The 117,222-nt window shown below is 48.1% G+C and overlaps 8 protein-coding genes and 1 pseudogene across 12 annotated transcripts; 6 read left to right on the top strand and 3 right to left on the bottom strand.

The window, feature by feature from the left end:
• The first annotated feature begins 695 nt into the window (after window positions 1–695).
• LOC130888379 (cytochrome P450 2D3-like) lies at window positions 696–4,838 on the top strand. Its single transcript, XM_057791287.1, has 9 exons — window positions 696–991; window positions 1,731–1,902; window positions 2,136–2,288; window positions 2,368–2,528; window positions 3,185–3,361; window positions 3,499–3,640; window positions 3,810–3,997; window positions 4,350–4,491; window positions 4,592–4,838. The coding sequence occupies exons 1-9, from the start codon at window positions 803–805 to the stop codon at window positions 4,768–4,770; spliced, it is 1,503 nt and encodes a 500-aa protein (XP_057647270.1). The 5' UTR covers window positions 696–802; the 3' UTR covers window positions 4,771–4,838.
• An 8,089-nt stretch (window positions 4,839–12,927) lies between these two features.
• Window positions 12,928–24,432, top strand: LOC130888380 (cytochrome P450 2D20-like). Its single transcript, XM_057791288.1, has 10 exons — window positions 12,928–13,182; window positions 13,918–14,089; window positions 14,355–14,507; window positions 14,587–14,747; window positions 15,446–15,576; window positions 22,827–22,872; window positions 23,048–23,189; window positions 23,383–23,570; window positions 24,001–24,142; window positions 24,243–24,432. Exons 1-10 carry the CDS (start codon window positions 12,994–12,996, stop codon window positions 24,419–24,421), a joined length of 1,503 nt encoding a protein of 500 aa, XP_057647271.1. The 5' UTR covers window positions 12,928–12,993; the 3' UTR covers window positions 24,422–24,432.
• Window positions 24,433–33,433: 9,001 nt separating this feature from the next.
• LOC130888902 (cytochrome P450 2D10-like) lies at window positions 33,434–37,547 on the top strand (annotated as a pseudogene).
• Window positions 37,548–43,263: 5,716 nt separating this feature from the next.
• Window positions 43,264–62,574, top strand: LOC130888377 (cytochrome P450 2D4-like). 4 transcript variants are annotated; one of them, XR_009058464.1, is made up of 12 exons: window positions 43,264–43,435; window positions 51,300–51,537; window positions 52,687–52,858; window positions 53,087–53,239; window positions 53,310–53,470; window positions 53,838–54,014; window positions 54,164–54,305; window positions 54,497–54,684; window positions 55,090–55,231; window positions 55,332–56,887; window positions 59,602–59,638; window positions 62,445–62,574. XR_009058464.1 is itself a non-coding variant. In XM_057791284.1 (11 exons), exons 2-11 carry the CDS (start codon window positions 51,349–51,351, stop codon window positions 56,751–56,753), a joined length of 1,491 nt encoding a protein of 496 aa, XP_057647267.1. In that variant the 5' UTR covers window positions 43,264–43,435; window positions 51,300–51,348; the 3' UTR covers window positions 56,754–57,369. The 4 variants fall into 4 exon arrangements, 3 of the variants coding, with proteins under 3 accessions (XP_057647267.1, XP_057647266.1, XP_057647265.1); XM_057791284.1 differs by lacking the exons at window positions 59,602–59,638; window positions 62,445–62,574 and having other exon boundaries at window positions 55,332–55,463; window positions 56,719–57,369; XM_057791283.1 differs by lacking the exons at window positions 59,602–59,638; window positions 62,445–62,574 and adding an exon at window positions 49,862–50,014 and having other exon boundaries at window positions 55,332–57,369.
• A 138-nt stretch (window positions 62,575–62,712) lies between these two features.
• Ndufa6 (NADH:ubiquinone oxidoreductase subunit A6) lies at window positions 62,713–67,279 on the top strand. Its single transcript, XM_057791286.1, has 3 exons — window positions 62,713–63,020; window positions 65,889–66,004; window positions 67,060–67,279. Exons 1-3 carry the CDS (start codon window positions 62,846–62,848, stop codon window positions 67,189–67,191), a joined length of 423 nt encoding a protein of 140 aa, XP_057647269.1. The 5' UTR covers window positions 62,713–62,845; the 3' UTR covers window positions 67,192–67,279.
• A 697-nt stretch (window positions 67,280–67,976) lies between these two features.
• Smdt1 (single-pass membrane protein with aspartate rich tail 1) lies at window positions 67,977–72,619 on the bottom strand. The gene is made up of 3 exons (XM_057792145.1): window positions 72,334–72,619; window positions 70,750–70,890; window positions 67,977–68,636 (listed from the first exon to the last, which is right to left on the bottom strand). Exons 1-2 carry the CDS (start codon window positions 72,514–72,516, stop codon window positions 70,753–70,755), a joined length of 321 nt encoding a protein of 106 aa, XP_057648128.1. The 5' UTR covers window positions 72,517–72,619; the 3' UTR covers window positions 67,977–68,636; window positions 70,750–70,752.
• A 276-nt stretch (window positions 72,620–72,895) lies between these two features.
• On the bottom strand, window positions 72,896–76,802 carry Pheta2 (PH domain containing endocytic trafficking adaptor 2). 2 transcript variants are annotated; one of them, XM_057792227.1, is made up of 3 exons: window positions 76,756–76,802; window positions 75,753–75,877; window positions 72,896–75,382 (listed from the first exon to the last, which is right to left on the bottom strand). In XM_057792227.1, exon 3 carries the CDS (start codon window positions 75,175–75,177, stop codon window positions 74,398–74,400), a length of 780 nt encoding a protein of 259 aa, XP_057648210.1. In that variant the 5' UTR covers window positions 75,178–75,382; window positions 75,753–75,877; window positions 76,756–76,802; the 3' UTR covers window positions 72,896–74,397. The 2 variants fall into 2 exon arrangements, with proteins under 2 accessions (XP_057648210.1, XP_057648211.1); XM_057792228.1 differs by lacking the exon at window positions 75,753–75,877 and having other exon boundaries at window positions 76,756–76,796.
• A 2,210-nt stretch (window positions 76,803–79,012) lies between these two features.
• Naga (alpha-N-acetylgalactosaminidase) lies at window positions 79,013–87,654 on the top strand. The gene is made up of 10 exons (XM_057792724.1): window positions 79,013–79,199; window positions 79,652–79,727; window positions 80,505–80,640; window positions 81,389–81,560; window positions 82,925–83,102; window positions 83,344–83,438; window positions 84,051–84,212; window positions 85,256–85,453; window positions 86,431–86,574; window positions 87,042–87,654. Exons 2-10 carry the CDS (start codon window positions 79,712–79,714, stop codon window positions 87,162–87,164), a joined length of 1,224 nt encoding a protein of 407 aa, XP_057648707.1. The 5' UTR covers window positions 79,013–79,199; window positions 79,652–79,711; the 3' UTR covers window positions 87,165–87,654.
• Window positions 87,655–99,160: 11,506 nt separating this feature from the next.
• On the bottom strand, window positions 99,161–115,531 carry Wbp2nl (WBP2 N-terminal like). The gene is made up of 6 exons (XM_057792272.1): window positions 115,470–115,531; window positions 103,559–103,667; window positions 103,161–103,302; window positions 102,904–102,996; window positions 101,069–101,173; window positions 99,161–99,537 (listed from the first exon to the last, which is right to left on the bottom strand). The coding sequence occupies exons 1-6, from the start codon at window positions 115,529–115,531 to the stop codon at window positions 99,161–99,163; spliced, it is 888 nt and encodes a 295-aa protein (XP_057648255.1).
• Between the last annotated feature and the right edge of the window lie 1,691 nt (window positions 115,532–117,222).

The following is a 117,222-nucleotide window of genomic DNA, read 5'->3' as shown; positions in this document are numbered from 1 at the left end:
CACGGTCACCCATCCTAACCACAGGCCTCTGGGATTAGGAGGACACTGCCTACATATCCCCATGTGGAGGAGTGTTGGGAGAGAGATGGACCCTCCAAGAAGCAAAGAGTGAGAAAAGACAGAGGCCACCATGTGTAATGTTTCTGGCCCAAATCAGTGGCCTCTCCAGGATCCTCAGGTCATGCTCAGCTATCTCAGAATGGATCTGAAAAATCTCCAGGTTGTGTGTCTGGCCTTCCTCATCAACTGAGTGACCTCAGATCTGAACTGAAGATTACAGAGGCTCCATCTACCTTCCCCAGCTGCCCCTTACTCACCCACAGAGGCTACAGCCTCCTTCCCACAACTGCGGGGGAGACCCTCCCACTGTCCACACACCTACAGAAGCCATTGACAGTCAGTCCCTAGTGTCTCCACAACTAAGTATCCCATGAGGCTTTGGCAAGGTCTTACTGTCCCCTGAGGCACTGTCCTCAAGCTCTCGAAGCTTCCTGTGTGGCCTTCTGGGTGTTTCACTACGTGTCATGGTGGTACACCTTGAGGCGGGGGTGCCCTGGGCATCTGCATACCATGCTCAGACCAGTGGAACCACTGTGCTCAGCTCTGGGAGGGACTTCACACCTCTGGCCCCTCCTTACACTTGACTAAATAAAACACAGCCACTGGAAGCAGAGGACAAAGAACAGCACTGGCAGTCCTTTACAAGGCAGCAGGTTCCAAGCTGTGGGACTTCTGACCCCAGGTGGCTGTCGTGGGTGCTGGTCCTTGTTCTCTAGGAAGCCCGGGCAGCAGTGGAACAGCCATGGGGCTGCTGACTGGGGACGGCCTGTGGTCTTTGGCTATATTCACAGTCATCTTCATATTACTGGTGGATCTGATGCACCGGCGCCAACGCTGGACTGCCCGCTACCCACCAGGCCCTGTGCCGTTGCCTGTGCTGGGCAACCTGCTGCAGGTGGACTTCAAGAACATGCCATACAGCATGTACAAGGTGAGGGAGTCCACGGTGGATGGGAACAGAGGTTACAGTGCCCACGGCAGTACATAGTGGGGTGGAGACACAGGTTAGACAGGGAGCTGGACCCCCAGAAGGATAAAGGCTTAACAGCTTCCTGGTGGCAGACAATGCCAGATTTGAGGACATTCTGAACTTTCTGGAGGAAAAGGTTTTGGTGGGGAAGCAAAGTACAGGAGGTGAGGCAGGCTGTGACAGCAGAGTTCACGTCTGGTTGGACAGGGTAGCAGTTAGGAAGGTCCCAAGTCCCTTATGATTCTGTCACAGATGAGGTCTCAGTGGTGCCAGATCACAGGCCTAGAGCAGCATGCCTTTCAGGAGACCAAGTTCAAAGAGACGGGCTATGGCTGCTTGAAACTTGCTGCTGTGTGGTCTCTGGCCTCACTGCCCATCTCAAGGAACCAGAGTTTGAAACGCTGAGGGGCCCCAGTTTCCTGGCCCTGGTAAGGTCACAGCTGGGTGACCAAATCTACTGAGTCCTTTGATAAACTTAAAAGATGAGATGCCTCAGCCACACAAGATGCCAAATCTCAAGCTAGGGATGGAGCTCAGTGGAAGAGCATCTGCCCAATGTATGTGAGGACCATGGTTCAATAATAGCAACACACACACATACACACAAACAAACACACATGCACACACGCTTGTGCGTACACCTGGTTCTAGCATCTTCAGGGGACTGCCACTTCCTGAGTGCTCTGCCCCTCTGCTGCAGCTTCGACAGCGCTATGGTGACATCTTCAGCCTGCAGATGGCCTGGAAGCCCACGGTCGTGATCAATGGACTGAAAGCGGTGCAGGAAGCGCTGGTGACCTGTGGAGAGCACACCTCTGACCGCCCTCCAATGCCCATCTTTGAACATATGGGCGCTGGCCCCAAAGCTAAAGGCAAAATGCTGTGTGGGGGCAGAGAGGAAACCAAGAAGGCATGGGTAACCGTGAGCAGAGAAGGACAGGACACAGGGAGCAATGCGGTTCAGCGGGTCAACAAAAGGCCACTGATCCATCACAGAGCCCACGTAGCATGCTGGAGTCGGGTGGAGATGGCTTGGGGTTGAAGGTGCAAGGTTATGGTGATACTGCTCCCAAGAAGAGAACAACATAGTCAGGTGTCCTTGCAGGTGTGGCGTTAGCACCTTATGGGCCTGAGTGGCGAGAGCAGCGGCGATTCTCTGTGTCCACCATGCGCAACTTCGGCCTAGGCAAGAAATCCCTGGAGCAGTGGGTGACGGACGAGGCAGGCCACCTCTGTGACGCCTTCGCCGACCAGGCTGGTGGGTGATGGGTGAGGGGTGCAGAGGGGCACAGGGAGACAGGAGCAGCACAGCGATTTGCTGGCCTCTCTACTCCCAGGACAACCCTTCAATCCCCACAATCTCCTGAACAAAGCTGCATGCAATGTGATCTCGTCCCTCATTTACGCCCGTCGCTTTGAGTATGGAGACACACACTTCACCAATATGCTAAAAACATTGGACGACAATATGGGAGAGAACACTGGCTTGATTCCTGAGGTAGGAGGCTCAGGGCAGCCTGCAGAGCCACTGCTATGCTGTCCTTCCTCCCAGAGGAAGCTGTGTGTGAAGGCCGTGAGAGATGCCTTCTGGAGTCAGCTGCAGGAGGAAAGACCTGAACCTGGACACACCTCAGACAACAGACAGGGAGGATGGATCAAACTCAGGGTTTCTTGAAAGGGAGAGAACCTGTGCCCTCTGTCTACATAAAAGCCACACAAGCCTGTGGTTTCCAGGATAGACTATTCCTTTGCTACCCCGGGTTGCAAGAGTCTAAAGGTTGGAACAGAGGAGGAGACAGGTGATGAGTGGGGGAAAACAGGCCCTGGGTCCATTGTGGAAAAAGCTGGGAACTGAAGTTGGCTGAGACCAACATTGAACCGAAGTAGCCACGAGCCAGACAGATGGTCCGTGGGTAACGGAGCTCACCAAGCAAGCATGGTGCTTGAGTTCCATTCCTGGAGCCATGTAGTAAGGAGAGAACTGACTCTGGAAGTGTTCCCCTGACCTCAACATCATTGTCATGGCAACAGTACTCCTCACATCATGCATATACAAACACTGAAATCGTAATCATTATATTAGAAATCTTATTTACTTGACACACTAAACTTAAAACCAGCAGGAACACCATGCACTTTGCACGGCTGTTACAGGTTATGAACACGTTTCCAATTCTCCTGCGCATCCCGGGGTTGTTTGACAAAGTCTTCGCTGGGCAAAAGATCTTCATGGACATGGTGGATGACATAGTGGCTGAGCACAGGAGGACCTGGGACCCTGCCCAACCACCCCGAGACCTGACTGATGCCTTCCTGGCTGAGGTGGAGAAGGTGAGAAACTATGGGATGTGGTGTTCCATGAACTGTGAGGTCAACCCCCAACTATGGCCTCCTGAAGACAATGGGAGGGAATTGTGGGGCTTCTTCCTCTCTACTCTGTCTGAGTCTACTGTCTCTCTCTGGCCCAGGCCAAGGGAAACCCTGAGAGCAGCTTCAATGATGCAAATCTGCGTTTGGTTGTCTTTGACCTGTTTGGTGCTGGGATGGTAACAACTACAATCACACTGTCCTGGGCCCTGCTGCTCATGATCCTGCACCCGGATGTGCAGCGTAAGGCTGGCTGGGGCTGGGAGGGAAGAAGAAGGATGGCAGAGGTGCACGCCTTAAGCTTACTTAGGACCCTTGTGGTTCTCCAACAAGGGATGATAGCCATCTTTCTCCCATGGACTCCATGGGGGGGGGGGCTTCTTAACTGAGGGAATGTTGTCCCCTCCCCCAGGCCGCGTCCAACAGGAGATTGATGAAGTCATAGGGCAGGCGCGGCGTCCAGAGATGGCAGACCAGGCCCGCATGCCCTACACCAATGCTGTCATTCATGAGGTGCAGAGATTTGCAGACATCGTCCCAATGAATTTACCACATATGACATCCCATGACGTTGAAGTGCAGGGCTTCCTCATCCCCAAGGTAGGCATGGCTGTTCCTACCATAGCATGGCCACTAGCAAACAAGGGTAGTAAAGACCAAGACAGCCACATTCTGGATTTGCCCATGGTGATGGGACCAACCTGCAGCCATTGCCCATGATTCTGCAGGGGAGTTGGGCATCCAATGAAATAAACCACAGGGGATTTGGGAAGCACTGCACACAGGGACAGGTCTTGGTTAGGGACACCTTTTTTTTTTCAGTGGTGCAGGTGCGAAGACGCTCTAGGAAAGGAATTCATAGAGCACAGCAAGAAGCTGTGCATGTGACCATGTAACCAGGGTACTGGCAACCCCAACCCAGTCAATGTTCACACCATGTTCCTCCTGGCAGGGGACGACCCTCCTCATCAACCTGTCCTCAGTGCTGAAGGATGAGACTATCTGGGAGAAGCCCCTCCGCTTCCATCCTGAGCACTTCCTGGATGCCCAGGGCCGCTTTGTGAAACATGAGGCCTTCATGCCATTCTCAGCAGGTCCTGTGGGATGCCTGTCTCCACGTCTCTTCCCAGGGTGCCTTGGAGGGTGAAGCATCTATCAGGCCCCAGACTGACTGAGCCCCTTTCCCACCTACAGGCCGCCGAGCTTGCCTGGGGGAGCCCCTGGCCCGCATGGAGCTCTTCCTCTTCTTCACCTGCCTCCTGCAGCGCTTTAGCTTCTCGGTGCCCAGTGGACAGCCCCGACCCAGCGACCATGGCATCTTCACATTGCCAGTTTTCCCCGCCCCCTACGAGCTCTGTGCAGTTGTGCGCTAGCAAGGACAGCAGCTCCATCCTTCTCCCCAGCTTGTGCTGATTGATGTCCAATAAACCTGGTCTGTGGCTGCCACTCAGATTCCTGATCCAACCCCATCCTTGTCTCCACTGTGTCCCAAGACAACAGGCTACAATCAGTCTTTCCCCTCTGTCCCAGACCTCATCTTTGAACAACTTTAATGTTGTGAGAAAAAAGTTTACTGAGGCAAGAGCTGTGGCACAGGCCTGCAGTATAGCATAAGGGAGGCCGAGATAAGAAGATTGCAAGTTCAAGACCAGCCTAGGCTGTATGGCCTGAAATATCTAACAGGATCTTTTCTCAAAATAAATAAATAAATAAATAAATAAATAAATAAATAAATAAATAAAGGTAGCAGGAGGAGGAGGTCTGGAGGTAATGAAGACATGAAGGAGGGAACGAGAGGGACAAAATAGGAAGAGAGGTTGTTCTGCTGGTGTCCAGTGATTGACCCTAGATCACACTTAAAGACCCGCCCATCCTCTGCGTGGTTGGTGACAAACCGCAGACAGAAGTCAGAACTCTGTGGTTCCTGTGAGGAAGTGTGAATGACGTGTTGTGGGATTCAGCACAACTCTTGTTTGGGGACAGATGATGGTGCAGATCCCCAGGATCCTAAAGTGTCACACATGGTTAGGGGGTCTCTCACTGCTACAGAAGCTGCTGTCCTCCCAGCTCAGCTTGCTGCAGTGAAGGAATGCAGGAGAAAACCTGCCATAGCCAAAGGTGACCGGTCAGAATCAAGGAAGATGTGGAGGACGCTGCTGTCCTGTCTCAGCCCATCTCTCCAGGCCGGAGAGAGTGTTCCCAGAACGGACACGGGACAGATAAAATGGGAACTCACCTAGTGCAATGCTACAGCCTGCAGAATCTGTGACAGAGAATGGCAAGTTTGGGGCTAGCCTGGGCTATAAAACAAGGTTTAGGACTGTCAGAGTACATAATGACAATACCCTGTCTCACGTACACATAGCTAGGAGAGAGAAAAGAGAAAAAATACTCAATAAGAAAGAAGGGAGCCGGGCGGTGGTGGCGCACGCCTTTAATCCCAGCACTTGGGAGGCAGAGGCAGGCGGATCTCTGTGAGTTCGAGACCAGTCTGGTCTACAAGAGCTAGTTCAAGGACAGGCTCCAAAACCACAGAGAAACTCTGTCTCGAAAAACCAAAAAAAAAAAAAAAAAAAAAAAAGAAAGAAGAGAAACCCACTCCTGCCCAGACCACCGAAGAAGCAGGATGTAATCTGCCCCACTTAAAAAAGCTTGCCAACAGCCGGGCGATGGTGGCGCACGCCTTTAATTCCAGCACTCGGGAGGCAGAGGCAGGCGGATCTCTGTGAGTTCGAGACCAGCCTGGTCTACAAGAGCTAGTTCCAGGACAGGCTCCAAAGCCACAGAGAAACCCTGTCTCGAAAAACAAAAAACAAAACAAAAAAACAAACAAAAAGCTTGCCAACAACATTTGCAACTTTGGATATTGATGGTGTAAGAAAAAATATCTTTGCACTACCAGGGAATCCTGTATCAGCTGTGGTCACCTGCAAGCTCTTTGTTGTACCTGCACTGAGAAAGATGCAGGGTATCTTGAATCCTCGGCCAACCACCATCAAAGCCAGGTTGTCATGTGACGTAAAACTGGACCCGCGCCCAGAGTACCACCGGTGTATACTGACTTGGCACCACCAAGAACCACTGCCCTGGGCCCAGAGCACAGGTAATCAGATGAGCAGTCGTAGGATGAGCATGCGCAGTGCCAATGGATCATTGATGCTACCTCCAAAGACAGAGCAGTGGGTGGAACTCCACAAGGGCGAGTAGGTGGATGTCATGGTCATTGGACGGCTATGATGGTCACCAACAGGAGAAAGCTTTGATGCATGTCCACATATCATTGACTGTATCCTGTAATATGCAACGGCACAGCTAGTTTTTCTGATCTGGATAAAAGTTGATCTGTATAGTCAACATCTTGAACTATATTTCAGATGAACTTAAATACCTTTTAAAGAAAAAACACACCTAAGAATAAATCTTAACAGACAATTCTATTCTGATTATATCAAAGCAAAGTTTTCCTTTCTTGCAAATTGCTTTGTGTGTTCAATGCTCGGTCTGATAGCGATAGCTTTTAGTAGACAGCGGTAGGTGCCTGCTTAACTTGTGTTTTCCTCGTCTTTAAATACAACTACTTATGCTCTTAATCAAGACTGTCTGCTTATTTATACTAGTGTAGGCAACACTGGGGTTTCCCTTCTTAGTATGCTTCATAACTGCTTTACAGAGAGCTTCTGCTTGTTCTTTATCATGTATCTCGTGTTTATGTGCCCAAAGAGGAGTGACGGCGCGGAGGCCCCGCCCTGCCGCGAGAACCGTCCCTGCTGAGCACCAGGGGGCGCTCTCACCCGAGCAGCCTCTGGCACCGCACTCGCAGGCGGTAACTGGATACTTTTTATTTGAACAAACCGGGGCGGCGGGGGGGGGGGGGGGGGGGGGGGGGGGATGCTTCCTTAAGTGCTGACAGCCTTTTTAACCAACACATTTAAAATTGTACAGAACACAAAATAAAATCAAAGACTGATCTTGTACAGATATTAGTGTTACCAGCATTCATGTGGAAATCAAGAGCAAAACCGAATAATGTTAAACAACTCTGTACCATAACATTTTCTGTAATGATACTGAAACTTAATGAATAAAAAAAAATCCTTGATCATTATTTAAAAAGAAAGAAAGAAAGAAAGAAAGGAAAGAAAGAAAAAGAGCAAGATGGAAGGAAAGAAAAGAAAATGTTGAGGTTCAGGAGTGACAAGTGACCCTTTGCCAATCATCAAGACATGTGAGCAGTGACTGAGATGGTGACACACTGCAGGTAGAGGTCAGGCCTCCATGGGTCTCAGGGACAGGTGTAATAAGCCTGAAAGGAAGCAGCACTAGTCGTGTCTGGAGACCAGGGTGCATTGGTGCAGAGATCCTGAGGCACATGAGCGCCTGGAAAGGCTCCCAGAGCTGGGCGGCTGCTGTCCTCACAGTTATGGCTGCAGAGAAAGGACAGAGAAGAAAAGCAGCAGCAGGTAAAGGGACAGCAGAGCTCAGGAGCTGATCACACGACCAGCTGTCAGTCAGGTGTGTCGGGGGGGGAGGTGGACTCCCAGCCACCAATGTGACTCAGGTCGAGGGCATTGCTCACAGGGAAGATCACCAAGTCTCACTGCTAAGGGATTTGGGGGTCCCATAGACATAAGGATGGCTTGGGGTATACTCACACGGCATTGCTGACCTTAGTCTTCACACAATCCAAGTCAGACTCAGGCAATCCGAGGCCTCCTTCCTAAACCCCATTGCTGATACAAATGGTGCCCCAGCTATGTGGAGACACAGCTATCAACATGTCCCACGTCTCAGACATTGCCTCCCCACAGGCTCATGGGTCTCAGTCACTTGTACTGGAATGTGCAGGACAGAAATGCCCAAGCTAAGGTCACTCTACTGCCCTGGCCACACTCCAATGCACACAAATCCAAGGTTTTTTTCTGAGCATCTTTCTGGTTTTATGTCAGTTAGACATCACTATATTTATCAGCCTTACCATTTTGTTTCTCATGGTGCTGGGAATTGATCCCTAGGACTTATGCATGCTCTGCCAGCATGCTCCAGCGCTCCATGCCTCACGGTGTATGAGTGTGGGTTCATATGCTCATTATATAGGCATGTGTTTATGGTGTAGGTACATTTGTGTATAGGCTTCTGTGTAGTGTGTAAACATATGTGGGGGGTGTAGGTTCGTGTGTGCTGGCATATGAGATGGTTGTGTATGCATGTATATCTGCATGTGTCTGTGTGCACACGTATCTCTGTGTGAGTATGTTCCTATGTGTGTGGGCCTATGTCGATGAATGCATATATATATATATATATATATATATATATATATATATATATATATCTGTGTGGGCATGTATCTGTGTTCATGTAGCTCTGTGCGTGCATGGGTCTGCAGGTGTGTGTGCAGGTGTTTGTGTAAACATGTATATCTATGGGATCATGTGTCTATCGGCATGTGTCTCTCTGTGTGTGAGCATTTATCTCTGTGTGTATGTACCTCTGTGTGTGTGAATGCATGTGTCACTGAGTGTGTACACGTGTGTCTGTGTGTGTTCATGTATTGTTTGTGTACGTCTCAGTGTTTGTATGCGTGTTAGTATATGTAAATGTGTCTGTGTGAGTATGTGCATATGTGTGTGTATGCATAACTATGATTATGTGTTTTTGTGTATTGTGTGTCCACATGTGTACATACTGTGTGTTCATGTGTGCACAGTTGTGGATTGTGCATATCTGTCTGTGGTTATGTCTCTATATGTGTACATATCTGTGGTGGGGTGCATTGCTTTCATATTGATGCTTCTGCCTGTGCATCTGTATGTGAACACTACAGGTCAATGTCAAGTGTCTTCCAATGTCCCCTTCAATATTTTTATTTTATGTTCATTAGGGTTTTGCCTGCATGTTTATCATGTGAGAGTGTCAGATTTTGGGGGTTACTCAGTTGTGAGCTGCCATGTGGGTGCTGGAAATTGAACCTGTTTCTCTGGAAGAACAATTAGTATTCCTAAATGCTGAGCTATCTCTCCATCTCCCACATTATTATTATTATTACTATTATAAGAACCTGGAGCTCGTCCATTCAGCCAGAGTAGCCGGCCAGTGATTTCCCAGGATGGACCAGTTCCTGCCACAATAGCAGTGGATACTGTCATGCATCACCAAGCCCAGGCCTGCATAGGTACTAGGATCTGAACTCAGATCTTTCTGCCTCCACAGCAAACTCTTTAACCCCGGAACCATCTCCCAAGCTGCCTCCCGTCAGGTCTCGTGCATGTGGTCTCAGAAGCAGAAAACGTGAAGCACATGGTATTTCTCTTTCATTTAACTTAGGTTGCTTCTGTCCTTGGAGTTTTTCTTTTCTTTGTTTCTCTGTGTTTTGGATCCACTATGCTGACTTCCAGAAGTGTTCTACCACCTGACATTCCCATGAAGACAACAAGGAGGGCCAGTCTCAGCAGCCCAAACCTACTGTAACCTCCAGATGTTCCAGCATTTCTAGCTTCTGGGGTCCCCAGTCCTTCCTGAAATGCCTCTGGTAGGGGAAGGGCACAGGCCTGTGGGCTGAACCATCTCTCAGTAGACCAGAAAGGAACAGCCAATGTAGCAGTGGCAGAAAGGAAGTACCTAAACGGTTGAAGGATCCCTCTTTCCTTTGCCTGGCCATATCCTGTCACCTTCCTTATCCCTGTATGCTAAGGGAAGCCATCCTGTGCCTGGCCCAGTGAAGCTAAAATCCTAATAAGTAGAGATGATATCTTTGACCCCCTGGCCTCAAACATGCGATAAACAAATGCTTTACCACTGAGCTACATCCATGACTCAGCAGTAGCTCTGGTTTTCTGCTTGTTTTGTTTCGTTGTTTTTTTTTCCTTTCTATTTTTAGAAGAAATTGGTTTGCTTTGTTTGGTTTGGCTGTTGCTTGTTTTTGTTTTCTATTCTTTAAACTGTTTTAAGACAATGTTTTATGTTGGTCAATCTTTCCTTGCCCACCTCCTCTCAAAACCTCCTGTCCTCTGCACCACCCAAAAGTTCCTTGATTTTAGCATCAGTGTTAACTGTCATAAATCCCCCTCTACTTACCGTCTCTGAAAACAGGCTAGAGTCCTCCAGGAAGAGAAAGCATCAGTTGTTAAAATGAGCCCGTCAGACTGCCTGTGAGCAAGTCTACAGTGCACGTTCTTGATTGACCAGTGATGTGGGAGGGCCCAGCTCACCGTGGTGATGCCAGCCCTGGGCAGGTGGTCCTGAGTGATACAAAAAAATGACACTGACGAGCCAGGAAGCAGCACTCACTCCTCCATGGTTCCTGCATCAGTTCCTGCCTCCAGGTTCCTGTCCTGACTTTACTAGGCTCCACTCAATTTCCACAACCTCTGCGGTCTCAGTCTGACAAAACTATAGTTCTCTTGTACCTTTTACAACACTACCCACAAATATTTTCTTTAGTGTTAAGTGTGCGGCAGGTTCTACAGAATCCTCCACAGTAGCAGCTCTCACTGGTTTACTATATGTCTGTCCTAATGTGAACCTTGTGTGGTCCATCACACATCCCCACATGTCCATCAGCCTTGTGTGGTCCAGCACACATCCCTACAAATCTGTCAGCCTTGTGTGAGCCAGCACATCACTTACCTATTTCTTCACCACAATAGGAAATCACAATATCAGAGCCCCAGGAACACTGTGTTTAGGAACCTCTCACTAACGCTCCGTCTGTTCAGTGTCCCCAATGTCTCAAAATGTTCTCCTCGGCTAACATGAGTACTTTTAAAGCAAAGACCATGAATGCACAGCTGCCTCATTGCTGTGGATCCTTGGGATCAAGGCCCTCCATTCTTAAAACTGACTCTTTGCTTTTCCGAGCCATTTCCCTCTGGGACCTAACTGATATTCTTCTGCAGTATGTGATTCCCTATTCCTTTCAGTTTTGTCTTTTATCAGTTTTCTCATGTTTACCTTCTCATTTAAATCAAAATATTTATAAACTCTACATGTCTTTACATATAAACTGTATGCCATTGACAGCATTGGTTCTGTGGTTTGAGATTCCATAGGTAACATCCTATCATAATTGCCCAAGTTCCCACTGTGGCCTCAAACCATGAAGGGTGAAGTAACTATCCTTAAACAAAGGCTTCACCAACCCCAAACAACTCCAGGCCTTCCTTTACCCAAATGAACTTTCCCAAGGGTCACGGTGACCCCAATGAGTCACATCACTCTTCCCAAGCTGACTGCCTTTGCACTTCCCACCAGGCCTAGGGAAAGAAAGCACAGAGCTAGGAATGGCTCTAGGTGGCGCTGTTGGTCTTCACTCCAGTGAACCCAGGCAGTTGAAGCCAGCAAAGGGAAGGGCACACAGGTCAGTCCAGGACAGACATGTCCAGGTTCTATTTGTCCTCTTCCGGTGGAGTCCAAGGGACAATGATTAATCATCCGTTGAGAGGTATATATAGAATTGCAAATTTGGGAACACCCTGAACCCTGATGACCAAGGACTCCATTGCAGTTTACTGTTGCAGACACAGCACACCTGTGCAGCTGACATGGATTCCAAGACCCCAGGTCCCTGGAAGTCACACTGCTCTTACAGGACACAAGTGTTCATGTGGCTGAGGGGCCATGGACTGAGGATGAAGGGAAGCAAACAGTGCTAGCAGGCAGATGTTACCAGAGCATCCAGGTCATATCCCATGAGCTGGTGACAGACCAGGAACCTGTACAACATACAGTGTGTGACACCCCTCACCTGCTCGGTGCACTTACCTCTCAGGGCCTCACTCAGCCTGAAGTAGGAAGATCAGACCCAGTCAGCACCATGGCTTCTCTTTCACGTCATCATACGTGACACACAGAAGAGAGGTGGAGACCTGAGGAGAGGCAGAAGGTGTGACAACTTGCATCCAGGCCTAGCCACTGGGTCTCAGAAGTCATCCTGGAAGGGTCCTGGAGCAAACCAGGCAGAAGCCACCAGCCTGCGCCTATGAGTGACCAGAGCACAGTTGTCTCTGTCTCTTCACTCCTGACCACAACCCAGGCTGGTGTCCTGACCCCATTCACAGCTCCATTCAGGCCAATTTGAAGCAGGAGAAATGTCTGTGTCTGTCCTCCAAACTTATGTTCTCTGAACCAAGTGTTCAGTGGAGCCTCAGTGATCTAGATCCATTCTGAGACAATGTCCTCAGGCCCCCAGAGCTCTGCCTGTGTGGCATATCACACACTGATTTTGCTATTCCTTGTGATCCTGCACCATGAGGCAGGGTCCACTGATCCTCTGCCCACGGTGCTCACAGTGCCAAACCCTACATAACCACTGTGTTCAGCTCCCCGAGGAGAAGCTGAAGCTACTCCCATGGATAATATCTATCGAGAGAAGAGAGAGCATGAACCTCTGAGGCTGACTTGCCCTGGACTTGCCCGACGTCTTGTTATATAACCTGACTGAACAATAAACACACCTACTTGGCTCAAGGCAGAGAACAAAGTGCAGCTTTCTCCCCTTCATAAGGGACCAGGTGCCCAGTCTGTCTTCAGAGTGTCTTTTCTGATCCTAGGTGTCTGGATCAGGCATTCCCCAACCAGCCTGGGAAGCAGGGGCAGCCATGGCACTGCTGACTGGAGATAGCCTGTGGTCTGTGGTCCTGTTCACGGCCATCTTCCTGCTCCTGCTGGACCTGATGCACCGACGCAAGTTCTGGACTTCCCGCTACCCTCCAGGTCCTGTGCCCCTACCTGGGCTGGGCAACCTCCTGCATGTGGATTTTGAGAACATGTCGTATAGCTTGCACAAGGTGAGAGAGATGGCGGTGGAGGGCAGTAGAGGTCATGGTGCCCCCAGCAGTACGCGGTGGTGCAGAAGCAACAGGATAGACAGAAAGATGGCCACTGAGAGGAAGAAGGCTTAGTGGTTGCCCTGTGGCAGTTGCTTCTGGGTCTGAGGATACTGTGGACTTTCTAAGAGCAGAGGTTCAATATGGAAAAGGCCATGGAGGCAGGCGTGGAGTGTGATTGGACAGGATAGAGGTCAGGGAGGCCCCAGGTCCCTTGTGATCCCTTCAGCGGGCTAGGTCTCAGGGACAGAGGGGAGGAGTCAAGTTCCCAGTGTAGCCTGTCAGTCTGGAAAGCAAAGTAAGGAGTGAGGCTGTGTCTGCTATAATCTCTTGCTGCTGTGAGGTCTCAGGCCTTGCTGCCCATCGCAGGAACCTGAAATTTTTTCATGTGTAGTGGGGTATGAAGGATATTTCTCTGGCAAAGTGACCTCTGAATAAGCACTACTATAAGAACTTTGTGATTTAGAAGAAAGAATTGTGCAATCACAAGGTATCATACCTCAGGCTAGAGATGTAGGTCAGTGTTAGAACATTTGACCAGCACAGGGCAGGATCAAGGTTCTATAATGTGTAACATGCAAATGAACACACGTTTGCACACATACACACATACACACAGAGATACATGTGCTGTGCATGGATCTTCCAGTCTGCTAGGGATCTCCATCTTCTAAGCATTCTGTCCCTCTACTGCAGCTTCGACAGCGCTATGGTGACGTGTTCAGCCTGCAGATGGCCTGGAAGCCCGTGGTCGTGATCAATGGACTGAAGGCAGTGCGGGAAGTGCTGGTGACCTGTGGCGAGGACACTTCTGACCGCCCTCCAATGCCCATCTATGATCACATGGGCTATGGGCCCAAAGCAAAAGGCAAAGAGCTATAGTGGGGACAGGGCAGAGAGAATAGGGCTTGAGGAGCAGTGACCAGAAGATGAACAGGGCCTAATAGAGGAGATGTGTTCAGATAATGGAAGGAAAATCACTGCATGGAGGGTGGAGCCTCCAAAGTTGCACGTGCTGATTGTGATAGCAAAGTGCTGGGGCGCTGATGGCTCAGACTGACCACAGGGAAATGTTGGGAGCAGGGCAGACAGCACAGCCACGTATCCTTGGTTACACACAGATGTCCCTGCAGGTGTGGTGTTAGCTCCTTATGGACCTGAATGGCGAGAACAGCGGCGATTTGCTTTGTCCACCATGCGAGACTTTGGCTTGGGCAAGAAATCCCTGGAGCAGTGGGTGACGGAGGAGGCTGGACACCTCTGTGACGCCTTCACCAAGGAGGCTGGTGGGTGATGGGAATATGGTAGCCATATGGGCAGGCACTTATGAGCAATGTCATGACTTGTTTGCATCTCTGCTCCTAGGACAACCCTTTAATCCCATCACCCTCCTGAACAAAGGTACATGCAATGTGATTTCATCCCTCATTTATGCCCAGCGCTTCGAGTATGAAGACCCTTTCTTCAGTAGGCTGCTCAAAACATTACAGGAAAGTTTGGGAGAGGACACTGGCTTCATTGCAGAGGTATGAGGCTCAGGAGAGTGTGCATTTATGCTGTAAATCCTATCTGAATGAATATTCATTCAGGGGCAATAGGTCGACAGCCTTGTGGGATAGTCAAATGCAGGAAGAAAGACTTTGACCTTGGCAAATCTCATATAACAGGAAGGGAGGAAGGTCAGGAACTCTGGAAAGGGGTCAAGGCCCTGCCCCCTGTCTACCTGGAAACCACACAAGAGTGTTAGGTTTGTAGAGTAAAATAGGCATTTGTTCACCTTGGCCTTAAGACAACCTTAAGGAGCTGAGGACGAAGCAGGTGATGTCTGGGGACAAACAGACCCTGAGTCCTTTATGGGAGAGGCAGGGAACTAAAAAGAAAAAATAAGAAAGGAAGGAAGGAAAAAAGGAAGAAAAGAGAAAAGGAAAGAAAAAGGAAAAAAGAGGCCTGGAACTAGTCTGGTTCAGGCGAACACTGAGCAGAAGAAGTAGCATCCAGGATCAAGAGAGATGACCTGTGGGTGAGGAACTTCCCAAGGAAGCCCGGAGTTCTGAGCTGGATCCTGGGACTCACATGGGAGACAGACCCTACTCTACAAATTGTTCTCTGACTCCAAACAGGAGTCTTTGTGCGCATGTACGTGTGAGAGTGCACATGCAGGCACACACACACACACTAATGATTCTTAATTAGGATAAAAACAGTAGGCCTGCTTTTTCCACAGGTGCTGAACGCAGTCCCGGCGCTCCTTCACATCCCTGGGCTGCCAGGTAAAGCCTTCCCCAAGGTGACAGAGTTCATGAACTCAATGGATAAGTTGTTAATTGAGCACAAGAAAACCTGGGACCCTGCCCAGCCACCCTGTGAGGAGCCACCCCTGCATACTCCATTACAAGATGGCGCCTGCATTCGGCAGCACCAACTGAAATTTCCATCCCTTGTTCTCTGCCTCTCCCGTGGCGTCATATGGGCTGACAAGCTGCAACCAGTCAGAGCGTGACACGTCGGAGGCGAGGACTATTAACCTATAAAAGGATTGGGCTTTGGTCCTCTGGGGTCTCCGCTCTGTAAGCTTATGCTCTCCCTCTCAAGACGCATTAAAGCTTTCTGCAGAAGGATCCTGTGTGTGCCGCGTCATTCTTGCTGGCGAGACGGTTGCGCGGGACAACTGGTGCCGAAATCCCGGGAACCTCAACATCGTCAGCACCATCGGAGATCCCTTGGATTCAAGGAGGATTCAGAACTGCAGGTGGATACGCTCAGAGAGGTATGTCCTTTCTGGATTTTGGCTTGGACCTCTCGCTGCCTTAGGAAGATAGTGTTGAAGCCATAGTGATTGTCCTGGGAGTGCTACTATGCTCTGCTTTCACCGTTATGATTGTTAGGTGCGTTAAGTCCGACGTAGATAAGCGGCAGCACTCTGTTGCGTGCCTCAGTCTCTTGTAGATAAAAGAGCCGTACGCGGAGTTTACTTTCATTTTCTTCACACTTGTAAGACGGACGTAGATAAGCCGCGGGTGTCTGCTTGTTATCATGGGCTCCTCTCAGTCTATCGTTACAGCGCTAGAAACGGTGTTAAAGCAACGAGACATAAAAGTTGCCAATCGGACACTTAAAAATTTTGTCAAAGAAATTGATCGGGTGGCTCCCTGGTATGTTTGCTCCGGGTCCTTGACTCTTGCCTCATGGAATAAATTAGGTAAAGATCTTGATAAAAAACTGGCAGAAGGGGAATTGAGACAGGGGACAAGGGCCATTTGGAAACTTATTAAGAACTGTTTAGAGGATGAAGCCTGTCGGGCTGTTGTAGCGGAGGGACGAAATGTCCTTGAAGAAGTCCAGGATAGCATGTCAGAAACTGAGCGTAGTGAGAGGTTGGGCGCGCGCAAGAAAAAACCAGTCCCAATTAAGGAAAATGGCCCCCCCGGTGCGTCTAATGACAAGGGGGTGTATGCATCGGACCCTAGAGGTCCCTTGCCTGTTGTAAGAAAGAAAGGAAGTACTAGTCTATACCCTTTACAAGAGCTTGAAGCTTTAATTGCCGATAGCTCCGATGATTCTAAAAGTTCAGAAGAAGAAGACTTAGACCCTGAGGAAGAAGCTGAACTAGAGGAGGAAGAAGCCAGATATGAGGAGGAGAGGTATCATCCTGATGATCACTTGCGGAGTAAGAGAGAGCCCCGAAAGCGGCAGCCTTATGCAGCCTCCCCGCAGGTAGTCCCTTCAGCGCCCCCTCCTTATGAAATGCGCCGGAAGTCCTTCTCCTTCCTCCCGGAGAAAGTAAAAAGAAAACTACACCTTGCTTATCCTGTTTTTGAAGGCGCAGAGGGAGGACGGGTGCATGCACCCATAGAGTATAATCAACTTAAAGAATTGGCAGAGTCGGTCAGAAAATATGGAGTAACAGCCAACTTTACTCTAGCACAATTGGACAGGCTGGCCATGGCCGCCATGACCCCAGCTGACTGGCAGACGGTGGCGAAAGCATCGCTTGTCAGCATGGGCCAATATTTGGAATGGAAAGCTCTCTGGCATGAAGCTGCACAGGAGCAAGCCAGGGCCAATGCTATGGCTCTGACTCCAGAACAGCAACAATGGACGTTCGACCTCCTGACAGGTCAAGGGCGTTTTGCAGCTAATCAAACAGATTATCACTGGGGTGCATATCGGCAAATTGCTGATATGGCCATTAGGGCCTGGAAGGCACTCTCCAAAAAGGGGGAAGTGAATAATCAGCTCACTAAGATTATTCAAGGGACCCAGGAGCCTTTTTCAGATTTTGTGGCGCGAATGACAGAGGCAGCAGGGCGCATCTTTGGTGATCCTGAAACAGCCGCGCCTCTTACTGAACAGCTTATCTTTGAGAACGCCACTCAGGAATGTCGCGCGGCCATAGCCCCAAGAAAGAATAAAGGACTACAAGATTGGCTCAGGATTTGTAGAGAACTTGGTGGTCCCCTTACTAATGTAGGATTGGCTGCTGCCATTTTACAGTCTCAAAAGCGCCCCCTTAAAGGGCCTGACAAAAGAGTTTGCTTTAAATGTGGAAAGCCGGGGCATTTTAAAAAGGACTGTAGAGCATCAGAAAGAGAAAGGGCTCCACCTACACTCTGTACCCGCTGTGGTAAGGGCTACCACAAAGCTGAGCTATGTCGCTCAGTAAGGGATATAAAGGGCAGAGTTCTCCCTCCTATGGAGACATTTGTGAATAAGAATCCAAAAAACGGGGCAGTGGGCCCTCGATCCCAGGGCCCACAAAAATATGGGAACAGGTTTATCAAGGCAACAGACGAGGCTCCCCCGGAAACGGAACAAGAGTGGACTTGTGCGCCTCCTCCGACTTCTTACTAATGCCCCAGATGGGGGTGCAGCCTGTCCCTGTTCAGATGCCTACACCATTGCCACAAGGGAGCGTAGGTCTCCTTTTAGGCCGAGGATCGCTCACCCTGCAGGGACTAATTGTCCATCCTGGTATAATTGATAATCAACATGTCCCTGAGATTCAAGTATTATGTTCCAGTCCTAATGGGGTTTTTTCTATTAGTAAAGGAGATAGAATAGCTCAGCTGCTGCTCCTCCCAGGTGATGCTCATCAGAAAACAGAAGACAGACAGATGGGATCCTCAGGCCAGGATTCAGCTTACTTAGTTGTTAGCCTCCAGGATAGGCCAAAGTTGTCCCTCTGGGTTAATGGTAAGCGTTTTGAAGGCATTTTGGACACCGGAGCGGACAAAAGCATAATTTCCTCCCATTGGTGGCCCAAATCTTGGCCAACTACTGAAGCGTCACATTCTTTACAAGGACTGGGATATAATGCTCACCCAACTATCAGCTCCTCGGTCCTTATTTGGAGGACCATGGAAGGACAGGAGGGACGGTTCACCCCATATGTACTAGCCTTGCCTGTTAACTTATGGGGACGGGATGTTATGCAAGCCATGGGACTTACTTTATCTAATGAATATTCACCACAAGCAATCAATATTATGAGAAAGATAGGGTACGAGGTGGGAAAAGGACTAGGGCGCCTAGGACAAGGGCGGACAGAACCTGTGGCGCCTGACCCCAACCAAGGAAGACAGGGCCTGGGTTTTTCCTAGGCGCCACTGGGGCAGCACAACCCATACCATGGAAAACAGAGACCCCGGTGTGGGTTCCCCAGTGGCCACTGACCTCTGAAAAATTGAAGGCGGTAACCAGCCTTATTTCTGAACAGCTAGCCTTGGGACACATTGAACCATCAACCTCCCCTTGGAATACCCCGATTTTTGTCATCAAAAAGAAGTCAGGAAAATGGCGCTTGCTACATGATCTAAGAGCCATTAATGAACAAATGCACCCCCTAGGGGCTGTGCAGCGGGGGCTCCCGGTGCTTTCCACCTTGCCCAAAGATTGGAACTTAATTATATTAGACATCAAAGATTGTTTTTTCTCCATCCCTTTGTATCCTCCTGATAGACCACGTTTTGCATTTACTGTCCCCTCCATTAATCATATGGAACCTGATAAGAGATTCCAATGGAAGGTATTGCCCCAGGGCATGGCAAATAGTCCGACTATGTGTCAATTGTATGTACAAGAGGCCCTAAGGCCAATAAGAGAACAATTTCCAATGCTAATAGTTATTCACTATATGGATGATGTGCTTATATGTCATAAAGATCAAAAACTTCTTCAAGAAGCCTATCCTTTATTACTTAAGACCTTACAGTTTTGGGGCCTCCAAATTGCTACCGAAAAGGTCCAAGTTGCTAATTCTGGGCATTTTTTAGGTTCCTTAATTTTTCCAGATAAGATTCTTCCACAAAAACTTAAAATTTACAGAAATGATTTATGTACTTTAAATGATTTTCAAAGGCTGTTAGGAGATATTAATTGGCTTCGCCCATTTTTAAAGATTCCCTCTGCTGACCTAAAGCCCTTATTTGATATTTTAGAGGGAGATGCCCACATTACCTCCCCCAGATCTTTAACCCCTGCAGCCGAAGCTGCCCTCCTTTTAGTGGAAAGGGCCATTGAAGGGGCACAATTATGCCGTATAGATTCATCCCAACCCTTTTCCCTATGCGTGTTCAAAACAAGGAAGTTGCCCACTGCAGTGCTTTGGCAAAATGGGCCGCTTTTATGGGTCCATCCACATGCTTCCCCTCATAAAATAATTGATTGGTACCCTGCAGCCATAGCTCAAATTGCCCTTAAAGGCTTGAAGGCAGCTGTTGGCCATTTTGGCAAGCACCCCATTTCCATTATAGTTCCTTATAATTCCCACCAAGTACAAACATTGGCTGCCACTTCTGATGATTGGGCCATTTTGGTCACCACCTTTTTAGGAAAGATTGATAATCATTATCCTAAACATCCTTTGATACGATTTGCTGCGGAACACCCTATAGTTTTTCCCCGAGTGACTTCACCCACCCCATTGAAGGATGGGCTGGTGGTGTATACAGATGGTTCAAAGGGCGGTCTTGGAGCCTACGTTGTAGGCTCCAGGGTGTTTTCACGATCCTATACAGAGACCTCCCCTCAAATAGTGGAGTGCCTGGTGGTGTTGGAAGTTTTTCAAAAATTTTTGGGCCCTCTCAATATTGTTTCTGATTCCTTTTATGTAGTCAATGCTGTTAACTTGCTTGAAACTGCCGGGATTATAAAATCCACAAGCAAAGTGGCACTTCTTTTTCAAAAATTACAGGATTGTCTACTGCATAGGAAAGCTCCTTTTTTTATCACTCACATTAGGGCCCATTCGAGCCTCCCTGGACCAATGAGCCTTGGCAATGATTTGGCAGACAAAGCCACGCGACTGGCTGCAGCCGCATTTGCTTCACCCTTACAAGCTGCCAAGGCTTTTCATAATAACTTCCACGTCACCTCTGAGACTTTACGCAGGCGCTTCTCTTTAACCAGAAAAGAAGCCCGTGATATTGTTACCCAATGTCACAATTGCTGTCAGTTTCTTCCTATTCGTCATACAGGTATCAACCCCAGAGGAATTTTACCACTACAGGTGTGGCAAATGGATGTTACTCATGTCCCCTCATTTGGAAAGTTACAATACGTTCATGTGTCAATAGACACCTGTTCTGGTGTTCTCCATGCAACGCCACTTACAGGGGAAAAAACTTGCCATGTTATTCAACATTGCCTCGAGGCATGGAGTGCCTGGGGAAAGCCCAGATGCCTCAAGACTGATAATGGACCTGCTTATACTTCTCAAAAATTTAAACAATTTTGTGCACAGATGCAAGTCACACATGTTACAGGCTTGCCTTACAACCCTCAGGGACAAGGTATTATTGAGCGCGCACATCGTACGCTTAAATCTTATCTCATAAAACAAAAAGGGGGAATTGTACAGGACTTACCCCCAGTACCGAGGGTTGCTATTGCTGTAGCACTTTTTACTGTGAATTTTTTAAATTCGGATGAAAATGATCAAACCGCAGCACAGAGACATTGCTCGGACCCACAGCGGCCTAAGGAATTAGTAAAATGGAAAGATGTGCTGACTAATGAATGGAAAGGCCCGGATCCTATTTTAATAAGATCCAGGGGAGCTGTTTGTGTTTTTCCACAGGATGAAGAAAATCCCTTTTGGGTCCCTGAGAGACTCACCAGAACTGTCTTGGAGCAGGAAAATGAAACCGACCAGCAACATAAAGAAAAAGAACAGGGCGCTTCTTGTGATGCTGTTGATGATTAAGATTCTGGTAATTCAAGGGGAGCCACGTTGGGGAATAATGTCGACATTCCCATTGCCAATGCCGGTAATGTATAATGCACAAGTTTTCCCCCGATTTTTTGACACTAATAAAGAACTGGGACTTGCCTTTCTGCCCAAAGATGAACAAATTCAAGAACTTAAAGAAAACAGGACTATCTCCCTTAAAGGGAGCCTTTGCTTCCTGGTGAAAGAACAAAATAATAGTGATTCCTGTAACCAATCCTCAGCCTGGCTAAAAGAGGCTAGATGGGAATCTAACAGTAATATTGTAATCAATGCTACAGTCATCTATGGCAGATGGCACAATTGGGCTACGAACAAAAGCTCCCTGGCCTATGTGTTACTTCCATTCAGTATGAAAATTTTACCAGAGCAGCTAATTTGTCTATAAGTCTTTTGCAGTTCATTTTGCAGAACTGGACCGTTGAATTTGAACAGACGCTTCGCGAGTTGAGAGCCGCCATTGTCTAGATCAACTCTACCCGCCTTGATCTGTCCTTCATGGAGGGGCTGTCTTCCTAGATTTCCTCGACTGTTTCTTATTTCAAAGGATGGGTGGGGGTGGGGTTGTTTGGTGTGATTGTTTGCTGCAGAATGGTGTTTCTCCTCTGGCTGGTTTGCAGGCTCAGAACCCAAAACAAAAGAGACAAGGTGGTGATTGCACAGGCTCTTGTCGCCCTAGAACAGGGGGCCCCCCCTGACATCTGGCTAACTATGCTCAAGCAATAGGCTATTCGCTGGACAGCTCTTGCACACCCGGAACTTAGGTTCATTGCACAGGGTAGAGTGTCTGGCCTTTCATCCCAAGAGGGGTGTTGAGCGAAGCGCATCGCACAGAGAGTTGCTGCTATAACACCCTCTCTGAGAGACATGTTGTACTGCATAAGGGTTGCCTGCCTTAATCTCCCTTTCCCAGAAAAACGGCAGAGGACAGGTCGAGAGCATCTCGGGTCTCGATAAACCTAGGGATGACTTTCGTACAAGTCCTGTATGTTTGCTTGTGGGAAGTATGACCACTGTCTCTACCCTCAATAATCTGGGAAGCCTATTTGCCTTAATATATTAGAAAGGGGGAGATGTGAGGAGCCACCCCTGCATACTCCATTACAAGATGGCGCCTGCATTCGGCAGCACCAACTGAAATTTCCATCCCTTGTTCTCTGCCTCTCCCGTGGCGTCATATGGGCTGACAAGCTGCAACCAGTCAGAGCGTGACACGTCGGAGGCGAGGACTATTAACCTATAAAAGGATTGGGCTTTGGTCCTCTGGGGTCTCCGCTCTGTAAGCTTATGCTCTCCCTCTCAAGACGCATTAAAGCTTTCTGCAGAAGGATCCTGTGTGTGCCGCGTCATTCTTGCTGGCGAGACGGTTGCGCGGGACACCACCCCGAGACCTGACAGATGCCTTCCTGGCTAAGATGGAGAAGGTGAGAACAGCAGTAAAGATGGGGACAGGGCTGAAGTGTTCTGTGAGTTGTGATGCCAGGCAAGTGGGGTTTGTATGTCATCCATGACCCCAACACCTGCGGTCTTGAACACAATGGTGGATCATGTTGGGGTTTACTCCCTGTGTTCCTGAGCCTACCTTCTCTGTCTGCCCAGGCCAAGGGGAATCCTGAGAGCAGCTTCAACGATGGGAATCTGCACATGACGGTGGCTGACCTGTTCTCTGCTGGAATGGTGACCACCTCAACCACACTGTCCTGGGCCCTGCTGCTCATGATCCTACACCCGGATGTGCAGAGTGAGCCTGGCTGAGCCTGTGAGGGAGGGTGAGGGAAGAAAGATAGGAGTATTAGAGAATCTGGGGGCTCCAGCATCACCTTGACCCAGACTCCCACAATTCTGATGGCAGTCTTAAGTCACTTATTCATCCAGTGGTGGTCAAGGAAGAGTCACCAAATGACTGCCTCACTGAGGGGAGGCTGTTCCTCCAGGCCGCGTCCAACAGGAGATTGATGAAGTCATAGGGCAGGTGCGGCGTCCAGAGATGGCAGACCAGGCCCGCATGCCCTACACCAATGCTGTCATTCATGAGGTACAGCGATTTGGAGACATCATTCCAACCAATGTACCACATATGACATCTCGTGACATTGAAGTACAGGGCTTCCTCATCCCCAAGGTAGGCATGGTCACTGTCATCCCAGGGTCACCACTAGACAAAAAAAAAAAAAAAAAAAAAAAAAAAAAAAAAAAAAAGCTATAAAGGCCAAGACCACAACATCCTGGATTTCCACATAGTGAAGGCACCAGCCTGGGTGTGAGTACACTGCAGCCATTGCTCAGGACTCCCCAGGGAAGAGGATGGCTAGTGGAATAAGCCACAGGATTGCAGGGAGCACTGCACACAGGGGCAGCTTCTGATTTGGGTACTTAGGGTGGCTTTCTCATATGGCCTTGAATGGTACCAGAAAATGGTACCAAGGGGATCTGAGTTTGAGGTGCATGAAAGAACCCTGTGTGTGCAGGAAGAGGTTGTGCATGTGACCATCGTAACCAGGGTATTGGCAGACCCATCACAATCCATGTTCACACTGTGTGCCTCCTGCCAGGGGACGACCCTCCTCACCAACCTGTCCTCAGTGCTGAAGGATGAGACTGTCTGGGAGAAGCCCCTCCAATTCCATCCTGAGCACTTCCTGGATGCCCAGGGCCACTTTGTGAAGCATGAGGCCTTCATGCCATTCTCAGCAGGTCCTGTGGGATGCCTGTCTCCATGTCTGTTCCCAGGGTGCCTTGGAGGGCAGAGCATCCATCAGGCCCCAGACTGACAGAGCCCCTCTTCCACCCACAGGCCGCCGAGCTTGCCTGGGGGAGCCCCTGGCCCGCATGGAGCTCTTCCTCTTCTTCACCTGCCTCCTGCAGCGCTTTAGCTTCTCGGTGCCCAGTGGACAGCCCCGACCCAGCGACCATGGCATCTCCTCATTTCCAGTTACCCCAGTCCCCTACGAGCTCTGTGCAGTTGTGCGCTAGCAAGGACAGCAGCTCCATCCTTCTCCCCAGCTTGTGCTGATTGATGTCCAATAAACCTGATCAGTGGCTGCCACTCAGATTTCTGATCCAACCCCATCCTTGTCTCCACTTGTCCCAAGATAACAGGCTACAATCAGTCTTTCCCCTTTGCCCCAGACCTCCCCTAAGAACAACTTTAATGTTGTGAGAAAAGTGTTTACTGAGGCAAGAGCTGTGGCACAGGCCTGCAGTATAGCACAAGGGGGGCAGAGGCAAGAAGATTGCATGTTCAAGACCAGCCTGAATTACAGAGCCTGAAATATCTAATGTGATCCTTTCTCAAAAAAAAAAAAAATATGTCAGGTGGAGAAGGTCAGGAGGTGAAGAGACAGAAGAGGGGAAAATGGGAGAATGGGGGGAGCATCTGGACAAAGTAGGAAGTTTGTTGTGCTGGTGTTCAATGATTGACCCAAGATCACAGGTAAGACCCATCTATGGCTCTTAGGTTGGTGGCAAGCCACAGACAGAAATCAATACTCTATGTTTCTTGTGAGGAAATGTGAATGGCTTGTGCTGGAAATCTGAACAATTCTTGTATTGATGACAGATGTTGTATAGGTTCCTGAGATCCTGAAGTGCCACAAATGGTCAAGCGGTCTCTCACTGATAGACCTCACAGCCCAGGCTTGCTGCGGTGAAGGGATGCAGGAGAACATCTGCTGTAGCAAAAGGTGACAGAATCCAGGAGGATGAGCAGGATCCTGCTGTGCTGTCTGGGACCATTTCACAGACTGAGGAAAGTGCTCCTGGCAAGCTTGTAGGACAGATATAATGCGTTATACTCATTATGAAGGTTCAAGAATCTTGGAAATTTGGGAGTTTCTGGGACCAGGGAGAACATGGAGGCATATTGTACCTCTCAAGGCTCATCTTAGTCTCCATATAATCTGAGACCAGACAGAAGTATCCCAAAGACCCTGAAATCTATAGCATGCCTTGAAACACAACAGAGTGCAGACTGATTTTGATTTTGCTTTTGTGGAAAAAAAAATGTCCTCCCACTGACTCTCTGTCATGTAATGTTAGGGAAGGCCACACAGCCCATCAGTAGTCAGACATTGAATTTTGTAATGTTCAGGACCAAACACTCACCAAGCTGGGGTAACTTTACTTCACAGTCCTCCTCCTTGTTGCCTACAGGAATAGCCACATTGTTTGTCAGCTTCTCTTCTTCCCTTTTTTCACCCTTTATTTTTATTACTATTAAATTCATGAGTATTTGCTTGCATGTACGGCGCCTGAGGAGGACAGGAATGCACATGTGATCTCCAGGGACATGAGTCACAGTTAGTTGTCAACCTCCTGCGGGTCCTGGGAATCAAGCCTGGGTCCTCAGGAAGTCAGTATGCTTCGCTGTCAGGACATGCGGACTTCCTCTTTCCCCTTTTAGTGGATCTGGAAGGTCTTACTCTAGTCTGAGGTGATGTCCTATATTTCCTTATGCTCTGCATGTGTGATGTGTCAGATAAGTGATTTTTCTATGTCCCTTGAAACAGGAGTTCACTGGACATTTGTGCTCCAAGCTCACAGTCCTCAGCCTAACATAACCAGCATGCACAGCTGCCATGGAGTCTTCCCCCATCTCCTGATGCCCTCCAGAGGGTAAGCACCTGGGGAGGGAAGAAGAGGTGGGGAACTGAGGCAAACCTTCCTAGAGTGCTCTGGCTCCTCTTATCACTCAGACTGAAAACAGGCTCTCAACTCAAACCATAAGACAAAGGACAGCCTTGCTACCTTTACTGGGAACCAGAAGTCAGTTTCTCCTTCCTGATCTTATGTGGTTGTAGTGATTAATTTAATATGTTTGCAGAAAGACCTAGGAGTTGCGATGTGCCCATGAGGTAGCTGGCTGGAGATGAACAGTGGCCTGTGGTCATATTCATGGTCATTTTCTTTTAATGGTGGACCTGATTCAATGGTGCAATTTCTGGAATTTCAGTTACCCGCCAGGCCCTTGCCACAGCTGGGTAGGGACATGCAGTATATCTTGCACACACACACACACACACACGTCAATTAAGAGCAACGGAAATTGCAGTACCTCTAGAAGCACACAATGGTGCCAAAGCCACCAGAGAGACAGGGAGTTGGACCGCCACATAAAAAACTCAGTATCTTCTTGGCGACAGGCTCTGTGGGCTCTGGGTTACTTGGACTTTCTTAGTGAAAAGTGTGATGGAAAGACCAGGAAGTGTGGCAGCACATGGCTGCTGGTAGGTGGAGTGTAAAGGAGTCAGATATAGTTGGAGTTTTCTTTGGGCAGTCACCCAGCTCCCTAATAAAGACATGGAGACTTATCACTAATTATGAGTGCTTGACTCACTAGCTTTTTAAACTTAATTTAACCTGTTTCTGTTTATCTATAACTATCTTGTCTTTGCTTCCATCAGAATCCTGGGAAGGACATAATAGTAGCTGAGTAAAAGGAAGTACAAAGCAAAGAACTTCCAAAACTATAGAAATGGCAGAAAGAGTTGGCTGTCTGGAGAGCCACTCAAGGTTCCTCCCCACCATTGGGGCATCTGTCTTTGGTCACAGGACTAGACTGTCTGACAGACTTTTCTGCGAAGCAGGAATCCTAAAGGATTCCTTGTCTTAGGAATGTTTGGCAATGCTTTTGCTTTGTGTTCCAGTTGCCCAGCTTGTACAGTATACTATCATCATCAGAGGCAAGGGCAGCAGAGGTACTCTGAAAGGCTGGATCCCCTGAGTCACCCATTTTCATTGGTGTCTGTCAAGGGAACTCCTTCAACCAATAGCCTTTAAGATAACAGCCCACTTGGACATGGTGTCTTATATTATAAATGCAGCCATAAGCATATTTGTCAGTATTTAACCAGGCACCAAATGGCTGTATCTCTCCACTGCCGGTCCCATCTCTCCACCATGCAGCCACAATCATGACAGCAGCTTGTCAATAAAGATTATTACAAGTACAACAATTTACCGAAATCTCTTAATAAAGAAAAGTGAATTAATAAATTTGAAAATTATATGATTGCAGATAATATTACCATTCTGGAATTTAATAACCTTTTTGTTTATACCATGGAATCTATTCTGCAAGGCTCATATGGCTTTTCTGATGCATCCATTTATTGGATATTGGGACTTGGTTTTCTTTTTCATATTACACCTTAAGAAAATGGTTTGATAACAGAGCCAAGAATGAGGCACTTTTATAAATGATACAGTCTTTACAGACTATTGATGAACAGTTAGCTGACAGGATTAATACCATGTAAAATCAAAAGTTAGCTGAAAAAATTAATATCATTGAAAAGTATAACATTAATTTGACAGACAAAATTCAATCCGTGTCAAAGGATATTGAGAAATTATCTAAAAGAATTCATGCTGTTGAATATGACAATCAAAACCTGTTTTTAAAAAGTTAAGATAGGTTAGCATATAGAGTATCTCTCTAGGAAGGCAATCTGCACATTATCCAAATAATGTCTAAGGATGAGATGTTATCTTTAAAGGAAAAACTTCATACCTTGGAATCACTTGTGTAGAATGAGGACCAGAGGCTAGGTACATCAATGAGATTACTAGAAATATATATAGGTCAAGAGATTTAGGGTTTACAAAAGGCAGTGTAAAACAAAATTGAAACAATTGAGGAAATTATCAGAGCTGATGCAGGTACATGGACAAGAGTTAACATCACCAGTATATGTCGGAGTCAGAGATGACTCACCCAGGGTTTCAGTTTCCTACTACCCTCTAATCGCCTCTGAAAAAGCATCAAGTTCTAAATGCCCAAAAGGATCCAAAGAATGTAGATGAAAACCTATAGGTATGAACAATCTAAAAGAAATTAAGCAAGCAGTAGTATCTTATGGCTTGCATTCAACATTTGTTAGGGAGATAGTAAAGACATGGGCTTCCACCAATAAGACTGCTCCACACGATAGGCTTTAATTGGTTTCAGTGGTCCTGGAAAACAGGCCACAACTACTGTGGAAATTCTATTGGTGAGAAGATAAAGAAATTTTAGAACAACAGAGAAAAACAAAAGGATTTGAGGCTTCCCAAGATCAAATTCTTGGTGAAGGCACTTACGCTGATCCGCCAGATCAAGCTCTTTATGATGAACACATCTTGCCCTATGCCACACAACAGCCTTAAATACTTGGGACAGGATTCAAGAACTAGGAAAATGAGTTAAATAATATATTTTGGTTAAACAGGGCCAGAGAGAACTCTTTAGTGACTTCTTACAAAGATTAGCTAAAGCTGTGCAAATAGGAGTAACAGACCCAGACACAGACAAGTACCTTTTGAATCTCTGGCTTTGGAAAATGCCAACTTAGAATGGAAAAGATACTTGGGTCTTTAAAGGTTAGATCAGCACCACTGGATGAATGGATCCTGCATACAATTAACATTGAGACAGTTGGCTATAGTACTGCCCTGGTCATGCTCCTTGGCATGCACGCAAATCCACGTATTTGTCTGAGCATCTTTCTTTTTATGTTGGATAGAGATCACTATATTTATCAGCCTTACCATTTTATTTCTCATGGTGTTGGTAATTGATCCCAAGGACTTATGCATGCTCAGCCAGCATGCTGCAGTGCTCCATGCCTCAGAGTGTATGACTGTGAAATCATATGCTCATTATGTAGGTATATGTGTTTATGGTGTAGGTGCATTTCTGAATAGGCATGTGCGTGGTGTGTAGGCATGTGGGCGTGTAGGTTCATGTGTGGTGGTGTATGTGAATGTTGTGTATGCATGTATATGTGCATGTGTCTGTGTGCAGGTACCTCTGTGTATGTTTCTATGTGTATGCACCTGTGTCTATGAATGTGTGTGTGAGCATATGTCTGTGTGTATATGTCTGTCTGTGGGTGTGAGCATGTATCTGTAGGCATGTAGATCTGTGTGTGCATGGGTCTCTCTGTGTGTGAATGCATGTGGTTCTATGTGTGTACATGTGTGACTGTATGTGTGAATGTCCATGTTTCTGTCTGTCTCTGTGTTTGCATGCATCCTAATAAGTGTACATGTATCTTGTGTGAGCATTTGTGTGTGTGAATGTGCATGTATTTATATCTAGTGTTTATGTTTCTATGTGTGTGTATGTGTCAGTGTGCACACATCTGTGTGTGCATGTGTCCACAGGTGTGGGTGTGTGGCATGTGTGTCTGAGTGTATATATCTATGCTGTACATATATGGGAGGGTGCGAGCACTCTTGTGTTGATGCTACTGCCTGTAAATCTGCCTGTGGATACTAGAGGTCAATCTGCAGTGTCTTGCAAAGTCCTCCTCCCTGATATTTTTATTTTATGCGCATTGGGGTTTTGCCTGTTTGTCCATGTGAGGGTGTCAGATCTTAAAGTGAGACAGCTGTGAGCTGCCATCTGGGTGCTAGAAATTCAACCTAGTCCTCTGGAAGAACAGCTGCTATTCTTAAATGCTGAGTCATCTCTGCAGCCCTACATTATTAAGACTATGACTAATAATACTACTATTATGAGAACCTGGAGCTCATCCATTCAGCTAGACTAGCTGGCCAGTGATTTCCCAGGATGAACCACTTCCTGCCACCTAGCTGTGGATACTGTCATGCACCACCAAGCCCAGGCCTGCATAGAAACTAGGATCTGAACTCAGATCTTTCTGCCTCCACAGCAAGCTCTTTAACACCAGAGCCATCTCCCAAGCTGCCTCCTGCCATTTTGCCTGCATATAGTCTCAGAAAAAAAGAAGAAAAAAAAGACATGAAGCACATGGTATTTCTCTTTCATTAAACTTAGATAATTTAAGTTTTCATTTTCTTTTCTCTGTGTTTTGGATCCACTATACTGATTTCCAGAAGAGCTCTACCACCTGACATTCCCATGAAGAGAAGCTGGAGGGACCAGTCCCTGCAGCGGAAGCCTGCCTGCCACCCTCCAGATGTTCCAGCATTTCTAGCTTCTGGGGTCCCTAGTCCTTCCTGGAACACCTATGGGAGGTGAAGGTCACAGACCTGTGGGCTGAACCATCTCTCAGTAGACTACACAGGACAGCCAACATAGCAGTGGCACAAAGGAAGAACTTGCAAAGTTCAAGGATCCCTCTACCCTCCTCCTGCCTGTCCCCATCCTGGAACCTTGCTTGTGGTGAGAGAAGCCATCCTGTGCCTGGCCCAGTGGAGCTGAAATCCTAATAAGTAGAGATGATATCTTTGACCCCTGCCCCTGGCCTCAAACATGCATAAACAAATGCTTTACAACTGAGCTACATCCTTGACTCAGCAGTAGCTCTGGGTTTCTGTTTTGTTGTTTATTTCTTTCTCTTTAGAACACATTGGGTTGTTTGTTTTGTTTTTGTTGGTTTTTGCTTTTGTTTTCTATTCTTCAAACTTCTTTGAGACATTGGTTTTTTGTTTTTTGTTTTTTTTTTATCAATCTTTCCTGCCCACCTCCTCTCAGAACCTCTCGTCCTCTGCACCACCCAAAGTTCCTCGTTTTTAACATCAATGTTAACTGCCATAAATCCCCCTCTACTCACTGTCTCTGTGGTGGTTCTGTCAGCTTGGCACAAGCGAGAGTCCTGTGGGAAGAGTCCACAGTGCACATTCTTTATTGACCAGTGATGTGGGAGGGTCCAGCTCACTGTGGGTGAGGACAGCCCTGGGCAGGTGGTCCTGAGTGATATAAAAAATGACACTATGAGCCAGGAAACAGCACTCACTCCTCCATGGTCGCTGCATCAGTTCCTGCCTCCAGGTCCTGTCCTGAACACTCTAGGTTCCACTCAGTTTCTACAACCTCTATGGTCTCAGTCTGGCCAAACTATTATTCTCCTGTATATTTTATAACACAATCTACAAACATTTTCTTAGTGTTAAATGTGCATCAGGTTTTACAGAATCTCTGTAGCTCACTGTTTCTACTACATATCTGTTTAATGTGGTCCTAATGTGGCCCTTGTGGTCCAGCACACATCCCTACATATCCATCATCCTTGTTTGGTCCAGCCCATCCCTGATCTATCTCTTCAACACAACAGGAAGTCACAGTATCAGAGTCCTAGGAACTCTGTGTTCCTGGGTCTCTCACTAACACACCATCTATTCAATGTATCCAATGTTTCCAAATGTTCTCCTAAGCTAACATGAGTACTTTTAAAGCAAAGACCACTAATACACAGCTGCTTCAATTGCTGTGGATCCTTGGGACCAAAGCCCTCCATCCTGAGAACTGACTCTTTGCTCTTCCAAGCCATTTCCCTCTTGACCTAACTGATATTCTTCTGCTGTACTTTGATTCCCTATACCTTTCTGTTTGTTTTTTGTTAGTTTTCTCACATTTACCTTGTCATTTAAGTCAAAATATGTATAAATTCTGCAATTCTTTACATACAAACTGTATGCCATTGATAGCATTGATAACATCCTATTATAATTACCCAAGCTCCCACTGTGGCCTCAAACCATATAGGGTTGAAGTAACCATCCTGAAACAAAGGCTTCATCAACCCCAAACAACCCCAGGCCCTCCTTTGCCCAAATCAGCTTTCCCAAGCATCACAGTCACCCCAGTGAGTCACATCACTCTTCCCATGCTGACTGACTTTGCACTTCCCACCAGGCCTAGGGAAAGAAAGCACAGATCTAGGAATGGCTCTAGGTGGCGCTGTTGGTCTTCACTCCAGTGAACCCAGGCAGTTGAAGCCAGCAAAGTGTCAGGAGCCGTGTCCCCCCAAAATTTACAGGAAGCACCGCCGTGAGGAGTTTTTGCAGAGGGCTTCACTTCTCAATTGTATTGAGAATAGTCTTATTGACCAAGCCTATCTCACACCCAAATTAACTGTTAATTGAGAGCTATCTGTTAGTGGAACCTGCCTCACATTCCAAACTATCTAGGCAACTAGGTGTGTCACCTTGTGACTTCCCGACCAAGGAATCGTGACCTGACCCATCGTAACCTCTCGGACTACGTGACGAGCGTGACGGGCGTAGACCACGTGGCAAGACCCCGTGCTCCAGCCCCCCAAGCTCCCCATTCAGGGGCTATATAAGCTGTAACCATGACCCTAATAAACGGAGGCTTTGACAAATACGTTTAGCCTCCTTCCCCTTATCAGCCTATGCCTTTCAGGTGGTGCCTCTCCGTGACCCTGGAATAACTGGCCAGCCAGGCGGGTTACAAACCCTAGACAGAGTAACCCGCCGAGGCGGTCTACAGCAAAGGGAAAGGGCACACAGGACAGTCCAGGACAGACATGCCCAGCTTCTATTTGTCCTCTTCCTGTGGAGTCCAAAGGACAGTGATAAAATATCTGTTGACAGGTATGGAAAGGATTTGAACTTGAAGCACCCCTGAGCCCAGATGACAAGGGACTTCAAGTTCAAGTTAGCTGTTGCAGACACAGCACACCTGTGCAGCTGACATGAATACCTAGACCTAAGTCCTCCTGGAAGTCACACTGATCTTACAGGACACAAGTGTTCACGTGGCTGAGGGGCCATGGACTGAGGATGAAGGGAAGCAAACAGTGCTAGCAGGCAGATGTTACCAGAGCATCCAGGTCATCTCCCATGAGCTGGTGACAGACCAGGAACCTGTACAACATACAGTGTGTGACACCCCTCACCTGCTCGGTGCACTTACCTCTCAGGGCCTCACTCAGCCTGAAGTAGGAAGATCAGACCCAGTCAGCACCATGGCTTCTCTTTCACGTCATCACACGTGACACACAGAAGAGAGGTGGAGACCTGAGGCGAGGCAGAAGGTGTGACAACTAGCATCCAGGCCTAGCCACTGGGTCTCTGAAGTTACCCTGGGAGGGTCCTGGAGCAAACCAGGAGGAAACCACCAGCCTGAGCCTATGAATGTCTCTTCACTCCTGACCACGACCCAGGCTGGTATCCTGACTAAGATTCAGGCCAAGTTGGAGCTGGAGAAAGACCCTTGTCTGTGCTCCAAACTAAGGTGCCAACTTGCTTAACTGGGTTGGGCAGAGCCAGGTCATGAACGGAAACAGGGAGCAGACTTGGGTCTTCAGGATGTCAACAAGCAAGGAGTCCTCCACAGGCCCTGGTGACACAGATGTGGGCAGAGAAGGGGCAGCAGGTGCAGTCTAGAGGAGATGACCCAGTGCCCATTCGTAGCTGAGGAGCTGCATGTTGTGGACTCGGCTCATCTCCTCTAATTCGGTTCCTGTCTCCCTTCTGCCACACTGGAGGGAGCAGCAGAGATCAACTGCCTGGATTCCACTGGGACTTGTGAGTCTTTGATCTTCAGAGGTCTGCATCCCCAGCAAGGACACAGTCTGCACCATCATTGACCCTAGGGAATCATGAGTTGGCATGTGTTGTATTCCCAGCAGTACCCAGCAGAGAAGTAATATTTGTTGAGAAACTCAGAGACATCTTTCCATTTTCCTCAGGGCTGCCCATCCTAACCAGAGGCCTCTTCCATGAAGAGAACTCTGCCTACACAGCTCCATGTGGAACACAGTTAGGAGAGAGACTGATCAACCAAGAAACAAAGGCTGAATAAATGACAGAGACCATCGTGTGACAAGAACCTGATCTACATCCGCAGAACTCATGCTGCGGATGTAGATCGCCTTTGTCAGGGACAAGGTTCAATAAAAACCAAGACACATACAAACAGAGAGAGAGAGAGTGGGAGGGAAGAGAGGAGAGGAGAGAGGAGAGGAGGAGAGGAGGAGGAGAGGAGAGGAGAGGAGAGGAGAGGAGAGGAGAGGAGAGGAGAGGAGAGGAGAGGAGAGGAGAGGAGGGGACAGCGCTATGGTGACGTGTTCAGCCTGCAGATGGCCTGGAAGCCCGTGGTTGTGATCAATGGACTGAAGGCGGTGCGGGACGTGCTAGTGACCTAAGGAGAGGACACTGCTGACCGCCCTCGAATACCCATCTTTGAATACCTGGGTTTGAAGCCCAGATCCCAAGGTAAAGGGCTGTGTGTGTCGTTGGAGCTGGCATTGGAGATACGGCAATGGACAGAGGAAGTTTAAAACATGAATGTTGGTTGTAATGTGGTCAAGCAATTCAACAAAAAGCCACTGAAATCCTGGGTAGAAACTACCCAGGAGGCAAGTGCTGGATTGCGGTAGCAAAGTTCTGAGAGGCTCCTGGGTAGGAACCCAGACAAGAAGAGCAATGGCAGCAGAGGACAGCACAGCCAGGGGTCCTTAGTAACACGCGTGTGTCTACAGGTGTGGTTCTTGCATCGTATGGGCCTGAGTGGCGAGAGCAGCGGCGATTCTCTGTGTCCACCCTGCGCAACTTCGGCCCGGGCAAGAAATCACTGGAGCAGTGGGTGACGGACGAGGCAGGCCACTTCTGTGACAACTTCGCCGACCAGGCTGGTGGGTGATGGGTGAGGGGTGCAGAGGGGCTCAGGGAGACAGGAGCAGCACAGCAACTTGCTTGTGTCTCCACCCCCAGGACAACCCTTCAATCCTAGCACCTTCCTGAACAAGTCTGTATGCAATGTGGTCGCGTCCCTCATTTTTGCTCGTTGCTTCGAGTATGAAGACCCTAACCTCACTAGAATGCTGAAAGTCCCGGGAGAAAGTCTGAAAGAGACCTCTGGCATCATTCCTGAGGTAGGAGGCTCTGAGCAGCCTGCAGAGCCACTGCTATGCTATCCATGGTCACAGAGGAAACTGTGTGCAAAAGCCATCATGGAAACTTCCTGGAGCTTGACTAACATCAGATAACAGGAGGGGAGAAGTGGATCAAAGTCAGGGTTTCTAGAAAGAGAGGGACCCTGTACCCTCTGTCTACATGGAAGCCACACAAGCCTGTGGTTTCCAGAGTAAAATAGCCCTGTCCACCCAGGCTGAGAGAGCTTGAAGGTTGGAACTGAGGAGGAGGCGGGTGGTGGGTGTGGACAAACAGGCTCCGGGTCCACGGGGAAGGAGGCTGGGATCTGAGACTGGTCAAGGTGGGCACTGAGGACAACTGAATGGTTAGTGGGTAAGGGGCTGGCCAAGCCTGGAGACCTGAGTTTGAGGCCTAGGAGCCATGTAGGGTAGAGACGATGGACCCTATGCATTGTCCTATTACCTGTTTTGAGTACAATATCCGATGCATATACGATAATGAATAATAATTTTTAAAAGTGGAAGCACTGAGACTTCCTCTGTGGCTGTCACAGGTTCTGAACTCATTTCCGATGCTCCTGCGCATCCCAGGGCTGGGTAACAAGGTCTTTGAAGGTCAGAGGAACTTCGTGGCCATGGTAGAAAACCTGTTGACTGAGCACAGGAGGACCAGGGACCCTGAAAAGCCACCCCGGAACCTAACTGATGCCTTCCTGGCAGAAGTGGAGAAGGTGATTGGCAGCTGAAAGAGGTGGGGTCAGTGGCTGTGGGCTGAGGTCCTGTGAGTTGTGAGGCCAAATGAGTGGGGTCCTGTGTACAACCAGCCCCTGGGCTGCCTGGGGACAATGGGAAGCCATTGCAGACTTCTCTCCCCACGGAGACTACTTTCTCTGTCTGACCCAGGCCAAGGGAAACCCTGAGAGCAGCTTCAATGATGAGAACCTACGCATGGTGGTGGGTGACCTGTTTAGTGCAGGGATGGTGACGACCTCAACCACACTGTCCTGGGCCCTGCTGCTCATGATCCTACACCCGGATGTGCAGAGTGAGCCTGGCTGGGGCTGGGAAGGAGGAAAGAGAGGCACACTCTGCAGATACCTGTTGCTCCCAGCACTAACTTAACCCAGACTCCAGCAGCACTCACAGACGTATTTCTTTTTTTTAAAAAAAATATTTATTTATTTATTATGCATACAATATTCTGTCTGTGTGTATGTCTGCAGGCCAGAAGAGGGCACCAGACCTCATTACAGATGGTTGTGAGCCACCATGTGGTTGCCGGGAATTGAACTCAGGACCTTTGGAAGAGCAGGCAATGCTCTTAACCACTGAGCCATCTCTCCAGCCCCAAGGGACTGGATGAACCCGGGCCTCCCGCGTGGCAGGCGAGAATTCTACCACTGAACCACCCATGCCATACAGACATATTTCTTACACGGACTCTCAGCCCTTAGCATGGTTGTAAGAGAGGAGCAGAGGGAAGCCCCTGGGAACGCTTCACTGAGGGAATGCTGTCCCTCCAGGCCGTGTGCAACAGGAGATTGATGACATCATAGGGCAGGCGAGAAGCCCAGAGATGGCAGACCAGGCCCGCATGCCCTACACCAATGCTGTCATTCATGAGGTGCAGCGCTTTGGGGACATCTCCCCGTTGAATTTGCCAAGCACCACATCTCTGACATTGAGTACAGGGCTTCCTCGTCCCCGAGGCAGGAACGGGCCCTATTACGTTATGACATTAGCACGCGAGGGCGGAAAAGAACAAGACCAACCTAGCCTAGATTTCCAACGTGCTCGCAGGACCTGCCTGAGTGCACGCACACTGCAGCCTTGAGAGCCCTCAGGAGCGAGGACTGTCCAATGAGAACAACCAAAGGAGCTTCTGGGAAGCACTGCACACAGGGTCAGGGTTGGGCACTCATGCAGACCTGTAACAGGATCCTCTGCAGGCCTGAGATGCTTCTAGGGCTGAGCTTACATGAAAGGATCAAATGTACGAGGTAGAGACTGTGCATGTGATCATGGTAACCAGGGTATTGACAGCTCTATCACAATCCATGTTCACACCATGTGCCTCCTGCCAGGGGACGACCCTCCTCACCAACCTGTCCTCAGTGCTGAAGGACGAGACTGTCTGGGAGAAGCCCCTCCAATTCCATCCTGAGCACTTCCTGGATGCCCAGGGCTGCTTTGTGAAACATGAGGCCTTCATGCCATTCTCAGCAGGTCCTGTGGGATGCCTGGCTTCCCTCCCCCTTCTCAGAATGCCCTGAATTGTGAGGCCAGACCCTTGACTACTGAGTTCCTCTCCCAGCCACAGGCCGCCGAGCTTGCCTGGGGGAGCCCCTGGCCCGCGTGGAGCTCTTCCTCTTCTTCACCTGCCTCCTGCAGCGCTTTAGCTTCTCGGTGCCCAGTGCACAGCCCCGACCCAGCAACCATGGCAATTTCCCAGTTCCAGTTTCCCCTCCCCCTACCAGCTCTGTGCTGTGCTGCGCCAGCAGGGACACTAATTCCAGTCCTGTTCTGTAACTAGGGCTGAACCATGCACAGTAAACCAGTCTGGTAGCTGCCACTGTTTCCTGCTCCAACCTCAATCCGTGCCTCTGCTGGATCATCAGACAACAGTCTCCAACCAACCTTTGACAAGCTACTCTTCCCTCCCCAAGCTAATGTCATGAGAAAATGGTTGGCACGAGCCTGCAGGTTCAGCACGTGGAAGCCTCAAGCAAGAGGATTATGTGTGTATGAATATCCTGGGACATAAAGGAAGGTCTAAGTTGGTCTACACTACAGAACCAAGAATCTCTGCCTCATAAAACTAAACGAGAGCTAGAAGAAGAGGGGAAGAGGGAGAATGAAGAGAGGAAAAAGAGAAGGAGGGGGAGAGGAAGGAAGGAGAGGGAAAGGTAGACTGAGATTCAGGAGTGATGGCTGACCCTATTTCACCCATGAAGAGCCATCGATGAGAGGTGACTGAGGTGGTGACACACTGCAGGTAGAGGTCAGGCCTCCATGGGTCTCAGGGACAGGTGTAATAGGCTTCCACTAAGAATCGGCACGGTCCCCTGAGGTACACAAACGCCTGGAAAGGCTCCCGGAGCTGGGCGGCTGCTGTCCTCACAGTTATGGCTGCAGGGAAAGGACAGAGAAGAAAAGCAGCAGCAGGAAAAGGGACAGCAGAGCTCAGGAGCTGATCACACAACCAGCTGTCAGTCAGGTGTGTCGGGGGGGTGGACTCCCAGCCACCAATGTGACTCAGGTGGAGGGCATTGCTCACAGGGAAGATCACAGAGTCTCGTCCAGAGGTATGGGGGGTTCCACAGACATGAGCATGGCTTGGGGGAGGACACACTTGGCTGACCTTAGTCTCCAGACCCTCCAAGTCAGAACTGGGCAATCCAAGGCAGCTTTCCTAAACCCAGTTCCTGGTATAAATGGTGCCAATGACTTTCAGCCCCAGCTGTGTGGAGACACCGCTACCAACATGTTCTCAGGTAACATCCAGTGACAGGCCCAAGGGACTCAAGCATTTGTCCTGGAATGTTCAGGGCAGAACTGCCCAAGCTGAGGTCACATGACTGCCCTGGCCATGAAGCATTTGTCTGTGTGTCTTTCTGGTTTTATTTTGGTTAGACATCACTAATATTTACCAGCCTTACCACTCTAGTTCTCGTGGTGTTGGGAATTGAACCCAAGGCCTTATGCATGCTCAGCCTGCAGCTCCGGTGAGCCACACCACAGCTCATCCTCCGCATTTGCAGAGCACAGCTCAGGGGCATCACTTGGTCCCAGTGTGCAGCCACCACCATGATTCCTCCCAAGATCACTTCATCTGCTAAAACTGAGCTCTGCACCCCAGGACAGTAGCTCCCCGTTCTTTCATCTGTCCAACTTAGCACCCAGCATCCCACCGTCTATTTCTGTGAAGTGCCAGAGTGCAGTCATGCACTGGCTGTCTGTGACTGACCTAAGTCTTCAAGGCGCCTTGGTGTTCAGCAGGCATCACTCTCGCTCTTTTTTTTTTTTTTTTTTTTTATTATGTATACAATATTCTGTCTGTGTGCATGTCTGCAGGCCAGAAGAGGGCACCAGACCTCCTTACAGATGGTTGTGAGCCACCATGTGGTTGCCGGGAATTGAACTCAGGACCTTTGGAAGAGCAGGCAATGCTCTTAACCACTGAGCCATCTCTCCAGCCCCCCACTCTCGCTCTTTAAAGTTGAACGAGCGTCCACTGTGCAAATGAATGGTGCTCACCCAGAACTCGTTCTTCTCTGGTTTCAATTACAGCAGAAAACCATGGTCCAAAAGCATTACCTGGAAAGTTTCATAAATGAACAATTCTCAGATTTGGAATTGTGTACTATTCAGAGGAGTCTCACTAAATTTCTTATTTTTTTGTTTTTTTTTGTTTTTGTTTTTGTTTTTTCGAGACAGGGTTTCTCTGTGGTTTTGGAGCCTGTCCTGGAACTAGCTCTTGTAGACCAGGTTGGTCTCGAACTCACAGAGATCCACTTGCCTCTGCCTCCCAAGTGCTGGGATTAAAGGCGTGCGCCACCACCACCCGGCCAATCTCTTATATTTTTCACCATCGCTCTTTGTCCCATGTGTTCATGTTATTAGGGACACTATAAGGGTTTGTGTTACTGGATCTGCCTCTGTAGTAACACAGTCCTGTGTTCAAGGAGGAAGGTGATGGTGTCCTGATGCTATGTCACAATGCCCACACTCTCATTCCGGCTCATCATCCTTGCATCAACCCGCAGCATCACATGCAGTATTGTGTGCGTGCAATGAGATATCTGAGAGGAGGGTTCCACTGTGATTATAACTGTCACTAGTTATTACCATTAATCTCTCACCTGACTTATAAAATAAAGCTCATAGTTGTGTATACATTTTTAAAAGCCTACAGGACCTGGGGAGATGACTCAAGGTTAAGAGCTCTTGTTGCTTCTCCAGAGGACCTGAGTTCCATCCCCTACACCTATGTTGGGGACTCATTAGACCTATAACTCCAGCTCCGGGAGATCCAGCATCCTTTTCTGGCCTCAGAACACTAGGCACCCACACACATGTGGCAAACACACAGACACATGTCTCACCGACACGTATAGGTACATATACATTAAACTAAAATACATCTTTTAAAAACTAAGGGGAAAAAACCTGTATTTTGCTCAGCAGTGGTGGCACATGCCTTTAATCCCATTACTCGGGAGGCAGAAAAAGATGGATCTCAAAGGCCAGATAGGTCTACAGAGCAAGAAGAGGCTTCAAAGTTACAGAGAAACCCTGTCTCGAAAAGCAAAAACAAAAAAACTGTATTTATGATTTGTTTCTAGGAGCTGTTATAAACATGCCCTAGGGGGTCTAGATTACAGATTTTTGTCTTTTTAATCCACTCAGCTGTCAGTAGGCACTGTGCTTCCTCCTTCAGCTACTATGAATGAGGCTGCTATAGTCATGTGTTTACAATTACTTTCGTGAGCATCCTTCAAATTCCGTATGCGGATGTGGTTGGTGTGTGCATACTGTGTTGTTTCCATTGGTCTTGGGTTACTACTGTCTGATTTCATTTGAATTGTGACCCTCTGGTTGCTTGACAGGATGCAGTTGCTATTCACGCATGCTTACTAGTTTCCATTTCACTGCTGATATATGCATTTGTAGGCTGGCTCCACAGCAACAAGAAATCCTATTTATGACGTTTTTAAAGACAGAGTCTCACTATGTGGCCCAGGCTGGCCTGAAATGCCTCAAACTTGCAGCAACCCTTCTGCTGTAGCCTTCCTACCATGGGGATTTCAGGCATATGCTACCATGCCCAACCAGAAGACTCCAGTTTTTAAAGGGTATTGAAAGTGGATCTGGCTTAATATGCAATCGATCCAGGAGAATGATCCCGTGCTTTTGAAAATGTGCACATGCTGAGGCTGAGTGTCTCTCTTGCCTAGGAGGGCCAGCTGATTCAAGTTCTGCACTAATTGGTTCAAACCTGAATTTCCTTAAGAAGCCTCTGTGTGGTGTTTCTCTCCACTGTTGACAGTCAGGTATCATCTATGACTCATCATAACCCTCATCTGTGACTGTACAGCTATCTCCGCCTCTGGAACTTTCCCTTTTACCCCGTCTACTTAGGTCTCTCTTGTTCCATACACACAGTCAGATGTCACTTTGGGATGTAACTGGTCTGAGAACAGCATTATCTCCACACTGCATCCTTGAGCAGACACTATAGAGTATTTACAGAAACGAAGGTGGCTGTGAGGTCACCTGGTGACATAATCCTATAGACACAAGCATCTATACCGTCTGTCCTTGACTAACATCATCAATGTGGTGTGTGTGTGACTGTGCATTTGCAGTTTCTGTATCTTCTTCCCGCCATAAACTTTTAATCATCTATTAAACTCCAATACAGCCACCTCGGTTTGGGTACCTTTGGCACTGAACAAATTTCCGATGTTTCCAGTTTCAACTTTTTAATTCTGCTGTATCTGATGGCTCTCCTGAAACCAGCATGCATATGGATCTCATTTCTTAACTGACTTCTCAGTCTCTGCTTTCAATAAGAGAGTTTAACTAAGGTTCACTTCAATTAATCTTCAATTAATTACTGAGAGGAAATACTTGCTCGCTCAGTTTTAGCTATCACCTTGACACAGTCTGGGGTTACCTGAGAAAGGAGTCTCAAATTAGAGAATCCTGGGCCATACTGACCTGCAGGCATTTTTTTGTGGTCTCTTTAATTGTTAATTGATATATGAAGGCCCAACCAACACAGGTGGCATCATTTCCCGGGCAGGACGTCCTGGGCTGGATAAGAAAACTAGCTAAAGACAAGGCTATGAACCAGCTAGTATGCAGCATCCTCTATGGTTTCTGCTTCAGCTTCTGCCCTGACTTCCCTCAGTGATGGACTGTGACTTGGAGGGGGAATCGAAATCATCCCTTTCCTCCCCAGAGTCTCTTTTGGTCAAAGTGTTCATAACACAGCAACAGAAAGCAAGCAAGGACTCTTACCTACTCCACTTAGTATTTTTAGCTCTGCATTCCTTCTATCGTCCCCTTAACTCCCACACCTTTGTCTTTTTGGACTTAGTTGATATTCTTAGTGTTCCTCTTTTATTCTCTTCTCGTGTTTGTACATTTTGTTTTTCATTATTTACCTTGGGGATTAAATCACCATCTTTTAATGCTCACTATTAGGGTGTGTACATGGGATGGGGGAAGATAGGCCCCTGAGCGAATACAGAGGTCAGAGGATAACTTCTGGGATATGGTTCTCATCTTCCACCTCACTGAGGCAGGACCTTGCTTCTTTCTGCCCCAATACACACTCCAAGACAGCTGGTCAGTGAGCATCCAGATGGCAATCAACACCTTAAACTTATAAACCCTTGTTTGAGTATCAATTTCCTTTCTGTAGTATACAACGTCTGTGCGTTTCATCTTGGTCCCTCTAACACTATACTTTCATTGTCACAGATTATACATTTATACTTGTGAACACAGATTTGTAATTATTGTTTTATGTGTTGGTGTTTGCAGCCACACAGGCAAAAAGAAAGGAATTACAGCCCCGAAGCACACTGACACTTTTATTCCCGGTGTTGTTACCCTGCCCTGTGCTCATTTCTCCTGGGGCTTTGAGTTAACTGCTGGTAACATTTCATTTCAGCCTGGAGAACTCCCTCTACTGTGCCTTGTAAGGCAAGTTCACTGATACCGATGCCCTTCAGCTTTTATCTGGAAATGTCTTGCTTTCTACTTAATTCCTGAAGGATAATTTTTCTTGACAAAAAAGGATGACATTCTTCAGGATTTGCATGCGTTTTCCTGTATCTTCTGGTCTCCATAGTCTCTGACGGGGAATTAACTGTTAATCTCATCATGGTGCCTCCAAGAACCATCTGTGACCCACTGTAAACCAGGCTCCTCTGGAAGCACAAGCTATTAGGTCCCAATGGTCTCTGGGTGCTTGGAGAGACTGCAAGGCTCTGACCTAGGACTTGTCAGGACTAAGGCCTCTTCCTCAGAGCTCCTCCTCATTTCAGATTTCCTCCCCAGGAAGGCATCCTTGGAACTCCTCCCCCTCCTCCCCAGAGTGCCCCCACCCACTTCCCCGGAGTGGCTCCTTCTCAGAGTATTCCCACCTCCCTGGAGTGGATTTGTGAGGCAAGTCACCTCTTCCTCAGAGCATCCAGCTTCCTCCCCCTGTGCCTTCCTCTTCAGAGTTGCTGCTCCTCACACACCCCTCCTCCTCAGAACTCTGCTTCCCAGAGCTCCTCCTCCAGTTCCTCCAGGGCTCCAGAAACCACTTGCTCTCCGCTGGGCTTCAGACCTGCTACTGTCAAGGCTGGGCTTGTGAGTCTGCCACTCTGCTGCAGAAGAGGTGAGATACAGACCCCCACCCAGCCCCTGACTGGGGTCACCTTGGCACTAGAGCGTGGCAGTCCCTCCCCTTTGGGCTGGGTGTTTTTCCCTATTAGAGTGGGCTGAGGGAAACCCCAGGGCCTCTTGTCCCTTGAGGGTGGATGGAAAAGCAGTTTTCCTTTGTCCCAGGCTAAGGCTAAGATGCCAGAACCACCCTGGGTCTGATAAAGAGCAGGTTCCTGGGGCTCACCCCAGAAGTCACAGAGCCCTGGAACAGGAGCATAGCCAGGCTTCAGGGCTGAGGACCTTGCTCTGAAGACAGCAGGGTGGAGAATTAATACCCTGGGTCTTTGTATAACTTTCCCTTTGGAGTGTATTCTGGGTCTTGTGAACACAGGCAGTACCTAAGCAAACCAGACCTCTCTCCAAAGACCCTGCTTCTTGTCCTTTGGGGTTCACTGAAGGTCAGGAAGGGAAGAAGGGGCTGGTGAGTGGGCCCTTGCCAGCCCTGCTTGTTCCCTTTGCCCCAGGAATGTTGTTGTCAGTGACTGGCCATCTTAGAAGACCCATTAACATTAATTAGGAAACACTAAAAGAAATCTACACTGAGCCTAAAATCCCAGCAGTCGGGTGGCAGGAGCAGGAGAAACTCTGAGTTCCAGGACAGCCTGGTCTTTATGTCTGCATGTGAGTTCCAGGACAGCCAGAACTACATAGTGAGATCCTGTCTCAAAACAAACAAGAAAAAGGAAACAGAAACAAGAAATTCTACACTAAACATACAAGGAATTTGACAGGAAACGACCACAGACCACCAACTAGAATGCACAATTAATATCCTGTTGTACTTTAGCATTTTATCTCCTGGTCTTGTTGGTGTGTGAAGTCAGCAGCAGATACTGCTGTACTCCCCTCTCCAACAGTCCAGCCTGTGTCTCCTTGCTAGTCTTAGAATTCTTTCCTGTCGTCAATGACTCAAGTCCTAGAGATTTGCTTTCCTTTCCAGTTGTTTGTTTTGTGGTTTTGAGACAGATTTCATACTGAAGCCTAGGTTGACCTCAAAATCAATACAATCCTCCTGCCTCAGGCTCCCACATGCTGAGATTATGAGTAAGCTATCAGCTGTTTTTAAACTATTTCTTCCTCCCAGCCCCGAGGATGTGAAGGGGTTGGAGATTTTGTTTTTTTCTGCAGGGCTGTGACCATAGCATCTAGAAAGAGTTGAAATGGAGCTCCGAGGAGGATATAAAAGCAGCTGCCCACCATTTAGCTTGACCTAAGGACAGACATGGAGTGTGCAAATAATGCTTCAAAGAACAAAACGTTCTGGAATAATTCTGATGGAACAAAATGCTTCCCGAGGGACTGAATGTAACGTTTTCCAAAGCCTCAGCTGACCGTGTTGGCAGTGAGTGCAGTGGCCCCCGGCCTGTGCTCTGTTAGACTTTTATGCTGTTCGCTCGCCCAGAGTGAACCTGCTGGTTACATGCGTGACTTCTAAGCTCTAGGGCACAGCTGGCAAGACCTTGCTGGTGGTAAATTAGAGGTTATGGCTTTGAGAGCACTGGGTCCAATACTTCCTTGCTCAGCTACAAACCCCTCACCCTATTCAGCTGTCTGAGAGAGAGAGAAGAGATGTACCCTGTGAAATTTGTCTCCACTGTCAGAAATGCTGTCCAAAGGGCAGGCTGTCTTTTTACACACAGAGGACACAGTTAGGGGATGTGGCAGTTAGCGTCCTGACATTTATTCTGCTGCCTATGTCCTGAAAGTAGACGGGCCTTTGAGAAAACAGCACTCAGGGGTGCACAATGGAAGATTGTGGTCCTACAGTGGGGAGAAGAGGACCTGTTTTGAGGTTTGCTTAAAAAAAAATGCCTTGTACCCCCACAAGAGTACTCAGAAAGAGACTAGTGAAATGGAAGTGCTCCAGTGTCTAGGACACCGCACAGGCTTCTGTCCTTCTGTCTGTCCCGTCAGAGTTCTCCCTCAGGCAGTCTCTTTCTGGGGGACAGGAGTAAAGAGCTGCACAGTAGAAGGAGGCCCACACCCCTCTCCTCCAGCAGCGCTGCTCTCTCAGGCAAGATGCTGACTCCAGTCCTGAGCCGGTGCTCTGCTGTGTGTAGTCACTGCCTGTCCTGCTCTGTAGCATCAGGCAACACTCTGGGGTTTAAAAGGAGGATCCCAGGATCATACTGCCTAGAGTCAGGGTTGACAGACCACACAGGAGGTCCCGCTCTGTCATTCTGAAGCAGGTGCCTTCCCAGAGTCTCGCTGGTCACATCTGTGATAGGTGAGAAACGACACTTAGCCAGGTAAAGACCTGTGTCTGCTGTGTGCCTTGCATCCATTTTCCCTTGGCTCCAGACATAGCATCAGCAACGGGAGACCATGAAACATGGCAGAAACAGCCAATGGCATCCTGACCCTTTTCATGAAAGCAGTTATGATGCATTTTGGCAATATTGGGTCATCTTCCCAAACACATTTCATGTGACTATCGTGGCGTTCCTGATCCGTGGGTGCTATAATCCTTCTGCTTGGTCTACCTGTTGGGTGGTACAGCATTGCTACTTTGAGCAGGCATCATGTCTGTTTGGTCAAAATTCTGTGTGTGAAGTAACGTTTTCGATAAATGCTAATCCCCTCAAATTCGAATCTAGTTCCTATGTTTGAATTTTTCCTTCAAAGAGAAAGAGACCAGGACAGGTGACATAGCTAGATTAGAGTGCAGGGGTCGTCTTGAATGTTATTATTTCAAGGGAATTTAGTGAATAAAGAACAACAGCCTCACCGTTTGCAGGGACAGACAGGGACTGTGTGCAGTGTGTGCGTGCTCTGTACCCACTTGCACATTCTTACTTGCCATCCAGAGAGACAACAGCCCAGACATGGTTCTCACAGCTAGGGAAGCAGCCAGAGCTCCTAAGTGACTTCCTCAAGGTTGCCAAATAATGCGGTGGTCCGGAAACAACAGAGAGGGTGGGGGGAGGACAGAGAGGGTAACTTGTGCGCTCTCCCTTGGCGCTGTGACTACTCAGCGAGGTTGATTGTAATTTAACAAAGGATGTTTTCTTCCTGTTTGGATCTTTGCCCACAAACAAAGGCATTTTCATAAAAGGCCAATGGAAAGTATCTTGGTTTCAGACAGCCATAATCTGCCTTAGCGGCTGTGAGCTTTTTAGGTTAGGAGTAGAACAGAAAGCTAATGTCAAACTCACTGAGTTGCAAACTTGTGCAGATGGTACAAAGAAATATGATCTTCATTCTAGTGGGGCTGGAGGAGACAGCGATGGGTCTGGGTCACTAGGAAAATTGCAGACTTTTTTTCTTTAAATTTTGATGATTAGTGAGATAGAAGGCCTGGGAGCTTTCTCTACAGTGTGCAATTACTAGCAATTGCCAACTACTCAAGCTGTACAGGGATGGAAGCTGTCTGGCCTGGCTTTTGGCCGTCCAGTTTGATGAGTAGCATGTGGCAGACTGAATCAGGACCTGTGGGATGGGGAGACACCACACAGGAGCCCAGCCAAGCTACGTGCTCGTCCCCTGGCTCAGTTAGTGCCTGTGCTCCTTGACTCTTGTGAGAAACTGGCTCTGAACAATGTCATGCACATCCATGCACTGAAGCTCTGGCTGGGAGGCAAGTCCTTAATCACGACCTCCTAATTCCCTATTCCATCAGTGGCCATTGCCCTGGACCTGCAGTTTTCTGGCATTCCTCCTGAAGAGCTGATGAATAACAGACTTTTCCTGGGGAAATGCAACTCATACACACACACGCGCGCACACATGCACGCACACACACACACACGTTCTGTTCATCCCAGAAGTGGGATACACAACAGACCAAAGTAACACCACCACAGTGTGATAAACTAAAGGTTTTTTACTGGAGTTACTAAGAGGCATATGGGGTGAGGGGTTACTTACAAGGAACAGGGATGAGTTAAAAGCAGCCAGACTGCCTAAAAGTCCACCCCAATATTTTATATATGTTTTAATAAATAAAGCTTGCCTGAAGATCAGAAGGTAAAACTAAGCCACCAGAGGCCAGGCCGTGATGGCTCACTCCTTTAATCCCAGCACTAAAGGGGAATATCAAACAGGAAGAGGTAGAGGCTCAGCTCTCTGCAGTCACCCAGCCTTGGTAGAGGCAAGACTTCTCTAGTGGCTTGACTGTTTGCTTTTCTGATCATCAGCCTGAACCCCAATATCTGTCTCTGGGTTTTTGTTATTCGTGCTACACCCCAACAAAATGTTTCATGTTTTCTGGCCCAATCTTAAAACTTAAAACTTGTTGACTGGTGCGGGGATGCACTACTATTCAGAAGAAAAAACATGCCAGGCCTGTCTCAAGCTCCTAGGCCTCTGTCTTGGGTCAGGAGGATGAGACAGAAACCAGGAGTGTGACATCTTTACCATCTCTTTCCTGCCTGTAAGGAATCCGTCTAACTTAGTCCCTCGCATACACGTACACACGTCTTAAGTTCAGGTAACAAAGAGAACATACAGCTATAGGAGGAAAAATAAACACGTTTATCTTTTTTTCTCCCCAAGATACAAGAGTTATCTTGTAGATCTGTCTTTTTCTGGAACTGCTCAGTTTCCCATACTGGAAGTGTCTTCCAAATCCTTTGACTCGAGGGTCACTCAGTCCCCTCACATGAGGGATTCTCATGTACCCATTCTAGGGTCACTCAACCTCTCCATACCTGGAGGTTTCTCATGACCTCCTACCGTTCCCAACCACAAAGGCTTACTGAGTTTCTTCATTGACTTTTCATTCTCTGACCCATACATGAGATTTTGTTGTTGTTGCTGCTGCCATGGTTAGAGCAGAGGCCAGCAGAGCTCTGTGATTTCAAAGCCAGGCTGGTCTACAAATTGGGTTCTAAGACAGCCAGGAGTGTTACAGAGAGAAATCCTGTCTTGGAGGGTGGGGAGGAGGGTTCCTTTTCTTCCTGAGGTTTGCACAAGAAGTATCTTCTAAAAGGCTCCTGCACTAAAGCCATGGTCCCTGGGTGGTGGTAATACTGAGAGGTAAGCTGGTCCATGAGGGCTTCAGTCTAATAAATGGGTTAATTCATTGATGAGGTCATAGCAGAATCAAGGCCTGGGTTGGAAGTAGTCAGTTATTGGGGTTATGTCACTGAAGGCTGCATCTTGTTCCTAGTGCTTCCCAGCTGTCATGAGATGCACTCTGCTCAGCCACATGTTCTCAATACTGTATGCTCTGTCTGTCTGCTCTCAATACTGTATGCTCTGTCTGTTCTCAATACTGTATGCTCTGTCTGTCTGCTCACAATACTGTATGCCCTGTCTGTCTGCTCTCAATACTGTATGCTCTGTCTGTCTGCTCACAATACTGTATGCTCTGTCTGGCCACAGCCCCTTAGCAATGAAGCAAGTTGACATGGAGTGAGACACCTGAAACTATGCGCCAAAATAAATCTTTTATCCTTTTAAGTTTTTCTCTTAAAACTTATTTGTCAAAGAAACAAAAACCCGAGTAACAATCTTGTGTGCAGAGTAACCACACGGTAGTGCTTGAAATGTCCAGTTTCAAAATAATGAGACAGGCCAAAGAGACAAAATGAGTAGTCCATCCACGGTGAGTGCAGACTATCCCTGACACTGAAGGCGCTGGATGAAGATTTCAAATTAGCTCACTGAAATCTGTTCAAAATGCTAAAAGATGTCTTTCAAAAGTAAAAGATTGGGGCTGCAGAGATGGCTCTGCGGTTAAGAGCACGGGCTGCTCTTCCAGAGGACCCATGTTCAATTCCCAGCACCCACCTGTAAGTTCACAACTGTCTGCAACTCCAGGTCCAGGGGATCCAATGTTCTCTTCTGGCCTTTGCAGGCACCAGGCATGTACAAGGTGCACAGACATACCTGCCAGCATTCACCTATACTCATAAAAAAAATTTAAAACCTGAAGTATTAACAAATACCAGTAATAAGACAGAAACTAAGAACAGAGACCAAAAGAAATTCTGTAGTTGGAAATGACAGTAATCAAACTGAAAATCCCTTTGGCCTCTCAAGAGCAGATGTGAGTAGTCAGAAGTAAGAGTCAGTAAGCACAGAGACAATGACCTGAGCAGCAGCAATTAAGAATGAAGAGGAAGGGCAGTGATCCAGAAACCTTTATGTAGACCAACTTCTCTGTCGTGCAGGCCCAGTTAAAAATGTGATGAAGCAACTGGCAGACACCTCTAATCTCGGGAAGCAGAGGCAGAGGCGGCCGGATCTCTGTGAGTTCAAGGCCAGCCTGGTATACAGAAATATTTCCAGGACAGCAAGGGCTACACACAGAGAAACCCTGTCTCAAAAAAAAAATTTTTTTTTGATGAAGCCAATAATCCCTGTGTATAAGAAATTTCAAGGAACTCTATAGTACTGAATTTAAATTTTCAGCTTGACCACATTTATCTCTTAGGATGTACCTGAGTGTTTCTGTAAGGAGTTTCCAGTGAGCTTTAACTAAGGCAAAAAGATCTACCTGGATGTTGGTGGTACCACAGATTGAATAAAAGGGAGAAAGGAGGAAGCGAGCTGGGCATCCGTATTGATCTCCTCCTGCTATCTGAAGGTGTGTATCTCCTGCTGACTGACTGTTGGAGACTGGCTGTCCCATGCTCCTGCCACCACAGCTTTGAGATGCCCCACCCCCAGGCGTTTCCCATCATGATGGACTGTGCCCTCAGATTGTAAACCAAAACAGCCCCCAGGTCCCTTGTTGGCTCGTGACAGGTTATTTCCTTACAGATGTGAAAGACGTTAACTAATAAAAACTCCGCAGACAGCTTCCAGCAGAACAATTTCTGTACAGTTTTAACACAGTTATCAAAGAGCAGAAATCTGGAAGCAAGAAAGAAGCAACTCACCATGGCGAGGGCCATCACAGCATTAGCATCTGGTTTCTAATGGCAGTTAGAGGCAGGAGTGACACTGTCCCTCCAGAAGTGACTAGAGTTTGTGAAAGGGTGCCTGGGAGCAGGGGTGGTTCCAGTCCTTGGAAGTACCTAGAGAGGGAAAGAAAGGGAACAGCCTCTGTAGCTGCCCCTTCCTCCGTCCTCCTACTCTGTGTGCTTCTTCTGGCTGCACAGACAATGTAGCAGCTTGACTCAAAGCGAGGACAAAGGGCATCTCTGCGCCTTTAGAAGGATAAAGCCCCAGATGTCCAAATGCCCAGGATGTGGTAAGCGTCCTACCTGTGCCAGGTATCTGAACTGTGGAAGGCTGCGTGTGTGCCCTGGCATCCCTGGGGTGGGCTGCTGGTCAGGGAAACTTTCTGTAGCCTGACCTTGACCACCTTCCTGCTCCTAGAGGACTTGATGCGCTGATATCAGTGATCAGCTATTGCCCTCCTCCCAGTGAGTGCCCCTCACTCACCATACCAGGCACCTGTCCCCACAGCCAAGTGTCCTGCTGTGCCATTCAGGCTGCTCGCCCACTGCCAACCAAGTCCTCCAATGAAGCCTCCAGGAAAGTCCCACTCCAGACTGAGGCAACACTCCAAGCCACTCTAAGTTCTGTTGTCTATATACCTCCTCTTGACCAAGTGCCTGAGCAGAGGGAGACCTGCCCACTAGGTCCCTGTACCCAGATAAGCACAAGCAGCATGCTAAGCTTACATGGTTTCCCCAGATTTCTGTCCCCATCCCCTACATAAGCTCTTAAGGACCTAGAAGGCAGGTACCTCTAAGGCTACCACTGCCCCTGGCCTGCCTTGCCCTGCCTTGCACTCTGAACTGATAACACAGCAGCTTGGCTATAAAGCAGAGGGCAAAGGGCAACACTGACTCCTTTCTAAAGGTCCAGCCCAGGCCATGGGAGTGCTGAGCATGTGATAATACTATTTTTCCTGGTCCTAGGGGCTGGAGTGAGGACCAAGAAGTGTTTCCAGACAGCATAGGGGCAGGCATGGGGCTGCTGACTGGGGCTGAGCTGTGGTCCGTGGCCATATTCTTGGTCATCTTCCTGCTTCTGGTGGACCTAATGCACCGGCGCCACCGCTGGACTGCCCGCTATCCACCAGGCCCTACGCCATTGCCTGTGCTTGGGAACCTGCTGCAGGTGGACTTCCAGAATATGCCAGCGGGCTTCCAAAAGGTAAGGGAATTATTGGAGGTCAGGAGAGGTCATCAGAACACAGTGGGTGGTAGTGCAACTTCATGCTGCACAGGAGCTGGTCCCAAGGACAAAGCAAGTGAAGAGGCTTCCTTCCCTTGTGGAGAGTGATGTAAGTCCTGAGGACAGCCTGGACTTCCCAAAGGCAACGGCCAGGAGGTGGGATGGGACCTAACAGCCAGTCTGAGATCTAGTGAACATGACAGAACGGTGGTGATGGTGCTGGGGCTGCATCCTAATTCCAACATGCCTGATTTGGGAGACTAAGGCAGGTGGGTTATAAATTCCAGGCCACCTTAAGCTACATAATGACACTATCTCTAAAACCAAAACTTGAGAGCCAGGTGTCACGGTGATGCATGCCTCTAATCCCAGTACTTGGGAGGCAGAGGCAGACATATTTATTTGCATTCTAAGCAAGCCTGGTCTATCATATTGAGTTCCAGGCTAGCCCATGATACAAAATGAGAATGTTGCAAAAACAAACTCTAAAATCTTTAAAGGAATGAAAGCCCAACATAGTGGTACAGATCTCTAATCCCAGCACTCAGAGGAGGCAAAGGCAAGCAAATCTCTGTGAGTTCAACACCAGCGTGGTCCACATAGCTAGTTCCTAGATAGCCAAGACTACATACTGAGACCTTGGCTCAAACATGCACACACACGCACGCACACACTCCCACATGCACGAACACACAATAAAAATTAAAGGAAAATCAAGTTATATAGGTTTCACATTCCTTTTCATTCCACCAGAGGGAAATGCTTTGAGAATGTAGGAGAGGCCATGATCCTGAACAAGTGTTTCTGTCAGAAAATCAAAGTTGAGAGAGGTGCAGCTACTGTTTCCATCCTTTTGCTAGTTCAGATTCTCAGACTCCCTACTAACATCCATGAGTCTTAGTTTCCTCATCTAGACATGGGGATGCTAGTAGATCAGTTGGCATGTGTGGCACTAGCAAGATCATGGTGAAGTGACTGATAAAGAGTTGTAGGTGACTCCCTAGACAAATAATACCAGATTTCATCCTTCTGTGAGACTCACTACTGGACCGCCCTGCCAGGTCCTATCAGTACAGTTAAGCACAGGGATCCGGGCTTGCCAGTAATGCACTAACTCCTTGCCTACAGCTGCGATGCCGCTTTGGGGATCTGTTCAGCCTACAGCTGGCCTTTGAGCCAGTGGTTGTCCTAAATGGACTGACAGCCCTGCGTGAGGCACTGGTGAGACACAGCGAGGACACTGCTGACCGGCCACTACTGCATAGCAGTGACCACGTGGGCTTTGGACCGCGTTCTCAAGGCAAATGCAGAATATGACAAACGTGGTGGGAAATGGAAACTAGAGGGTTCGGGGATTAAAGACAGTTTGGGACCAATAGAGGGAGAGGGACGGGCACAGAGAAAAGACAGCAAAGGCAGACAGGATGGACAGAGGATCTTAGAGTAGTGATAAAGACTATAGCGGTGATAAAGTGGGGCAGGAGCAGAAAAGAGGATGAGGTTCTCAGGCATAGGTGTGGTCTTCCAGGTGTGCTCCAAGCACAGTATGGGTCTGCCTGGCGTCAGCAGAGGCGCTTCTCTGTGTCCACCTTTCGTCACTTTGGCCTGGGCAAGAAGTCACTGGAGCAGTGGGTGACCGAGGAGGCCAGATGCCTCTGTGCTGCCTTCACCAACTATAATGGTAGGTGATGGATTGGTGGGTACAAGTGTGGATAGACAGCAAACACCCTGACTGGCATTTCCACTCACAGGACACCCTTTCAGCCCTAACGCCCTATTGGACAAAGCAGTGTGCAATGTGATTGCATCCCTCCTCTACGCCTGCCGATTTGAGTATGATGACCCACGCTTCATCAGGCTTCTGAACTTGTTGAAGGATACTATTGACCAGGAATCTGGCTTCCTGTCCATGGTACCCAGATAACTACATACAGTGGTTATGTGTACATACATAAATCTCAGGAAGATGATCAACATGCAGGACTGACAGGGAGAGGGCATTTGGGAGGAGCTGGACGAACTTCAATGGGAGGGGAGAGGATGGACTGGGGACAAGTGCTTGGAAATGGTGAATACCTGTGGAAGGCACACAAGCCTGCAATTTCCACAGTATGATAGCCCTTCTGGAAGCTCAGGGCAAACAGGAAGTTTAGAGACTCACACTGGGAGGGACTACGTCACTAGTTTATCCTGGAGGAGTCTGGGAACAAGACTGTTCTAGGAGAGCACAGCACAGGGAGCACCCAGGTCCCACTATTGGTCCTCTCTGTTGTTCACAGCTCTTGAATGGGATCCCAGTGCTCCTGAACATCCCAGGGCTGCCTGACAAGGTCTTCTCTGGAAAAAAGGCCTTCATGGCCCTGCAGGATGAGCTGCTAACTGAGCACAAGATGACCCGGGACCCTACCCAGCCACCCCGAGACCTGACTGATGCCTTCCTGACAGAGGTGGAGAAGGTGATTGGCAAGAGATGGGGCCAGGGGCTGTGGGCTGATGTCCTGTGTATCACCAAGTGACTCAGCACCTGGGTTGCCTGGGGATGACTATGGGAAGCCACTGAGGGTCTGCCTCTCCCCATTGAGTCTACTATTTCTGCCTGGCTCAGGCCAAGGGAAACCCTGAGAGCAGCTTCAATGATGAGAACCTGCGTATGGTGGTGGCTGACCTGTTCACTGCAGGGATGGTGACCTCTTCTATCACGCTGTCCTGGGCCCTGCTGCTCATGATCCTGCACCCGGATGTGCAGAGTGAGTCGGGCTGGGAAGAAAGGAGGGGTGAGGCACACCGCTTAAGCTCACCTGGGACACTTGACCCAGAGAGACTTCAGCAAGGGTGACAGCCATCTTTTTCCCATGGACCCAGCCCTTAACACAGAGGTAGTAGAGGGACAAGGGGCATCTGCCTGGGGCTCCTTAACAGGGGGATGCTGTTTCTCCAGGCCATGTCCAACAGGAAATTGATGAAGTCATAGGGCAGGCGCGGTGTCCAGAGATGGCAGACCAGGCCCGCATGCCCTACACCAATGCTGTCATTCATGAGGTGCAGCGATTTGGTGACATCCTCCCACTTGGAGCACCTCACAAGACATCTCGTGACATTGAATTGCAGGGCTTCCTTATCCCTAAGGTAGGCCTGTGGCCCTCCAACGTCCAGCCAGCTAGCAGCCTGAGCTGCCCAGTTGAGAAGGACTGGAATCTAGGCAATCCATTCTCAACTGCACAGTACCAACCTTCCCCTGGTGAGTATGGGAAGTGGAACAGTAACAAGAACTGTACAGCAGAACCCCAGCTAGAAAATCAAGCAGGCTAAAACATGGCTAGGGTGGTTGTAGCAGTCACTACCTACAAGTACAGGTGACAGATTTACACCTATGTCACTTGTCACTTATCCCTGTCTTAGTATCAAAGAGAGGGCTAAGAAGCTTCTAGATCTGGGGTTATATGAAAGGATAAAGTATTTGAGGTAGAGACTGTACATGTGATCATAGTGTCCCCATCCCGGTCCATGTTCACACCATGTGCCTCCTGCCAGGGGACGACCCTCATCACCAACCTGTCCTCAGTGCTGAAGGATGAGACTGTCTGGGAGAAGCCCCTCCACTTCCATCCTGAGCACTTCCTGGATGCCCAGGGCCACTTTGTGAAACATGAGGCCTTCATGCCATTCTCAGCAGGTCCTGTGGGATGCCTGTCTCCATGTCTGTTCCCAGGGTTCCTTGGAGGGCAGAGCATCCATCAGGCCCCAGACTGACTGAGCCCCTCTCCCACCCACAGGCCGCCGAGCTTGCCTGGGGGAGCCCCTGGCCCGCATGGAGCTCTTCCTCTTCTTCACCTGCCTCCTGCAGCGCTTTAGCTTCTCGGTGCCCAGCGGACAGCCCCGACCCAGCGACCATGGGGTCTTCAGGGGTATGACAGCCCCATCCCCGTACCAGCTCTGTGCTTTTCCCCGCTAAGAGGAAGGACAAAATCTCACTGCCCTGCTGAGGTCCTAATGTGCAATAAATCATTTTACTCTGAACTAAACCATCCCCATAGATATCCAGGCTGGGATGGAATCTCTGTAGGCTCCCCTGGACATTCACAACTCCCTACTATTACACCACCATGTGACCCCAATCCCCTGGACATTCACAACTCCCTACTATTACATCACCATGTGACCCCAAGGGAAGGGCTGGTCTGTTGAACCTCAGAGAATGATACCTTCCCATTCCTTTCCCCCCCCCAACCCTCACTTTTCTCACCCAAATTGACAATATTTGTACATAGATGCCAACACCTGGAAGCAGAGCCAAAAAGGACTGCTGATAGGTGACAGTGTCAGTTACACAGAAGGGAAGGCATAATTCCTCCTAGAAGCCCCCATTGCAGACCCCTTCCACCCGCCACACAGCTGAGGCTAACTGCTCAGTGAGCATCATCACAACTACTGCCTAACTTCCATGATATTCTAGAGCTGCAGAGAAGTCAGGAAGGCTGGAAATGATACGCCAGGTTAAGTGCCCAAGGTTAGTCATCAGGTACCAGCTGCTTCCTTAAAACACTTTATGGGTGTCCAGTATGGGTTACCTCCCAAGCTTCTTAGTCACCACTATGACCCATTAGGGTTACTGGTGTCCAGGCCCCTGCACAGTGAGAAGGTGAGACAAAGCTTGGTAGAACCAGCAAGCTCGGTGTTGTAACAGGCTCCCAGACCTTAGGAGATCCCCAGACCTTAGCACAACCTTCTCCAGGATGGAATTACCATTCCTGCCATAAAACTCAGCACACCGACAGCACCTCTTGCCATAATGAAAGCAAACACCCAAGCCACTGAAGTTCATAGTTCTGGGAAAGTCTCTAAATGCACTAACCTTGCTTTTTGGCTTCTGTAGTTTTGCTTCTGGCTAACTCTTCTTGTTAACTGATATTTGTCAGTCCAGGATATGGGTTTTATTTTCTTAAAAAAGAAAAAAAAAAGCTCACCTTTAGAAAAACTTAGGACTGCACTGGGATCCTGAACACTCAGTGTAGTCACCAGCCGGCTACTAAAGCCTGTCTATTAGCTTAGACCTGTGTCTGAGCCGTCTTCTGGTGGATACCCCACGACATTTCTAAATGTTCCACCAAGATCCCCAGCGACTAGACCTTGAGACACTGGGGGTCTCTGTCTGATCCTCAGAGCAGGGAAGAGTGCAGACGTCAAGGAACTCCTAAGGGGTGCAGAAAAGGAAGACTTTCCGGGACCCTATGACTCCCTTTGATCAACCTCTGCCTAAAGTTTTGGAGGAGTCTCCTCCACTGCAATAGGAAAACAAATTCTAATGTCACCTCGTCTGTTACCCGCAATGGTAAGTCTGGGTAAGGAGCCTTCTGTTTAAAGTACAACAGGGCGCTGCTGATCCAGCGTCTGGGATCCATGTGAGACATCACCAGACTCCCCTGGTCTGCTCAGGTGTATGAATGTGTGGTGGCCACCCCTGGTTGTCTTTACTGTGTGTCTCTCTGTGCATCTCTATTTCTGTCAGTTCTGTTGACTGGAGAAACATCTAAATGGTAGGGTCCTGTCCCAGTATCTCCGTGGTCCACAACTTCCTGCAGGCTCACAGGTAGCATCTGCTGCTGTTGCTGTGGCAATGCTGGCAGCAATGGTGGCCATGAGGCCCACCTCAATCTAGGTTCCTGGCCTCCCCAAGCACAACAAGCTGCCCCCATTCTTGTATTGGTGGGGTCGAGCATCATGTGCTCCACTGCGGTTGAAACTTCAGCCCTAGTTATGGGGAATAAAAACTTTTTTAAAAACTCAAACTCGCCGGGCGATGGTGGGGCACGCCTTTAATCCCAGCACTCGGGAGGCAGAGGTAGGCGGATCTCTGTGAGTTCGAGACCAGCCTGGTCTACTGAGCTAGTTCCAGGACAGGCTCCAAAGCCACAGAGAAACCCTATCTCGAAAAACCAAAAAAACAAAAAAACAAAAAAAAAAAAAACCCTCAATACTCATGGAAGCATAGACTTGAGCCATCTAAAAATTCTGCTTCCAGTCTGGAAGTCCAGTTAGATTCTTTTTTTTTTTTTTTTGGGTTTTTCGAGACAGGGTTTCTCTGTGGCTTTGGAGCCTGTCCTGGAACTTGCTCTGTAGACCAGGCTGGTCTCGAACTCACAGAGATCCACCTGCCTCTGCCTCCCAAGTGCTGGGATTAAAGGCGTGCGCCACCATCGCCCGGCTCCAGTTAGATTCTTTAACCGAGTTTGTTCTTCAGAATGAAGAGGGATTCGACCTCCTCTTTATGAGACAAGAAAGTCTCTATATAACACTTTAAAAAGCCAACAGAAACAAAAAAAAACCCAAACAAACAAAAATAAACTTGTTACTTCTATGCCTGTCAATCGGAGATAATCAAAAAGATTTAGCCATGATCAAAAATAACCTTTAAAAAAAAAATAAGAGCCGGGCGGTGGTGGCGCACGCCTTTAATCCCAGCACTCGGGAGGCAGAGGCAGGCGGATCTCTGGGAGTTCGAGGCCAGCCTGGTCTACAAGAGCTAGTTCCAGGACAGGCTCCAAAACCACAGAGAAACCCTGTCTCGAAAAATCAAAATAAAAATGAATAAGAGAAGAACATCAAAATCTAACAACTGATACCAGTCTCTGCTCTGGACCCCTGGCTAATTATTATATTTAGGTTGGACTAGTCATTGTTTGGTCACTCCTACAAATTCCGCACCACTCTACCCCAGCACATCTTGCAGGCGGGACAAATCGTAGGCTGAGGGTTCTGTGGCTGGGTTGGTGTCACGACCCTCCACTAGAAGCCGGGGTATAGAAGACGGCCAGTTCAGGTCCCCGTCTCCCAGTGCTAGGAGTCTTTCCCAGATCACCCTCATGGGATCCCGGGAGTTACAACTACACTAGTGTTATACCTCACCATTGAAATGGCCCTCAATTCCAGTCATCTCTCCCAGTTCTCTCTCCCCCACCCCGCATTCCCTCCTGTTCGTATCCCCACCCACCCCGAGTTTACCCTTGTAATCTCTTCTATTTCCCTTCCCAGTGAGATCCATGTGTCCCCCTTGAGCCTTCGTTGTTATTTAGTCTCTTTGAGTCTATGTTTTATAGCATGATTATCTTTAGAATTTCTGGGGTCATTTATATAAAAATATTAAATGCTTAAGAAATTTGTATGCTATCCCTGCACAGTGACCAAGTCAATCTTTTCTGTTTGTTTTTTTCCAATTTTATTTTGTGTGCTACAGAAGCAAGAGCAAGTCTTTATAAATTTTAAAGACTTGTGTTTGTGTGTGTGTGTGCATGTATGTGTGTGTCACATGTGTTCAGATGTTCAATGGGGACTAGAAAAGGGTACTGGACTCCCTACTGCTAGAGTTGAGTTATGGTAGTTTGTGAACCCGACAACATGGAATTATACAGAGAGTTTCAGGTTGCCAGGTTAAAATATAAAGGAGGGGAGAGAAAAAAAGAAGGAAAGAAAAAATTCACAAAATAAAAGTCATCAGTAATATGGTGGTTTAGCCCCCATAGGCTCATATATTTGAATGCTAGGTCCCTAGCTGGTGGAACTGTTCTAGGAAGGATTAGGAGGTATGGCCTTGTTGGAGTAGGTGTGGCCCTTGTTGGAGAAGATGTGTCACTGGTGGTGGGCTTTGAGGTTTCAACATCCCAGGCCAGGCCTTGTCTCTCCCTGTCTCTAACTTGTACCTAAGATATAAATTCTTACTGGGTGATGTTGGCACATGCCTTTAATACCAGCACACGGGAAACAGGGGCAAGCAGATCTCTGTGAGTTCAAGGCCAGGCAGATCTATAGAGTGAGTTCCATGACAGACAGAGATACACATAAAAACCCTGTCTTGGAAAAAACGAAAGAGAGAGAGAGAGAGAGAGAGAGAGAGAGAGAGAGAGAGAGAGAGAGAGAGAGAGAGAGAGATGCTCTCAGCTACTGCTTCAGTGTCGTGCCTGCCTGCTGGCATGCTTCCCACCAAGATCATCATGAACTTAACTCCCAGAAACTGTATGCAAACCCCCAATTAAATGCTTTCTTTTATAGGTTATCTTGGTCATGGTGTCCTCACAGCAATAGAACTGTAAGTAGAACAAATAGTGAATATACAAACCAATAATTATTAAGTGCTGTGTGCTGAGCATAGTTGTGCATGTTGTACTTTGACTGAAGTACTATAAGTTTGTTTACATCACCCTTAAGATATCCATAATGGGGCCTGGAGAGATGGCTCAGTGGTTAAGAGCATTGCCTGCTCTTCCAAAGGTCAATTCCCAGCAACCACATGGTGGTTCACAACCATCTGTAATGAGGTCTGGCGCCCTCTTCTGGCCTGCAGGCACACAAGCAGACAGAATATTGTATACTAAATAAATAAATATTAAAAAATGTTTTAAAAAAAACATATCCATAATGTATGGTGCAGTTACCATATTAGAATGTCATTAGGCAGTAATTCATCAGCTCTACTATACAGCATAAAATTAGTTATATATATGGGGCATTGCTGTATACGTGTGTGTGTGTGTGTGTGTGTGTGTGTGTGTGTGTGTATGAGGGTATGCATGAAAGCAAAGGTCAATCTCTGATGTCCTTCCTTAGGAGCCATCCGGGGTTTTTTGTTTTTTGTTTTGTTTTGGTTTGGTTTGGTTTTCGAGACAGGATCTCTCCCTGGGACCCAAGACTTCCTGATTAGGCTACTCTGGATGGCAATCAAACCCCCAGGGATCTACCTGTTTCCACGACCCCTAAAGACCATCATTTCCAGCCTTTTACACTGGTGTTAGGTTTGAAATCAGATCCTCACGCGTGTATAGTGTGCTACCTGGTTTTATGTCAACTTGACACAAGCTAGAGACATCAGAGAGGAAGGAGCATCAATTGAGAAAATGCCTCCATAAGATCCAGTTGTAAGGCATTTTTTATTCATTTATTTTACATCCCAGCCACATAAAGTATTCTTTTAAATTAGTGATCAATGAGAGAGGGTCCATCCCATTGTGGGTGGGGCCATCCCTGGGCTGGTGGTCCTGGGTTCTATAAGAAAGCAGGCTGAGCAAGCCATGGGAAGCAAATTAGTAAGCTGCACCCTCCATGGCCTCTGCATCATCAGCTCCTGCCTCCAGGTTCCTGCCCTATGTGAGTTCCTGTCCTGACTCCTTTGGTGATGGGCAGCAATGTTGGGGTGTAAGTCATGCAAACTCTTTCCTCCCCAACTTACTTTTTGGTCGTGGTGTTTGATTGCAGCAATAGAAACCCTAACTGAGATGCATAACAAGCCCTCTGCTGGCTGAACTGTCTCTTCCAGTTCCTGTATACAGGGATTGTATACCCACTAAAATAAACAAATACGGGCTGGCAGAATACCTCCATGGGTGAAGGCATTTGCCACCAAGACTAATGACCTGAATTCAAACCCTAGGACCACACGGAAAACTCTTGAAAGTTTTCTTCTGATCTCTACACACACACACACACACACACACACACACACACACACACACACAAATGTTTTTCAAGAATATTAAATGGGAGCTGGAGAGATGGCTCAGAGGTTGAGAGCACTGACTGCTCTTCCAGAGATCCTGAGTTCAATTCCCGGCAACCACGTGATGGCTCACAACTATCTGTAAAGAGATCTGGTGCCCTCTTTTGGCCTGCAGGCATACATGGAGGCAGAATGTTGTATACATAATAAATAAATAAATCTAAAAATATATATATAAATGAAAAAGAACATTAAATGGAAAAATATCCACTATCCCTTGATAGGACAAAGACTGAGTGATATAGGGTCAAAGCTACACCAGCTGAGTCACACAGCAAGCTCGGTCCTCATCTACTCAATTCTGTGCCTTGCCGCCCACCCCCTGACTCAATACTTTCAAAGTCCCTATCAACTGAGCTTTCAGAAAAAGGCAGTGGCTTCTTGTCAGGAATCAGGCAGGGAGGTGACCTAATGTGACAAGTGACTGAGGTTCTGCATGCTTTCCTTGCCTGGAAAGTGAGAACGCTAACAACACTATGCTATGAGATTAAGCTACATTAAACACTTAGGGAACCGCTTGTCACCGTAGCGGTTTCTGTTTTCTTCACACTTGACGTCCAGTGATAACCTTATGAGACATGCCAGCAAAGCCAGAGGTCCTCAGAACGGATGATTTAAGGATCCTTCCAGCTTCCACGGTTTGGGATGGAAAATGCCTTGTATAAACGGAGCTTATTAGGCTTAGTTGTATTAGCACTCAAGGAGGTTGAGGTGGGGGAATCAGGAGTGTAAGCCAACCAGGGCTACACAGCGAGTTCCTGTTTCAAGAAACGCAACCACGGGGGCTCAAGAGATAGCTCAGCGGTTAGGCACACTGGCTGTTCTTCCAGAGGATCTGGGTTCATTTCCCAGGGCAAACACGCCTTCTTCTGGTCTCTGCAGGCACCAAAAACACACATGCTGCACAGTCATACAAGCATGCAAAACCCTCGTACAATAAAAAAAAAAAAAAAAAAGGCAACCGCAGCCAAGTGCAGCGGGCACACACCTGCAGAGGCAAGGAAGTCACTAAAAGTTCTGAAGCGAGCTGGTCTACACAGAGAGTTCCTGTCAGACAACAATGAAAAGCAACGACTACAGTGAGTTAAAAAAAAAAATAGAAATGATTATTACTATTATCTGCCTCCTGAAGCAATGACAAGTTAAAATAGATAAATAGGTAAACAGATAAATAAGTAAATAAATAGAAATGGAGTTAATACTATAACCTGCCTCCCGTAGCAATGACAAGTAAGATAGATAGATAGATAGATAGATAGATAGATAGATAGATAGATAGATAGATAGATAGATAGATAATAGAAATGGAGTTATCACTATTATCTTATTATCTGCCTCCCAGGGCTGAGAAACGTCAAAAAATTCAAGCCAGATGGCGCTCTGTCATCTACACCACGTCTGGAAGAAACGGTTTTTCGGACACGCACACAATACGTTCAGCAGCATATACCGTCACTGCGGAAAGACCGCCACGGTGGCGCCGTCATCTGCCTCAGAGCCTGCCGCCCGCGGGGCTGAAGGAACGAACTTCTGGGCAGGCCTGGGCGTCGCGCTTTGGACCGCTGACGGAAACCTGGACGCTGCGCCCCCTGCTGGCTCCGGGAGACCCTCGGCGCCACCTCGACGGCCCCAAGCGCCGGTCCCCGTTCCGTCCTCAAAGCCCGGCTTCCGGGGAGGTTTCCAGCCAATCCACCGCCCTCTCGCACCGCAGAAGGCGCGGCGACGCGTCACCTAGCACGGCGCATGCGCGCGCCCAGGGGGCGGGGCTTCCTTGGCAAGATGGCGGCCAGCGGTTTGCGGCAGGCCGGTGCCGCGGCCAGCACCGCGGTGAAGCCTATTTTCAGTCGCGACCTGAACGAGGCCAAGCGGAGGGTGCGCGAGCTCTACCGCGCTTGGTATCGGGAGGTGCCGAACACTGGTGAGAGGCAGGGGTGCGTCCGGGGCCCTGAGGCACCTGCCCAAGGTCTCACGGCCGAGCTGAGGTCACCGACTAGGGCAGAAACGACTCCTGGCTTTCGGGGGAAGAGGGTCTCGCGAGGCAGACGTGCCCCACACCGGGACACAGCTTCCGAGCGACCTAGCCGCTTTGGTGGCTTTTGTTCCTGTATTCCTTACCAAGCCCCTGGGAGAGGAGAGCAGGGACTGTGGGTGACTTGATTGTAGCTGAGGACACCGAGAGACAAATTGACGGGCTCCAGAGCTAGCCCCGGGAGCTTCTGGAACTCAGAGTTAGCTTACAGTTCCAGACATGTTCCAGGTGCCCATTGGATTTTGTAACCAGACTGGCGAGGACTTGCAGTTAGCCATTCCCCATTCTGGAAAACAAACTGGACCATAGGAGGGAAACGACTTGGCCAAGGCCATGCAGTAGTTTAATGGCTTCTCAGGTCTCCCTAGCTTTGCTAACGCAGCTTGCTCTAGTATTTTTGAAATCTCATCCCTACTGCTACAGAACACCTCTTTTCCCTGAGATGGCAGCTAATCGCTCACCCTGAATGCGGACTGTTATCTTGATGTCTTCCTCAGTGCTGTCCCTGTGCTGGATTTTAAAAGGGGCGAGAGTTCAGATGTCAGGGACATCTTTTGTTGAGTAGACGTGTATTTAACATGGACCACCACAGCTGATCTGAGGGGGAAGGCATTTTCTAGTGAGTGCCAGACACACCTCAGAGCTACTGAGAGGCAGCAACACTTTCCTCGGATTCTGCCCTTTATTAGCAGTGTGTGACCTTGGGTAAGACTTTCCATTTGTACTGTTCGCTCATCTGTGAAATAGGCATAACACTGTCTTCTTTAGGGAGTTACTATATTAAATAGGTTACTATAGTAACTGATCAAACCTTGGGGAAGGCACTGACGGAGGTGGAATTCCTCACAGTTCTTAGAACAGACTGGAGTGAAGGAGCAAAACGTACCGAGACCCATGTTTACTTGAGAGCACTTTGGTTTCTCTAGGTCTGATGCTTCACAAAAGTGAGATTCTAAATTCCAGGTTCTGTGTCAGTGTGCATTTGTTTAGTGTCCTGGTCATCTTTTTTTTTTTTTTTTTTTTTTTTTGGTTTTTCGAGACAGGGTTTCTCTGTAGCTTTTGGAGCCTGTCCTGGAACTCCCTTTGTAGACCAGGCTGGCCTCGAACTCACAGAGATCCGCCTGCCTCTGCCTCCCGAGTGCTGGGATTAAAGGCGTGCGCCACCACCGCCCAGCTGTCCTGGTCATCTTACAGCCCCATTTTTTTGTTTTTTCAAAATCCTTCAGCTACTCTCTGAGAGCCTAAATTTGTAGTGTTTACCATTTCCAAGATCACTGAATTTGAGTATCATGAAAGGCTCAAACTTGATTTAAACACAGCTGTCCCTAATTAATGGTTTTCAGAGATTATTATGACTTGGGGGGGTACCTTTTTGTGGTGTTTTTGTTTTTTGTGACTTTTTGTTGTTTTGTTTTTCTGGGACAGGGTCTCAGTCTGTGCCCTTGATTGGCCTGGAACTTGCTGGACTAGACAGGCCTTAAACTCATAGAGATCCATCTGCCTCTGTGTGCCACCACATTGGGCTTGTTTTTCTTTTTGTTAGGATTCCCCTCAGACCTTTGATCCACCAGCCTAAGTTCCCAACGCTGGGATTGCAGGCGTATGCCACTGTTGCTAGCTAGTTGCAGAATGGCCAAAGCCCAAGGTATCCTCACTAACCCAATATACCGATCTCCTTAACTGTAATGTCTGTAAACCCTTGATATTCTGTCTCTTAGCCTTGTATGCCTCACCAGCCTGCCCTTCCATCTAACAATGAACAGTCCTTTTGTATGCTTGATGACATCAACAGAGCTGCTAAAGGCCGCATGTCAGGATGAAAGTGGCTAAAACCTGATTTTCTTTCTTTTGAAACAATCTTTCTGTCTATCCGTGGTACCATATAGGCCTAGGCTAACCTCCAAATTTATAGGCTGGGTTTACAGGCATGTTAGCACTCGGTAAGTCCAGTTTACAACCTGTTTTCCACAGGACACCCATGAGGCGCATTAAGTTCAGTCACTGAGTTTGTGCCCCTGCTTTAGGCACTGATGTAGTGGATTGCTGAATATTGTGACTTTTAAAATATATTTTATTATTCTTAAATTTATATTTATTATTTATATATATAAAGTTATATATGTATGTACATACATATATATCTACACTGAGCCACCTCTTCAGGCTACCACCACCCCTTTTAAGGGAAGAAAGGTTTATTTTGCCATTTCAGTCCATCATATTGGAGGGGGATGGTGAAAGTGGCTCATGGCTCCATGATGGCAGCGGCGTATAACAGAGCTGAATATCAATCTCAATTAAGGCCTAGAAACGTAAAGCTCAAGCCTTCCAGAGAGAAAAGCCTTCCATCCCTGCACAAACCCTTAGCAATACTCAACTCTCAAATTCATGTAGTTACACTACATTATCTTATAGAAATGTCAACTCTGGCATCTTATTGTGCTGGTTATTCCATATAAAAATAGTATGATAGGGATAGTCCTCAGTGATAGGGCCCTTGCCTAACATGTGAAAGGCCCTAGATTCTATCCTAACTCACTCCCACGCACACAAAAAGCACATGGGCACACCTGTACTCCCAGCTTCTCTGGAGGTCAAGTCAAGAGCATTGAGCTCCAGGCAATTTAGCATGACCTGTGTCCAGGCTGAGGGTTGGGCTATGTGGGAGCCTCTTCTTCACTGGACATCCACTGGTATAGGCATCTAAAAACATGTTTAAATGGTCTAATTTCTACAGTCATCATGTTTTCTCTTTAGTGCAGTTATTCCAGTTGGACATCACTGTGAAACAGGGACGGGATAAAGTCCGAGAAATGTTCATGAAGAATGCTCATGTCACAGACCCCAGAGTGGTTGATCTCCTGGTCATTAAGGTAACTACCCTCTCTGATGAACTTAAAAGATCTGCCAGCTTGTCTTGTGCTTCTGAGTCTTCATTAAAAACCAGCTGCTGCTGGGTGGTGCTGCACACCTTTAATCCCAGCACTCAGGAGGCAGAGGAAGGCGGTCTCTGTGAGTTCAAGGCCAGCCAGGGCTACACAGAGAAATTCTGTTTCAAATTTCCCTCCCCACCCAAAAGAAAGGGGGCAGGGAGACAGCTCTTGACTTAGCAGCTATTGCTGTTTCCTAGTTCAACTGGAGGTCACCATTTCTTTTATTTTTAAAGCTAGGGTCTTACTGTGTAGACCTGGCTTGGCCCTGAGATCTGTTGCCTCTGCCTTCCAAGTGCCGGGATTAAAGGCGTGGAGGCCTCCACTTCTGAAACACTGTGTAGCCTGGTTAGAATCAGACAGCCTCCTGCCTCAGCCCCTAAAGAAGCTTGTGAGATTGCTGAAGGGGAAGTCCACCGGGGCCTCACATTTTGTGACTTTTTAACAATGGAAAGCAGGGCAGAGGCAGGTGGATCTCTGTGAGTTCGAGGCCAGCCTAGTCTACAAGAGCTAGTTCCAGGACAGGTTCGAAAGCTACAGAGAAACCCTGTGTCAAAAAACTAAAAAAAAAAAAAAAAAAAAAATGGGAAGCAGGAAAGATGCCACCCCTGGAAGTCGCTGTCTTACCTGTATGCCAACCACTAGAAGAGGAAAACAGGATAGCTTCAGGGATGGTCAAACTGTGGCCCTTGTGTTTCCCAGGCCAGACAGGGTCCATCAGCAGTAGCTCATGGCAAACCAGGAAATACCACAGAACTGTTACATAGAAACATGACGTTAAACCAATTGTGTTGCACAGTCCTAGGAACCTGTTAGTTACTTCTCTTGGAAAAGCGGCAGGTCATTGAGTCCCACCACCCTCCAAATGCAGAAACTTGCCTTAGAAGATTTACTTACCCAGGGTCATTAGCAAGTCCATACCAAACAGAGTACTGAACTTGAGTGTTGTGCTCTTCATCTGATGGCTGGAACTGACTACCTTCCGTTCACGTGCACAGGGGAAGATGGAGCTCCAGGAAACCATCCACGTGTGGAAACAGCGGACACACATTATGCGGTTATTCCACGAAACAGAAACACCGAGGCCAAAGGACTTCCTGTCCAAGTTCTATATTGGCCATGACCCATAAGGTGCATGTTAATATTTAATTATTTTAGAGTATAAATAAACTCATTATTTGCTGGTTGTTTTGTGATAAACTTGCACTGGTGAACCCATTTCCTGTGGTCTCTCACTTCTTGCCTAAGTGTGTGTGTCTTTGGTGTACACGCCATGTTTATTCCCTTTTCCTGGAGTATGGCGCTTGCTGTCAGCTGTATGGGATCCTTGCATGAGGAAGCAGGGAGGGATAAGGCTTCTCATCTGTCCAGACTCTGTCCCCGTAGCTATGAAGCTGAGTGAGTCTGTTACTGTAGTTGTGCTTACTATGCATGCACTTATATTGTAGTTGTACTTCTAAGATTGGGATCCTGGTGTTAAGGCTCTTCCTGTCCTGTGGGAACAGCAGTAGGACTGACAAGATGATCTATTTTGCTCTGGAAAATGGCTGCTCAAGGCCTAGACCTTCTACTTAGAAGCACTGATCTTTAAAATGAAATTAACTTCCTACTCATTGTGCAGGCACACAATCGTTCAGTGCAAATAGAACAGACTCATCTACCACTTCTTCACTTTCTTTATTCAAACAGGATCTCATGTAGCCAAGGATAACCCCATACTCACTCTATAGCCATGGATGACCTTGAACTACCAATGTTCTTGCTTCTGTCTCCTTCCCTGAACAGTCCGGAATGCTGGCGAAAGGTACTCAGTCTTTAGACATACTTACTGAGTGACCCCACAGCACCAGGGATCCCCACCCACCCAGGAGCCCAAGTTTTACAAAACATTCTAACTATTAAGAAGTATCAAAACTCTATGTTTGGCAAGTGGCAACCCCTCTAGGCTTAAGGCTACAGTTAGCTTCAGTGGCTTTGAGGGAAGATTTATAAAGTTAAAAAAATTTTAAGTCTCAGGATGGGGGTTAGGGGGATAGAAAGATGGCTCATTGGTTAAGAGTACTTGCTGGTTTTGCAGAGGACCAGAGTTGGTTCCCAGCACCCACTTGAGACAACTTATAATCATCTTTAACTCCAGTTCTAGGAGGATCATATGCCTTTGGCCTCCAGGGGCACCCATAAACAGATACACATAACTAAAGGAAAAAAGTTCTTGGTCCCCCCCGATGATTTCTGTGGTTGTGTAACAGCCTGGATGTCCTGGCTTTTAATAAGATGTTTCTTGAACACAGAAGAGACGACAAAGTGCAACTGAGCCTGCTGGGAGTGAGAAACGGGAGCAGCCTTTCAGTCACACATGGCTCGTATTTATTATGTCACTCAGAGTTTCCAGTGCTCTGTGGACAGCACATTTGCAGGAACCTCCCAAAACATAGGGTTCTGGGCTGATGTCACAAACCATGAGGAGGTGAGGCTGGGGGCTGGCTTTCTCTGACCCTTCTGCCAATAGGGAAGGAGCTGAAAGTGCGACCACTTCGTCTATTAGTGCTTTCTCCTTTCTGCACTTCTCCATGTCCTGGAAGAAAGGCAGGCATCAGTCACTTAAATAAACCACACACAGTCTCATGTAGCCCAGAGGAGTCTCAAACTCACTGCAGCCAAGGATAATCTTGAACTTGTTCCTGCCTCTACCTCTCCAGTGCCGAGATTACTGGTGTGTGCCACTAGAAATACCCAAGGCATTTCTCTTCTGCTTTCTGAGATAAGGGCTCCTGTTGTCCAGGCTATCCTTGAGCTCTGCCTCTACTTCCTGGGTACCAGGATCACAAAAGCTTGTGATGCCACACCAGGCTTTGGGAACAGTCACTTTCAAATAGGAGGTAATGGAAGCTGTAGCAAAGACAGGAAGAATGGTGGACTTAAGACAGAGTGGTACAACAGTGGGCTAATACTTGGAGACTGATAAGAATGCAGGTAACTGCCGGGCGGTGATGGTGCACACCTTTAATCCCAGCACTTGGGAGGCAGAGGCAGGTGGATATCTGTGAGTTCGAGACCAGCCTGGTCTACAAGAGCTAGTTCCAGGACAGGCTCCAAAACCACAGAGAAACCCTGTCTCGAAAAACCAAAAAAAAAAAAAAAAAAAAAAAAAAAAGAATGCAGGTAACTCGAGCAGTGACTCAGCCGATCAGAGCCCATACTGATCTGGCAGAGGACCAAAGTTCAGTTCCATAAAAAATGGCTCTCAGCTACCTGTAACTCGAGCTCCAAGAGATCTAACAGTCTCTGGCCTCCATGAGTACCGTATTCATACACAGAGACATATAAGTAAATGTTAGAAGAAGAATAAAACCATGACTCCTCAGAGAGGCCACTCTGGGATAACCACAGAAGACATGGCCCTCTCAAGGTTACTTCTTCCTGTAGCTGGGAATACAGAAGATAAAAATGGCGTAGGAGGTATGACCAGATCACAATAAGAATGTGAGCTGCCCAAGTAGGTGCTAGGAATAGAACCCAGTTCCTCTGCCAGGGCTATCAGCTGAGCTATGTCTCCCACCCCCTTGCCAGTGTCTAAACTTCAGTCAGAAGCCATTGGCCTAAGTTGGTTAAGAATCCTAGATACCAGGACCTAACTTTGCCATTAGCCTCAGACACCAATTTCACAGCTGTCCTGATTCATCTCTAAAAATTCAAGATTCCGGTGCTGGAGAGACAGCTCAATGGTTAAGAACATGAGCAGGTCTTCCAGAAGACCCAGGTTCAATTCCCAGCATCCACATGGCAGCTCACAGTTGTCTATAACTATATTTCCAGGGGATCTGATACCCTCACACAGACATATACACAGGCAAAACACCAATGCACATAACATAAAGACATTATTTTAAAAGGGCCAGGTGGTGATAGCACACACCCAGTACTCAGGAGGCAGAGGCAGGCGGATCTCTGTGAGTTCAAGGCCAGCCTGATCTACAAGAGCTAGTTCCAGGACAGGCACCAAAAGCTACAGAGAAACCCTGTCTCGAAAATCAAAAAAAAAAAGAAAAAGAAAAATTCCCTGCACACTTCTCAGGACTGAGCGCCCCTCCCCTTCCCCATATTCCCTTTTTACTTGTCTCTTCTACTTTCACCCACCTCAGGATTCGCTGGTTTACCCCTCCGCTTCTGAGGCAGAGGCTACATGACTTGTATAAATGTGAAGCATATTAAATCATCAAGAAAATGTCAGCTGACTTGCCGGGCTGTGGTGGCGCACGCCTTTAATCCCAGCACTCGGGAGGCAGAGGCAGGCGGATCTCTGTGAGTTCGAGACCAGCCTGGTCTACAAGAGCTAGTTCCAGGACAGGCTCCAAAACCACATAGAAACCCTGTCTCGAAAAACAAAAAACAAAACAACAAAAAAAAAAAAAGAAAAAGAAAAAGAAAAAAAGAAAGAAAATGTCAGCTGACTGAAGGTACATCAATGGCAACTGAAAGGCTAGCTAGGATCTTAACCTATTGGCAGATTAACAGTAACTCAGTCAAATTACCCCATCCAACGTAAGAGAGAGACAGACTCCAGTGAGTGAACTCATTGAGCCTTCTGCCTTGAGCGTAGCTATGCTGCTGCAGGCCAGACAGCAACAGGACCAGAAGCGCCACCCTACTTCTTGTTCCTGTCCAATTAGGAAAAAGGCAAGTCTTACCTGTTAATCGTCATCGTCATCATCCTCTGGAACAAAGATGTCATGCTCCTCAAGTAGAGCAGCGAAGTTCTTGCTGATGAGTGTCCCAACATAGAGAAAGGGGATCACAATGGAGAACACACGGAGAAGACCAAAGGACATCTGCCGAGAGAGAAGTGCTGTGAGTCCTGGAGACGGGCTGCACCTCAAGCCCTGGCCCTCAGGGGCATTTCCTCCAGTGACCCCAGACACCAACTGAGTTTTAAAGTCTTTGAAAAAATTCAGAGCAACAAAGAGACAGTGAGTTTGGTGGCCATCAAAATGGATGCCAGAAAGAAAAGCATAAAGCTAAACTAAATTTAGGAAAATAAGCAACTAAAAATTAGGGGTTTTTAAAAAATTAGACCACCTGCTAATTCCTTGCAAAAACCTTAAACAACTGGGTGAGAGACTAGCATGGCTAGACTGTGATCAGCTCTACACACATCAAAGTGAGTTTCAGGGACTCGACAGATGGCTCAGCACTTAGGAGCTGGCTCCTCTTCCAGAGGACCTGGGTTTGGTTCTCAGCACCCACATCAATTCTCATAAGAAAGTAACTCTAGTTCCATGGAACACCACACCCATACACATAAAAAATGAATTTAAGAAGATGTGCAGTGAAAGGCTCTTCCATGCAGTTCTCTTCAGTAACTGGTGCCTGCTGCCTGAGAAACTGCAGCACATTAAACTTTAAAACCATGAAAAAAGACAGTATGAACTGGAGGGAAGCAGGTGACATTTCACTAGTGTTTGCTTTCTGGTTCCCCTAGCTGTGCTTTTTTATAAAACAGCTAAACCTTCTTGCTTCTTGCTGTGAATCCCGACTGCGGTCAACTGTAAGTAAGGGTCAGACTATCTCTAAAAGATTTCGTTAACCCTTCGCCTCTACACAGCCCCGCAGTCAAAAGGCACACCTTTGGTATAAGAGACTTTCCATTTTCTTTAAGAGCACTGAGGGCAAGTGACAGCATTCAATGGTGGAAAAAAAAAAAACAGAACGTGGTCCTTGTTGTCAAGACCTAACTTTGCTACCAGCTTCGGACGCCAGCTCTGCCCTGATTCATCTGTAAAAACCTTTCTGCAAGATTCTCTGCACACTTCTCAGGATAGAAGGGCCTGCTTCTTCACGTCTTTTTTCCTTCATTTCTTTTTTTTTTTTTTTTGGCTAAGTATATTATTTCCGCATTCCCTTCTCATTTCTTCAGGCTTGTTTAATCTCATCACCTCTGAGATAGAGATTGCGTGATTTGTATAAATCGACACAAAGCTCTTCTTCTAGTCCTAGAGAATGGGTCATTGCGTCCCTCAAGACAGGACGACAGTGCACGTTCCGCTGCTTGCCTTCCAGCTTGTGTCCAGGAATCCAGCTTAACACTGGTTTTATGCATTTTTCCTCCACCTGTCAAAGTCAGCAACCCAACAGCACAAATTGGGGTCCTAGGTTCACAGCCCAGTCCGTGCCAATACTATGATTGGCCTCTAAGCCTGTCAATCAACACAGACCACACGCACTTCCCCAATGACTGGCCTCGATCCATTCGCCCCGCCTCGTCAGACACTCACTTTCACCGGCTTGGGTAAGATGGCTCCGCTACGAGTGACGATGACTGACCTCGACGGTACCAAGCTGCGACCTGAGCTTGGTACGACGGAGACATCGCCACCTCTCCTCCCGCTCGGCCCGCTCCAGAGAGCCCCTGGTCGGACTGCTATCCGGGCCAGCCGGCAAGCCACCGTGGACGCCATCTCCTGCTCCGCCCCTCGTAGGGATCCACACCCCGCACACCCAGTTTGGCCTTCTCGCAGAAAACCCGCCTTCAAGCCTCGCGAGACTCTCAAGTAGGACGCACAACCCTTACGTCTGCGCAGTGCCCGCGTTCCTGTCGCCGTGGGAAAGCCCCGGGCACCCGCCCTACGTGGTGACGTCAGGAGTACAACAACGCCCCTACCGAGCTCCAGAGGGCGGGGCCGTCTATTTGGAGCTCCCTTTGCAAAGGTGTTAGTGACCTTGGCCTCTGAAAGACTTGTATTAATTAAGGAACCGAAATGTGTAATGAAAAACTTTACTTGGGTATTTGAATTTATAAAAAGAAACTTTAACAATAAAAAGTTAACAAGAGCCCATAGCGTCTGTGAACACTCGAACAACAGGTGCAGTGAGCAGCAGGCTTCCCATAGGGCGAGGGAACAAGCAAGAGCAGAACTGTACTGGTGGAGGTTGCAGCAGCAGAACAGGTTCCCGGACTCACTCAGTCCCTAGGCTCGGACACCGGCTTCGCAGCTCCGACTCCTGACTCTTCATTTGTAAACACGGGTTATAATAACCAAAATTAATAATTTTCTGAAAGGGTCTCGCGTGTAGCCCAGCCTAGTCAAAAACCTTGGATGGCCTTGAACTCCTGATCCTCCTCTACCTCCTTTGCTACCACATCCTGCAAACTTTACTGTTCTAATTATAAGAAAACAAAACAAAAACCTAAAGCCAGAAGTGCTAGTGTGAGGAGCTGGGTGGGCAGGCCTTCCCGAGAACCAAGACCTGCTACAAAACAAAGGAAACCAAACAGGGTGTGGTGGTCCATAACTATAATCCCAGTGCTTGCAAAGCTAAGAATGAGTTCCAGACCTGTATGGGCTACAAAGTGAGACCTGGTCTCCAAAAACCAAACCAAAGAACACTAACAAGAAGGTTAGCAAAGGCGTAGTACTTGTGTGTACAATCAAGGGCAGTTGGCTATGATGCTATGTGCAGGCTGAGAACCATGCCTGGCATCACAGGACCTGGCCCTGGCCAAGGAGACCATGAAACTCAAGTCTCCTGGAGGCCAAAGACTGGCCTTTAGGCCTGGGTGGATTTGGGTCAGGTTGCCCCAAGTCCCCAGACAGGGAAAGCAGGGTGGTCAGGAAGAGGCAGGTTTTGTTTGGGAAAGAGGTATAGCTCTATCAAGCCCCACATTTCCCCCAGTCACTGTCACCGCATATACATAAAGGGACAGATGGGCCTGGCTTCCGGCTCTATAAGACCCAGCCATTTGTCCTCTTAGAAGAAAAAAATACTTGGCATGATACAGGAGAAAGTAGGCACGAGGGTTCTTGGCAGACAAACCGTGGACAGCAGATCAGGAAGGGCTGCTCCTAGATAAAGGCTGCCTGCCTCTCCCAGGGCCATGTCCAGCACTGGGCATTGACAAGGTGGCGGGGGGAAGAAAAGAAATTCCCCTTAGCACCGAGAGAGCCTCTCCTACAGAGAGCCCTGCACAAACCATGTCGATGTCAGTCCTCAGGCCACTTCTGCTGGCACGGCTGGTATTCAGATGCCCAAGACTTCTTATGTTGGACATTACGGCTAGAGTGTCCTGCAGGGGCGGAGGCACAGCCCCTTCCTGCTTTACATTATGTTCCCATCAGTCACCTGGCCTTTCTAGGAAACAGGTTGGAAGTCACTCCAGACAGAGGGGAGGACTGCAAGTTGGAGAAAGTCTACAGAGCAGGAGGGGGACACACACACACACACACACACACACACACACACACACAGCAATCTGGGAAATGAGTAAACATTTAACTCCTGAAGTACGGACCCTGGCATCCTGACCAGCAGGTCAGGGTCACAGTGCAAAGGGCCGGGGATCAGGGCCTATCCTGTTGCTTGCTCTCTGGCTGGCTCCCCTTGGCTCTCTGCTGCCATCCTCGCCTTAGCTCCACGATCTCCTTCCCATACCAGTCATGCAGGGTAGAGAAACAGGAGGTCTCAGGGGACACGGGGCTCTGTCCCCTGCTTAGGAGGAGGCTGGCAGGGCCCTGTAACTCCCATTCAGTCAAATCCCGACCCATTGGCCTGCTTCCCCTTTCTTCCACAGACCCATTGGGATTTCGGTCCCTAGGGAGAGAGTAGCCATTCTCAGGGCCTGGAGCTGAGCGGTCAGGAGTCCGAGGCTTACTGCAGCTGGCAACAGACTTCTGGGACACACCGCGATGCAAGGCCAGGCTCTGACGGGCGTCCTGCAACTGGCTCTCCAGTTCTCGGACTACAAGCCTCATGTAGCCGAAGCTGGCTCGGGATAGTGCCTTTACCCAGGCCTCCTGGGCAGCCTGCCCATCTGCTGCCAGCAGGTGTGGGTGCACCCCAGGGGCATCAAAGCGAATGGCGAAGGCAAATTCCTCGGGCACAGGCGCCTCGGCCAGCTCCACCGTGCAGCCCTCCAGTACCACCAGGCTCAGAGGGGTCCGGCTTTCTCTGTTCTCAAAAGAGAATAGCAGGTTGCCCTTGAGCACAAACCAATATCTTCGGCCAGCACCACTGGAAGTAGGTGCTGTCCCTGGTCCCCCCCAAGTACGAAGGAAGCCAGTGTGATCTGCTGGAGAATCGCTCAGAGCATAGTGGGTCACGCTCCTCTTGTTCAGCTTCATGGCTCCCACAAGAACGCGGAGGTAGAGATGGTAGCACCTGGAGGAAAGGCCCCACGCTCAGAAGACCTCCAGCCCAGAACTGTGGCTGCTACTGTGTCCCTGCAGCTCTCAGACTTCATCTGTGAAGGACACTGACTAATCTTCCTTGCTGTTCTTTTCAAAGGTCATCAAAGGGCCACACACACAAAAACTGGATATCAAAAAACTGTAACAGAAAAGACAATTGTATCAGAAGAACAAGAATGGCAGGACATTGATATGGTAGTTTTCTGTTTGCTTGTTTTTTAAACATGTAGCCCAGGTTGCTCTCCAACTCATTATGTATCCCAGGATGCTCTTGAGCCAATCCCACTGTTCCCACCTCCCCAGTCCGAGGACTGCAGGCCTGCTGCCAAGCTCAAATCCTGTACCTTCCTGGGCCCCTACCAGCCTCTCTCAGTGGTGTCCAGTCCACCTTAATAAGAACCTGTGATTTCAGAGCCAGATGGAGTCAGGGGAAGGGGCAGCCAGCAATGGATCAAAGGGGACCTGCTCTCTTAAACTCCAGTGCCACTGGAGGTACTGAAGACACCCACCAAATTCTGGTGCTCCAAGGTTCCTATGGCAGCTCAACCCGCAAGAGTCATAATGAAGGAGAAGCAGTATACGGTCTCACACCTTCTTGGTGGGGTCTTGTTGGTGACACACTTATCAGAAGAGCCTAAAAGAGGGGACAGGGTGGCCTCTTATCTAACCGCACTGCTCAGCCACATGGTTCCCACAGAGCCTGCAAAACAGCTCTCAAAAAAATGTGACAATTGCTGTCGTAACTGTAGGGCCCAGTGAAAGGGCAGCCTCTTGCAGAAAGCCCTGCCTCCTGTTTCAATGCCCCACTCACCCCCCACCCAGGGCTACTGAACTTCCCTCTGTGTCTTAGCCCAGTGTCTCTTGACTGTAATTATGGACCCCCTGGGGCTAGGTAGGTCAATTGAGTGCCTGCCAAGACTTTCCCTTCTAGCACTTGTTGGAACATCATCACAAAAATCTCTCGTGATTGCTGCTGCACCCAAAGTGGCTTGTTCTGAGGTCAACTGGCCAGCAATCCTCCATTTTCTGGCTTTGTCCATTTCGCCTCCCTCTGTCAATGTTTGTCCCCATCTGCAGGGTGTCTATAAGCTTGACTGTCCAGTAACCACCAATAATCAGCCCTGTGCAGACTTGCTGAATTCGTAGGAATACATCAGGAGACAAAACTATGTCCCTGTCCTCCTGAAATCTACTTTGCAGTAGGAGAGACACGCAGTAAGCAAATGCAATTAAATAATGAATAAATCAAGTAGTGAGTGATGAAATTGAAGCCAGGATGCGGGAGGGAAAAAAGGGCTCCAAAGAGAAGCAAAGCAGGCCCGGAAAAGAGGAAGGCCCTTCTAGCCGCAGCCCTTCGTGGGCCCCACGGAGGGGCCGAGCCCACGAGCGCCTAAAGATGAGGCCTCTCCCTGGGGCGGCCCTATGGGTGCCTGGATCCCTGGATCCCGCCCGGGCTCTTCAGCCACGCCCTCCAGGTCACCTCCTCCCGGAGCCCGCCCGACCCGCACTCACCTCCAGAGCCTGAGCCTGGCTCGTCGGGTGCTTTGCGACCGCTCTCTGCTCCGGACCCCGCGCCTCCGCCCGGGCCGCAGACGTGGCCGCGGGAGCCAGGAGACCCCGCCCGGGAGGCTCGTGTTACCGCCCCGGTTTCTCCCCGCCCAGTACCCACCAGGCCTCGGGATCTGCAAAGTCGCCTCGGCACGCACACCAGAGGGAAACTGAGGACCTGGGCGGTGAGGACCCGCCTGAGCCGCAGGACTTGTCGGTGATGGATGGCCTCGAACCCGAAGCCCAACGTCAGGCTACTCACAGGCCTCCAGCCCACCACCAAAGGAGAAAGAATTAGACGGTTTTTTTCCCCAAAAGTTCTCTCTTACCGCCCAGCCAGTCCCACCCCACGCTGGCAGAGCCAAGCGGGGCAATTCATCGGATAGGGCGCTTCATAAGGAGAGCTCCTACAGAGCCTGCAAACAAGTCCTTGGGTCAGCCCCATCTCTGCCTCTAGAAATTGGCCATTACGGCTTCTCTCACCTGCCAGTGAGGGTCTGCAGTTCACTTGTGGTTCCAAAGATCTACCTGGAGTTTGTCCATCCAAACGCTTAAGGGAAGACTGCAGGATAGCAGCACTAAGGCAGGCAGGACTCCCAGAAGCCCAGGGCAAATGCGTTCAAACGCCTGCCCAGGAGCTTGTGGGTTCCCACCTCAACCTCTTCTCTGCAGTTCCTGAAGCCCAGAGAGCCCTTCCTTCTCACCCAACCCCCATCACTAGCCTCAGAACTCCTTGACATTTAGGTCAGCTCTGAGGTCCCCTCCCTGACCTCACAATGTAGAGAAAGAGAAGAGTACCTACACCCTGCTTTGAGTTGTGCTGGCTGGTTTTTGTGGGGTGCGGTGGGTGTTTGTTATTGTTGTTGTTTACCAACTTTTTTTCAATTCAAAGTATCACCTGGAGTAAATATGCTACAAGGCGAAAATCATCCGGGGAAACGGAGCGGAGCGTGGGCTTCTCACGGTGGGGAGCTTGAGTAGACCCCACTTTGGGAGGTAATTAAGGGAAATGAGGGGGTCAGCATTGTAGGCAGAGAGCACTGCCAGTCCCAAAGGCCCCAGAGCTACTGCTGTGTTTGAAGAGCCACAAGGAGGGCAATGAGGAAGATAACTGTAAGAAACAGGATCAGAAGGTAGAGGGTGGGGCTTAGGAAAGCCATTTCTCCAAACGGAGAGAGGAGTGACCAGGGCTGGGTTGGGTTCTATTTAGGTTATTTTATGTGTCTGAGAGTTTTGCCTGCATGTATGTATGTGTGCACCATGTGCATGCCTCGGAGTTCAGAAGACGGTGTCAGATCCCTTAGAACTGGGGTAGGGATAGTTGTTGAGCCACCACGTGAATCTAGACCCTGAACCCCTGTCCTCTGCAAGAGCAACGAGTGCTGTTAAGCACTGAGCCATCTCTCCAGCCCGCAGAGCTGGGTTTTCAAGGTTTGCCTTGTCTGCTGTGGAGAAAGTCTCCTTACATGGAAGCAGAAGGTCATTGAGGGACTTCTGTGAACCAGGCAGACAGTATGTGATGAGCCCAGGCTTGCAGTGTGATGAGGGATGAAGTTCGAAGGTAGAAAGCACAGGATGTGTGGAGAATTACATATGAAGGCTGAGGAAAAAAGAAGAAAGAGCGTACTGAGCATTGGATCGTGGCACACAGAAGTACGTTTGCCATTACCTGGAATATGGAAGACGGTACTATTCCGTTAGGGGGCGGCTATGACTACCATCAGGGCCAAGGCATTCAGAAATAGCATTTGGCACCAGCATATGTTCAATAAATAATTGAATGAGTGAATGAATTTGGGAAGTGGATGGGCGAATAATCCTTTAGGTGTCAGATGGAGGGGACAGACTCCTAACCTTTCAAGGGCTGAATTCCCATTCAGCCTCTTCACTACCGTTTTTAGCGGTTAAGGACCAAGTTTCTGGGCTGTTTCCTTTGGCTATCAGTAGAAATTCACTGCACCTCCACTTACTGAGCGCGAGCAGTGCGGACCATCGCCCGCGCCCCTGGGGCGGTGCACGGAGGAGATCAGGCAGACTCGCAGCGTGCCCGCACGCGCACAGGATCCCGGTGCCGATTCCACGAGGGCGCGCCTCAGGAGCGCGCAGAACGCCAGCTTAAATGGGCGGTGCTTATGGAGGCTGGGCGCTGGGGCATAGAGGGAGGGCACGGCGTTGCTAGGGGATTCTGATTGGTTGCTCCGGAAGGGTTGTCCCGCGATGCCCCGCCTCCCGGGTCGCTATAGGTACGTGGAGGCAGCAGCTGGGGGCTCCTGAGGCTAAACGTACAGCGGACTGAGCGACCGAAAGGTGGACCTAGGAGGACCAAGGAGACCAAGGAGTACTCTGGACCTGGGATCTTTGAGGATCGAGGCCGCGAACCCGGACTCCGCACGGGGATCCGGAGCCTGGTAGGGCCCAACGTCTCTCTTCTTCCTGGGCTTCCTGGAACCAGTGGCCGCCGCTTTCGAGCACTGGTCTGGCAAAAGGACGACGTCCTAGACTCCGTGTAGTTCTAAAGAAAGAGCCCAGACTCGGGGTAGTGATGGCAGGGGAAGGAGCGTCGGTAATGAAAGCGACTTGGTACCACAACTGTCCTAGAACTCACTATGTAGACAAGGTTATCCTCAAACTCGCAGAGTGCTGGGATTAAGGGGTGTGCGCCTCAACACCCGGCAATAACATCTCCTTTTTGAATCAGGGTCTCCCTGTGTAACTCTGGCTGGCTTGGAACTCGCTGTGTAGACTAGGCTGGCCTGGAACTCACAGAGATCCTCCTGCCTCTACCTCCCAGGGCCGGGATTAAAAATAAAGGCATGCAACGCTATGCCCAGTGAGATATTTAACATGTTATCTTCCACAGTTCAACATATAAAGCTGATTGGAGCAGAGAAGTTGGGTCCTGATAATTGACTCCGAGGCGATGCTGCAAAAGACAGGTACCCACAACCTACTGGGGTGGCTTTTCGGGAGGGACTGTGGCAGGGGAACCAGGACTCTGCCTAATACTTATTTCTCTTTCTTGATGTGAGTATGTGGGGAGAACACTTCCTCTCCTCTTCTTGGAGCTGGGCCAGGAAAAGCAAGGAGATGCTCCCCAGCCCGGAATCATTTCCCCTCCAAAGAGGGGCACTTCCTTTCTCAGTCCTGCTCTGGTGTAGCGGCCGTATCTTACCGGGTAGCAGCCTGCCACAGCAACCCCGTAAAGTGGGTACAGTCACTTACATGTAAGGAAACTGAAATCCAAGAGGAAGGGGCACGTGTAGGTGAGCAGCTGAGTATGAGTCCCTCCTGACCAACCTCCTTAGGCCCTTCTGCGGCTTTCTGAGGTGGAGAGCAAAGAGCCCCCAAGGCCTCAGCAACCTAGAGTCTGTCCACAGTGTACTGCCACTTCTGTGTAGGGAGGGAGAGAGGGATCTCGTCCCACATATATCAAGGACATGACTTCAGGGGGTCAGTTCTGTTGATTCCCAGGCTGTGCCAACAGTGAGTGGGTTGCCCAGCTTTTTTAACATATTGCCGTGCCCCGTGCCCCTTCCCCACAACCGCAGGTGCAGACTGAGTCAACTCTAACCTGAACTGAGTAGTCTCAGTTCCCACTGGGCTGCATAGAGGGAATTAATGACTAAGAGGGACGTGGGGGGGCTGAAGTGATGACGAGGGTGAGAGGCTGTGGGAGCCACTTACATACAAGTCACTGTCCACCTTCCCCTCAGTGCTCTTACTGGCCCTGGTGACCCAGGTACTGATGCTGGAGAATGGGCTCCTGCGAACGCCACCCATGGGCTGGCTGGCCTGGGAACGTTTCCGCTGTAACATCGATTGTGACCAGGACCCAAAGAACTGCATCAGGTGAGTAAGATCTGGACACCCAGGGCAGCAAAAGGGGGGTGGGAGACACTCACCAGCACAAAGTGCAAGGTTGGAATTGCCAAGCCAAGGGAGACTACAGACTGATACCTAGCCCCGTGACCTATGCGGGGCCTCAGTGGAGCCTCAGTGGGTAGGGTCCAGAGGTGGACCTGGCTCCTGAGGTAACTGAAAAGAGATAAAAGGCCAAGCAGGCCCCTTGTGCTTCCCTTGGCCTAGGGGCCAGACCACCCCTTTCACCACGCCCTGACACAATCCTGGGAGGTCATTTACTCTTGTTATCTGGTCTAGTCCTCAGCTGATAGCAGAGGCATGATTTTTTTTCCGTTTTGGCTTTGTGTGTCAGGGTTTCTCTTTGTAGCCCTGACTGCCCTGGAACTCACTTTGTAAACCAGGCTAGCCTTGAGCTCACAGAGATCCGCCTGCCTCTGCCTCCCAACTGCTCGAATTAAAGGTGTGTGCCACCACTGCACAGTTAGAGGTATGATTTTGTTTGTTTGTTTTTGTTTTTGAGACAGGGTTTCTCTGTGCAACAGTCCTGGCTGTCCTGGAACTCACAGAGTTCCACTTGCCTCTGCCTCCCGAGTGCTGGGATTAAAGGCGTGCGCCACCACCGCCCAGCTAGAGGTATGATTTTTATAGCCAAAATTCACACTCAGAGCAGAGAAAAGAGCAGAAATGCAGGACAGCCTGAACTACTGAGCAACACCATCCTTCTATCCCTCGCCAGTGAACGGCTCTTCATGGAGATGGCTGACCGGCTGGCCCAGGATGGATGGCGGGACCTTGGTTATGTATACATCAACATCGATGACTGCTGGATTGGTGGGCGTGATGCCAAAGGCCGCCTGCTGCCTGATCCCAAGCGCTTCCCTCATGGGATTGCCTTCCTGGCTGACTATGTAAGTCCCAGTCCAGCCCTGCCCCTTAGTATGATGGCCACACCTCTCTTCCTCCCTTGTGCCTGGGGCTCATTAGCAACGTCTCGGTTGAGAACTCCATTTAACGATGGAAGCTGAAAAATGAACACCTACTTTTGACCTAATGCGGTGAAAGCCAGAAAGGGACCTTAGCAAAAAGATACCTGGAGGAGGCATGGGGTTGAATTGGTCCCAGAGGTGAGGCGTCTGGGGCAGTAAAAAGCCTCAAGGCAAGAGATAGCTGGAGGAAAATGGCCTTAGCTGGCAGAAGCCAGCCAGCTGGTACTTGTCTTTTGGTCAGTGGAAGCCACTGAGGGTTTCCACTTTATTTCGTTGAGAGAGGGACTCACATAGCCCAGGATGACCTCCAACACTGTAGCTGAGGATAACCTTAAACTTCTGGTGCCAACTGGGTGTGGTGGTACACATCTTTAATCCTGTGCTCTAGAAGCAGGCAGACCTATGAGTTCAAGGTCAGCCTGGTCTATGCAGAGAGTTCTAGGACAGACAGGGCTACATAGAGGGGCCCTGTCTCAAACAAACAAAATGTTTGTTCTGGGATTTTAGGTGCTTGCCACTATGCACGGTTTATATGCAGTGCTTGGGACTAGAACCTGGGGCATCGTGCGTGATAGGCAAGCTCTCTGCCAGCTGAGCTACATCCTCAGCCCTGGGAGACGTTGAGGGTTTTGTTTGTTTGTTTGTTTGTTTGGTTGATTGGTTTTGTTTTTTAATTTAACTTATTTATTGGTTCTTTGAGAGTTTTATGTCATGCACCCCAATTCTGCTCACCTCCCGGTCCCCCATATCCTCCCTTCACCCCGAAGTACTCCCTTGCCAAAGAAAACAATACAGTAAGCAAGCAAACAAACAAAAATAAGAACAAAACAAACCAAGGAAAACAAAACAGAAACCAACAACACCAAAAACCTCTTTGCTTCTCCTTTCCTGCCTCTCCAACATGTCTTCATCCGTCCTGGTGGCACTGGGGGCCTGGGTGTGTCATAGTATGTCCTTTTGTCTATAAGCTTCACCAGCAAATGTTCATTGCAGTTCAATCACTGGTCTGGCTCAAGGCCTCTGGTTTCTGGTACACCATCATCTCACTGCCATGATGATGTCCAGGCCAAAGCTGCATGAAGGCTATGTCTAGGTCCGTGGCTCTACTGCAGCCAGGATCTGTGCCGACGTCCAACGCTCCTGTTACTATCGAAGACCGTGCAGTTACCTGAGATCAGGGGCCATGTTGGTATCTGAGGGGCTGTTGAAGGTTTTAATGGTCTCTGTCAAGATATGACTATGAAGAGGGTCTCACTTGATCTACCATTGTCTCTTCAACCCCGCAGGCCCATTCCCTGGGTCTGAAGCTAGGCATCTATGAGGACTTGGGCAAAATGACCTGCATGGGTTACCCTGGTACCACTCTGGACAAAGTGGAGCTGGATGCCGAAACCTTCGCTGAGTGGAAGATTGACATGCTGAAGCTGGACGGCTGCTTCTCTACTGCCAAAGAGCATGCCCAGGGTGAGTTCCTGCCTGATTGGACCATCATCTGGAGAGAGGGCAGCAGCTGTGGGTCCCAGTCTGCCTGTACCCGGCGGTGGCGGTAGTTTCCCCAAATTCCTTACCCCTGCTTGCCGCTCCCTGGCCCTCTAAAAATGCAATGGCTCTGTAGCTACATAGCTTCCTCCTAAGGCTTGGCACCCAGGAAGTAAATCTTTAGGTCCCCTATGCCTGCTCAGTCACCAAATTGGGGTTTCTGCAGGGTATCCCCAGATGTCTGCTGCCCTGAATGCCACAGGCCGCCCCATCGCCTTTTCTTGCAGCTGGCCAGCCTATGAAGGGGGCCTACCCCCCAAGGTAAGCCATTCCGTGTACCTGCCTGCCACAGCTTCTCTCTCCCAGGCCCCATCACCTCCTATGTGCCAGGCCAGAGGCAGGCTGCCCCCATAGTCAGAGATGCTCTCGTCATAGTTAGCCAGCACACCTATTTCTAGGTGTCTAGAGACCACCAGGTCCCTGACCCATCGAGGAAGCCTCAGTCAGTGCAGCAGGTAGGTTGTTGGTGTTGGCATCCAAGGCAGGCAAGCAAGGCACAGGCACAATGTTCAGCAAGCTATCAGAATCCCAGGTGGGTCCCCAGGGGCCGGAAGACCCAGAAGGCTACTAAGGCCAGGCAGAGCCTCAGAAGGGCTCAGACCTTCAAACCTGAAGGAGGCAAGTGGTGGCACTGTCACTGAAGAAATGCACACCATGGACATGGCACATGGTGGGGGGGGGTGAGGGGCACACCCCCTATATGGAGGAAAGGCCTGGGCAGCCCCTAGATGGGGTCACCTTCCCAGACCACACACCCCTGAGAACTAATCCTCTGCCTCGTTCCAAGCCTCCATCTGCTAGCATCCCCAGCTGGCAGATGACCCCTGAGCATCAGGATGACATGTGTTAGCTCCTACCTTTCCTACCATCCAGGTGAACTACACTCTGATTGCCAACATCTGCAATCTCTGGCGTAACTATGACGATATCCAGGACTCCTGGAAGAGCGTGCTCTCCATTCTGGACTGGTTTGTAAAACACCAAGACATACTGCAACCAGTGGCGGGTCCTGGACACTGGAATGACCCAGACATGGTACCAGCATGGAAGGGGAGGTCTTTAGCCCCGCCCTTCTTGCCATCCCTCCAGTCCCTGCAGCCTAGCACCCTGTGCACTCCTATAGGGCAGTGGTTCCCAACCTTCCTAATGTTTCGACCCTTTAATACGGTTCCTTGTGTTGTGCTGACCCCAACCATAAAATTTATTTCACTGCTACTTCATAACTGTAATTTTGCTACTGTTATGAATTGTAAATACCCGATAGGTGAACCCCACCAGGAGTCGTGACTCACAAATTGAGAACCACTGTTCTAGGTAGGGCCTAGATTAACACTAAATTATGTCCCTGGATTGGGTGTGTTAGGGTCTTCTAAACCCCTCCTTGTCCCTCTCTTTCACATCAGAATGTTCCAGAGCATAATCTGGGAATGCCCATTGTTAAGCACCTCCCAGAACATTCTGGTGTCTCAAAGAGCACTGAGAACCCATCTGTAGCATCCATTCCGCTTCCTGTGCTCTTCTGTCCCTTTCCCTCTCTGCCTCTGGTTCCTTTGATGCTGTACCCTCTCACCCTGCAAAGTCTCCAGTCACCCCCGCAACCCACAGCCTGCATCGTGCTTCCAGTCATTCCTATCTCAGTCATAGCCCTGGTGACTTACACAGATGCTTTCAGGATTATCAGTTCACCTAGTCAGGAAGCATCACCAATCAATGACAATGATGAGGCAGGAAGAAGGCCAGCCTGGAGAGCTGAGCTCAGCTGCCTTGGAGCTCCTGCTCCAGCTCTCAGCTTCACCTGGGCAGTTCCAGTCCCTTGGTTTCTTTCTCTCTTTTCTTTTAGATGGGGCCTTACTCTGTCACTATAATATAACGCAGAGACCCATTGTATCATCCGAGCAGCTCAGAAAGACCATCACCTCCTCTGCATGAAAGAAGCTGATGCTAAGCTGTGTGTGCTAAGCCATGCGGCCTTTTCCCCAGTCCTGTCTGCTCTTGCCTTGGCCACATGTTTGACCAAGGCTCTGGTGCCCACCTCCCCGAGGAGGCCCACATTGATTGCTCCTTTCCTCTGTCCCCAGCTGCTCATCGGGAATTTCGGCCTGAGCTTTGAGGAATCCCGGGCCCAGATGGCCCTGTGGACAGTGCTGGCAGCCCCCCTCTTCATGTCCACAGACCTGCGTACCATTTCCCCCCAAAACATAGACATTCTTCAGAATCCCCTCGTGATCAAAATCAATCAGGACCCCTTAGGCATCCAGGGACGTAGGATCTTCAAGGTACTTGAATGGGGGTGAGAAGAGGAGGCTTAAGGAGCTGGGCTCCCCTGAGAGCAGGGGAGCTGGCCCTGGGTCTCTATCCTGGCAGCATGAATTTGGGGATGCTGTGTGTAACTCCAATTCCAGGAATCTGAGACCCTTTTCTGGCCTCAGGCATCGCATGCATGCAGTAAATGTGCATACATGCAGGCAAAATCATTCATACATATAATAATAAATCTTAAAAGGTAGTAATACACACCTTTAATCCCAGCTCTCGGGAGGCAAAGGCAGGTGGATCTCTGAGTTCGAGGTCAGCCTGGTCTACAGAGCAGTTCCAGGACAGCCAGGACTGTTATATAGAGAAACCTTGTCTTGGATAACAAAACAAAACAAAAAAACAAACAACAACAACAAAAAAAACAGAAGGCACTTGACAAATTAGTGATGTCCCAAAGAGATAACTAGTCCCTACCAGAGGTGCCGATGGTGACGCTGTGCCTGAGGATTGTTCTGGGTAATGAAGTGCTCTCTGTATGAGACCAGCTGCGTACCTGTCCCCGTGAGGGTTCATTGTCCCCTCCTAGTGGTGTCCCCAACCGCAGCCCTGGAGTGGTCTTGGCAGTGCTCATTCGGTGTGCCCTCAGTTCTTCGTGTCTGCACCTCTTGTAATTCTGTGCAGGGCCTGGTACGGAATTAGTTAGCATCTGCTGAGTCAGGGACGAGGGGAGAGAAAAGTCTAAGTGCTAGATGGCTGTGATGTTACATTGTCCTCAAGTCTAGATGGCTGTGATGTTACATTGTCCTCAAGTCTAGATGGCTGTGATGTTACATTGTCCTCAAGTCTAGATGGCTGTGATGTTACATTGTCCTCAAGTCTGCCTGCTGTGGGCTGGGGTTAAAGAGAGAGCTTGTTGGGAAGGGCATGGGAGGCAGGTATGTCAGGACCAAACCAAACATGAGATTCCAGCCAGTGGTTGGTTCTCTTTTATGCCTAGAGTAAATCCCAAATTGAGGTGTTCAAGCGGCCTCTGTCTAATGGGGCGAGTGCCCTGGTCTTCTTCAGCCGCAGGACAGACATGCCTTACCGCTTCCATTCCTCCCTCTTGGAACTGAACTTCCCCGAATCCAAAGAGTATGAGGTGAGTGCCCTGTCACCTGTTGTCCCCAATCCAGCCTTCTGGGATCCAGGTGGTCCTGACTCATACATGGTGTCCCCTCCCCTATGCCTTAGAGTCCTAGAAAGAGCCTGGGGTGGGGGGCAGTGGGAGGCATCAAGGGCTGTTACTGTTGCCATCCTGTCTACACTGTTGTTCCAACCACATAGGTGGAGCTGCTGGGTATGAAGGGCACCCTTGACATCCCAAGCTGGTCCTCACTCCCTGGTCAGCTTTCGCATCATTGTACTTAGTGTTTTCCACGGGGTGGGGCTTTTCTGTAGTCTGCTTGAACATCTGTCAGCCTTGCTATAAATGAGTGGGAAATTCTCACTCCTATGGGGTGTACTGGAAGCCTAGCACGTATGGGCTTCTAGGTCTTGTGGGGAGCGGGTCTCTGTGTCGCTGTTCTTGTGTTAGCCTCGATAATGATGTACACCTCCCCAATCCAGGGTCAGAATGTCTTCACAGGGGATGTCATCAGCGGCCTCAAGAGTGAAACCAACTTCACTGTGATCATCAACCCTTCGGGGGTTGTGATGTGGTACCTATATCCCGTGAGGACCCAAGAATGACAGGCTATGGCAGTCCCACTGAGCCTGGACCGCGGAGCTTTGGCATGCCAAAGACATGGCAGGGTTCTGTCCTCCCAAGGCTGCTTGGCGATGTGACCCCATCATACCCAAAGTGCATTTGCAGGGCCAGTTTCCATGCCCTGCCCGAGCCGGGGCCCTCTTGGAAACCAACCTTGGAACAGTTTCCTGTGGCCTTCGGACCTCTGCTGCCACAGCTCTGCAGATAATTGCTGAACAACTTGGCCAGCCTCCTGAGCCCCCACAGGAGCCCATCGGACTCTAGCCTCTGACTTTGCTGACTCAGAAATCAGGATTTGGAATTTTTCGAATTAGGAGCAGAGATCTGACTCTGTGCCAGGAGCTCTCACAGATCATGTGATTGGCCTTCCTACTGAAGAAGGCCTTGCAGTTGACACCTTGGGGAGTGAGGGGTGGATCGGAGACCTCAGCTCCCTTAGGTCACCAATAAAGCTGTTTGACTGTTCTCTAATTAGGTAGTGGTATTATGAACTTGGGGCCAAGGGGTTGGGGCTCAGTGAAAGGATTTGGTGGCACTACTCAGATGCCAGCTTCAAATCCCGCCCCACATGGAAGATGTATAGCACCTTTTGGTCCTTCGTTTTCCAGAGTGACATTTGGACCTGATTCTCTTTTCTGCATTTTCTATTTCCTGGAGATGCCAGGCTTGCCTCCCAACAGGGGCCCGGCCCTGGTGTGCCTAAGGCTGGTGAGGTGGGGATGACACAGTCAGGTGGAGAGGCAATATGCCAAGGCCCTAGCATAAGCTCTGCTCAGCCGTGCTCCTTGGTCCCCCCATCTCCTCAACCTGGTGGCTTCTTTATCTCCCAGTCTAGCAGTAGGACTCCCAACCCCCCAGAAACCAAGGACCTAACAACTACACACACACGTACTGAAATGTTGGGAACTTTCCATCATCTCCCTGAGTCCTTGTAAATGTTCTCCAAATAGAAGTCAGTTGTTGAATAGGGGCAAGATAAGCTTTAGGTGTTGACTCAGTTCCTGGTGTTTTGATTTAGTCCCTGGGAAGGGGGCAAAGTGACCCTCAGATGTTCCCTCTTACCTCACCTGATCTGGCAACTGCTCTCCAGCCAATTATTGGTAATAGCCCTTTTGAATAAGCCAATCATAATAGTTAAAGAACAACCCCCAGACACCCCCTTGTTTCTGTGGCTTTTTCCTTTAAAAGTAGCCTGTACCAGCCATTCAGGGTCTTTCTGGCCTCTCAAATGCTGAAAGACCCTGTCATGACAGAATTAATAAAATCCTCATGCTTTTACATCAACTGTGGTGTGAGAGACAGTCTCGGAGGGGGGGACTCCTCCTCGGTGATTGGACTCTAGGGTCCAACAGGTACAGAGAGATGAAGGAGGAGATAATTGAGGTGCAGAGGAAAGGCCAATGATACATGAAGGGAGTCGGACATACAGAACAAAAGAAAGGTAAAAAGTCACGTGGTAAAACAGGTTAATTTAAGTTATAAGAGTTAATGGGACATGCCTAAGCTAAGGCTGAGCTTTCATAATTAACAGTAAGTCTTCGTGTTGTTATTTGTGGGCTGGTGGCCCAAAGAAAAATCTGACTACATCTAAATTTCCCCCACCTGATTTTTCCTTAGGGTGGGATCTCTCTCTCTCTCTCAGAGCAGACCTAATTCACTATATTTTTCTTGTTTAAAAACCCGTGTGGCAGGGCAGTGGTGGCACACGCCTTTAATCCCAGCACTCGGGAGGCAGAGGCAGGCAGATCTTTGTGAGTTCGAGACCAGCCTGGTCTACAAGAGCTAGTTCCAGGACAGGCTCCAAAGCTACAGAGAAACCCTGTCTCAAAAAACAAAAATAAACAAGCAAACAGAAACCTGTGTGGCTGGGTGATGGTGGAACACACTTTTAATCCCAGCACTTGGGAAACAGAGGCAGGCAGATCTCTGTGAGTTTCAAGTCAGCCTGGTCTACAGAGCAAATTCCAGGACAACCAGGACCACAAAGAGAACCCCTGTCTCATTTGTTTGTTTGTTTGTTTGTGGTTTGGGTGTTTTGTTTGTTTGTTTTCTGAGACAGAGTTTCTCTGCGTAACAGTCCTGGCCGCCCTGGAACTCTCTTTGTAGACCAGGCTGGCCTTGAATTCACAGAGATCCACCTGCCTCTGCCTCCAGAGTGCTGGGATTAAAGGCATGCTGCCACCACAGAAACCCTGTCTTGGAAAACAAAAATAAAACAAACAAGCAAAAACCCTAGGTGGTAACCATCTCCTCCACATGGAGACTTTAATGTAGGTTTTCACAAGACGGCTGAAGGATTCCTGTTAGGAAAACTTGGCAACCACAGTCTCTTTCCTGAGGTCAGCGTCAGGTAGCTGTAATTCTCTACAGTCATAGCTGGCCTGGTGTTCACTGTGTAGACCAGGCTGATTTTTGAACTCACAGAGGCCCACCTGCCTCTAGATTTAAATGTGTGCACCACAGCACCTGGCCACCTCCACCTCTGAATGGTTGTAGACTCTGGTTTTCTAAGGCCCTCAAACTTTATTATGCATAGCTGTAAGATGAAGCTACAAACAGCACCTACCTCCTTGGATCACCATAGGATTAAGTTGGCATGTTGCCTAGCAACCAACTGTGGTAGAAAGCATTTTCAAAAACCTTTTGAACACAGAGTCTGTGGGACCATAGAACTTGCCAGCTTTGGCCAGCTGGAACCCTGTAAACTATAGGGGGAGGAGTATCTCCAGCACCGAGCATCTCAAGTGGCCAGAGACACCATAGCTCTCCCCCAAGTCTGAAATTTTATTTATTTATTTATTTATTTATTTTTGGTTTTTCAAGACAGGATTTCCCTGTAGTTTTAGAGCCTGTCCTGGAACTAGCTAAAATTTTATTTTTATCACCTGTGGCCATAAGTCAGCTGTGTGTGTGTGTGTAGTAAATCCAGAAACACAATGTGTCTTTAACAAACCCTTGGTAGCCACCCACTCTATGCGAAGCCCTGACAATGAAACATAGCAGCTATTCTCCTGGAACCTTGCAGGAGAGAGAAGTCCACACACAGTCCCTACAGGACTGACACAGCTCTCTGCGGGCACACACAAAGGGCACATCACAAGCTCAGCAGAAGGCAATTAGTCCAGACGCGCAGCTCAGAGCACGCTCTTAGGAAAAAGGACTTCTGGGCTGTTTTGAAAGATGAGCGGACGATGTGGGGAGGAAGGCTGAGGCAAAGCCAGTTCACTTTGGTGTCTGCCAGAGTTCAGCACAGCTGGATCACACAGCTGGCGAGGTCAGAGTAGGCCAGATAGAGTCCAAATAGTAACAAGGTCCTTGAATACACCAGGACCAGAAGTCTAGTCTTTACCCTGGAGACTGTGGGGAGTCACTGCCCAGTTTGCAAGCGACGTGGAACTAGGCAAGGTACTCATCATTTAAAGTAGCCATTTGAAAATATGTTTTACGTGAACACAGAACAAAAGATACAAACAGAGTTTACAGTGGAGTTTGCAACTCCCAGAAGCAACCTACTGACACTGTCGAAGGTTCTCCTCGAGACCTGCTCAAGTACCACAGATGGAAGAGTGGCAGTGACGTAATGGGATGAATCATGACTCTCTTTTTCATGGATTCTATTTTGGAGGTTAGACTATAGATGCTTTGCTTTGTTTTGTGACGGGGTCTCACTGTACAGCTCAGACCAGCCTCCAACTCACTGCTACCCTAACGCAGCCTCCGAGCAGCTGGCAACATGGCTCAGAGGTTAGTGGCACCTGCCACCAAATCTGAGGACCTGACTTTGATCCTGAGCATCCGCGTGGAAGGAGGAAAAACTGACTCCCCAAGTGCTGTGTGATGCTAGGCCTGCCCGTATTATTTGGGAAATTTTCTAACAGTCGCCAGCATCCCCACAAGAGATGCTTAGATTGTTCTGGTTTATCAGAAGGGGCTGCCTTTCTGCTGGAGCCTGGAGAAGAGACTGGGACTAGGGTACCAGTGACAGCAAACGTGGACGCAAGAGAGAGCTTACAAATGAAGAGACAAGGTGAGTGGCATTGGAAGGGCAGCAGGCTCCAGGGTCAGGGAAAAGCTGGGTGGTCAGTCGTAGCGTCCCTACCACAGCGTGTACTACAGCACTACACCTGTAGCATACGGTTCACAAGCAAGGCAAGGGCCTGGAGATTGAAACACACACACAGACACACACAGGGACACAGGTCATCCTTGAAATAAGAGCGCCAAGAATACCAACTTTATTGTGTTCCAGGGCAGCTTGCATAGTGCCTTCCCTGACCAATGACCACATCCTAGCTCTCAGGATCCTTCAGCTGCAAATTACTCCCCTGCCATCCCCTGAGCTCATGCTGCAAACATAGGTTGCTCAGAGCAGCTGCAAGCACAGGAAAACAAACTGTTTACTCCGGCTGGCAAAGGGTCATAGAAAATTCAGGGTCCAGGGATCCACAGTCCCCAACAGTCAGTACTAACCATAGGAGGCAGGAACTCTTGGTCCTGAGTGTAGGCTACAATCCCTCTGTGCCATCCATTACACTGTATTTGAAAGAGTGTTCTCTAGCTGTGTAGGATGAGTCCTATTCTCTTCTCTCCCCGAATTCACTCAAGGGCTTTCGCTACACTCAGGACAGACGCTACACACCCCACTTGCTACCTGGTGTCTAGGTAACCTCTGCAGCAGACTGATATTTTGCAGTATTAATCTGGATTTTATCTCTGTTTTAAAGATATCTACACAAACATACAAGATTTTCAAACAATTGGCCACGTGCCGAACAAAGAAGGGCCAATCAATGAGTACTCAAAGGCCCATCCTTGTCTTCTGTGGAACAGGAGTTCTAAGGTTATACTCTGGGAATGCTCAGGAGATGGGAACAAAACAGATCCCCAGGGGCTGGAGAGATGGCTCTGTGGTTAAGAGCATCGCCTGCTTGTCTAAAGGTCCTGAGTTCAGTTCCCAGCAACCACATGGTGGCTTACAACCATCTGTAATGAGAGATCTGGTGCCCTCTTCTGGCCTGCAGGCATGCATGCAGGCAGAATGCTATATACACAATAAATAAATAAATCTTTAAAAAAAAAAAAAACACAGCCGGGCGGTGGTGGCGCACGCCTTTAATCCCAGCACTCGGGAGGCAGAGGCAGGCGGATCTCTGGGAGTTCGAGGCCAGCCTGGTCTACAAGAGCTAGTTCCAGGACAGGCTCCAAAGCTACAGAGAAACCCTGTCTCGAAAAACCAAAAAAAAAAAAAAAAAAAAAAAAAAACAAAACAAAAAAAAAAAAACCACAAACCCCCAGCAGCTAAAAGAGGGGAATCTAGGAGTCGAGAGAGAGAGAACTGTGGGTCTCTCCAAGGAATGAGCATTAAGGCTCTGTTTTACTGTCCACTATGAGCAGTGTTGGCATAAGGCTGGATGCCTGACACACAGAGCTCTAAAGCCTCCTCCAAGGTGCCCATGTCACAGCTCTTAGAATGGATGAACTGAAGGACCAAGAAGTAGCAGTCTTAACTTTAGATACTTTTGCAAAATCCTGGGAAAACATATCAACATATTGTCATAGAGAGATGATGAAGGGTGCCTTGGCAACAAAGTTAAAGAAACAAAGATGTACCCTGTGTCTTTCAAAGGTTAATTTATGAACCGAAAGCACACCAGCTATACAACCTAAATATTTCTTCCTGGATTTCTCAAGGCAGTTGACAAAGGAAGGCTGTGAGTTCGAGACCAGCCTGGTCTACAAGAGCTAGTTCCAGGACAGGCTCCAAAACCACAGAGAAACCCTGTCTCAAAAAACCAAAAAAAAAAAAAAAAAAAGAGAGAGAGAGAGACAGAACAGACCATTGGCAGGCTGTTGGGCATGTACCCACCTGCAAAGAGGAACAGTTAGGGGTTCATTTTGTGAGTGCGGACTATCAGACCTAGGGGCATTCATTCTTTCCAACCTTCTTATTCCTAATAGAGATTATATGCACTTGGATGGCCTGCACTGTCACTGGGGACCACAGTGTTATCTGGGCCAGGTCAGCTGCTAAAGGCCATGTCTTCGTCCATGACCCTGTCTTAGCCAGGGTCTGTGGTGATGTCTTGGCTCCTAATACCATCCAAGCCCATGCTGATGCCAGAGGTCTGGGCCACTTACCTATTGTCATGTTGGTGTCCAAGGGCCACCCTGCCACAGGGACCATACTGGTCTGGGTGACCTACACTGCCACGGGGGCCATGGTGACATCTGGGCCTGGACTGCTGCTGAGGACCATGTCTGGGTCTGTGGTTGTAATGGTCTGTTCTGTCTCTCTCTCTCTCTTTTTTTTTTTTTTTTTTTTTTGGTTTTTTTGAGACAGGGTTTCTCTGTGGTTTTGGAGCCTGTCCTGGAACTAGCTCTTGTAGACCAGGCTGGTCTCGAACTCACAGAGATCTGCCTGCCTCTGCCTCCCAAGTGCTGGAATTAAAGGCATGCACCACCACCGCCCGGCCTGTTCTGTCTCTTTAAGACACAAGCCATGCCCCCCTCCACCACTACCCCACTCCCATCTACTGAGACAGGCTGATCTTCAGCTTCCAGCCTGAGTTCCCTCTCTTTTCTGTCTTCCTCTTGAAGAGGCAGCATCTGCCTCTCCCCACTTCTCCCTTTTCCCCTCTGTCTCCTCTCTCTCTCTCTCTCTCTCTCTCTCTCTATATATATATATATATATATATATATATATATATATGTATGTATATATGTATATATATATATGTGTGTGTGCTCTTCTCCCCTTCTCCCTTCCCCCTCCATAACCCCCTGAATAAATATCCAACCTCACTCTGCATGGCATGCCTATCCGTGTCTCTGTCTCTTGCCCATTGCCATGTGTCTCTCTGCCCAGGACCGGCCACCGCTCAGGGACCTGCAGCCGTCCCTGCCTGGGACTGGATGCTCTCGGGACCCCCTGCCCACTGCCTGCCACCATATGGCCCATTGACACCACTTGGGGATCTACAACGTTTCTGCTGCCTGCCACCCCTTCCGGGGATCCTGCAACATTTTTAATTTTTTCCATTACAATGGTGCTATCAGCCGGGGTCTTTGTTGATGTCTATGCCCATGGTGATACCAAAGACCACACAGATGCCCTCAGTCTGTGTGCAACCTGCGGCCATGTTGGTGCCTAAAGTTTGAAGCGATCAGGGCCATGCTGATATGGGTAGCCTGCACTGCCACACAGGGCCATGGTGTCATACAGGCCTGGGCTGCTGCCTAGCGCTGTATCTGGGTCTGTGGCCCAGCAACAGCCAGGGTCCTGGTTGATATCCATGGCTTCTGTTGCCACCAAGTGCCGTGCAGAGTCTGGACAGCCACCTGAGACCATGTTGGTGTCCAAGGGACTTTCTACCTCCAGGGCCATATTGATCTAGGTGACTTATGCTGCCACTAGGGCTATGGCGACATCTGGGCCCGAAATGCTACTGAAGGCTGTTGTAATCTGCAGGCCTGGTCTGGGACCCTGTCCCTTTAAGAGACAAGCTCCTCCCACTCCCAACCTCTCACCCTCCCCACCACTGAGGCAATGGGATCTCCTACCTCTTCTCCAATCCCCCTCCCTCTCCTCTCTCTCTCTCTCTCTCTCTCTCTCTCTCTCTCTCTCTCTCTCTCTCTCTTTCTCTCTCTCTCTGTCTATCTGCCCTTCTGGAGAGGAATCTGCCTCTCTCTTTCCTTCCCCCACTTCTCCCCTTCTCCACTTCCCCTTCTGTGGAGGTCCAAAAAGGCCTATTTCCAAGTCGACCAAAGAGAGTTGGGACTTGCTTCTAGTTCCTTCAAGGTTATTGTGCTTCTACCTCCTTTCTCAGACAAAGGTCCACCTGGTTGTAAATCAGAGATTTCTGCTCTCTCAAGCTATTGTGTCAAAGGGTGTGGCTAAAAGTCAGACCTTGTGGTGTAGAATAGGGAAGTAGTTTGTCCCTACCTCAAACAAAAGTTTTAAGGATCCGGTTTGTTCCAGTTCCCTTTATGGAAATAACTTGGGAGTCCACCCAGGGAGTGGTTTGCCTACAGCTTGATTTGGTCTAGGGCGTGAACATGACTTGGTGACTTATTTTGTTCTAGCAACAGAATGTTTAACTATGCCCCTGACTTCCAATTGGTGTGTTCATGTTCTTGTATCATGTTAATGCAGTCTTTTGTCTTACTCCTACCTTTTGGGGTCAGGGTATTTTAAGCAGTTGGAAATTAAACACGAGCAAATTTTCAGTACTCGGAAATTCCCTCCCAATACTATCCTATATGTTTCTCTGTTTTATTATTTTCATTCTTGTCTTCATATTCTTTACTATATTTCTAATCCCCATGCCCATACCCTGGCAAGAGGTATTTTTGTCAAGGCTGGTCCCCAACATCCTTCCCCTCCCCCTCCATAATCCATTAATTAAACTCTATACTCAGACTCTCTCTGTATGGCGCATCTGTCTGTCTCCCGCTGAGACCTCAAGTCACCCTCCAGGGGACCCACTGAGGCCTCAGATGATCTGCCGCCACCCCTTGTGGGACCAGTCCCCTACCACTTCTTTATAAATGAAAACAAAGACCATGTCTGGGTGTGTGTTCCTGCTGCAGCTGGGGTCTGTGATAAAGTCCCCCCCATGTTGCCATGGGGGTGATAGGAAAAATGCATGCTGAAATCTGAGGGCCATGCTGAGCTGATCCTGCCCCTCACTGTCCCTGGGATGACTGGTTCTGACCCTCACTGGACACTGCAGCAGGAGAGCTGGCCCCTGCACTTGAGATGGCCCCAACTCTCACCACGGGCTCTGCCCCTCACTGGAGGGGGGGGGCAATGTAATGGTCTGCTCTGTCCCTTTAAGAAACAAGCCACGCCTACTCCCTCCCTTGTCAGGCGGGGGCAAGCTGAGTTCTTCCCTTTCCATCTCCCTCTCAAAGAAGCAGCTTCTGTCTCTCCCTTCTCCCCACTTCTCTCCTTTCCCCCTTCTGTTTCTCTCTCTATCTCTCTGCCTCTTTCTCTGCCTCTCTCTCTGCTCTTCTCCCCTTTCCCCTCCATAACCCTCTAAATAAATATTCAACCTCACTCTGTATGGCATGCCTATCCATGTCTGTCTCTCGCCCACTGGGTAGAACCAGCCACCTTCAGAGACCTGTGGCGTGGTATTGTGGCACACCCATCTGTCTCTTTTCGTGGGACTGGCTGCCCCATTGAGATCTCTCACCCACTACGTGGCTCCCTGTCTGGGTTGGTGGCCCCCTGAAGCCACTTGGGGAACTCTTCCATCCCTGCCTGGGACTGGCTGCTCTCCGAAGCCGCTGCCCGCTACCTGCTGCCACTTCAGAGACCTGCGGCATGGTCCCAGGACCTGCTGCCCACTGCAGCCACTCAGGGACCTGCAACATTTTACTTTTACCATTCCAGGCAATCCTGACCAGCTCAGGTACCACCCTAGCCACATCTTGGGCCTTGGGTTGGCCCACCCTAATATCTACTCCATCTATGACCTGCTGGAGTATGTGAAAGGGGATGGTCCTGAAGAACAGTAACCACAGGCTCTGCATGACACGAGGCAACAGCAAGGTATCCTAGAGTTTCAGTGAGGGTCCCATGATGGTGTGCCAGAGGCCTTGACCCAGATCAATGACTCGTTGCACTGCACACTGTGTGGGCGGGGCTGACTGGAAAAAGGGGTACACTGCATGGCACACTGCGGCACCCACTGCCACTAGGATGAATGAAAGACAGAGAAGCAAAATAGGATTCTTGGGTTTTTCTTGTCTTTGATTTTAAGGGATGTGGTAGTGTGATGTTTTACTCTTTTGGCTTTTTTGGGGGCCCACCACCCAGCTCCCAAGTGAATCACATATCGAGGTTTATTCTTTGTTGTGAATGCCCGGCCTCTGCTGGGCTTGTTTCTTGCCAGCTTTTCCTAACTTAAATTAGCCCATTACCTTTTGCCTCTAGGCTTTCTCCTTTTCCTATTTCTATACATCTTACTCTTACTCTGAGCCTGGCTGGGTGCCTGGCCTCTGTGATCCCCCTCCCCTTTTTCTCTTGTTTCACCTTCACGTATCCTATTTATCTCTCTGCCTGCCAGCCCCACCTATCCCTCTCCTGCCTCGCTATTGGTCATTCGGCTCTTTATTAGGACTGTCAGATATTTTAGACAGGCAAAGAGTCACAGTGTCACAGAGTCAAACAGATGCAGCATAAACAAAAGTCACACAGCTTAAAACAATATTCCCCAACAGAGTGTTGGAGAGGCTGCTGCAGGGGTGAGGGTAGGCTTTGGAGAGACAGGGAGGTGAGGTGAGTGGGATTGGGGTGCACATGTTTTATAAGTATTGCAGCTCTGAAGAGAAAGGTATCACAGCATGAGGGCCCAACTATTTGAGTTACACATCTTTTTCAGTATTTCGTCATAAATGTTACTGGCACAGTCGTTATTGCTTCAGTTGTTAATTGGTAATTCGCATATTTTATACATTTCCTTTTAAAGTTAAATTGTGTGTACAGATGTGCATGCCTATGTGTGCATGGGCATGACAAGGTCAGAGGTCAATGTTGGGCCTCAATTACTCTCTGCCTTATGAAATACGGTCTCTGACCCAGGGGCTCACTGATTCAGTCTGACTGCTGGTCAGCAAGCCCCAAGGATCTTGTCCCTGCACCCTCCACCCCAGGACTGGAGTTAGAGGTGTGTGCTTCTTGAGTGCTAGTGATCAATGGCAGACCCTCATGCTGTGGCAAGCACACGAGCAACTGAGCCATCTCCCCTGATCCCTGCTTCTTTTTCTAGCTCTTTGCATATTCTGACTGTAGACTTTTTTAATGAACATGCATACTCCCTCCCAGTAGGCTGCTTTGGACCTTTTTCCCTTTTTGCTTTGTTTTGGTCCTAAAGGCTGTCTTCTCTATAACATCTATGTATCCTATCTATTGTGTGAATATGGTGTAATTCATAAGATCCCTCTCACTGGAAATTAAGGTTGTTTCATTCTTTCTGTAATGTAAATAATACTGTAAGAAACAACTGTGTTCAATGTGATGAGGTTTTGATTTTGTTTTTGAGGAGGGTTCTTTTTTGGGTTTTCTTGTTGTTTTGTTTTTGTTTTTTTGTTTTTTGTTTTTTCGAGACAAGGTTTCTCTGTAGCTTTGGAGCCTGTCCTGGAACTAGCTCTTGTAGATGAGGCTGGCCTCGAACTCACAGAGCTCCACCTGCCTCTGCGTGCTGGGATTAAAAGCGTGCACCATCACCGCCCCGCCTTGAGGTGGGTTCTAAAGTAGCCTAGGCTGACATTTAACTCCCTACATAGTCAGAGATGATCTTGAACTTCTGAACCTCCTGACTCTTCCTCTCAAGTGCTGGGATTACAGGCATGTGCACCCATGCCTGACACCTGCATTTCCAATTAATCAATTAATTTTGGTACTGGGGATTAAACCTAGGACCATCAGCATACTAGGCAAGCACACTACAGCTGAGCTCTATCCCCGGCCCTTTTTATAGTCTTTGAGACAGGCTCTCACTAGGCTGTCCGGGCTGGCCTTGACTCTGCAGGCCAGGCAAGCCTTGAACTTGTCATTCTTTTATTTCATCCTCTATAAACCTGCACCACCAGGCCCAGCTCTCAATGCGACATTTTAGCAGATCTTAGTATCTACCAAATAGAGGATTATAAAGGTTTTCTAATGCAGATGAGGAGAAAGGCAGGAGGCTTTTTGCAAGCTCATGTCAAGATATGTTTTTAAATGCATCCAATGTCAACCAAGTCATTAGGGAATTAGCCCTCTGGTGCTATTCCTTTATCCAGCTATTCAAGAATGACACTGCTTTTTAAATCAAGGCATGGAGATAAACCTTAGTTATGTCCTATAACTGAACTTCCTAGGTGGGGGACCAACTACCTAGGATGAGGCTGGGATCATATGCCTAAACGTTCTTTCTTGACTTCAATGCTAGTGTGCAGTTTTGCTTGGTGAAACTTCAAGGTTTACATCTTAGAGGGGGGGAGAATGAGCGTGTGAAGATGAGGTAGAGGGAAAAGATGCTTGGAATCCAGGAGTCTGGGCTGCCACAGAAATGGGATGTCCTGCTTCCGACTGAGCAGGTGGCAAAGTCTCATAACCCATAGGTGGGGCTTCATATCTGGGAGGTGGAGAACTAGACATCACAGCTGTGGTTCCATATCTGGGAGGTGGGACTCCGTACTCCATAGTGGGGGCTCCATATCCAGGAGGCAGGACTCCATAGCCCACAGGAGTAGCTTCATACAGAGGAGGAGGGGATCCATGCATTCTAGTTCCATATCCAGGAGGCAGGACATCATATCTGGGAGGTGGGGCTCCGTGTCCCGCAGGTGGGACTCCATAGGCAGCTGGGAATGGCAAAAAGAAGGGAAAAATTGTTAACCTGTGAACAAAGAATAACTGAAGAATACAGAAAATAATACCAAGGGAAACTCACACGTGAGAATTTAGGCAAGCTAGAACCTTCCCTTTAGTCATCACCAGACAAAAGCCTTATCGTTTTTCTGGTAAGGTGATCTGAATTACCTGGAAATACCCTTCTAGTTAAGTGGTCATTACTCAGAGTTGTGCTGATACATATTTTATTTGATAATGTTTGTTGAGTTTATGAAAAGGAAACACCCTCAGTTAGGATCATAGTTTGAAAACCAGAAGGAAAAATTATGATTTTAAAGGAGGGGGTGGCTCTAGAGAGACGGCTCAGTAATCAAGAGCACTGGCTGCTCTTTCAGAGGACCCCGGTTCAGTCACCAGCATCCTCAGCTACTGAGTGAATTGGAGATCAGTCTGGACTACGTGAGATCCTGTCTCAAAATAATAATAAAACCTTTTTTTCAATAATTGTCTCAGATATTTCATTACAGTGCAGAGAGATGGGAACTCTGGAAAAGAACCAACATTTCATTTTCTGCACCTGAAGTTTGGAGTTTGGGTCTGACATTAAAGGCTCATACACACACACACACACACACACACACACACACACAGAGAGAGGGGGGGGGGTTTTCTATATTGTAGTGGCTATCCTGGAACTCAGTATGTAGACCTGGAGTTGCAGATGTCCAACCAAGGTTACTACACAAATACACAAAGCACCCTAAGAGAAAACACCCAATTCTTTGCCTGACAGCCTGTTAACAAAAGACCTATGTCTCATAGCATATCTCACTGGGCACTGTACCCCCGGCCTCTGGTCCTGTAACCTTGGGCCCTTGAGTTGCCATGGTAGATGACTCAGCTCCTTGTCACTTGCTCTAGGAATGTGCTTTTGACCAATGAGAGGTAACTCTTGTATTTTCTTTATCACTTCAAGGTTCCTGGGATAAAGAGAGCTTTTAGGGAGAGAGAAGGAGCTAGGAGAAGAGACAAGGAGAAGTTAGAAGTAGGACAGGAGATTTGGAATAGCAGCAGAGCAATAGAGAAACTGGCACAAAGAAGTACTGAGTGAGAGACTCATTTACATCCTTAGATCCCAAGCCTTCTGATGGCTGTAGATTTCTTTTCTGAACCCTGAAAGGGCATTGGGGCCAGCTTCCAAAAAGCCCTTGTTACTTCACCTTGGCATGCCTGTGAGGCACATATGCCCCTTTCTCCACACCTCACCTTGGCATGCCTGTGGGGCTCACGTGCCCCTTTTTCCACAGCTCACCTTGGCATGCCTGTGGGGCACATGTGCCCCTTTCTCCACACCTCACCTTGGCATGCCTGTGGGGCTCACGTGCCCCTTTCTCCACACCTCACCTTGGCATGCCTGTGGGGCACATGTGCCCCTTTCTCCACACCTCACCTTGGCATGCCTGTGAGGCACATATGCCCCTTTCTCCACACCTCACCTTGGCATGCCTGTGAGGCACATGTGCCCCTTTCTCCACACCTCACCTTGGCATGCCTGTGGGGCGCATGTGCTCCTCTCCCCAGCTATGACAATGATCCCTAGAGGACTTATCCAGAAACTCGAAACTGTGAGTGGAGTTCCTTGGGCAGCTGAGAAAACAATTTGGCAAAATAAGAACTCTTTATTATTTTCAATTAGATATATAACAGCTTTGAACTGAGTAACTAACAGTATGAACTACCCCCTTACATGAGAGCCAACAATACTCTGGTGATACTAAGTAAAAATATATGTGGCCCTTTTCTTAAACCACATACTTCTTGAGAGCAGAAATTTTGTCTCATTATCTGTGGTTATTTAGGACCTAATAATAGTACTTACTATACAACCATCACTTACTTGGTTTCCCAGCTATCAAATGAGCATAATATTAGCATATGTATATATATATAACCATATGACATATATATGGTATATATATATGTCACCACTGTCCAGTTATATCATAAGATTTTATGAGCATTAAACCGATGGTTGCAAAGGGCCTAAGATACTGTCCAGTATAGAAAACACTTTAAAAGCACTAACTAAATTACATGATTTTAAACTAAACTCATTTACTTTCAAACTTGCACTGATTATAGGTCTTGACCATATCTACAGCATCATAGTTCATTCACTGTACTAACCTAGACACTTTATACTCTTCCATCGTGTCTGGGGCACCATAGTCAATGTTTCTATTAAAGCAAATATATATGTATCTTCAAATGACCATCTTTACTAGGCTGGGTTTTCAACATCTAGATTGGGCCTTGAGGTAGAAAAAAAAAAAAGAAAGGCACTGAGGCACTGGGCAGTGGTGGCATTCGGGAGGCAAAGGCAGGTGGATCTCTATGAGTTCAAGGCCAACCTGGTCTACAAGAGCTAGTTCCAGGACAGGCTCCAGAGCTACAGGGGCACACTGTCTGAAGAAAAAAACAAAACAAAACAAAAAAAAACCCAAAAACAAAACAAAACAAAACAAAAAACAAAGAGAGAGCAGAAAAGAGCCTGACTGAACAAAATGACAACTCAGGAGAAGAGTGCGTAAGGTACAAAGTGCAGTTTGACTGGATTATAAGAGTGTGGGCGGCAGGAAGTGAAGTTAGGTTGGATAAAAGCAGTAGAAATGAATATTTCAATTACAGAGAGCATTCTCCGGTACAGCCATTAGGTCAACATTGTAGGACATTGTAGGACAGTAGGGACCCGATTCCCCTCATGGACATTAAGAGCAAACAGAAGAGAAACAAGGGCAAGGCCAAGGCGAGGTCAAAATGCAGGTGACAAAGCTTTCCCCAGGTTGAGCTCAGGGAATTGGCAAGGATTTTCTCTGGACAAAGTACAAATATTGACAAGACTGTACAGAAGCATTTACTGAAACTTCCTCGCCCGGGTTGGCCCCAGACTGAGGCGCTCACAGACACAGACTCCTACAAAGAAGACCTGACCTCTCCCTGGCCTCTCCCTCCTGCCGTTCTGACAGACACTGAGTTTCCGAGCCGCTTGCTGCTCCATCTGGGCAGGCTTTTTGTACAAGAGTATGTCTGTTCTTCCTTCCCAGGTCACTCCAGTCACGTTTCTAGGACCAAGCCATGCAGGAGGCAGCACAAAAGAGCACTGGTTTTAGGTTAGTCACACAGGTGTCTGACTACAGCTACCCCAGGACAGGGCGAGGTAAATAAGCATACAGTGTAGATAGCAGGTAAACTCAGGAAATGCTTGTTGAGTTCATGTAGAAATGCCAAATGCCTGAGCACAGGCTAGGCAGCTCCGCTAAGAAATAGTGCTACTTCAACCACTTAAGGCCTACAGCCTCTACTGCCTTATCACTCACCAGCGGAGGCGGCTTTGGCCAGCAGCTGGGCAAACTCAATGGCACCTCCTTTCCTGAAGGCCATTTTAAAAGTCGCTGATCCTTCCCAGCCACCTGGGGGAAGAAATGGCAAATACTCACAAACCCTGAGGAATGCACCCTCATGCACGCAGCTCGGCTTTGGTTTGAATCTTAACACGAAGCAAGTCGGAATCTTAAACTCTTAGCATCATCTTTTTGGGGGCATACGGGAGGCACTTCTAAGAAGAAAAACTTACCATCTGGAGCTGCCTGAATTGTCCCTTTAATGTAGTTTGCAGCAAAGATTGGTTGTTCAACAGTGCAGTTCGTCATTAAATGAAATGGCATCATAAAAGACAACATGGGATCATTGTCTGACCGTGACGTCACAAAAATCACCTAAGTGAGGAAGGAAACTTTGGAAAAGGAATACAGAATTTGTCCATGGATAGAGTCTTGCAGAAGCAACACCAAGGTCACTTGGGTAGTGTGGCCTAATTGAGAAAAGTCATCTCTTTCTTCCATCCTTCTTCAAAATGGAAGTCTCAAAGTAAAAATGTCTTAAAACACCTTCAAAGCCAATGTTTAACTTTGTTCAGCTTCATGAAATGCAAATGTAAACTAATCAGCCAATCAAAAGAAAAGTATACATTACCCGATATGAGGTGAGAAACAGTGCACCCCTCTTTGTACCACTGAAGAAGCTGGAGCCTGGTGGTGGCTGGGGGAAGGAGAGGTCCACATCTGAAGACCTCTTCAGGAGACTGCAGGAAGGCAAGGCAGGCAGCACATGTTAAGAAGTACATAAAAGACACACTCAGGGCTGTGGATGCAGCTCTAGGCTAGGACACCTGCCTAGAATTGCTAGTCCAAATGTGATCCCTAGCACTACCAAACACCAAAATGGTACAAACAACGGTATCAGTCAATATATATTAGCTGATACTTCTATTTTAGAAAATGAAAAGAAATCAAGAAATACTGTTCTTGAACTACTTGTTCCTATTCTTCCTTCTTAAAAAGATTTTGTTTGTGCCCAGCAAAATCCCAGCAAAATTCTTCAAAGATCTCAAAAGAACGGTACTCAACTTCATATGGAAAAGCAAAAAAACCAGGATAGCCAAAACAATCCCGTACAATAAAAGAACTTTGGGAGGCATCACAATCCCTGACTTCAAACTCTACTACAGAGCTACAGTACTGAAAACAGCCTGGTATTGGTATAAGAACAGACAGGAAGACCAATGGAACCAAATAGAAGACCCAGATATCAATCCACACATCTTCGAACACCTGATCTTTCATAAAAAAGAAAAAAATATCAAATGGAAAAAAGAAAGCATATTTAACAAATGGCGCTGGCATAACTGGATATCAACATATAGAAGAATGAAAATAGACCCATATCCATCACCATGCACAAAACTCAAGTCCAAATGGATCAAAGACCTCAACATAAAGCCAGCCACACTGAACCTTATAGAAGAGAAAGTGGGAAGTACACTTGAAGGCACTGGCACAGGGAACCATTTCCTAAATATAACCCCAGCAGCATAGACACTGAGAGAAACAATTAATAAATGGGACCTCCTGAAACTGAAAAGCTTCTGTAAAGCAAAGGACACAGTCAACAAGACAAAATGACAGTCTACAGAATGGGAAAAGATCTTCACTAACCCCACATCAGACAGAGGTCTGATCTCCAAAATATACAAATAACTCAAGAAATTGGACACCAAAAGATCACATAATCCAATAAAAAAAAAATGGAGTACAGACCTAAGCAGAGAACTCTCAACAGAGGAATCTAAAATGGTTGAAAGACACTTAAGGAAATGTTCAACATCCTTAGTCATCAGAGAAATGCAAATCAAAACAACTCTGAGATTCCATCTTACTCCTGTAAGAATGGCCAAGATCAAAAATACTGATGACAACTTATGCTGGAGAGGTTGTGGGGAAAAGGGAACACTTCTGCATTGCTGATGGGAGTGCAAGCCGGTACAACCCCTTTGGATGTCAGTGTGGTGATTCTCAGAAAATTAGGAAACAACCTTCTTCAAGACCCAGCAATACCACTTTTGGGTATATAGCCAAAGGATGCTTAATCATGCCACAAGGACATGTGCTCAACTATGTTCTAGCAGCATTGTTTGTCCTAGCCAGAACCTGAAAACACCCTAAATGCCTCTCGACTGAAGAATGGGTGAGGAAAATGTGGTATATTTACACAATGGAGTACTACACAGCAGAAAAAAATAACATCTTGAATTTTGCAGGAAAATGGATGGAGCTAGTAAACATTATTTTGAGTGAGGTAACCCAGACACAGAAAGACAATTATCACATGTACTCACTCATAGGTGGTTTTTAAACATAAAGCAAAGAAAGCCAGCCTACAAACCACAATCCCAGAGAACTTAGACAACAATGAGGACACTAAGAGAGACTTACATAGATCTAATCTACATGGGCAGTAGAAAGTAGAGAAAGACAAGATCTCCTAAGTATGGGGACCTTGAGGGAGGATTGAAGGAAGGATGGGAGAGGCAGGGAGGGGAGCAGAGAAAAATGTAGAGCTCAATAAATATCAATAAAAAATGTATTAAAATTTTTTTGTCTGGACCGGAGCAATGGTTCACCAGTTAAGACCACTGGCTCCTCTTCCAGAGGACCTAGGTTTGAGTCCCAGCACCCACAAGGCAGTTCATGATAGTCTGTAACTCCAGTTCCAGCAGATCTAATGCCCTCTTCTGACCTTCAAAGGACCTTCATGCGTGTGGTGCACAGGCAGACATGCAGGGAAAATATCCATACACACAAAATAATTTTTAAAATAAAATGATTTTACTTTTACTTATACATTTAAGTTTATGCATGTGTGTATCTGTGTGAGTGTATGCCACATGTGTGTGGATGTTCACAGAGGCCAGAAGAGGCCTTTGGATCCCCTGGAATTGGAGTTACAGATTATTGTGAGCTAACTAACATGGGCACTGGGAACCAAATTTGGGCCCTCTAGAAGAGCAAGAAGTGCTCTTAACCACCAAGTTACCTCTCCAGCCCCTCTTCTCCCTTTTTATGGCCGAATTTTGTCTTTTCAAACTTCTAGTCTCAATGTTTGCCACTAATTCTTAGATTTCTTGTGCAATAACTAGGAAGAACTGGGCTCTTGGAATGTTTGGCTGGTAAAGAAGACTAGGCACAGACACTTTCAGGCTCCCAACCCTGCACATTACTCCAGCTTCACTCCCCCCACCATCCCCACACATTACTCCGGCTCCATTCCCCCATACCCCACCGCTTCACTTCCGCCTCTGAGCCACACACATTCACTCCCCCCCCTCGCCCCGCACATTACTCCAGCTTCACTCCCCCACAACCCCGCACATTACTCCAGCTTCACTCCCCTCCCCACAACCCCTCACATTACTCCAGCTTCACTCCCCCACAACCCTGCACATTACTCCAGCTTCACTCCCCTCCCCACAACCCTGCACATTACTCCAGCTTCACTCCCCCACAACCCTGCACATTACTCCAGCTTCACTCCCCCACAACCCTGCACATTACTCCAGCTTCACTCCCCTCCCCACAACCCCGCACATTACTCCAGCTTCACTCCCCTCCCCACAACCCCTCACATTACTCCAGCTTCACTCCCCCACAACCACGCACATTACTCTGACTTCACTCCCCCCTAAACCCTGCACATTACTCCGGGTTCACTCCGAATAGGGACAATTTGGACTTGAGCTTGCCTCCCTCATAGAATCTAGGTGTTTTTTGAGTTTATTTGTTCAATGCCCCCTCTGTGATTATTAGAGAGAACTATCTCCTTCACTACTATAGCTCTAGCAAATTGTAAGTTGCTAAATATTTATTTTAAGAAAATTAAAAAGGGAAAAAGAGAGGAAACATGAACAGAGAACATAATGCAAGTAATAGGAGGCATGTATCATGTAAATGGCACAAAAATGTCCCAGTAATTTAACAGGACAGATTGTTTATGGTCGACACAATTGTGAAAGATCTCTCAGAAAGGACCCCGCTAGAGCTTATTATTAAGAAATAGGTAATGTTTAAGGCAGAGGTAATGGTAGAAGAAATGATTCAGTCAATAGCATTGATGGGAAGAGAGATGCAGATAATGGAAAGCAAATTGCCTCCTCGGGAGGAAAGAGCCATATGGATGTCACACAGCATGAGTAACAGGGAGAAGAGAGAGACCAGGTTGGGAAGTGGTTTGTGATGTGAGCTTGGGAACTCACTGGACAGGCAAGAAGAACTGCAAACTCTGGATTTTTCAGCAGGGAAGTTACATGACTGAGGAGGGAGTGATATAGTAGAAGGATCAGATTAAGATCATAAAATGAGAATTACACATTAATAGTGATAATACAAAGAATTGTAATGTGTGACAGTAAAGTTTTGGGAGTGGGCAGACCCACATAGGACAAAAGATTTTTTTTGTTGGTGTTATGGTTTAAATAAAACTGTTGCAGATCCCCAAGTGGCTGCAGTGGGCAGCAGGCCATGAGACCACGCCACTGTGGATCCCCGGGTAGTGGCAGGCAGGGAGCCTCATGGCAGGTGGGAGACAGAGACATGAATAGGCACACCATGAGAGTGAGGTTGGATATTTATTTAGTGGGTTATGGAGGGAAAAGGGGAGAAGAGCAGAGAGAGAGAGAGAGAGAGAGAGAGAGAGAGAGAGAGAGAGAGAGAGAGAGGAGAGAGAGAAACAGGGGGAAGGGGAGAAGTGGAAGAAGGGAGAGACAGAAGCTGCCTCTTAGAGACAAAAAGGGAGGGTCTCGGGCTAAAAGCTGATGATCATCTTGCCTCAGCAGATGGGGAGGGAATGGGTGTAGCTTGTCTCTTAAAGGGACAGGACAGACCATTACATTCCCATCTCTTTTTTATAATAAAAAGGTGGGAGGATAGGCACCACAGGTTAGAGGAATTGGGGCGGCAGATTCTCAAGACTGCTTCAAGCTTATTTATGGGTGTGATCTTTGGGGAGGAACCTGAGAAAGCTGGGTGCTGGTCACATCCTGGTGTAGCTGGTCTCTTTGCTCCTGTTTAGTGTTTGTGGTATGGAAATGTCTGGTGTCTCTTATACCTCTTTAAGGTGGATCCTTCAATTCGGCTCCCTGGAACTCACAAGAATTCTTTGTGAAAACAGAAGTTTTAGACATATATGTGTAGAAGGAGCTGTGGGCCGGCCTGGGAGCTGCGGGCTGCGTTCCTGCCACGCGGTCTCAGATGCCAGCTAGCTTATGCCCCGAAATAACAACACACAAACTATAGTCTTTTAAACACTGCTTGGCCCATTTCTATTCATGTGTGTAGCACCCCAAGGTGTGCTTACCAGGAAGATTCTAGCCTACGTCCATCCTGGGTCGGAGCTTCATCGCGCCTGCCCTGGGGAGCAGCTGCATGGCATCTAAGCTCACTTCCTCTTCCTCCCAGCATTCTGTTCTGTTTACTCCACCCACCTATGTTTTAACCTATGAGGGCCAAGCAGTTTCTTTATTTTTTAACCAATGACCTTCCTCCATCATATATGTTGTATAAACAAGAGCATATTTATGTCAGAATGACTGTGATAAACTTTTTGCACAATAAAAAGTGTTTTTAAGACTATGGAAGGCAGTGTGAGAGAGAAATTTGATAACTTGTATTTGTCCTCACAACTTAATAACTTCCAGGTCTTATATTTTTATTTTGTTAATTTTTTTTTTTTTTGGTGTGGTTATCCTTTTAAACTGACATAGCCTCTCAGCTGTCAAACTGTATCAGAGATCTTTGAGAAGGATAAAATTTTACTTGAGTTATTGGTTAAAAAACAGCAGAGAACTTACTTGGTTGGCACCTAGAGCTACTCCTCAGGGTCCTCCATGGTCACTGAAGGTCGTATTTGCCTTTTGCTGTTTAGCACAGGGCCTGCCAGGCTCCAGAAGATCCTGTGGGCTAAGAAATCTGTAGGAAGACAGGCCTACCTTGACCTGAGCAGTTAGTCTGTCGATTCCAGCAATCTTTAGTTTAAATGAAAGGCGGTTTTTCCCAGTGGTCAGCACTTGGCAGTTGAAACGAATTGCAGATGGACATTGTTCTGTGCCTATTTGTCTTCTGTCTTCTTTTGGAGGAAGTAGAGTGCTGCTGCTAGAAGCCAACCTGTCTCTTTTTGTTATGAAAAAGTCTTTTAATAATTAAATATTTAAATGCCATATTTCCCAGATTTCTGAGCAGTTGAGGGCTGTTTATCATGTATAACTACAGTATAGACTCTGTCTGGAGAGCTGGGTTCGAGCTTAACTGTACTGGATTTCACCTTAACAGATAAGATTTACACTCATAAAAAGACAGAAGGAAGAAAAAACTTCTTGCAACAGAAGGTTAATGGCAGAATTGACAATAGTAGAGAACATTCTAATATATTTTAAATGAGGGTTGGATTAAATATAAAGTATTTTTGTAATAGACTTAAAAGTACATACCAGTTTAAAACATGAGACTTATTGTTTTGTAGTCTGAAATGAGATGCAATGAACAGACAATTGTAACATTTAACAGTAAACATAGGTGCATTTAAGTTACATGTATGAACACACAAACAGAGTGAACAGGAATTGGGCAAAGTGAATGCTCTTGGTGGCATGCCATTGCACAAAATACATATGCAACCGAGTCAGAACTGGGGGAACCAGACAGGGAATACCTCAGTAAAGATGGCAGTGAAGTCACCTGACCTCAGTTAAGATTATGGTAAGGTCACCTGACCTCAGTCAAAATGGCAGCGGTCACATGTTGTAAGGAAAAGTCACGATTTTTGAGCTGCAGAGATTTTAAGTTTAATAATAAGAGAGACCTAGAGGCGTGATCTGCCCTGTCACTGAGCTGCCGCGCCACGAGCTGCAGCAGGGGAGCAAAGGATGGAATTGAAAACAGCTGTCTCACAGATCCCACCAATCTTGCTGACAACAGTAGCGATGGCAGGGACAATTTGAGGAAGAGTGGAGCCAGTGGGACACCGGTGGAGTGAGGGTAGGAGCTGAAGAACAGGGGTAGGAGCTACAGGAATGGGGGTACCTGCCCACTGAGGTCCAAAAGGCAGGGGTTCCAGAGCAGAAGTGGAGTGTTCTTCCAGCTCCGATGGCATAGCCAGGAACATGTGAGCAGGCAAACAACTTGCAAGGACAAAGGGCTTAGGGTTAGAACTTAGATAGTAAAAAGCTTGGATGAAAGGAAACTCCTTCCATTTGCCTGTGCACTGACAGTAGTTAGAAAGGTCCCATAGAATATCGGGATCAAATGTGCCACTAAGCGGCCACTTTAAATTGTTATCTAAATTGTAAGGAGGCCATTTTTTGAACAAAGATGGACAAGTGTTGGAATCTGTAAGTAGGGCTTTAAGGCCTGGGGTTTTAGGGCCTTTAAAAAGCACCCCAGCAGGGAGGCTGGATTGATGGGCTTGGATGGCTTGCTACCCATAGCTGAAACCGTGAACCCACGAAAACAGCGACACCACAATGCCTATAAGGGGATGTCTCCCCAAATAGGCAGGGTGTGAATCAGTGGCAAACACCACAGGGCCTGTAGGAGAGTGTCTTCGGCCTACAGGCAGGCTGTTAAAGACTGACTGGCTCCAGTCGGGGCAACTCAGAAACCAGAGAGACCACGACAGGGACCACTAACAAGTAGTCAAAAAGAAAAGAAAAAAGGAGAAAGAAAAATCCGAGGGATCCTGTTTGCTGGCAGCAGCAGGAGGACTGACAATTGTAGCTAAGGGAAGCAATCCAGAGATGAATGTCAGTGAAGGGTTCAAATGTAGCTGTCAAGGGCTGGGGGCTGTTCATTTCTAGGAACACCAGAAGATTGTCAGGAGCTCAACGGTCCATTCCTTGGGTTCAGAGAAATGGTTAAGCTGACCAGAATGGGGGAACTCACCAACTGAAGCCGGTGGTGTGCATAGAAATCGTACTCAGGCAGGTAGAATGGAGAGCTGCTGTAAAGAAACCTGGTTCCCGAGCCCAGGGATCCACGTGTCCTCAGCCGGCCCACCCGCGGGAGGGAGGAAACATGGAGAGCCTGGCCAAGTCACAGAGCACCACTGTTGATTTGAGTTATATTACTGTAAATTAAGATGTTAAGTATAATCAACAGGTCAAACACAAAGAAAATCACTAAAATATATCCAAAAAGAAATAAGAATGAAATTAAATGGCATACTCAAAAAAAAAATCTCAGAAACAATAGGCAGTAGTGAAGGAGTTAAGGAACACAGAAGATAGAATGGTATAGAAAACAAATAGCAAAATTGCAGATTTTTTTTTTTTTTTTTTTTGAGACAGGGTTTCTCTGTAGTTTTGGATCCTGTCCTGGAATTAGTTCTTGTAGTCCAGGCTGGCCTCAAACTCACAGAGATCCACCTGCTTCTGCCTCCCAAGTGCTGGGATTAAAGGCATACACCACCACCGCCCGGCTTTTTTGTTTGTTTGTTTGTTTGTTTGTTTTTTTAAGACAGGGTTTCTCTGTGTAACAGCTCTGGCTGTCCTGGAACTAGCTCTGTAGACCAGATTAAAAGGTTTTGTTGTTGTTGTTTTGAGACATGGTCTGGTTCTATAGCCCAGGTTGTCCTGAACCTCACAATCCTCTTACATCAACCCGAGTGCTGTAGTTTCCAAGGCAGTTTTGCCTTCATGTTTGTACCACCACATCCGGAATAATTTTTTCAAATTGTGTGTATGCCCTTTGTATGGGGAGAGGGTATATGCATATCTGTAGGTGCCCTTGGAAGCCATAGTTCTGGAGCTGGAGTTACAGGCAGTTGAACTCCCTCTAGTGTAGGTTCTGGGAACTGAACTTGGGTCCTCTAGCAGAACAGGATAAGTAAGCCCTTACTAGATGAACTATCTCTCTAACCCTATCACACCTGAATTTAGGGAAGCATTTTGGATTTTGGATTTTCAGATCAGGGATGTTCAACCCGTACTGGGAGAAGACAAGATAGAAACACAACACTTTAAAGTTCTTAAATTTTTTCCTATGGACTATTTTATATTTAAAAAAAGCTATTTTGTAGTATGTGTTTTTATGTTTAAGTAATCTCTAGATTTTGGCCAGCTGAAGTGTGTGATCCACAAAGCCTTTATTTTAACGATACTAACATAAGTACGACAGCAGACCCTAAGTTCTTCCTTTATCCTTAGGCATCTTGAATCTGATAAAGGGACCTATGCCCTGGTTTTCCATTCATCTTCTCCTTTGGTTTTGGTTTGTTGGGATGCCTTGGCCTGACTGAGGAGGATCTTCCCTTTATAACAACTTATCTGCTTGCTTTTCCTTCTTTTTGGAGGCTGATATGCTTCAAGTATATTTATAGGACAGAACTAGCCCGAAGGTCCCCTTCTTCCACAATCCCTACCTGATTTTCAAAATAGTTTTGCCCTCAGATGAACTCAGCTACTCCTCTACGGCTAATAGTGATGTTCTCCTTTATCACTCCATCTAATAACTGCCTGTTTATTGATCTGCTGTAACTTTTATCCGGAAGTCAGAGAAATGCAAATCCTTCACGGTTCTTAGGATCTTTGTCTTTCAATATGGAGACCTTCACAATTTACTACACTTGCAAAATAACCAGTAAGCTTTTCCCGGAGGACAAGGGAAACTGGAAGTATGCACTGTGCTAGTGCTGGGGACCGAGTCACTGCTGGTTTCCTCCATGGGGTGGGACTGGGACACCAGAAGGACAGCCTCAACCCAGGCTCTTCCTTGGCATCCTTAGCATCACAGGCAAGGCACAGAGACAGTTACGGTACCAGCCTCAAAGGCACATTTCGATAGACTGCTAGAGAGACATTCTCAAGCAGGTTCCCTGAGTAAAGGCACTTGCCACTGAGCCTGATAGGCTAAATTTGATCTCTTGGACCCACATGGTAGAAGGTGAGAGAACCCCCATAGGCTGTCCTATGACCTCTACACGTGCTATGGCATGTGTACCTGCACACATGTAATTTAAATTTTTTTAAAATTCCAAGCAATAATGCTTATAAATGAGGAAAAGGACATTGGAACAGTTCATATTGAGAATTAAGCAAAGATTTATGCACACTGGAGTATTAGCCATTGACAGTAGCAGTACAGATATGGGTACTAAAAATTGCCTCAATAGATTGGCAAATGAGAAAAATTAGTTCCAAAGCTGGTGAGGGGGGGGGGGACAAACATGAGTTTCCACAGGGAAAAGGGAAGAGAAATCCATACTAAGATGTGAAAACTACTGAATGCTGGAATTTGGGGAATTAATTTTTTTTTTTTTTTTTTGGTTTTTCGAGACAGGGTTTCTCTGTAGCTTTGGAGCCTGTCCTGGAACTCCCTTTGTAGACCAGGCTGGCCTCGAACTCACAGAGATCCGCCTGCCTCTGCCTCCCGAGTGCTGGGATTAAAGGCGTGTGCCACCACCGCCCGGCTGGGGAATTAATTTTTTTCTCTGATTTTCCTACTATGACATCAAGTATTATCTGCCCAATTTTTAAAAAATGGATAAAATAAAACTATTTAATCTTTTTTTTTCTTTCTTTTTCTTTTCTTTTCTTTTTTTTTTTTTTTTTTTTTTTTTTTTTGGTTTTTCGAGACAGGGTTTCTCCGTAGCTTTGCAGCCTGTCCTGGAACTAGCTCTTGTAGACCAGGCTGGCCTCAAACTTGCAGAGTTTGCCTCGGCCTTCCGAGTGCAGGATTAAAGGCGTGTGCCACCACCACCAGCTCTTTTTCATTTTTACAACACAGCTGGCCTATACATTTATGGCCTCTCAGTCATGATGACACATGCACTCCAAACCAGGTATGGCGGCATAGAATTGTAATCCCAGCAGACCTGAACCATCCCCTGCAATCCCACAGACCTGCACCATCCCCTGCAATCCCAGACCTGCACCATCCCCTGCAATCCCAGCAGGCCTGCATGATCACATCTGGCTTCAATGGAGCATTTTTAAGTTTTTAGATTAGGTCTATTTAACATATACTGAACCAAGGCAAAGATACAAACAAGCACTAACTCCAACTTTAGTCACTAAATTCTTTCTCGACAACACATGTGCTCCCCCAACTTCTTTGTAATTTATTTTCCTCATTTACCAAAACATTGGGGATGCTTTTTAATGTCAATATCTATATTATTACTGCCAATGGATGGTATTCCAGTGTAAATAAACCCTTGCTCAATTCCAGATCTGAGGTATTCTGGAATGTTTTGTTGTAGTTGTTTAATTACTACAAAATTCATTGGGAGGCTGAGGGAGAAGAATCACAAGTTCAGGGCCAGCCCTAGCTAAATAAATAGCAAGACTTCAGTCTCAGCACATTCAACACACCACAAATTGTACCTAAACTCTCAAATGTGTATCATAACTATAAGGAAAATTAAAAATAGATCCAATTCCTGCCCCCCCCCAACTATTTTCTTACTGCAGTTTGTATCTGGGAAAGCCATAGCCAAACAGGGTCTTTGACAAAGAGAAAGCAGAAAACAAAACTTTTCTGAAGGGCAGCAAGAAAAATTGATGCATGTGATTCCAAATCCAAACTTTCTCAGATTTGGCATTTCAGAAAATGACTCTGAGCAAACTGTATCTTATATTTCTACTCGCGAAAAGAGAGGAACAGCTCTGCCCCCATTGCAGACACAGCACGAAGAACAATATTTGCCATCATATTCAAGAGCACGGACTCTAAAACTTCAAAGGAACAAAAAAAAAAATCAGGACTTTTTTCTTTTCTTTCTTTTTTTCTGAGACAGGGTCTCTCTACTAAATAGCTCTGGCTGTGCTAGAACTCGCTATGGAGACCAGGATGGCCTCAAACTGGCCTTCAAGTTCATTTGAGCACACCATTGAATTTGAGTCTCACCGCCAGGTGGGAAATAAAGGGAAATCAGCAAGAGATTATCGAGAAGTGGAGACACAGTGTAGGCAGAGTGGGTGAGGAGTGGACTAAAGAAGGGATTGGGGTCAAGGCTGCCTGGAGATGGGCCTCCACTGACAGAGAAGCCACCTTACAAGCCCTAGCCAGGAAGAGGTTGAGGGCGCCATTCTTCCTAAACACCCCTACTTTTTTGTTCCCAGTCTTTTCAATAAAGGTAGCGCTGTCATCTCCCAGGTTGAAGCAACAAGAGAGCGAGCTTTGGGGAATCCTCTCGCCAGTTTGGGGTCTTTCCACCGTTACCTACACTCCACATCCTAACCCCTCTTCCCGAGTCGCCTAACTCGGGTAGTGTGAGGCGCACCCAGGGCCCTCAGGGTGACTGTCACCCAGTAAAGTTGCACACAGTCGATGGTGGCTACACTGCGCGATGCAAGGGCTGACCAGCTCTTCACACCTCTCTCGCTCAGACCTTTCTGAGGACGCCCGTCCTGGCACCCTGCACACGCGCCAAAGGCTCCCGGACCGACGGCCCGCGAAGGCGCATGCCCTCAAACGTCAAAGGACCGCGCCCGGAAAGGGCGGGAAAGTCGTTGATTCGCAAGGCTACCCCTGAGCAGCCTGGAAGTCCCCTCAGGCACCTTTCGCCACGAGGGATGGTGGCCCCACGACGGTCCTCTGTGTGGTTCTGATTCACCGCCATCTTGGTCCCCTCCCGCCTCCGTCTGCCCTTCAAATGGGAAGGGGCGGGGCCAACAAAGCAGGGGCGGGGCCCCGAGGAAAGGGCGGAGATTGTGGCGCAGAAACCTGGAGTTGAGTGGGGCAGCTGTCACAAGAGGAACTGGCGTGTTCGCGGAGCTGGCCCCACCCCTAGAGCGGGGAGGGGCTGGAGGATGGGTGTGTAGATCTATCCTGCAATCTTCGTGTAGACCTACAGCCAGGCCCTCTTGCTCCTGCTAGGAGTTGGGGGTTTTATTTTAAAAGCAGCCATTAGCCCAAAATCCCATCCCAGATTACCCTAAAGCAGTCCAGATCAAGGGTCTACATCGCTCCACTCTTTTAAGACCAGAGCTTTCTTCCAGCAAAGAAGTCCTAGAATCCGAACCGATGGCCTTGTGCGAGAACATCCGGAAAAGGTGAGCTAGATCAGGAAGTGGACTGTGAGTTTCAGCCTCCAGTGGGTCCGACTCCCGGATCCACTGAGCCTTTGTGGGTGGCACACTCACTGTGATAAGACGCTGTAGAGTATTGATGTGCCAGTGAAGAAACAATTGCCAAATAATCAGACTGTCATCTTAAGACACGTCCTGATTTCCGATTTTTTTTTCTTTCGTTGTCTTTTGAGACAGTTTCTCTATGTAGCCCTGACTGTCCTGAAACTCACTATGTAGACCAGCCTGGCCTCAAACTCACAGAGGTCCTCCTGCCTCTGTCTCCCAAGTGCTGGGTTTAAAGGCATGTGCCACCACGCCTAGTACAGATTCTTTTGGCGGTGAAACCTGTCCTGGAACTCACTCTGTAGACCAGGCTGGTCTCGACCACATAGAAATCCGCCTACCTCTGCCTCCTGAATGCTGGAATTAAATGTGTGCACCACAACCACCCGACTTTCTTTCTTCTTTTTTTTTATGCAAGACTTACTAGAATTAAAAATTAAATTCAGTAAGAATAGTATACAGCAGTGGAGCAAACATCAAGATTTAGTCTCTCCTGCCATGACCAATGCAACCCTAAGTCCAGAGTGTGTTCTCTGGACGTCACCTGCTGCATTTGTATGGTTTCTTGTGGCTGTGACAGCTGATGTCCACCAAACGCTGTCTCAAATTCCACTTCCCTTCATCTGTGCTGTGTTGCCACTAGTTGCCATCTTCATTGTTTTCCCTGCATGGTTTCAGGAGCCTCTTGACTCATCCTTTTCCATCTGGCCCCTCCAAACCGTTTCTCCTCATTCATTTATGCCTTATGTTCACCTCACAGAAAGTCAATGATTGCTTACAGTTCACATTAAACTTTAGGGAAATAAACAAATGAGAGCTGCGTTATTTAATAAGCTACAAGTGAGGGAAAAGCTCGTCCTGTCGTCAAGAAAAAGGCTAGTGTTTAACTTCCGTTGAGTGTACAAGTGGTATATGTGCACGTGTGTGTCTGACTGTGCATGCCCGTGTGCACTCGAAGAGGCCAGAAGAGAGTGTCCTCTCACTCTCAAGAAAGAATATCTCACTGAACCTGGACACAGGCTGGTGACCAGCATGCCCTAGGTAAGCATGGGGCCGGACCTGGTTCTTATATGTGGGTGTTAGGGAGCTGAATTCAGGTCTTCATGCTTGCACAGCCATCACTCTTACCAGCTGGCCCATCTGCCATGTTCCCTTCGAATCGTGTGTGTGTGTGTGT

This window comes from Chionomys nivalis, chromosome 17 (assembly GCF_950005125.1).
Source record: "Chionomys nivalis chromosome 17, mChiNiv1.1, whole genome shotgun sequence".
Classification (NCBI taxonomy): domain Eukaryota; kingdom Metazoa; phylum Chordata; class Mammalia; order Rodentia; family Cricetidae; genus Chionomys; species Chionomys nivalis.
This window is presented reverse-complemented; position numbering and strand designations above follow the sequence as displayed.

What these genes read in the sequence shown, in the direction of transcription:
- Pheta2 (XM_057792227.1), bottom strand. Translation starts at nt 75,177, where the DNA reads ATGAAGCTGAACAAGAGGAGCGTGACCCACTATGCTCTGAGCGATTCT.
- LOC130888380 (XM_057791288.1), top strand. Translation starts at nt 12,994, where the DNA reads ATGGCACTGCTGACTGGAGATAGCCTGTGGTCTGTGGTCCTGTTCACG. An exon ending in CTATGGGCCCAAAGCAAAAG is followed by an intron (nt 14,090 to 14,354) that starts GCAAAGAGCTAT and finishes ATGTCCCTGCAG; the next exon opens with GTGTGGTGTTAGCTCCTTAT. An exon ending in AAAACCTGGGACCCTGCCCA is followed by an intron (nt 15,577 to 22,826) that starts GCCACCCTGTGA and finishes GTTGCGCGGGAC; the next exon opens with ACCACCCCGAGACCTGACAG.
- Smdt1 (XM_057792145.1), bottom strand. Translation starts at nt 72,516, where the DNA reads ATGGCGTCCACGGTGGCTTGCCGGCTGGCCCGGATAGCAGTCCGACCA. An exon ending in TCTTACCCAAGCCGGTGAAA is followed by an intron (nt 70,891 to 72,333) that starts GTGAGTGTCTGA and finishes CTCTCTCGGCAG; the next exon opens with ATGTCCTTTGGTCTTCTCCG.
- Ndufa6 (XM_057791286.1), top strand. Translation starts at nt 62,846, where the DNA reads ATGCGCGCGCCCAGGGGGCGGGGCTTCCTTGGCAAGATGGCGGCCAGC. An exon ending in TCGGGAGGTGCCGAACACTG is followed by an intron (nt 63,021 to 65,888) that starts GTGAGAGGCAGG and finishes TTTTCTCTTTAG; the next exon opens with TGCAGTTATTCCAGTTGGAC. An exon ending in TTGATCTCCTGGTCATTAAG is followed by an intron (nt 66,005 to 67,059) that starts GTAACTACCCTC and finishes TCACGTGCACAG; the next exon opens with GGGAAGATGGAGCTCCAGGA.
- LOC130888377 (XM_057791282.1), top strand. Translation starts at nt 51,349, where the DNA reads ATGGGGCTGCTGACTGGGGCTGAGCTGTGGTCCGTGGCCATATTCTTG. An exon ending in AGGGCTTCCTTATCCCTAAG is followed by an intron (nt 54,685 to 55,089) that starts GTAGGCCTGTGG and finishes GCCTCCTGCCAG; the next exon opens with GGGACGACCCTCATCACCAA. An exon ending in CTTCATGCCATTCTCAGCAG is followed by an intron (nt 55,232 to 55,331) that starts GTCCTGTGGGAT and finishes TCCCACCCACAG; the next exon opens with GCCGCCGAGCTTGCCTGGGG.
- Naga (XM_057792724.1), top strand. An exon ending in ACTGGAATGACCCAGACATG is followed by an intron (nt 84,213 to 85,255) that starts GTACCAGCATGG and finishes CTCTGTCCCCAG; the next exon opens with CTGCTCATCGGGAATTTCGG. An exon ending in AGGGACGTAGGATCTTCAAG is followed by an intron (nt 85,454 to 86,430) that starts GTACTTGAATGG and finishes TTTTATGCCTAG; the next exon opens with AGTAAATCCCAAATTGAGGT.
- Wbp2nl (XM_057792272.1), bottom strand. Translation starts at nt 115,531, where the DNA reads ATGGCGGTGAATCAGAACCACACAGAGGACCGTCGTGGGGCCACCATC. An exon ending in ACCATCCCTCGTGGCGAAAG is followed by an intron (nt 103,668 to 115,469) that starts GTGCCTGAGGGG and finishes GCCTTCCTGCAG; the next exon opens with TCTCCTGAAGAGGTCTTCAG. An exon ending in AATTCAGGCAGCTCCAGATG is followed by an intron (nt 102,997 to 103,160) that starts GTAAGTTTTTCT and finishes TTCTTCCCCCAG; the next exon opens with GTGGCTGGGAAGGATCAGCG.
- LOC130888379 (XM_057791287.1), top strand. Translation starts at nt 803, where the DNA reads ATGGGGCTGCTGACTGGGGACGGCCTGTGGTCTTTGGCTATATTCACA. An exon ending in CGCTGGCCCCAAAGCTAAAG is followed by an intron (nt 1,903 to 2,135) that starts GCAAAATGCTGT and finishes GTGTCCTTGCAG; the next exon opens with GTGTGGCGTTAGCACCTTAT. An exon ending in CCTGCACCCGGATGTGCAGC is followed by an intron (nt 3,641 to 3,809) that starts GTAAGGCTGGCT and finishes CCCCTCCCCCAG; the next exon opens with GCCGCGTCCAACAGGAGATT.